This window comes from Puccinia triticina, chromosome 1A (genome assembly GCF_026914185.1).
Source record: "Puccinia triticina chromosome 1A, complete sequence".
NCBI lineage: Eukaryota > Fungi > Basidiomycota > Pucciniomycetes > Pucciniales > Pucciniaceae > Puccinia > Puccinia triticina.
Window position 1 is genome coordinate 1879159 of NC_070558.1, and position 122320 is coordinate 2001478.

The following is a 122320-nucleotide window of genomic DNA, read 5'->3' on the forward strand; positions in this document are numbered from 1 at the left end:
TTCATCACACGTCTGCGTTTAGTTCTGTTTACTGATGTGGCCACCCTACGTCAGTTTTCTCTACCCTTCTTCTACCTTGTTCCACATAGCGCTAACTCACCGTCATTCATGGGCTATAAATTTATACTATAGACGCTAGTGTAAGTCTTTACATGCCATCTCCCTAAAACTTTGCATGCATCAACACCAGCATTCCTTAACATGGAGTTTTCTGAAAGGTGAGACACTCACTGATTAGAGAATCCTGCCTACTTTTTTTTATCTGATGACTTCCCAAACCTCATAGCGGTGTGCCTGTGTTAACTGTGTGTGAGCAGTGAAATCCTTGACCATCTCACGATTCCAAATCACTGACTAAACAGAACTACACCTGCTCCATTCCTTTGGGTGATTCTTGGGGTCCACTGCAGCACTCTTATGAATACAGCGATGGGGTAGAGAGTAATCAAAGCTTTAGCCACCACCATCTGGTGAACGTTGAAAACAACGCCCCTTCCCAACACAACCAGCACTCTCCTCAAACTTGCTCACCTAGTCTGTCAATACCTAGAAATGTCAACAACCCTCAATCATTGATTCAATCCCCAAATCCCACAGAAAGTGGTGACCACCCCCCTCATTACCCATTTCACCCAAGCGTACCTGTGCCGCACTCCCCGTACTTACCAAACTTAACTAAGTCCCAGTCTCCTGTGCGGGCCGTGCAGCGTTTGGCTGGGCGTGCAGCATTTGGCTGGTTGCGAAGCGACCCCAACCGGAGGGAGGGACTTACACACAAAAACGCTTTTCTGGCGTGAGCCAGATCCAAGGTTTGGCTGGGAGCGGCCTCATTTGCGTCACCACACCTTCAATATTTTGCAGATCCTTTCTACGAAATAGTACATGATACATCTGCATAATGTTGATTTTTCAGTATATTTTTTTGTGCAAAATCTTGTTTCTTTCTACTGGAAAAAAATTATTGAAGTTTATGATTTCAAATTTTGATTCTTGCGCCTCATATGACACGGACCGAGCGCGGTCACTCTACAAGGATACACATGCTTCAAGTGAAGAAAATACCGAGAAGCCCACATCACTCGGTAACTCTGCAAATCCGCATACACTCACCCTCCCCTTCGCCTCCATCCGATCATCCGATCAAAATACTCGATCACTCAGCCGGCCGACAAATCACAATGCTCCCGCCCCCTGACCGACCTGCCGACCTGAGGAGCGAGGCATCAAAGGTATCCTACATCTGCGAAGTGATGAACTCCCTTGGGCTGACCCCGAAGCAATTTTTCCTTGCTTTTGTGAAGCAAGACGAGATTAGCATAGTCAGTAGGCGGCGATTTTGGTCAAATGAACGCTGGGACTCAACGCGAGAGCTGCTCAAGGCAATTGGAACGATGATCTCCTCCCACGAACCCGGCGAAACTAACTGGAGTGGTTTCATCCTCGGCCAGGTACGTGTTTTGATAAAAAAACCCAGATATGCTGAGTTATCAATTAATCACTGATTTCATGTCACCGATTGGAGCGCATCCAACCGATCATCGGCTCCAGAAGGAGGGTTCATCTGTATGTCCGCCATCGTAATCGTGAATGATGTGAGGCTGTTGGGCTGTTGTGCTGCTTAGTGTTTTTCCCCGACTTGGACTTCCTCTCCATCTGTATATATACCGTGCCGAGTTGGACTCACTGATCTGTGTAGCTCTTGTTAATGTTCTCTTAATTTTCTTCAACTCGTTGCCGTTTCATTAATGATATCAATTATCAATATAATGATGTGATGTTCCGATATAATTCTGTCGCTTAATTAATTCAAAGAATTCTTTCCAATTTCTTGTTATCGAATTTCAAAAATGAAGGAATGGGAATACAATGGCAAAAAAAATACTGAAAAATCCCGAGGATGCCACACAGGCAGAAAAACAACTTAGAAAAAAGAACCATTGAGTTGTGTTGAAGCCAAGAGAGAACATCTGAAAAGTAGCCTCTATATCACGCCAGGCTCACGCGAGCTTGACGTGCTTGTGCATAAGCCTCTCTGGTGAGACTGGGCTGCCGCCCAGACCCGCTCACCACGAGTGGCTCAGTCAAGCTCGCATGGACCCAGGTACTCTCGTCCGTGCCTTGGCTCGGGTATCGATAGCTCTCCTCCCCATCTCGAAAGCCGATTTTCTGGCAACAACATTGTTTGCACTATCATCACATTCATACCTCGTCTGATGATACGCTTTCTTCAATATCTGCTTTCTCCTTGGTCCAGTTGGCTCTCTCTCCCTGAATGTCTTTTTCGGAGCAACACGTTTGGAGACACGACAGGAGCTGGGAAAATTAGAAGGAAAGGGATGATAAGTTCGATAGCGACCATTTATCTTATCTTCTGCATGTTTACTTTCAGCCACAACATTTCGCTCAAGCTGGGACTCCTCAGCCCTACCAACTTGGCCTATCGAGACGCCAAAGGAGAGACGATACCCGCAGGAGCTCGTGGAGTCACATGGGGGAGCCTATTTTCAATCTTCAGTCCATTCGAAATTAATCCGCAAACAGGGTCGACGGACTTGGGAGATGAGTGGAATCCTCAAGTTGCGTTGAAACGGAGGTTAAACCACCTGGGTTCCCCTAAAAGCTGTTGAGTTTTAGCTTACATATTACCCCTTGAGGAGATTCGTGTCGTTTATTAATGATGTGTTTTCCCTCTGGAAAAAAACGTATGCCCCCCAGTCCCCAATTCATCCGCTTCTCTCGCTGCCGGAATCGAGATATCCCTGAGCTCCATGACACACACTGCAAGATTCAGCAAATTGCACTCGAAATCGGGCGACCGGTTCTCTGAAGAAATCACTCCTCTTTTGTTCCAACGAACGTACAGTTTCCCTGCAGACTCGATCACGGCTTGTTTTTATTCAAATCGATTTTGGCTACATACGCTATCTAGTTTCGTGCAAAATTGGGACGGGCCCGTTAGTCTGGTTGTCGAATGTTTTTCAACGGACCGACCGGAACTTATCGCAAGGATACAGGAATTAAGGAAAACGGATTCATTGATTAGGCAAAGGGTCGACTTCCACATCGTCCCGACACCAGATGGTTCTCCGACGCAGAAGCTTAAGAATGCAGAGCGTATGATAGGGGAGCCCATAGCTACTAATGCTCAGCTCAATGTGGCTCGTTTTTTCAGTCGCTCAGAACTGGTGTGGCTAGTAGGGGACGCCCGCGTGCTGCCGCCCGTCGGACTTTACGATGTCTTGTCTCAGAAAACCAACCTGCGGACGCGCGTGCTAGATTACGGAGATGCAATCGTCATTCCAAATTTTGGATTCATCAGAGAAAGACAAGTATATCCAAGCAATTTTTTGTGGGCGAATGAAGAGGCTGACTTAAACCAGATGGCGCAACAATACATCAACGAATCCTTATCATCCATCGCGCTCCCTTCAGATGAGTGGCCAAAGACTCGCGAAGACTTGCTCAGACTCACTACTCGACCCAATAGTCTAAAACCAGATAAATCTGTCCTGGTTATGTACGATCAGGCCTGGAGGCCATCCGAAGGCCCGACTAACTGGACTATGTGGCAAAACTATGACCCAAAGCTCGATTCCGCAGTCAGCCTCAAAATGGATTCCACCCAGTCTTCAAAAGACGAACTCTCTGGACCTCAAGATCAGATGTATCCCATTGTCAGCTATGACTTGAATTACGCACCCAATGTCATCGTATCCAGGGAGGGGCAACCATGGTGTACAGAACGGTTCGAATTCAACAAGGCAGCATGTGTCTATCAAATGTATCTATCGGGCACTGAGCTATGGGTCATGCCGGAAGCCTGGACATTAACCATTCAACAGATTCCTACCAATGGAAAAGAGTTTGATGAGGACCGGGAGCTAAAAGTAAGCTTTACCTCGTTATCATCAGATTCAAACGCTTGTATTTAATGACTTTCCTCTCCCTTCCTTGTTCTCACGCGAATTACCATGTAGGAGCTCATTTCAGCCAGGCTGTATTCGAAATTCCATCAGGAAGCTTGTATGCATTACGGTCGAGAGTTTTCATCATTAGACGCTTGGGGAGATGATCGTTCAAAACATGCTAGAGCAGTTTGTCTACACGTGTTGAGCTCTTGGGGCGTTGGAATATCCTCAGGAGATTTGATGGTTTAATTTAATTACAATCGTTTCTCAGTTTGAAGTGTTACAATCCAGTTTGTGTATAATTTCGTATCAAAACAGCTGTACATTGGTGCTAGTCTTAGTAACTGCTTGATTCCATTTGTGATATCCTTCTTTTTTAATAGTCAAGCCATCCGATTTTTACGCTTTTCGAGCTCCGGAGTGAATATATGTAGCTTCAAACTATTTGAAGCCAACTTTCAGCTTGAGATAAATATGTAGCTGTTTTCCTTTTTGTCTTCAACCGGCTTCTTCACGTCCCGCCTGGGCAAGTTTCATCAACCCCTCCTTCAGAGCTGGGCGCTTTGCGCCCAGGACATGGGACTTAAGCTTATGTACTCTCAGTCGTACCTACTCCTGCTCCATGGGCTCTTAGCCCCTCACCAAGCGGAATGCCGCCCGCAACTAACGCATATAGATGTACCCGCATCATGGAGAGAGAGAGAGAGATAAAGCAGTTACCTGAGCAGATCAAAAAAGCAAAACTAGAGAGCAAACAGGAAGGAGTGATATTGATTGAAGGAAGAAGTGATATTATGAAAAAAAAGCAAAACTAGAGAGCAAACAGGAAGGAGTGATATTGATTGAAGGAAGAAGTGATATTATGAAAGTAAGAGGTGATCAATATTAATAGAGTAAGAGGAGAAATTGATCATATTTATGTATATCACATTTTAGACCCCTTTTTTGGTAGGGAAGACATTTCTTTGGGGCTCCAGATTTTCTGAAGTACGGGTCCCCAATAGGCCACAATTGGGACCTCCATTCGGGCCCACACGGGCTGAACTCAGGCTTCCATTTCACCCTTTGCCAATAACCGCCGCTCTGTCAGATTTGTTGTACTTGCTGTGATGTGAGCAGTGGATAGATTAATGGTGCATACCACTACACAGCGCGTTGATCACCTTCCGGGCTTCAATTCAGGGTCCTGGGGCAGACAGGTTGAAATGAACGTTACATGTAGTGTTCTGAATAAGCTTTACATTGGGGTATGCGAATGGCCAATGGACTGAATTCTATCTGGGAACTGTGTGATGGAACTCAGACGATGATATCGGGGAAAACTATGATGGTAATGGTGATGAACTTGCTCGACTGAGCCTCTGGCGGAGGAGACGTAGTCTTCTCCGCAGCAGAGAGCCGCAGCCGAGTAACCCTGTGACCCAAGTCACAACACTGTGTGCACGGCAATTGATGGTTCCAGGAAGCAAAGAAGCACTGGTGAGCAAAACCCACCATCTACATAGTAGAATTGTGACTCCATCACTTTGAGGCGTGTATTCAATACCCATGATCACCTAGAGATATGTTCACTCGACCTCACTCGACTGGCAGTTTTTTGCGGGCAGCTCGATTCAGTAAAAATATGGCTTCCAGATCAACTGTATCATATTTACGCCGAGTTGAGGTGTTCGGTGTTAGCCAGCCGATGCCATTGTTCTCACACTGATGCACGTTAGCGGGCCTTGGCTGGTCCGGGGAAGCTTGGGATTACTTTATTGTTTTGATGTTTTGTATGTAGACTTCAACTTTTTTAAGCTGCTCTTCGTAGAGTCTCTACCAGCCGCTGCAGTTGTCACTTGTCTCCTCCTGTTCCTCATCTTGTATTTCTCCAGCGTTGCTGTTGGCTCACCCAACCCGAGACTCTAGTGACCATATGTACTTCAAATTGTGCATAGTTAGCAACGTCCACTCGATTTGTTCCTCTGGCGCCCCTGGTCTGTAACAGCAACCCGAGCATTCATACAATCGTTCATACATAACAGGAAGGCTAGCAGTGTGGCTTTTTTCTCCGTGAGTATCGCTTATGTTACTCAGGCCGGTTCAAGGCACTGCAATTCTTCAGTTTCTTGCTTGTCTGCAGTTTCAACTGAGTTCCTGTTTTCGACATGTTTAAATAGATCCGTCTTGAAGACCTTTCTTCTTTGCCATTGCTAGTATCCAGGCGACAACTTTCGTTTAATTTTCAGTTCGCCTTCAGCACTTTCAGCTTCCTCCATGCACCATCCATCGCAGAACGGGCACCAAGAGGTGGCAAACACGTATTTGCGTCGCAACAAACCGCCAGCCTTGTCCCGACCTTTTCCCCCCGGTTTCACACCAGTTGATGTCGAGCTATCACCTTGCGCTCACCGATCGATGAAGAAGTCAGACTGCAGTCCTGTATTTCTACCACCTGCATTGCGCTCACCTTTGCCCCCACCTGAGGAAAGCTTGACGATTGAAAAGCAACGGGCACGTCCCAATCGCCTTGTGAAAACGCCCCCAGCACCGCAGCCATCGCAAAGGAACCAAGCCAAATTCATCCCGACAATCAGGCGAATTTGTAACGCCACCCGTCCCAGCCAACGTTCGCCAAGCCATTCCGTGTCAGACACAAGTTCTCCATCTACCGCGCATGGTCGCTCGGACCACAGCGCCTCTCATAACGAGCGGGCCCAGATGCCTATGACGAATCGACTGAGGTCTTTATCTCAGCACAGCTCTATAAAGAGCAGACCAAAACTGCGGGATTTGAAGCCCTGCTCTTCTTCGGATTCCTCCCATGAAAACACGAGTGACAGCTGCCGCGATAAGCCCATCTTGTCGCAAGTGAAGTTGATCGCGAAGACTAGCTTCCCGAGGATCAGGTCCACTTCTACAAGTCTCTCTGGGTCCCCTATCGAGCGAGCCACGCATCCACTTTTACCTCGCCGTCCCCAAGAGCAAACGGAGAATCGTTCGAAATCCAAGCCCGAGTCGTCCTGTGCTCGACCTTCAACCCGAAAGCCTTCGCCTTCTTGTACTGGGAGGGGAAAAGTGGATTACATACCTCCTTCTTATGTTTGCTTCAACTCCGATGACGTACATCAAACGGAAACGGCGCGGGAAGATGAGCTGTTGAAGAAATTGCCTGATGAAATGTTGGACAATTGGGCAGGATGGAGACGGGAGATTCTCCTCAGCACGTGTGACTCGCCTCGTTCCCCTGAAACTTCAGTCTCACATGGTGTATCGTAGCTCCAGAAACCCATCTCAGCTAGCGCTCGACGTAATTATCACTTGATCCAGCCGGCGATTGAAATAGCTGTTCATAAGAAACCGTTCATAAGAAACCACTCTCTACTTTCTTTCACCATAATTGTACCTTTTTTCCTTGATTGATTTGTGAAAATTGTTTATAGATTCAACAATTATTTGTATACATATCCCCGGTTGGAACACAAATACTCTGCATACCGCGTAGTTCTTTCAACTAGGCACTATTTTTCCTCCCTTGACTCATCTGACAACTAAATTGAAGGCTTTCTCCGTGTGCCTGTGATTTATTTCAGTATCTGACTGTTTTTAAGTAGTACATCCAAGACCAGCGCAGTATTCTTGTCCATAAGAATAATAATTTGGTATGGTAGTATGTTGATTGGCAAATTATTCCTTTCATTTGGTGTGTTGGTTGCAGTACAGACACCCCGGGCAAACCGGGGTCATGACACATACAGGCTGCACAGTCCTGCATGTCACATAAAAAATTCCCGCACCCTGTGTCATGCATCATTTGCAGGACTGGCTTTCATGTATGTGAACTGTAGCTGACAGGTCTGTGAAAGCCTCTGCACAGTCACTGTGCATGTGACATGTTGGAGATCTGAGCTGCATGTCATGATCCGGACAGCTTGTCATGCATATGTGACAGGACCTGCATGACCTGACATGCATACAGGACCATGCAACCTGTACAGCTCTCATGACCCCAATTTGCCCGGGGTGAGACAAGTGATCACCTCAAGTGAGGTCTGATGAAAATTGTTTGAAGTGAGAATCAACTATGAGGCAAACATGGTACTGGTGTAAAGTAATATGGTGGGATTGCCAGCCGGCACTCTTTTGAGGAGAGCTAGCTGGACAAGAGGTAAAGTAATATTTTATATTACTATGGACTAGGTACAAGGTAGTAGAGAGGGATAAAGGAAATAAAGAAACATACATGTTTTTGAGTCCTTGACTCTGATCAACGGTGAAAGTGCTATGCTACTGGTAGCGTAGCATAGCGGGATTGGACAGTGCTGCACTACGCTTTTTGGAAGTGCAGATGCGCTGCCGCTATCACTACTTGGCTTCTAGGGATAAATTTGCAAAAGTTTAGCACACTAAAATAGCAGACTGGTAGCGCAAGCGCACTAATTTTTAGCTCAAAAAGCATGTAGCGCGCCGCGGCTGTAGCGCAGAATAGCGCACTATTTCTTACAAGTAGGGGGGGAGAAAGGAAACATCAAAATAATTGAAAAACTATCAGCAGAGAAAAATTAAAAAAGGCATGAGAGCACCCAGATAATGAGAAATAAAAACACCATCATTATTTTCTAGAAGCATTGCACTTTTTGACAGGTACATTTTTATAAGTATTACATTTAGGCCCCATTTGGAGCCGATATAATCCAGGTGATATATGAGTTTTTTGCATGACATCCTATGTGACATCTGATTAGGTCCGCCAAAACTTGATCAGATGTCACAAAATTCCAGATTATATTGCGCAATTATATTGGCTCCAAACGGGGCCTTAATGTTCTGTTCAGCAGTAGAGATGGCAATCGGTACCCCCCGCGTGTCCGGGTACCACCTGCTTTTTTGGCCCAAAACAGATACCCGTACCCGTACTTGGCACCGTACCTGGGTCTAAGTTGTTTTTTGTAGATATGTGCCTGCTCGCCGAGGATCCCTCTCAGGGATCCCTCTTAGGCCTCGGCAAGCTGGTATCAGTATACCTGCCACCGAGAGAGGATTTCTCTTGGTGAGCAAGTATAGATATACCAGCTCGCCGAGAGAGATTCCTCTTGGCGAGCACTGGTATACACACACCAGCTCGCCGAGACGGATTCCTCTTGGAGAGCTGGTGGGTGTATACCTGCTCGCCGAGAGGAATCCCTCTCGGCGTCCACACACCAGCTCTCCGACCTCTTGGCGAGCTGGTGTGTGTACACCAGCTCTCCGACCTCTCGGCGAGCTTGTGTGTGTATACGTGCTCGCCGAGAGGAATCCCTCTTGGCGGGCTGGTGGGTGTATACCTGCTCGCCAAGAGGAATCCCTCTCGGCGAGCGGGTATGTGTACATACGCCAGCTCTCCGAGAGGAATCTCTCTTGGCCAGCTGGTGGCGCCGCAGCCGGGGATATCACACAGGACTTGCAGGAGGCAAGTCCAGAACAAACTTAGGCCCCGTTTGGCTGCCGCGTTATATGTCATACAGCCATGTTAGAAAAGCTTGCTTTTGGGCTGCTGATTTCAGCCTCAAAGCCTGTATGGCTCCTGTATGTCAGGAATGCCATTGGAAGAAAAAAAAAAAAACAGTTTCTTTGTTTTTAACTCTGGGGCCTGGAGAGTTGCACCATTGGAATCCTTGAGTGATTTTATGTCAATCTGGCCCTTTGCCGCACATCCCCCCCCTGCCCCCATGGCCAGCCCGGTCTTACGCTCTGGTCTGGGATGTCGGTGAGAAACAATCAAGAAGAGTGAATTTCAATCTAAGAAGAAATGAACAGAAAAGAGAGAAGAGATGAGATGAAAGAAAAACAACAGAGCTTACCTGGGATGTTGGTGAGAAACAATCAAGAAGAGTGAGGAAAGAGAGATTCACCGGCATCCCAGGGAGGAGTCTTTTAGAGTGAGAGAAAATACAATATAAGCATCACTATAATAATATGCTACTACCGAGTATACCCCCCATACATAACACCTGGCACCCTCCTTGAGCTGACCCAGCTGCCCAAAGGGGTTTTGACTGCCTGTACAGTGAAGCTGTACAGGCCTGTGGCTGAGATGCAGAAATCATTATCAGCCACACAAGCCGGCAAGCTTTTCTAACATGGCTGTATATGGTCGAATTTATGACGCGCGACCCCCAGGGGTTTCAAATATTTAATGGCACTGGGGGGTCAACTTTGGGTTGCGGCGTCATAAATTCAACCATTTATGACATATAACCCGGCAGCCAAACGGGGCCTTAGCTAAGTCCCTCAATTGGAGGTGCGGGAGCGCTGTTGCAAAGCAACCCTCCAAAGGAGGGACTTACACCCTACCTTGCAAAACAGTAGGCAGCAATAATCCCATTTGGCTGGGGAAAATTTTCAAAATTTTCAACTCTTTATATCTCAACTCAAGTAAAAGCCATTGAAAATCTGAGCAGACAGAATTGTCCGCCTATATCTGCCCTTTGACTTGCCACCTTCCTGAGGTAGGATCCACCCAAAAACTCTCTTGAATCCCAAATGAAACAAAAAGTAGTTCATGGGTTTTGGGAGGGCATTGTTCAAACAGGCCTTGGTCAAAGCCAGAATTTTGACACCTGGCAAAACTTAGCAGCTCTTACATTTTTTAAAAAAAATCAAGTTCAAGTGTTACAGATAAAAGAAAAATACCAGCAGAGAGCCATGCTTCTTGGCTACCTCTTGGAGCAGTTGAATTGGCCACAGCTGTCCTTGCGTAGCTTCTACGGAGGGACAGGCAAAAAAGGCTGAAAACAGACATCTGCTGCCTACTGTTTTGCGGGGTAGGGTGTAAGTCCCTCCTTTGGAGGTTTGCTTCGCGACAGCGCTCCCGCACCTCCGATTGAGGGACTTGTAAGTTTGAGTCCAGAAGGGGGTTGGGGACATATACAGCGGAAAAGAGGTAGCAGTATTGACGGGTATCAAGTGGCGGTACCCAGGTACCCGCCTAAAAATCACACAAAAACAGACAATCATACCCGTACTTGTCACCCGCGGCGGTGGTGCCCGCCACCCTGATGAGTACCCGCCGGCGGGTGCCGGGTACCGCCGCGCGGGTACCTGTTTGCCATCTCTAGGTGTATGCCTTGATGACCGGTTGGCTCCGTCATCAAGGTGTATGCCTTGATGACCGGTTGACCCCACAAGCACCCCAAATGATATGCAGCTAGGCCCGGGGGCTGCACAAGTTTTTGGGGGGCCGTGCAAGTTCCGCTGGAAAACCACTTGGTGTGGCTACAGAGAAAACCACACCCATTTGCAGGTGGTGTTAGCTCAGTGGTATAAGAGCAGCTCTCATGAATGTAGAAGGCCGTGAGTTCAAATCCTACAACACATAATTCTTTTCACCTGAGTAATTTCAACACTGCACCCGCGCGTAACTCATCAGTATTAATTATTATCTTTAATTATTTTAATTTTGTAACCGTTTTGGACTTCTCCAAAGTCTCAAGGGTTGACAGATATAAATAATAGTTAGAAGGGTCTAGTATTAGAGTACTTATGTAGTCTAGTACAGAAGGCTTTCTAAGTGATGAAATGAATCATCTGGAACAGCAGAACAGCGGTGCGGGTGAGTTCGTGGAAGGATGATTCATTTCAATAACAAAGAGAAACAAAGTGAAACATGAGAGAAGAAGGAAATGAAAGGAAAGCTCACCTGGAACAGCAGAACAGCGGTGCGGGTGAGTTCGTGGAAGGATGAGGAAAAGACCTTCCACGTCTGCTGCCCAGGTGACTAGACTACACTACAAGAGATGTCACAGAGTGTGAAAGTGATGTGAAGGTTGGAAGCAGAGAGAACACAGAAGACAAAGGAAACACAGAACAGAAACCTCAACACTAAGTAGTAATCTTACCAAATTTGGATGCCTATTGCAAGGATGGGAATAAAAATGATTGTCTATCTTAATTGTGGGTGTCTCTCCGTGTTCTGTCATTGCTGACCTCAGCAATGCGTTTGTCATCTTACAGCTTTGGATATTTTCTGTCTGATGTTTTTTATTATCTTATGTAAGGTTCTTGACCTTACTATACTAATTTCACTAAGCATATTCAATGTTAGTTTTATGTAATTCATGATCTATTTGAGTGCCTGCGCTGCACTATTCTAGCTCTGCTGCGTTAGTCTAGCGCCTGCACTGCGCTGTTCAAGTAGGGCGCCTCTGCTCTTTATTATAGCACTCTTTAATTATGTTCATTTATTATTATATGAACTTTGAGGTTTGAAACCCTTTTGGACATATTAATGTCTCAAGGGTTCATTACTCAGGTGAAAAGAATTGTGTGTTGTGGGATTTGAACCCACATCCTTCTACATTCCTGAGAGCTGCTCTTATACCACTGAGCTAAACACACAGTTGGTCTTACTGGTGATTTTTGGATATTAGATCATATAGCTTAGCCCCTCAAATGGAGCTTGAAGCATATATTCCAACACACCCCCTTGCTTCATGCACCATGAACAAACCATTCCACTCAGGCCTGGGAGGACGGGAGGACCCTTGGGAACGCTCTAGGCATAGCCTGTCGCGTGTGTACCAGGGCGCGAATCATCTTGTATGATGCTGCTACACATTCAACAGCTTAAGCTGTCTAGGGAGTCCTGGAAGCCAGGGAGTGACTCCCCGAGACTCCCGTGTACGGGTTGTGGAGAGGAGCGCAACAAGTTTGTTGTTGAACCTTGTCACAGCTCCTTCTCTGACTTCCTAGCCTATCCAAGAGGGCACACACTTCTTGGGTCAAGAAGTCCGGTCCTCCGGATCGGGGGGTAAGGAGAAGAAGTGGGTACGGAGAGTATCTCCTCTCTGGAGCAGCACACACAGGTGTGTGTCGGCAAGGGTGTAAGACCCTTGCATTCTATATTTCTTTTGGCCCTCTAGTAGGGCCTTTAGCTCTTGGATATGGGTGGGTGGGTGGTGCCAAAAATTCTATAGGCAATACGGCGCGAAGCTCAGCGCAATCCAGGGAAGAAGGAATGGGGAGACCTGGAAGCAGATACGGCTAAGGGAAGAAGCTGTGGAGGGAAGGAAGTTCCCTGCGACTGGCTTGACGTTGTCTCCCTGGCCGGAGAGCCTCCGGCCAAGGCTCCTCCCTGTGCTCGCTACAGTGCCGCCTCATGTCAGATGAGGCTGGTCCCCAGTATGGGGGACTAATTGTCTATACTTTAACGTGTAGGCTCGTACCAACGGTGCAACAAGTACAATACATGTAATTGCATTTCACTGTATCATATTGGAAAAATATCAAAATAAATGTATCTGTATTGTAATTTTTTCCAAAAACTGTACATATGTATCATTGGAATTGTTTGGTGAAAAAATTACAAAACGTATTTATTTTAATTGAATGTATCTGCCTGAAAATACGATACAATGTATAGCCTATACAATACATGTATTGTAATTGTTGCAGCGTTGCTCGTACTGAAGAGACGGCCCCGTGGACCCATCCCACCTCCCGTTTCACTCCCGGTAAAAGAACAGAATATTGCATATGCAAATCATGTATGTTTGTCATGCATCATAGATAATGATTAATGCATAACAATTATGAAAATTGAATATTGCATATGCATATGGAAGCATGAATATCAAGTATTCACAGGGTTTAGCCAACTTTAATTCAATTCACTGAGAGCATCCGTACTGATAATGTGATAAAATCAGGCTTAAAAGGAATAGATTACTGGAATTGACAAAGGACAGCAAGGGTGGGCCGTTACGTTACCCGTAATTGGGAACGTAACTGTAACATAACTTTTAAAGTTACGTTAACCAGTAGTTACAGATACCTTGATTTTAGTTACGATATCTGCCGCAGAAAAAGGGCTGTTTATCTTCTAGTTACGTTACCCAGAAGTTTTCAACAAAATGGGTTACATTACAGGTTTGCCCAAATTTGGGTAACTTTGCCGTAACTTTCCAAGAGAAATGACTATCTGTGGGTTTTTTTGGTCAATATGAGTACGTATTGGGCTCAAGTTGATGTAAAACAGCCACTGATGCCAGTTTCTGCCCGGGTCAGCCTAAATGCACTCCAAAAGTGAGTGTATGGAGTGTGCACTCCAATGATTGTTGGAGTACAGACTAGAGTACTCCAAGTCAATTGGAGTGCAGAACCGGGGACTCAAGAATCTTTGGAGTGCACCACAAAGAACTCCAGTGGCCAGGAAATGTAATGAGTGCCCATGAGTCTCACTCCATCAGATTGGAGCGCATTCCCCTAGCACTCCATTCCTGATATTTCTCCTCCTCAAAAGGGGAGTGCAGTACTGTGCACTCCAGCCAGAGCTGGAGTGCCTACAACTTCAACCGGGCTATGTACAAACACACCCCACTTGATCCTCCTGATATCCATGACCGGTACAGCCCGGCATTGAGCGGATTAACATCTCCTCTCAATGACCGGTCTGTACCGGACCGCCGGTTATTGAGGTAAATCACACCTCTCGATGACCGGTCTGTGCCGGTCATCGAGGGGAGTAACATCTCCTCTCGATGACCGGTCTGTGCCGGTCACCGAGGGGACTCACACCTCTCGATGACCGGCGCGGACCGGTCACACCTCCCGATGACCGGCACAGACCGGTCATCGAGGGGACTCACACCTCGATGATTGGTCACCACCGGTCATCGAGGCTAATAACACCTCCTCTCGATGACCGGTCATCACCGGTCATGGAGAGGGCTCACACCTCTCGATGATTGGTCAGTCCGGTCATCGAGGGTAACAACACCTCTCGATGACCAGTCATCACCGGCCATCGAGGTGAGTCCCATCTCTCGATGACCGGTCAGACCGGTCATCAAGGGTAATAACACCTCTCGATGACCGGTGATGACCGGTCATCGAGGTGAGTCACATTCCTCGATGACCGGTCAGACCGGTCATCGAGGGGACTCACACCTCTCAATGACCGGTCAGACCAACCGGTCATCGAGAGTAGCACCTCCTCTTGATGACCGGTCATCACCAGTCATGAAGAGGGCTCACACCTCTCGATGACCGGCACAGACCGGTCATCGAGAGGACTCACACCATCTCACACCTCTCGATAACCGGTGATGACCGGTCATCAAGGTGAGTCACATCTCTCGATGACCGGTCTGTGCCGTTCATCGAGAGGAGTAACATCTCCTCTCGATGACCGGTCAGACCGACCGGTCATCAAGAGTAGCACCTCCCCTCGATGACTGGTACACACCGGTCATCAAGAGGTGTTATTACCCTTGATGACCGGTCTGACCGGTCATCAAGAAATGTGACTCACCTTGATGACCGGTGATGACCAGTCATCAAGAGGTGTGAGTCCCCTCGATGACCGGTCTGACCGGTCATCAAGAGGTGTGAGTCCCCTCGATGACCGGTCTGACCGGTCATCGAGAGGTGTGAGTCCCCTCAATGACCGGTCTGACCGGTCATCGAGAGGTGTGAGTCCTCTCAATGACCGGTGGTGACCGGTCATCGAGAGGTGTGACTGATGACCGGTCCGCGCTGGTCATCGAGAGGTATGAGTCCTCTGGATGACCGGTCGTGTGCCCCTTGATGACCGGTCCAGACCGGTCATCGAGAGGTGTGATTGTGGGCACTCCAAAAAAAAGGAGACATTGAAGTGCACCCCAATGCACTCCATTTGGTATTTGCCAGCTGGAGTGCAAAGCCAAAATCCTCCACTGAAAAGGTGGAGTGCTTGGGCTTGCACTCCATTTTTTTTGGAGTGCATCTAGCTGCACTCCCCTATTTTGGTCAATTTTGGAGTACCCAGTTGTGTACTCCAATAAACATGGAGTGCCCATCTGGGGACTCCATGTTTTGGGAGTACAAAATCAAGGCACTCCAACTTTTTTGGAGTGCTGGCCCCCCAAAGCCAAAAATTTGGAGTGCATGAAGTAAAAGTTTGGAGTGCATTTAGGCTGACCCTTTCTGCCCAGGGTGTGAGGTCAAAATAGGTGCACAGTGAGGATTAAACCCGCAACCTAAATGTTACAGAACACTCAAGACGTAAGCACTAACCATTATCCTAACACTGCGGGCATCTCGATGTTGCTGCGGACCGCAGCGACATCTGACGATTCAGTGGGGATTTGAACCCTGTGCAACAAGTATTGCAGCGACACTTGGCCGGCCGGCAATCAGCCGGCCACCGGGGTATGTACACACAACGCACCTCTCGATGGCCGGCACAACGACCGGTCACCGAGAGAAGTATGCACTCCTCTCAATGGCTGGCCCAAGGACCGGCCATCAGGAGCAGTCCTTGTGCCGGCCGTTGAGAGTTGTCCACACTCCTCTCGATGACCAGCATAACGACTGGTCATTGGGAGGAGGAGTCCACACTCCTCTCGATGACCAGCACAAGGACTGGTCATCGGGAGGAGGAATCCATACTCCTCTCAATGCCAACACAGGCCGGCGTCGAGAGGAGTACATGCACCTCGATGCCTGGTCTGTGCTGTCCATCGAGGGAAGTGTGTATGTCCTCCCGATGACCGGGCCTTGGGCCAGCCATCGAGAGGAGTGCGTACTCCTCTCGGTGACCGGTCGTTGTGCCGGCCATCAAGAGGTGTCTGTACTCCTCTTGACGCCGGTGTGTGCTGGCATCAAGAGGAGTGTGGACTCCTCCCGATGACCGGTCCATGAGCTAGTCACCGAGAGGAGTGAGAGGAGTGTGTAATCCTCTCAATGGCCAGCACAAGGACCGGTCATTGAGAGGTTGTTATGTATGTACTGTGGTGGCCGGCTGTCCAAAGGCAAATCAGCCGGCCATGTCGCTGCAGCTGACGCTGCATTCTGATATGCAGTGTCATGATGTCGCTGCGGCCCGCAGCGACACCGAGATGCCCGCAGTGTAAATTCATTATTCAAATGAACAATTTTTTGGAAAATATTGAACAAAAAAGTTCCACCCCAAAAAAGTTACGTTATCCAAAACCTCCAAAACTCAAAAACAAAAAAATTTACTTTACGTTTATATGTTACTCAAAAAAAATGTTACGTTACCCAAATGGCTAATTTGGATAACTAAAAAAAAGCTACAGTATCCAATTAGCCCTCCGTAACGTACCGTAACGTAACTGCCCACCCTTGAGGACGGTCAGCAGCGCTCTAGAATTGAAGCGTTCGCAGTGCATCCACAACGTTGACGTCATAGTCCGAGTCCGTAAAGCGCACTGCGCACAAGTCCGTAACGTACACCGCGCACACTGTAAAAGTGTAGTATTTGAAGGATGAGGGGAATTTTCCATTTTCTTGCTCATTGGAATGCATGTTGAAAGTTATATAAGGTGCTTGAAGTGGTTTTGCATAAATATGTGCATTTAAACTGGCAGCTGAGTGTGAAAATGGTAGGTCAATTGCTTTGTAGAAACAGTTATTTACAAAAGAACTCAATGAGAAGTAAATACAATTGTTAAGAATAGAAAAACAATAGATCTTTTTATAGTAAAGAAATAAGTAATTAAATAAATACCTTGAAGAGAAACCTGAACAACAAATAAATCTCAAACAATGACAACAGACAACGATGATAAGCACAAGGAAATATCACAGCAAAAAATAGCCTGAAAAAACAAATGATTAAATGAATATGCCAATACAATAATAATATGTTAGGATGGATGGATGTATGAAGTAACTATCTGCCCAGAGGCTAGATCTAGCTCTTCCTGAATGCTTAGGGTGATTGATGATTGAGATTGAACTTTGATTTGATTGAACGGGCCCAAAGGAGATTATCTTCAAGTATTGTTTGGGTGTTGATGATTGTTGAGTGAAGAGGTACAATCAGAATGGATGAAGATTGATCAGAGAGTAGATTGGAGAGTAGTGATGAAAAAAGGGAGTGGAACGGAATGGGGAAGAATAAAGTTATTGGCAAGTTTTTAGGTTTTGGATGTGGAGTTCTGAACCAATTAAGATGACGTCATATGCATAAGAGTATGTATAACCACAATGTGTGAGTATAAACTTGACACTGAGCTGCATATGTATAAAACCATACTTGATATAGTGAGGGCCAGGCTCAAACAAAATTTGTTGATATTTTGTCATTCTCAGAGCTTCTTCACCCGGGGAGGTAAAACCGGGTTGCTAAAACCCCTGGATGGCAACTCAACTTTTGCATATAGCAACCTGCAAGACTCTGGCACCCACCCGTGGCTGCTATATACACAGACGCACCAGAAGCACCCCCCAATGACCAAGTCATCAAAGGGAGATACAGTGCTCCATGACCATACAGCCGGTCATCAATGACTCACATATCACACTAGTGTATGAATGACTGGTGTAGCCGGCCGTTGATAGCTTGAAAACCTCCCTTAGACCGACATAGCCGGTCATCAAGAGCTCTCAATGACTTGCTGTAGTCATTGAGAGCTCTCTCAATGACTGGCTACCCCGTTCCAGTAGCCAGTCATCAAGAGAGCTCTTAATGACCACAGCCAGTCATTGAGAGAGCTCACAATGACCGGGGTAGCCAGTCATTAAGAGAGCTCACGATGAACGGGGTAGCCAGTCATCCAGAGAGCTCTCAATGACTGGTATAGCCAGTCATCAAGAGAGCTCTCAATGACCGGTATAGCCAGTCATTGATAGAGCTCTCAATGACTGGTATAGCCAGTCATCAAGAGAGCTCTCAATGACCGGTATAGCCAGTCATTGATAGAGCTCTCAATGACCGGTGAGCAGTGAGCCAGTCATTGAGATAGCTCTTGATGACCAGTATAGATGGTCATTGATTTTCTCAATAACCGGTATAGCTGGTCATCAATTTTCTTGATGTTTGGTATATGCAACCGGTCATCAATAGCTTTTGATGCTCTCAATAACCGGACAGCCAGTCATCAATAGCTTGAATTGCTCTCAATGACTGTTTTGATGGCGGGTTGTAGCTGTTCTAGGCTTGTTGTATTATTTGGGTTGGTGAGTTTGGAGGGGGGATGAGCTGGGATGAGTTGCTATTGAGTTGCTAGCGGGTTGCCAGATGTAGCAACCTGATGTCAATTTTTACCTCCAGAGGCAAAATAGAAACTGACTTGCCACCCCGGGTGGGTGGTGTTTTTTGGGTTTGGGTTGGTAAACGCGGGATAGCAACCTGGTTTACCTCCCCGGGTGGAGATGCTCTCAGGCTTTCATGACGCCTTTTGTCACATTTGATTATAGTGTGATGAAGGAAGCTGGTTTTTCTTCTTTGAATCCAGTTTTTTTTGATTGTGCGTTCACAGAGCTGATTTTTCTTCTTCAAATCCAGTTTTTGATTTTGTGTTTACGGAGCTGAGCTCTCTTTGAATCCAGTTTTTCAATTATGTGTTTACAGCCCATTATAATAACCAAAGAACAAAACTAATCACAAGCCAAAAAAACAAAGAGGCTACTCGTAGAAAAACAGAGTACAAATCAAGCCCATAAAACTGATGTGAGTGGTTTCAAGACTGGATTAAGTAGAATTTCTGACCATCTAGCACCAAAACACAAGAACACTTTTGATTCTTTGACTATATTACAGATACACGTGAGAACATGTTTCTACATTAAGGGTGTTCAAAGTTTAAATCATAAAATTTTCAATGCATAAAATCATAAAATCATAAAACTTTCAAGTGATGATTTCATATGTACCATTCTAGAAATGTTGCTCTAATTTGAGTACTTGGGTGCAACATATTTTTTCAGCTTAGAATTTTATGATTTTATGGTGTTATGATTTTATGCAAGTCAACTTTGAACACCCTAATTTGGGTGAGTACCAGATACCAGGGGGAACGGGGGATGTTTTAAAAAATGAACACAAGCACAAATATTGAGAGGTAAAAATGGGGCTAGACACCGTGGGCACAATTGGATTAAAGTTTACCCGGTATTGTGTTCTTTCGCCCACATTTTCCTCCCTTATCTTTGGTACTCATGTCGCATTTGATTGCCTTTCTTGCCACTTTATTCTTGCTTGGTTTTGGTTTGATCAATGACAATGAGTTTTTGTCTCCTCAGCGGAAATGGGGGTGCGAAAATCCCGAGAAGAATGAGGTCAAAGAGTTCGTCTGGACATTATCAACTTGATCGAGTAGTTTGATCGTCGGTAAACGCGTAAAATTGTAGAGCTGAAAAAGATTATTCGCGCTCCAGTCAGCCATTCTTCAAGTGGAACAAGGTGAATTCAGGAATTTAGAAATACATTCAGCTGCCGAATGAAAGAAGAGACATTACTGTGCCAAAAGAATTTAGGCAAGATCATCGTGGCAAATTTGGTGTTCGCTGCAAGAAGAAAGATTTAGGTTAGATTGCTAATTTGAATTTTAAAGGCGACCACACGCACCATGTGCCAGAACAAAGGCGTCCCCTGGACCATTCCAACGCTGATTGGGGCAAGAATTCAGTCGGTCAGTAAACAGTGATACACCTCAGCACCTGCGTTACTAGTTGCACTCACAATTTATGGTCTGTATTCTTCATGACTGCAAAGATGGTAGAGTTTGCTTATGAAAGCCTACATGAGCACACAGTCAGGAATACGCAGTGATGGATCTAATACACAATTCAAACTTACAGTGCACTGGGGTGCTGCACTTGGCTCCGGCTTCAGCGGGCGCGAAATCTCAAGGGCATCAGGAGAGTTGCTCTTTACACTCAGGAAAAACTTTTGATAAATCTAGGTTCATAAGCTCTTGGCAACTATTTGGACAATTCATACTACTGTTGGATGGAATCTGGCGGAATTTTGAAGAACCGGGGATGTGGATTTCATCTGCTGAAGAATATTTGTTATTGTATTTATGGAGAACTTTGAAGGCTGGACAACTGAAGAAAGATTCCACAGTGGGGATATCAGTGTCTATATAGGTCTGATAGGTTTAGTTCAAACAAGTTACAGTTATTTATTATATATGGTTCAAAAATTGGATTACTTTTAGCCCTGATATTATAGATTGGAGATTATTTGGAAAACTTCTAGCCCTGGCAAGTGTCAGAGGGTAGTAAATATCTATGCAGAAGAAATAACCACAAACTCTAATCAGCAAGACTCAGCCATATTAAACAAGACAGTACTCAGATTGGAAAAAGAATTATCAAGAATTTTTGCCATTGGACTAATCAATTTTTTTACACTGAAAGAAAAGATGCCAGCAAGTATTTAAAACCTTGGACTCAAGACCTCAAGATTGAAAACACCTAAAATTAGTGTAGGATCTAAATTAATTTCTTTCCACACCTTGTCTATATTTGATTAGTTGGGGGAGGAACTCACACTCTTTCACAAGTCACTCTTTTATCTGCCATCCTTCCTTCAGCTATTTTCACAATCATAATCAACCCCACCAAACTCAAACTCATAGAACTAATCAAAAAACAAAAAATCCTACCTCCTGGGCATGAGACTAAACTGTTCAACCTTTCTGTTCAACCCCAACTGCTAATACTTAAACTAGGTTTGAATTTTACGGTTCAACAAATCAAGTGCAACTCTAAAAACACTCAAAATAAAAAATAAAAATCAAATTCAGCATAAACACATCAACACATTAATCAAAAGACAAAAACTCACCGGTTTCAATTTTATAAGTTGGGGGAGGTGTTCTCACTTCTCTAAAAACCCTCAGATTGGTATCCTTTCTCTCTTATTCTCAACCTCTCTCAGATTCTCACTCTCACTTAAAGGTTGGAGAAAACCATTTTTAAGTTGGGGGAGGGGTGTCTCTCAAAGACTGGTCTAGATCAATTTTTTTAATTTGTTTCAGCTCAGATCATTTGATCATCCTCCAGGAAAAATATGTGATTCAGCTCATTGACAGATTGATCAAGAAACCAGGCTGCAAGCTGGGAGAGGAGGCCAACGTTAAATCTTACCGGTTAGGATCAAGGGAAACATTGCAACTCAACGATCGTTATTGGACGGCTGGTGCAATCGTTATACTCAACAAATGTTATTGGACGGCGGGTGGTTGGATGCATGGGAGAAGTGTGATGGTTGTTTTTGGGTGATTGAAAGAATCGGTGGCGGCTACACAAGGAAGAATGGACCAACAAGAGGGCCTTCTTTAATAGACGATATCGTTGGTGGTTTTCCTGGTTCTTCTGGGCAACAAATCCGATGCAGCGGCGATAACAATGACGTCAGGTGACGCGGTCAGCTGTTTTTTAAAACACGACACACAGGAGGTTGGCGATCTTGACTGGTGATCCGATTCAAAGATAGCCAAAGTAGGGCAAAGACGATAAACACGAGTTGAAGAATACAAGTTGGGGGAGGATTAGCTCTTGATATCCTCCCAGGAAATGTGGAAAAAGCCCACTAGAATGGATAGTGACTTGAACATACTTGGACGGACATCACCGGCGAAGATATTGGACACAAACGGCAACCATTGGAGTGCAGGACTCGGCGAGGGCGGATTGGCGTGCAGTTGGAAGACGGCGGATGATCGGCGGCATTAGACCGGTGTCCACGACCGGAGATTCAAACCTCAAGACTAGCATTAACAACTCATACACGGACAACAATCAACCTCAACAAACTTCAACACATCAAGACACAAATCTACAATTGGAATAACAACAATAATCAAAACAGAATCGTCTGGGGACAGACAATAAGTTGGGGGAGGATGTGGTATGCTTTATGGTTACCCATCTAGCCCATTTCAAAATTTCCTGTTTTCTCATATGTACACTCACAAATCACCCAATACGGCAACACCACTGGATTCTACGGCCAAAACTACACAGGACACCATGGACAACACACCTTAAACCCCTCTGGATCACAAGTTACAACCCCTTCAAGACACCATCATTCAGTTACATACACACAAAACACCATACTCAGGTCATGTAATCCGTTACATGAACCACACTTACCCAGGACATGTAATCAGTTACATGTACCACCCTGACAGTTTGTCTACCCTTCAAATATCCTTTACCTCTGTAGAGACTGTAAAATGAAGATGTGTCTGGTGAGAGTCGAACTCACGACCTCAGCTATGCTGAGACACATACTAGAGTGCTGCCTTTACCAACTAGGCTACAGACGCTTGTGGCTGCCAGCTGGGTGGTTGGTTGGTAGTGCTCATGGGTCAATCCAACAGCCCTCCATACTCTGGTGATACATCATGGTAGCAGACTAACAGACAACTCAACAACCTCATCAGCTGCACTCATTTCATTGTGTTATGCACATGTCATGTAGTGTCATGCAGTGTTATGCACGCTTGATGCAGGCTTATACAGTCTTATGCAGGTGCATGCAGACTAGTGTAATAGGGGCTGCAGTCTGACAGTTGACAAATGACATCATGCAGGTGGCAAGATAGCAAAAACCCCTCATGCAGCTTGCAGATGACATCATTTGACAGGCCAGGCCAGCTAAAACATCTCACCTCCTATTTCTCACTAGCCAAATTCCCTCATATGACATCATGACCTCATGTGCCCTGTCAACCACCAGCCAAAATACCTCTTTGTAGTCTTCAGGGCAGCTAAAACCCCTCATTCTCTTGTTCCCCTGGAGCTAAAATCCCTCACTCTTTTCTATTTAAGGAGGCTCTCCTCCCCCCAGTTGTAATTTCTCTCAGCAAACTACTTGTGCTCAGCTTACCCCATAACAGTACAACACTCGCTCACTCTACAGTATTAGCCCCACTCTATATTGTGGTTTTAAAACCCTTACATACAAATTACAACCTCATGACAACACTTACTCATCAGCTACATCACCATAACCCTTAAGCCACCTGCTCAAAGTAGGCTATCTTTTGATACACCTCCACTATCACTACATAAACCGTCCAATCGTAGATTGGGGGGCTTGTTTTAGTGTCTAGTGACCCAGGAAAGGCAGAGGTAACCTCATTCATCCCTTTCCGCACTCAGCAAAAGGTTCTCAGGAACACTTTTGAGCTTTACAACAGCTGGGGCAGTGCCATTGGGGGGATTGTCTGAGGGGTCACATTCAACACCCACCCGGCAAGTGAGGGTGAAAAAGTCGTCCGTGGCTTGGTGGTTTGACATTGACTGACGGATAAAATTTGTCTCAGTTCTAGCCCGGGGATAATGAATTGGGCAAGATACTCACCACAATTTTTGATGCTAGGATTGGGAATGCAAGGGGTGCACTTGATTTGATGGTTGTTTCGTGGGCCTATGGGAGGTGCGGCGGTCAAACAGTGGCTGAGTTAGCAAGCAGGACGGACGAGGTGAAAGGGGTAAAGAGGGGGGGACAGACCGGATTAGGGGTATTGCTGGGAGGGTTGGCAGTTACGGCTGGGTGGATGGCGGATGGGTGAAAATCTTTTCGCCGGGTGGGCGGCGGGACAGGCGGCGGTACCGGCTGGCCGGAGGTTAGGTTTTGTCGAGGTGGGAGGAGGTCCGGGGGGCATGGTGGTCGGGGAGAGAGAGATGGTGGAGAGAGGGAAGAAAGAGGAAGAATCGGAAGATTTGGAAGGGGATACAGGGCAGGGGGCTGAAATGAAAAAGTGTGTGTGTCGGATTTTCAGCCTCGCGAGCTCGCAAGCTTTTCTAACATGGCTGTAAGTTAGAGTCTGGTCGATCCCGCGCCCCGGCTCCACTCTTTTTCTGGGTAGGAACCGGAGCGGAGCGCAGCGTAGCGAGGTCCTGTGGTCCATGGAAGCAATCCATAGCAACAGGCCTTGGAACACGTCTGGAGCGCCTCTTCCCCCTCCGGAAGAAGCAAACCTCAGGTTGGCTAGGGGACTGGCTCCCAAGCCTCCCCCTTGCGCCTTTGTCACGCTGGTGACGGTAAGAGATACCGCCTAGGTGACACGTGCCAGCTCAGAGTGGCCCCAAGGCCTAGCCCCGATGGGGGGGGACGCTGGCGGACATAAAAGAGAGCCCTTCCGGCTGCCCTTCATTCGCCAGCTCCTGCCATCGCCCTTTTCGCTACGAGCATCACATTCCTTCTGTCACTCGACTTTCCTCTCACTTTTCGGCATCAACAGAAAACCCAATCTCTCCTTTCGATAAAACTCTTTCGCTATAAAAACACGCAACAATGACCGACAGAATCGCTCAGTTAACTAACCGATTCCGGAATGCTACCTCGGGCTCTGACCCAAACCCCAGCGGAGAACCTGCACCTACAGGACCACAGACAGGGCCTAGCACCGGGGAGGTAGACCCCAACTCCACGGACTCCACCGATGGACAGAGGCAAGCCGACAACCCTTTGGGGCCCCAGACACAAGCACCGGCGAAGGGCCAACCCGGGAAAAAGGGCGTCCAAACCAGAAGCGCAGCCAAGATAGGTGTCGTTCCCAACCCTACAGACGCCGAGTCGTCAACCGCCAGCACGGCATCCAAAGGGAAGGGCGAAGCCCAAAAGACCACAGACAACCCTATCGAAACCGTCACCCTTTTGGGAGATCGGAGCGGTAAGCCTCGCGAACTCCACTTGCAAACCTTGAAAGATAATCAGGCTTACGCCCTACATCTTCATCCCATGCAGTAGGATCCAAAGGCAAGTCGTCCGGAAAGTCCGACCGTTCAAGCGAGCGATCAGTCATCCTGACCGAGGCAATGGCAGCCACGAAAGCCGGCGAGAAAGACAAAGCCACGATGCTGTGGGATGTGTATGTCGCCCTCTCGGGCGTGGCATCAGCGGAACCAGCAAAGACCATACCGGCCAAACACGCTCGCGAGGAATCAGTCGAAGTCTTAGACCAACTGACTGGTCAAGCCAACGCACAAGCAGAGAACCACGAAGTGGTTGTCGTGCAAGAAGGGGAGCTGGATTTTGGTGAGCGCTGTCCCAAGGTCACACATCAGATTGATAAAGACACTTACCAAATCCAACCGTCTAAGCTGTCAACAAGATAAACTTGCATAAAGACGTGGGGTTCACGCCCTACTTCGACAAGAACCTAAAGGAGCTAAGGGCGCCAATCCCGCTAACCATTTTTAATAAGAAATGGCAAGATTGAGCGATACTGCATTACGCAGAGAAGCGACCGAAGGGCGAAGATTCCGGGTCCGAGAGCCGCAATTGCTACACCGGCCTCCCTTATCCCTTGGAATGGACTCAGACGTTCAGTGAATGGACCACGAACCACCAGGGCTTCTACATTTCCCTACGCGATGTCTACCAGTTCAGGACTTTTGCTGGGTGGGTCTTGACCCACAAAGGGCATTGCGACAAAATCTTAGCCAGACACGGGTTTATGGCGGCCCTCCGGTATGATGTGAACGTCCGCTCCACGGTTTTTGCGCACCAGGTCATGGTGAATGGCAGACCATCGGTGGCAGACATCTCGGTCTTCCGAACTGACATCGCGGAGGAGACGTATTCCGACGCTCGCAATTTCGGCGAAATCGGCATGACCGACAACCCCTACGCCGAGAACGGGCTCCGATCCGGCTGGGATCCCTTGACAGGGGCGCCCAAACCCAACAAAAACGGACAGAAGCCAATCTTCAACCGACAATCGGAAGAAAGCGACCAGACCGGCCAAAGCGGACCGAAAGGCCAGAGGACCAGCGGCTATAAGGGGAAGAACTTTAACCCTCGCCACAAGGAGCAGAAAGCGACACTCGGAGGTGGAAGCAACCCCTCAAAAAGCCCAGACACCACACCGTAAGTGGTTCCTCATCCTTCCCCCTGTCGGTCCTGTCTTAATTCAGACAAACCCACAGTTCCTGAGATTTGTTTGGTCTCCCCTTCCTGTAACAGGAAACAGACCTAACACTCTTCAGACGAGCTAGGAAACGAACGAAGAATCTCTTCTCTAATCGTTGTTTCTCTCTATGCTTGCTGGGTTTCCCTTTGTCTTTGTAAATAGGCCACTAGGCATCTTGGCCGCCAAAGTTAGCAATACACCCCATGCCGTTCAGGCAGATGGAAATTCCCCTTTTAACGCCACCTGGCCGCTTAAAGTAACGTGTGAAATGAACCTCCCAGAATGGAGGGCAGCTCTGTTGAAAGCGGGTTTGCTCCCCGAGTTTCAGGACATGCTGGACGGTTTCGAGCATGGGTTTCCCCAAGGAATACCGCAACATGGCTGCGATGGACTTGCACATTTCACTCCACCGAACCACGCCTCTGCCCTACTGGCTAGAGACAAGATTGAAACGTCAATTCAACGGGAAGTGGCCGCAAAGCGCATGTTCCGGCCGTTTACTCACAAGGAGGTCCACGAACACTTCCCGTTCTTTCGGTCCAACCCACTTGGAGCCGTCATTAACGGAGATGGGTCCCTACGCCCAATTAATGACCTCTCCTTTCCACGGGATAACCCGGCCATCCCGTCCGTGAATTCCTTCGTGGACGCCGACAATTTCCCAACAACATGGGATGACTTCAACCAAGTCTCTAGATTTTTCAGAGGACGATCAAAGCCATGCCTACTGGCCCTTTTCAACTGGGAAAAGGCCTATCGCCAGATTCCAACTGCCAAAGACCAGTGGCCGTACTTGTTAGTACAAGATTTCGAAGAGAAGCTCTACGTCGACACACGGATTACCTTTGGCGGCGTAGCAGGCTGCGGGTCTTTCGGCCGCCCAGCGGACGCATGGAAACTCTTGATGATGAAAGAGTTCGACCTTGTAACTGTGTTCCGCTGGGTCGATGATAACCTCTTCATCAAAGAACTAGACTCAGACGTGGATATGACAGCCGTGGTAGAGAGGTCCGCCCAGCTCGGCGTCAAAACCAATGAGGAGAAGTTCTGCAACTTTGCGGAAGAGCAGAAATTCATTGGCTTCATCTGGAACGGCATGACAAAGACAGTTCATCTACCACTGGGGAAGCTACAAGACCGGATTACCCAAATTCAAGAGTTTCAGGTCCCCAAAAGGAAATTCACATATAACCAAGTCAAAGTCCTAGCGGGCCAACTCAATCATGTCTCTTATCTCCTACCGCAACTGTGGTGCTACCTCTGTGGGCTCTATGCCTGGCTGAAGAGCTGGAAGACTTTGAAGGCGAAGCGACCCGTTACGGCCACGGTCAAGCTAGACCTAGAACACTGGATGTTAACTCTTTGCTCCTTCAAAGAGACAAGAATAATCCCTAACCCCGAGTCAACGGAAATCGGGTGGATGGGCGACGCATCGACCAGTTATGGCATTGGCGTACTGATCGGTCGACACTGGGCCCGATTCCAGCTAGCAGAGGGCTGGGAAGGTACGACAAAGCCACACCGGAACATAGCCTGGGTGGAGACAGTCGCAATTCAAATCGGGATCTGCATGCTCCAGAAGCTCGGAGTCCGAGCGGGCAAAACACTCATTGTCTGGACAGACAATACCACAACGGAAGCCACGATCCGAAACAGGCGCTCACACGACTTCCACGTCAACGAGCAGTGGAAGGCCATCCAGAGGATGTTAGTCGAGCTGCAAATAGATTTGGTTGCAAAGAGGGTCACCTCAGCTGAGAACAAAGCTGACGCCCTATCCAGGGGAGACAGTTCGGGGCTAGAACCCAACTTCCAGGTACCGGTAATGTTACCGTTAGACTTAGATTTGCTGTTCTGGCAACATTAATTCTTCAAAGCCTGTAATATACCCTATGGAAGAAGCTACAAGTAAAACCGTGTAAATATCCTGCCAAGACACGTCACATGCAAGACACTGCCACGTTTCCATCTATGTACAACCTGGTTTTGCATGTCCAAAAAAAAAAAAAAAAAAAAAAAAACCAATACATAGATAAAGGGGAAGAAAGAACGCGAGAAAGGGGCAGGGGACACAAAGCTCACACCCCTTCCCCAAAGCGTCAAACAATCCCAGAACCAAGACAGTCGCATATGGAACTAGCAAAAATAGCTGATTTCACTGCGAACGGCACAACACCGTGTGAACCGACTGCGACAGAAGTCCGCTACCTAAAAGGCTACGCATGGAATACACTGAAAGGCTACAACGCAGCGGTGAAGAAGCTCAAGAAAAGCTTGGCCGAGAAGTACCCACAGGGTTTCGAGCTTCCACTCACGGATGACAATATAGAAACCTTTTGCTGTTGGGCGGGTCGAGACGGGGACAACCCAGCTAGCCATGAAGTGGCCTCGACCACCTTAGTGAAATATCTGTCGGGCCTCAAGGTGTGGCACCTCTATCACAAAAAGCCGTATCCAACGGAGTGGGAAGGCCGCATAGAAGTTTTTCTCAAATCCTCAGCGAAAGCAGACGCCTCAATCCCAAGCAAACCGAAGAAAGAGGCAGTCCTCCTCTCCCACATGATTCACCTAGCCGAACACCTCATCGATGGTACGGCGGAAGAGAAGGCAGTCCTAGACCTGGCGCTAGTCGCTTTCTGGGGGATGGCCCGTCTAGCGGAATTGACTTACAACAGAGGAGAAGGCTCCTTAAGCAGATCAATGAAACTGCTCACTTCCGACGTCTCTACCGAAGACCCAAATCAGACCATCCTCACACTACGCAGTGCAAAGACCTGCAAACCGGGCGAGACACAACAAATCAAGCTAGCCCGTCTGCCCATTGCTCTCTGCCCTACTTTAGCTGTCAGGCGACGTATGGACGAAGTAGGAAAAGAAAGAACATCCCTTCTTGGCTACAATATGGATGGTCAGCGTCACCACCTGACGAGGTCTGCCGTAATCTCCATTTTAACAAGAATTTGGACAAAAGGAGGCTTCCATAGACTCTCCGGCCATTCCTTTCGAGTAGGGGGTGCATCCCTGCGGATGGCCCTGGGCATCAGTGTCGGAGAGATCTGCTCCCTCGGACGTTGGCAATCCACCTGCTACAAACTATACATTAGACAGTACTCCCCTGCCCAATTGAAAGAAGCTCTCTCTTTGCTATCCACTCTAGAGGATAGGTGGGTCAAACGAAGTTAATATCACACAATTTGTCAACTCTGTCAACTTGACCGGAGTGGGTGGGTTATCGTGCAAGGCTCAGGCTTCCGTCTTCTCGCCAGAGTTGATGGGTCTAGCACTGATCCCCCACTCGCGTGCTCTTTTTTCTTCTGCTCCGGGGGGTTTTCCCTCCTCTCGAGCCACCAAGACCCAGAACAAATTCTGAACCGTCTTCGGAGGCTCGGGGGACACACGGCGAAAGCCCCCCCCAACCCACACACAACCGGCTTGGAGCCCCCCTTAGTGGGGGTTTGGGCCGGTCTAGGGCAGCCGCAGAAGCGCAAGCTGACGCGCCTGCCTGAACCTGTAAGAGCATCCTTACCGGTCGAGCTGTGTTGGCGCGAGTTTTGACTCGCAGCTGTTGCAAACTAACTTAGCGACAGCGATTCAGCCGTATCGGTTTGGCTTGCGCGGGGTGGAGCTGAGTGGTGGGCGCGGGAAATGGCAGTTAGCTTCGAGCTAACCGTCACTAAATGCAGTGACGGTTAGCTGAAATTCAAGCTTCCCACTAATTTAGCTTGGGCTTAGCTACACCCGGTGTGGTTGAGATTGGTGGCTAAACTAGCTAATTTTGAGCTAAACTAGTCACCGGTAAGGATGCTCTAAGAGGAGAAAGTGAGAAACAAGGAGAGACTTCCCTGACCCCCGTAAGGGGGCAAAGTCCCGTCCGCACACGCCCACTAAGATCCTAAGGGGCTTAGTTGCGGCAGTTGCAAGGAATGGACTCACCGAGATTGGAGACCGGGATCCGTCACTCGTCAGTGCCGATAGCTGATCTGCGACGGGACTGTATCGACCAGATCCCATTTGCCTTTCTCTATTGAGGCATCTTATAATACTTTGTATGCCATTCGGAAGACTCCCGAAGGACACGACTTCGGTTCTCCAAGTAAGAACCTCTGCGGAGACCTCAGTTCTCCGGAGACTTCGGATCTCCAAGTAAAAACCTCGCCGGAAGTCATGGGGAGGAAAACGTTCTTAGTCCGTCTGCCGTGTGTATCGTCATTATGTACCATCACAAGTTGACCATCTCACCGTGGTCCCGGCCGAGCCCCAGCTGTCTCCACAAGTCTCCAGTGCAGCAGCCTCTTGACTGACGTCCAGGTCACAGGACACGCCTAAGCTCTCCGACATTTGCCTGCAAGAGCTTCCAGTACTCCCAACACTCCATGCCCTGGAACATGCGAGCGTTTCAACACCAAAGAAATTTCAAATTGGGATACATATGTTAATGTACACCGTGTAAAGTCACCGGTACCAGCCGGTACCTGAATGCCAAGGTCTTGAGGCTTTTCCTGGACTTGCCTAACACACGTTCACATAAGTCGACTAGCGTGTGGTGTGTGGTGTGTTGACGGAGTTCTGCGCTCCGGACGAGAGGACATCGTGCAAGGCGTATCGGTGGGGCATAAAAGCCGGATGGTTTCGTAGCGTCTCAGCTTCAGATAACTCAAGCTGGCAATCATTTTCCGGATCTTGCAACAGCCATTCATTATCGTAGCTCGCCCTCACTCTTTTGAGAAAGTATATCGAACACAGGCGCTTTCGGACATCTATCAATCAATCGACGAGAGACTTATTCGTGAGCCATCTCGTATTCTTGACTCATGGTTGAAAGCTATGACTCATTTCCCTTCCTGCGCACCTGTCCCTGTAATCCGCCAAGCCAGCTGAGCCCTCATCCGAGAAGATTTGAAGATTAGCAAGATGCAGGCATTCCATGGAATCGGTTCCCCATTGGGTCTCCTCTTCATCATCATTGCGGCCGTCCAATCAACTTTGGGGGATTTGGTGGGAAACCGGGTGAGCACAGGCGCACATTGCCACAGCTTGCCCTGCCCTGGTCACAACTCTTGAGGACGAGGATGGAAAGCAAACAGCCATTCTTACGGTCGACAATATTAGGGGGGTTCACGTAAGGCTGATTTCGAAAATCAGCAACCAAAACCAGCAGATGCAGCTTTTGAAAATTGTGAGAAAGCGAAAAGGTTTGGCTGGGCAGCTCCCCTTTGGAAGCAATCTGCAAGGCATAAACCTTACTCACGGGTGCATGAGCAGACGAAATCAGCATTGCTTTTTTTGCAACGTGAACCCCCCTATTCGAAGGGCGGACGGGTCCGATGACGAAGATCGCGAACATCTTATTCGGCAACACATCTGCACACTTCCTCATCCCCGCCCCAACCCACTGCCCATAACGTTTTCCTCGATATAGTCTTGTCATACATACATCTCCTTTCAATTAATAATAATTCCCGGAAACACCAAGTGAGAATCTGTGCAAATGGATGTGTTCTGCGACGTCTGTTACCAGAGTCGAGGGGTGGCTTCGCGGCCGCCGTCTGCTTGGCTACGGCTACCGCTCTGACCACTCGTCGCTTCCGCAAGCGGAAGAGCGGGGGTCTCTAGACAAGGTGACTGGAGTGAGTGCGGGGGAGAGACAAATTCTCAGATGAGACTCGCTAGATATGATTGTTGAGACCGGGAGGAAGGCAGATGTCTGTGGCCTGTGTTATGGCGGTGTTGTATCGTCCTGTGAGACCCCTTTTGGCTACCAGTTTTTGGTCAGGCCCATCCCGAAGCCAAGTGAAGCTCAGTCCGGCACAGTCATCCTGCCAATGGATTATATTGGATAAATCCGACTTTGCAACTGGGCGAAGGAACGGCCATGTTTGTACATCTGAGCAAGCTCATTTGGGCGCCAACAGGAGTGAAGAAGAAGACCGAGTTGGTTTACCCGATGGGTCATCAAACCTGTTCTAATATTTTTCCTCTCCGGTTGTAGGAAGGTGCTGCAAACCTTGAGAGACTGGCATGAGGCTGTTTCCGGAACCATTGGTTGATTGATAGATACACACTAGACTGTTCTGATCATTGGAGTATGGGAGGATGTGTTTGGAGGGGTGTTGGTTCAAGTGGATGATGGGAGGTTCTCCGACTGATTGGTTCTATGTAGTTGGATGAGGGTGATCTTATGCTCGGTCCAGCTACTGACAAAACAGTTCCCCCTGAATCCTGAATCCTGAATGCTAATTTGAATGCTTTGAATGGAGTGTTTTGAAGCCCAGTTCAGGCTATGTAGGTGGGATGGATTACATAAGCCAGCTAAGCTTCTGTTTATATGCCGCCCTGCCTCCGTGTTCCTCTTCCCCCAGCTAAGTGTGCCTTGTGAAAATAAAATAATACACAATATACATATTTTGTCTTTTGTTCATAAAAAATTCGTCTCCCGCAAGCCGAGCAAACACTCCCCACCCACCATGGCCCCGCCCTACTCCACCCTGCCCAACACCCGCCCCAGAATATCATCGCCCCTCACCTGCGAGCTGACGTTCGCCCGCCAGCCAGACCACCTCCTCATCGGCCACCCTAATAATGCCCAGCAGCAGCCCCAGCCTGGCCAGCCAACCCGCACCCTGCTCCTCTGCTCGGCTATCGACGCCCTCCTCTTCATCCACCTCGCCAGAGCACTCACGCCCTCCCTCCTCCCCCACGCCCACGCCCTCTGCGCATCCTCGCCCCTCAGCCCGCTCTGCACCGACCTGCTCGCAGCCCCGCTCCCCGCCGAGCTCATCATCCCCACCCTCGCCTTCCTCAAAGCCCTCAGCGGCTTCTGTCTCCTCCACACCGGCTCGACGATCTGCTCCTACGCCTCCAGCTCGCTGCTCCTCTATACCGCCCTCGCCGCCGCCGTCCATCTCTCCAGCCACAGCCCCTCCCTCCCCGCCTCGCTCGCCATCCTCATCGCCGCCCTCCTCCTCGCCGCCGTCGTCGTCTGTCTTCCGCTCCTCAGACTCACCCAAGTCCTGCTCGACCTCGAAGACCAACAGGCTCTCCAGGCCTCCCGCGCGAGCAACATCACCAAGCCCTCGTCGACCCACCAACCCAGGAAACCCACCTCCTCGTTCAGGCAATCCAACAAGGCTCGCTACCAACACCTCATGAACCCCTTCTAGGAGCCGCGCTATCGTTACAACATACTATCACCGTCTAATAATCATCTTGCCCCGGAACCCTCTCCTATCATGCTCATCAACTTAATCATCGTCTGCATCCGGCCATCTCTCTCTCTCTCTCTCTCTCTCTCTCTCTCTCTCTCTCTCTCTCTCTTGATCTCTTCGTCTTTCGCATCCTCAAGCAAAGCAGCTAGTCTGTCTTCACTTCTCTCCCTTCCCGAATCGTCATCGCCGTCCCTAGAAGAAAGTCTCGCTCGCACAGTCCCCCGCTGCATCTGCCTCTCTCTGCCTCGTCCTCGTTTTTGCTCCCCCAGCCACCCCATCTCGCTCTGTAAACCTCCCCTGCTCCCCGCCCTTGTCTCTCGTAAGCCTCATTTATCTCTCTCTCTCTCTCCTGATTCTCTCAGTCGAACAAATCACTAATACATCATCCACACGCTTTCTCTAGCTGCCCATCAGACCCGATTCGCTGGACCCCGATACGGACATCATCGGTCTCACCAGCCTTCTTCCGAACAGCACCGCATTCTTACAACCCCGTTGGCCCGCAACTCCCTTCACCGCCGCATCATGCAGCCATCTCCCACACACCACAATCCCCACATTATTTTTTTTCCTTATGGCCCTAGCGGTCCTCCTTCTTTTCTTTCATCTGCCCGTCTTCGTATATGTGTACGTGTGTGTATGCATTGTCCTGAGTACATACATATATACCCCGATGTCTACATTTCGGCTCACCTTTTCTCAACTCTTTTATTACGACATTGGTGCATGATGGTCTCTTGGTTGTGTGTGGGATGGACTGATGGGCCTTTTCTTCCTTCCCTTTTTATATACTTAATTTATCATTATTATCATTATCAAGAAACGTTGTTCCGAAATTTCCAACCAGCTTTTGTCTTGCCATGGAAAAAGAAAGTTTCTGCTCGATGGAATTGTGGCTATAGAGCTTGTTCCAGGATGCTGGTGCAGGGACACGGGAATGCCTGAAAGACTAGCCAGGCCAGCGTCACGGCCTTATACTCAGTAAAGCTAGCGGCGCGGCAATGAAAGGGATTCTTGTTTGTGTTAGATGTGTATTTCAATGCGAGAAAAAACAATTTATCAGAGGAAAGAACGACCAGATAAAAAATGCGGAGATAGAGATCACAAAAAAGAGAGACAGTAGAAGCAAGAGAGAGAAAGAGAGAGAGAGAGAGAGAGATAGATCAAAAGGGAGAAAATATCACAGAAAAAGGAAACAGGTCCAGCACAGCAGGAGAAGAACTATCAAGATAGGTTAAGAGATCTATGGCAAATTACGAGAGGAACACCGACATTGAATCCAGGACTTTGCAACTTGTACGATGACAAACAGTAGGGGTGATATGATCCCAGATGGCCGACAAGCGGAGACAAAAACCAACGATGATGGAGTTTGTTTGTTGTGTGGAGCCTAGATATTTAGTGAGCAGGAGAGGGAAAACTAGAGTCTGAGGGAGTGACGGCAAAAAAGCAGATTGGCAGAGCGCTGGACGGGAGATAGAAACAATATCGAGTACCAGCCCGGAAGGAACCAGACCAAATAAATAAAGGAATGTGAAGAAAGTTGACTGATTCATAGGAAACGATATTGGAAACCACTTGGCGAGTTCAGAAGGAAGCCGGTGGGACAGGAATAGACGATTAAAGGGTTAGGAATGAATAAGAAACGCGAGTGATAGGGTTGAATTATCAATCTATCCACTGGGCTATCTATTTATTAAGAAGCCAGCCAAGGATGAGATGAAGAGAGATAGATAAAGAGGGCTGGGGTGTCTCCTGGACGACTCTGAAGTTGGGGGTTTGGGGCTGATTGAAATAGGGAGAAAGCAAGTGTGGATCAGAACCAGTCCAAGACGAACACGACCAAAGAGTAGAACGTCAAACTCACCGATTGTTGACGGAGGAGGTATTGTTGCCCATCTTGGTGTTCCCGCCGATGGTAGAAGTACTGTTTTTGGGAGGCGTGGATCCCGGACGAGGGGCGGTGGTCGCGGTGGAATTGACACTTGCAGGAGTATCCGTCGAGTTGTTGTTTCCGGGTTTGTCTGCCACGGCAGTAGCATTGCCTGCATTGTCCGGGGAAGCTGTGGTGTTAGAAGACGGTGGTGGTGGTTTTCCCGGCTGTGGCCCGGCTGCAGTCGAGTTGTTCAGGCCGTTTGGTGGCTGGTCAGGCGCCGATGGAGCTCCGCCGGCGGATTTGTCCGGACTGCTACCGGGGGCACCAGGAACGGTCCCGGCGGTCGAGTTCTTGGAGTCTCCGCCAGGAGGACCGGGCGCGGGTGGAGCGGATGCGTCGGCTGGGTTGTCCGAGTCTGCGGCCCGATCATCAGGCTTGCTGGCGAGGTCTTTAGGGGTTTGCGGGCAGTCGGGCGAAGACTATTGTCGAAAACATGAACACCAAAAATCAATTCCGCATTCACAGTTTGTTTTTTGATCGCCGGGTCCCCCGGCCAGAAAAACTCGCAACTGAAAGACTTACTGAAACTGTGCTCAGGCCAGAATGTGTTGTTTGCCCTCTGGAGTCTTTCACCTCGAAGGTGATAGTCATCCCAGTGGCCATCCCATTTGGCAAGCTAAAAAAACCCAGTCACTCAGTCTAAGATTTGACGTCGAAAAATACACATGTGGATGATCGACTCACCTCAGGCTGGAGGGGTTGTTCACATCTGAAAAACTTTGCAATGCGGCGCCAGCAGGATTATCCTGAAGTGAAAAGCGGGGCTCTTTCGGTCAGACATCAACCAACTCTTTGGCGAGAATCCGGGGTCAAGGGCTTACGGCTTTTTTAATGGTGATGGTGTACGGAGGGGTTCCTCCTTTGATATCCAATGGGACTGCGCCACATTGGTTCACGCTACATGAATGTCCAGAGGAAATTGATTGAGCCCAGCGAATCTGGCATGCAAAGAAAAAAGGAATAAGGCTCTCACCTGCCAGGTACTGCGACTGATGGTGCGTCATTGTTGGCAACCGAGTGTTGAAAAGCGAGAAGGAAGCCGACGACGAGTTTGGACAAGTGGAAGACGCGCATGTTGGATAGAAAGCTGAGAGAGAATGAGGGGAGGCTGCTACACAACACGCTTGGCTCCGCAGGATCCGAAGGAGTGTATGATGGCAGGAAAGGAAAAAGTCGAGGGCGACGAAGTAGCTCGAATGCTAGACTCGAATGTTAGGAAATTGCTCTGGCCTCTGGCGCGAGTTTAAAGCAGCCCAGCTGAACTGAAGCACACCAGGTGTCGGTAATCGAGTATTTTCGCGATGTGTTTTCTTCTACCAGGTGTATCAAGGGTTGGCGCTAGTGAAAAACTGTGACTGGCTACTCGTTGGCTGGGGTGATTTGTGCTTCAGGCAAATTTTTACTGTGAGAGGGAGACGAGTTTTTACAGTGGAGAAGAGGAGGTTGGGGAAGGGCGGCTGCTGATGGACCACAACCAGGCGACAGACGCTGCTCTTTTATCCTGGTCCAAATCACTGCAGGCTTCGCCTACCACAGCCGTCCTGTTTGCGGGAAGCCTCCCACCGTGCTCATGAGGGTAGGTGTTCTCTCCTGTGAGACCGGTGAGCCTGGGCACCGGGCGGCACGGTCGCCGAAATGCAGGAGCCGTCGTGTGATTTTCTAAGGGCTCGCGTTGGAAGTTACTCTGGCAAGCCTTCGGCTGCCCCCTCAGCCATGGGAAGCTGGTTGGAGACGCAGAGAAGCAGTTGTGTGACTTCTCGTACTAGCAGGGCCGAATACTTTCTGCACTCGACTTTTCTACATCGCTTCCCATCGGCTGCCGGTCTGCATGGATACCACCTTCACAACCATAATTTGCTGGATCAAGGTGATCAAGCCTTGTGGGTCATGTGCCATCCGTACTTAAGTGGAGGACTTCCCGTCAACCTGGGAACCCCTTCCAGACCCAGATCTGAGCCAAATTTCGCAGGGAAATTTAGGCTTTGAGACTCTGGGAGGCTCTCAGGTTGCTCCCAGATTGCGACGGGAAGTCCTCCAGTGCCTCGAGACTTCTATGTAGGGGAAAGCCAGGCTGCACAGGGCCCTCCGAATGGGGACATACTCGCGAAGGCCGCGAGGGCCTTCGTTGCGGAGGAAGCTTGAGCTTGAGCCGGAGCCGGAGCCGGAGCCTGCTGCGACTTGTGTGCACAGTCCATCCGCGGCACAGTATCCATCCACTGTATGCATGCTGGCTGTCGGGGACCCGAGCCCTCGTCCTAGGTTCACTGTGTAACACTTTTCTTTCCTGATACCACCTGGACCACGAGTTGTTTGGATCGTCGTATAGATTGAATCGAGAACATGGCATCAACCCGACAAGTGCTTACCATCGGTGGCCTCTCTTTCCTTACCGCCGGATTGACTTATTGTTTGTACTTCGATTACAAGAGGCGGAACGACCCGGCGTTTCGCAAGGAGCTTCGTGTGTAGCCTGACTCTATCTTAATCGTTTGATGCGCCGACATCATGACAAAGAGGCTTACTCACATGGGCTTCCGATCTGTTCATGAAATCAGTCAAAGAACAGCGTCGACTGGTCAAGAAAAATCAAACTCAAGATAGGAATGCCTCCCGCGAGTTAGAAAAAATGCTCCAAGCTGCCGTCTCGAGCGTCCTTTCCGAGCAGTTTCCGACGACTGTGGAAGGCAAGGAGCAGTTCTTCATGGAGCAAGTTGGGATCGGAGAAATGCTAGCCTCCAGTGAGTCTATTCCAATCGATCACAGCAACACCAAGCCGTAACACTTCTGATCCCGTCCGACCTGTGATCAAGAGATGCCCCGAGGTGCTATGCCAGCGGCCATCGCTTTCTTCAAAGCGTACAAAGTGTATCCGTCGCCTGAGGAACTGCTGGTCATCTACCAACGGACGATGCCCCCTGAGATATTTGCAATCATCATGTCAGTCGGTTCCTCGTATCGTCGCTGGTTGCCTAATGTTGTCATCCTAAAGCATTGCTTCATATTTGCAGTGAAATGATCAAATTGGAAGTCAACCAAGTCATTCATGCTAAGAACAACTATCGGCCCCAGACCCGCATGGACGCACCAGTCATCGAAGAAATCACCGGCGACGAACGTGCACTGATCGATGCTCTGAAATCTGTTGCCGCTTCAGCGCCCACTTCAGCCTCGACCAAGCCGACTTCCGAGGGGTCCAAAGCACCTTCTGCCGAATCCAAACCGCCATCTGGACATGAAGCCGCCCCGAAATCAGCCCCACTCTCCCTGAACCCCTCCGGAGATCCAAGCACGCAAACCAGTTCAGCTGCCCCCTCCGAAAATGGAAGCGCCATGGGCGCAAGCCAAACAGCCAACAGCTTCGTCCTAGTTGATGACGATTCCTCTGCTCCAACCAATACCTCCCAGAGCATCACCCAGCCATCCGAGCCAGAAAATCAGTTATCAGACGACCTCAACACCGACAACCAACCTCGGGAAGAAGATGCCCAAGAATTAGAAAACGGACACTCTGCAGACGATCAACCCCAACGCGCTTCCTCAGCACCGGTAGAAGGTTAAAAGAAAGACGATTCAAGCCCCAGTTGACTCGTTGAGACTTCAATCCTCTGTTCTCCTGTTTGCATCCCTTATATCCTAGTAAACCACTATCAACCCAATAAAACCTCATGTGTAGCTCCCTGCAAAAGCAAAACTATAACACACGTGAAATGAATCCCCACTCCTGCGTCGCCCTCTATTTGGGAGTCCCTCCCTCTTATCACTTGTGAGAATCTGCCCATGTAACGTTTTCAATCTCTGAACCAAAAGCTACGCAACCCTACATCCTTTGACACGGTCACTTGCCCTCACCCTGCACTCATGATTGTGTTGCAGTTCTTTGCAACTCTCTGTCCGTTGTCCTTGAGGGATTGCATCTGAAAACACAATTTGTAACTCTCCACAAGTTACAACCTATATCCGCTTAAACTTGGCGGCTGTTTCCAGCCAACTTAAGCAAGCGAGGGATAATTTTGTCCCCTGTGGCAGCGCTGGGTGCCAGGCCGTTGCAGCACCGCCGTCGCCCGTTTACCCAAAATCTGCCTCGGTGTAGAATTCTCCCCGATCACCGGTCCGGATACCGTGGATACCCGCACGTGTATCCGCAGTGTCCAGTGTAAAGCACTCCACATTTTTCCTCTTTCCATCGAGCTAAGACTGCTTTCGCTGTTCTGGATTCCTCAAAAGATGGATAGCGGAGACGGCAAGAATCACACGAACCCGAACACGCAACCAAGTCAACCTGCACCATCCTCAAAACGCGCCAGTCTCCGTCTGGCCAATCTCAACCCACCAAGTGCCCCCACATCCAACTCCCTCGACTCGTCTTTGAAAAAGAATACCGCGTTCATCAAACGACTCAAGACCGGCTTACATACTAACGAAAACGTACAAATCCTGATCAAAGAAACTGGAACATTAAGCTTGGATAAGTATCTCTCTGAGATCTCGATCGCTCTAAACGAGGGCCTGGCGAAATGTAAAAGTGCCGCGGAAATTTGGGGCGCCATCGAGGTGAGTACTTCACCAAATTATTGGCAGCCCTTCCCTCTTGAAGCTGTACTGATAATTTTTTTTGGCTTGGTTTTTACCATCACACAGGTTATCTCCACTTTGCACCAACGTTTCTCGTCCAGTTTCACAGAGCTATTCATCCAACAATTTCTTGGCGGTCTTGCACTACCCAGTAAACAATACTTGGCAGGATTGGCTACCGACCAGAGAGAACGCGAGGAAAATAGCAGAATCATCCGTCAACGAAGTTTGTTGCGTTGTCTAGCTGAATTCGACCTCGTGGGATTAGTGCGCGGTGTGTCTAAACAAGGGAGCTCAAATGTCGACGATGGGGAAACTACTTTTGGAGTGCTCAAAGACCTGGTATGTGTAGCTCTGTAATCCGGTCTATCGTTATCCGTTTCATTTGAATCAGGTTTTTTGATCCCAAAGATCTTGTTTCTCATCTTGCCCAGCTAACCGCTAACAAGGAGGCTCTGCTCATCCCACTACCGCTGGCCGTCTCATTCTCAAAACAATTTGGATCGTTGTATCTCCCTACTGCTATATCATCTGGCACATCGGCCGGACCCACGCCATCTGAAGCTAACATTCTCAACGACTCAAATGTCACCGATGACATGATAATTAAACCGGCCACCAAAGAAAAATTCAAAAAACTTTTGGGTCAATATTTTGATGCGCTCAGTCGCAAAGCAGTCTCGGATCATGTGGTACGCTTCCTCAATCTATCCATACGAACATTTCAATGAGGTAATCCGATATTTTACCACTGATCAGTGTTCTGTCTCGAATGATCGCTCACCTAGAAACTCCAAGAGCTGGAAAAAAAGAACTGTGAAGCAGCAATCCGATCTGGGCAAATTTTTGATGATCGAGTTCAAACCTTCGAAAAGTTGACAAAAGAACAGGAAAAGCTATGGAATGGAATTTTAAGGTTTTTTTTTTTTTTTGATTAAGCTGCATAGAGATCAATAAGAAACTCACTGGTCGGCTTTCATAATTAGTTTGGCCGAAACATTATCGCTATCCCCACCCACGCTGCCTGGACCTGATGCCACATCTACCACAAACGCTATCACAGGAACAGGGTTGTCTTCTAACTTTGGGGCCGGTGCCTCTGAGTTAGGTATTTGGTCAGACGAGGAAGAAAAGAAATTTTATGAAGACCTGCTCGATTTGAAGGACGAAGTGCCGACAATGTTGTTAGGTATAAGCGCCGATGCTAAGAAGGAAACCGAAATCAAAGCAGACCAAGACGGTGGGGATAATGAACAGAGTAACGCACAAACTAAACTCGAAGAGGAAATGGAAAAACTCGAGATGAAAGACTTGACCACGGCGTCTGATTTGCCTGAACAACAAGGGGAGCTCAAGGAAGCAGAGCCTGACGAGTTAAATCCAATTTCTACCACATCAAGATTTCCAGTGCTCTTGATCCATTAGCCAATTAAATGCGGCATCACGTTCTCTGACCATATCAATTTGCGCTGATACAGAACGAAACAGGGCTCATCCTCATTGGCACCTACGACTGAGCCATCTTCCGCTCCCGACACTTTGGCATCTGGTCCTGCAGCCAGGCTAACCGCTTTGTTCACGCGATTAGACCAAGTATACAACTCGGACGCACTCGATAAGATTGCCGTTGAGTTTGCATATCTCAATTCGAAGGCTGCCCGCAATAGGTTAATTAAAGTTGCGTTGAGATTGCTTTACCTGATAATTTGTGTGTCCATAGAAATTGTCTCAGACTCGCTCTCATTACTTCTCTCTAGCACCTAAGTGGGGTGAACAAAAATCGAACCGATCTGATTCCACATTATGCACGAATGCTTGCGATTTTATCCAACTATATGCCTGATGTATTGACTGGAATATTGGCAAATGTACGTGATAGCATCATCCCATTCTTCTATCTAACGGATGTTCATTAGCGGCTGTACGTTTTCATCTCACAGGTTCATGATGAGTTTAGATATCTCCAAAGGAAGCGAAAGTTTGTCGCTCAAGAGTTGCATGCCATCAGAACCAAGGTAAAATCATCACGGCATATTCCTAAGTTATACATCTTTAGATCCTGATCAAGAAAAGAATTTTCGTCTGCAGAATATACGCTGGATTTCAGAGCTTACAAAGTTTAATCTTGTACCCTCGCACCTTATCCTGCACATCATCAAAGTTTGCATTGACGATCTACACGGCACCAATGTAGAAAACCTTTGCGACGTTTTGGAGGGATGTGGTAGATGGGTGTTGAACAATACAGAGAGCAGAGAGAAAATGACTCAACTGGTTGGTGAAGTTCTCGCTTGCCTTCTACAGGTCAACAAGATGTCTCGGTCGATGAATTTGTGTTGACTTAATCTGTTGCAAATTCAACAACTTTAGTTAGATCAAATGAAAAGGAAAAAGGCCTCACAAAATCTCGATTCCCGACAGATAATGTTGTTGGAAAATGCGTATTTCCAGGTTTGTCTAATTTCTTGGAAGCTGCGGGAAATCGTGTTGCTGATTGTCTATTTTTCCCTTCAGTGTAATCCCCCCGATCGACCTGTTATTGAACCGAAACATCGTACACCGATGGAGCTTTTCATTCGACACCAACTTTATGATTGCCTTTGTAAAAAATCGGTCGATCGAACCATCAAAATCTTGCGAAAGCTACACTGGAATGATCCTGAGGTTCGTTTGAGATTTGCGGGGTTGAGTCTTACCTTTTTCTATTAATGATATCTGATCAAGTTTTCTCTATCTCTTACTGATCTGATAACCCTGCACTGCTTCAAAATTTCATCAGGTCGTCAAGCTGTTGAGAAACATCCTGACAAAAGTTTGGAAGGTCAAATTTGGAAACATTTACTTGCTTGCCATTATTGTGTACGATCTATCTCGGTTTCACGCCGATTTTACTGTCTCAATCGTAGATCAAGTTCTCGAGAACATCCGCTACAGTATGGAGGTAAGCCATGCCCTCCAAACTTTGCTTTTCCGACCGTTTCGATCGTAGATTCCCTCCTGCCTCTTCGGCTGATCGCCGCCCAAAACTTTTCAAATCTCATTCCTACAGGTCAATATTTTCAAACACAATCAGCAACGAATCGCGACCATTAAATATTTAGGTGAACTATACAACTACCGGGTCATTGATTCGAGGGTGATCTTCGACACTCTGTGGTCTTTTGTGACCTTCGGTCACCGTACGTATCTCGACTTCCCAGGTTACTTTTTCGGAAATGTAGCCATAGATAGAAGCTGATCCCCCACTTGCAGTCGACGGGAGACCTTGGCCGGATGTGGTTTCTCCCATCGATGCCCCTGACGATTTCTTTCGAGTCCGAATGGTTTGCACTCTGTTGAACACTTGTGGTCATTGTTTTGATCGCGGCAGCTTAAAGCGTCGTCTCAACAACTTCTTGAAATTCTTTATTGTTGAGTTCTCGACATTCTAGAAAATCCGTAAAACAAAAGTAATTTATCGTTCGCGAATACTAGCTCAAACTGCCCCTTTATTGTTTTTTAAGATGTATTTACGTTGTAAAGAACCCACTCCGATGGACATCGATTTCTTGCTACAGGATACTTTCGAAGTAAGTCGCTGCATTTCTATTCAGCTAGCATCATCCTATCAAAATTGAACAATTTCTTATGCTGCATATCCAGGAGCTAAGACCGAAGCTAAATATCTACTTGACGTATGACGAAGCATCCAAGGCGGTCCAGGAGATGTTTTCTTCCATATCTGATCGAGGTGCTTACAGGCATTCATCCTAAGTTACCTTTATCAGAGATAAGCACTGGTTGCTAATATTGGCCCACCACATCCGTTTTTAGGAGAAAAAGTTGACGATGATGAGATGCAAGAGGATGAGGAACGCGGAGCAGCGGATGATAAGAAATCTGAACCGGAAGATAATGAGGGTGTAGTGAGTCAGATAAAGTATTCCCTGCGGTATCGTCAATAAAAGCAAAGACTGATCAAAGCACTGATACCCGATTTTTATTCTAGTCTGATTCTGATAATGATACCGTTATGGGCGACGCAGCAGGTCAAACTAATGCGAACTTCGAGGAGGAGGATCTACCTCGATTCCCTAGTTCTGTAGCAACAGCAGAAGAAGAGGAAGAGTTTGAAAAAGAGCTGGCGCAGATGATCGCCGAAACTAGCAATGCCAGCACTCAGGCAGAATCCAATGGCCCCGGAGCTCGAAAAGTAGATCGAAATCCAATGGCTGGAAGTTTGTTCTCTGACAAAGGCCTACCGATTCTCAAGACTTCAATCCAGCCTTCTTCCAAGCAAGACCCACTCGCCAATCAATGCGAGGCGATGACATTTACGATGTTGACCAAGAAGGGCAACAAACAACAGGTATCAATTCAACTCAACCACCTCTGTTCAATCTGCCGGCAATTCTGACCTCTTCAATCGTTTGAATCATTCATCTGCTCTTTAGTTAAAGACAATGCAAATTCCATCCAACTCATCGATTGCTGTCCATACTCGCGCTCAACAAATGCACAGTCAAGTCGAGCACCAGCAGCTGAAGAAGTTGGTCTTGGATTACGAGATGAGAGAAGAGGCCAACGAGCGGAAGAGTGCGTCTTTGTTCTTTAATTTTCTGTATTGGGCTGATTCAACTGAACTCACGGGTGTGGTCTCTGGTGTTAAAAATTTTATACGAATAAAAAAAGACTTGGCTGCGGAAATGGCCAGGAAAGGGGTCAACGTAAAGTTCCTCAACGAGTAAAGATCGACATCATTCGGCTATATTGACAATACGATCAATTTGCACCAGTACCATAGAGTAGGCAGAGTGAAGCGTGTTGCCACCAAGGATGAGTTACACCAGATCTGACTGCTGGGTAGGTGTGGTTGGGCAGTCATCTTGCACCTCTATCCTCCTTTCCAGAACAGAGAACAATCTAGGCAACCAGGCGGGCCAAGAATATCAACTTCAGATGCCCAGAGAGAATATCAGTCGGAGGGGAACACTCACCTGCCATTGTTGTTGGAGGATAACATCCCACTACTCAAGGACAATAATACACGTTTCCATTTTTTTCTCTTTTTCCACGTCATAGTTGAAAGAACAACACAGAATTGGTTTGGATCAAACAAAAATACCTTTATCCTTCTTTCTTTTTTCAACTCATAATAAGCAGATCACAATCCAAAACCCTAAAAAAGTGCTTGGCAGAGTCTGTGAAATCGATGTCCGGTCTTTTGGTTTAGTTCCCCATGTATAGATGATTCACTGTTCTCAAGCAACATGCAACCTTAACCAATCCATCTTATTGCCTAGAATTTAGAAACAATGGTGCAACAAATGCAATACGTGTATTTTTTTGCGAAATGTTAGGCACAAAATCAAATGGGGTTTGAAACCCAAAAGGGTACGCACCAAACATGGCATTTATGTATGGATTTCTGCTGATACTCATTTAAATCCCCTAAAACCCGCGGAACCCCGCTTGTCATCAGGGATTTTGGGCTCCCTGGAGTGATTTTTCCCCATGCATAGGCACAAAAGTGTATGAATCAGCCAAAAAAAGACATTCCTGGGTGCCCCCTGATGTATGAATTTGGCCAAAATCTTGGATTTTTGGTTACCCACCTCTACAGGGGGCTTCCAGGGTCCTCACCCAATACAATACAATACATTTCAAAAAAAATGTACTGACCAAGCCAATCCACAAAATATTAAATTTGGGGTGGGCAATACATTATGAAAAAAATTGTATTGTATTGGATAAAAAATACAATACAAATACAATTGTATATGCTATACAAAACAATACAATACATGCCATATACAAATACATGTATAGTATTTGTTGCACCGTTGCTAGAAATCACCTTGCACTTTTTCCCAATTCTTCCTTTCAAGGTCCATTACACCACAGGTGAGGTTTTAAAGTTTCCATCCAGTAAATTTACTGGATGGTACAAAAAACCAAAAACCAATTGGAATCATTCCAGTATGGTCAAAGGACCAAAAACCCATTGGAATGCTTCTGGTGTGGTCAAAGGACTGGAATCATTCCAATTGCAATTTGGGTTAAAACCAAACCCCCAAAAAAAAGGTTTGCATTGGAACAAAGTCAAAAAAGTTTTGACTTCATTCCAGGAAATACAGACTGGAATCTCTTTCCAGTATTTTTCCTGGATTTTCCCCAGAAAACTTCTGTATACAACTGATCAAGCCTTGCAGATGCAGGCCCATAGACACAAACCATGCCATGCCCTGTATGGCTTGTCTAGTATAGTGGTCAAGGAGCTCTGGTGGGGGTAGACCAGCAACATGGTGCTGGTTTGAGCCTCCCTTTTGGCTGGTTGATTTGTTTGATACTCATTTTGAGCCAATCACCACCCGCCACACACAGCCCGGAACCATTGCAAATAGCATTCAAAAGCAATTTGGAAAGGCGTTGGCAATCCGTGATATTTTCGGATTGCCCTCCAGTAGAATTCCAGTGGAAACGCCGACTGTCTGACAACGGTCCCTCCTTGCAGGCAGACACCTTGAAATGATATTGGTTGCCAACCAAAATCATTTTGAAGAACTTCACCTGTGGTGTAGGTGCTACTACCTGATCATGATCCTGGTATCTGCTGTTCTCCAATTTGAATCATTTCATTCAGTGGTTGTTTGGCTGGCTGGTGATTGTCAGCTCGTACGTGAGTGGCAATGGGGTGGGTGTTGCATCATCCACTTGAACAAACTCCCTTCAAACACATCCTCCCATGCTCCAATGATCAGAACAGTCTAAAATTTATCAACCAATGTTTCAGGAATTCTCCCAAGTCTCTAAAGTCTGGTATGTATGCAACCAAAGGGGAAAAGTAGAATGGGCTTGATAACCCATCTGGTAAAACAAGTTTTCCACTTGAGTCCTCCCACGGATTTATCCATGTCTTTTTTGCAGGATGACCTTGGCAAACTTACCTTCACTTGGCTTCAGGATTGGCCTGACTAAAAAATTTGCAGGCTCAGCCAACAGGAGTCTGAAAGGTTAATACAAGCCTTTGTACTGTTTTGCTGAACAGTCAAACAACAAAATCCTGTTAGCCCTGGTGTGCCTGCCATCAAACTTAACTAAGTCCCTCCTGGGCGCAAAGCGCCGGCCTCCGCAGGAGGGACTTAGGAAAGAAGGGAGTTTTTTGGTGTGACAAGTTTTTCAGATTTGGCAGAGAAAATCTAAATTCTGCAGTAACTTTTCATCTATACCAGCTATGCTGGCATGGAAAAGATTATGAGAAAGGCCTTGGTCTTGCCTTTCTCCTCATCCATTTTGGGGATCAGCCTTCACCACCTTCCCCAAAAGACTGGCATTCAAAGACCAACATTTTGCCAGTTTCATGGCCGCGCAGGGCTGCAAAAAGCATGCCTCTGGATGGGAAAAGGCTGAAACCCCCATTTCCTTGTTTTTTTCTTCAACATTTAGTTGCTCAAAAAATACAAAAAAAAAGAGATTGGAACTGGGCTTCTTAGCTACACAATACATATTTTATGAAGATTTTTGGATGATTTTTGGCACAGATACAGCCAAAAAAGAAGGTGTGTTTGTGCGTACCTGTCACGCCAAAAAACTCTGTTCTTTTCTGAGTCCCTCCTTTGGGGGCGGGCGCTTCACGCCCAGGAGGGACTCACATAGGGGGTAGAATAATTTTACAATCTATGTTTTACACCCTTGGGGCAATATAAAAAACATGGATGTAAAAGTACACCAGCCTGTGTGCAAAATTAAATTTACATTGGATGTGTGCAAAGGTACCCAATGTAAACACTGGCATGTAATTCACACCTTGCAAAAACATGTCCAGTGGTACCACAGATACACTTTCACACCTTGATAGTTTACATTTCCCTTTACAAAGAATGCAAATCTTCTAATCCCTGTGGGGTAAATTAAATTTACATGCTATTTCTTACATTTGCCATAGCTTGCCATATGTAGGATCTAGATTCTCAGAGCCCGGGGCCCGTTCAACCTATGGCTACATCCACAACCACACATCCCCTTCTTCTTGCCCCGCCTCAACCGTGGAATAGACCTTCCTTTACTTGACGGTTCCCACCAATCCTTGGCTCCTCGAATTAATGGTATGTACAGCCATCAAGATCCATCCCCCCCTCCCACCAGGGCAAATATTTTCCCACTCCCCAGGGAGTGCCCTACCATAACTTTCCATAACTGTGCTGGAGGCCTTTGGTAAATAAAAATTGGATAGGTATGAAAAAGACTGGAAGTCAGCTGTGGAAATCAGTTGGAAATCATCCTGAAATAAACCATAAATTGCCAAGAAATCATCCAGAAATATTCTACAATTCATCCAGAACTCATCCAGAATATAGGCCTTTCTTGGCTCCATGACCAGTGTGTCCTTTTTGTGGAGATGTGAGAGGCCCAGCCTCTGATATTGTCCCCCACATGTACTCACGTACATCAGGGGGACAATTGGTGTCTCAACGCGAAGCTTTTACTTTTCATGTGGCCATGAAAGGCCCATCCAGTGATATTTCCACATCAATTTACGCGCGTACATCAGGGTGAATATTGGCATAGTGCAAAAAAGTTCACTTGCATGTGCACATGTGAATTTTGAAAAGCAAAAAAAATCAAAATTCACCAGATCATTTTTGTGAGGAGGCAAGGATATCTGGTCAAACTGGAGTGGCACTGCAGTCCAACCTTGACTTACCTCAGAGTTTCACCCTATTGAAAAAGTTACTCACCATTTGTTTTAGCCAAATTCAAATTAATTCCCGCATTTCCAAGAAAATGGGTTTCACTACTTTTACTGCAACATTATAACCACATTCCAAAATTCTAAACCCAATAATACCAAGTTGAATTTTACTTTAATTTTGTACATCAGGGCATATGATGTGAATTACAAGAAACCCATTTTTTCAGAGGAATTACATTTTAGAATGTCAATTTTGCTTTTCTATCCTTCAACATCAGAAAACAGGAGAAATTGATGATTTGTATTTGGGTGAAATATCATTTCATCATATTTTTTCCTCCAGTTGTACCTAGGAAACAAGAGAATTCCACACAACATTGTGTTGAGTCCCAAATCAATTCTGACTGACTTCTGAATCAGTTCTCCATCCACTTTACAATTCATTTAGTGATGAGTTACTAATCCACATCAGGCCCACATCCAACCAAAACTCACATAAAATTCATCTCTGGAACTCCCTGGGCAGTGGGAACATATCTCCCCTGGTGAACCAATGTAAAATTGAACAATTGTAAAATTACAATTTTTGACTCTGAAGTGCAATTTTGCACTGTACTTGATGCAAGGTGAATTTTGCTTTTTTTTGCTTTTCAAAATTCACATGTGCACATGCAAGTGAACCTTTTTGCCCTATGCCAATAGTCACCCTGATGTACGCGCCTAAATTGATGTGGAAATATCACTGGATGGGCCTTTCATGGCCACATGAAAAGTTAAAGCTTCGCGTTGAGACACCAATTGTCCCCCTGATGTACGCGAGTACATGTGGGGGACAATATCAGAGGCTGGGCCTCTCACATCTCCACAAAAAGGACACACTGGTCACAGAGCCAAGAAAGGCCTATATTCTGGATGAGTTCTGGATGAATTCTAGATGAGTTCTGGATGATTTCTTGGCAATTTATGGTTTATTTCAGGATTATTTCCAGCTGACTTCCACAGCTGACTTCCAGTCTTTTTCATACCTATCCAATTTTTATTTACCAAAGGCCTCCAGCACAGTTATGGAAAAAAGTTATGGTAAGGCACTCCCTGGGGAGTGGGAACATATCTCCCCTGGTGGTTGTGCAGTGTGAAGGCACAGCATGTAAAGCTAATTTATGTTTCTTGAAAATCTAGGCCCCGTTTGGACGCCCCAAATTCAGTTATAAATTGCGCAACTTATCACCGGGGGTGCTCGGGGTATAACACCAAATTTATATGTGTTTGGGACAGCCAGTGATAACTTAAAATTCATTACGCTGTATCACAGAACATTTATATCCCCTGCCATTCCAGAAATATAGGTCCTGACCTGTATTTCTGGGTGATATGTGCCCATGGCCCGTACTACACAAACTCTCAATGACCGGTCAACCGAGCATGGAAGAGAACACAACAACCTCTGGATGGCCGCTTGGAGAGGCCATCCAGAGGACTTCAACTCTCGATGATCGGACAACCGGTCATTGAAGAGGACTTTGCACCTCTTGATGACCGGACCAGTCATCAAGAGGGACTATACACCCTCTCAATGACTGGTAAACCGGTCATCGAAGAGGACTTTGCACCTCTCAATGACCGGACCAGTCATCAAGAGGGACTCTACACCCTCTCGATGACTGGTTGATCGGTCATCAAGAGGGACTCTACACCCTCTTGATGACTGGTTGACCGGTCATCAAGAGGGACTCAACACCCCCTCAATGACAGAACCAGCCATTGAGAGGGACTCTACACCCTCTCGATGACAGGACCAGCCATTGAGAGGGACTCTACAACCTCTCGATGACCGTTCAATCATCGAGAGGGTGCAGAGTCCCTCTTGATGACCGGTCAACCAGAAATCGGAATCTAAGCCCTCTTGATGGCTGGTTAAACCGGTCATCAAAGAGGAATTCACCTCCCAATGACAGGACCAGCCATCGAGAGGGACTCTACACCTCTCAATGTCCGGTCAGCTAGTCATCAAGAGGTGGGGTAACCTCTTGATGAATGGTTGACCGGACATCAAAGAGGTATTCACCTCTTGATGACCGGACCAGTTATTGAGAGGTGTGGAGTTCCTCTCAATGACTGGTCAACCAGAAATCTAGAAGGAATCTAAGTGTAACAACCTGGAGTGGTTAGCTTAACTTAATATGAGAGAAACATGCTGATTAAGCCTCAAAGTTTGTGACTTTGTTATGCAGCTCGATTGGCATTGGGATTTCTCCGATGAACGTTGATTTCATTTAGCATGATCATCTCTATGACGTGTTGGTTTTTCCAATGATTTCATTGGCGCTTTGTTACTCCGTTGGTTTTGTTGCTCTCTTTGTTTGTTCTTTCTCCCTCTTTCTTTCTCTCTTCTCCCATCAGGATATTCTTTGTTATAGTCTTTTCTTCACATTACATTTTGTTATTTGAGAATTCAAACTCTTATAAACTCTAAAACTCAAAATATTATCTACATCATATCATCATTGTGACCAAAGACCTCAAATCTTAAAAATCCTAAGTTTACTAAACAAGCAATCGGCGAACTATCCTCTCGGATAGTTTGATAGCCACTTATAGCAAACTGTTTAGTAGGCCAGGCTTTACACTAAGGCCTCTTGATGGCTGGTTGACCGGACATTAAGAGAGTGTAGAGTCCCTCTCAATGACCGGACCAGTCATCAAGAGGGTGTTGAGTCCCTCTCAATGACCGTTCAACCAGTCATTGAGAGGGTGTAGAGTCCCTCTCGATGCCTGGTCCTGTCATTGAGAGGGTGTTGAGTCCCTCTCAATGAACGGTCAACCAGTCATTGAGAGGGTGTAGAGTCCCTCTTGATTACCGGTTGAGCAGTCATTGAGAGGGTGTAGAGTCCCTCTTGATGACTGGTCCGGTCATCGAGAGGTGCAAAGTCCTCTTTGATCACCGGATTTCTGATCATCAAGAGGTGAAGACATCTCAATGGCCTGTCCAAACGGCCATCCAGAGGTTGTTGTGTTCTCTTTGATGACCGGTTGACCGGTCATCAAGAGGGTACACATTCATGTACTTCTTTGAATGACCTGTTGAACAGGCCATCCAGAGGGTTGGTTGTGGGCATTATGAAACTGGTCTGATTGGGTTTGCCAAACAGACCTGTGATAAGTGGACTCCAGAGGTGTTCTGGAGTGGATACGCCAAACAGGCAAATGATAAATTTGTTGGCGGCATAATTAGTTTTATGACACCCAAAATTCATTTTGGGTGTTATGTATTTTATTATGCAATTTATAATATCACACCAGGCGTCCAAACGGGGCCCTATAGTTTTACATTGTTATATTTTATAATGACATGACATTGTAAAACATAGGATGCAATTTACTTCATTGCTTGCCCACAGGTGCATTTTTAAAGTGGGCTTTGCATGGCCTTTTTAACATGGTACAACTGTTGGCCAGATGCATGTAAAATTAATTACTGGAGGACTTCCCGTCGACTTCAGATAAATCTGGAATTCCAGATTTTGCAGGGGAATCTGGAATCTGGAACTCTGGACCCCTTTGGGGAGCTTCGGGGACCAAGATTTCACTGCAAAATCTGAAATCTGTCGGCTCAGATCTGGATTTCCAGATTGACAGGAAGTCCTCCACTTGGTCCAAAATTTTTAATTTTACATGCTTGGTTTTATACAATAGGGGGGTTCACAATAGGATAAAAATAAAACTTTGGAGCCAATTTTAAGCCCTTTATGGACAACATTTTTAAAAATGAAGAAGTTTCTCTGATTGTCAAGGGACACTCAATCCTGTACATCTTGCCAAATTTTTAAAAAGTTGTTGATAAAGGCCTTAAAATTGGCTCTAAAGTTTTATTGCCTGGTTGAAGTGGGTCCCCGGCCTACATAATTTCTGACTGGGAGGAATCACTCCTGGTCAACAAGATGTGAGTACAGTTTCTAGTGACTCTACGACCGCGAGAGATTCCGGCCGGTCCACATTCCTGTGGGATCTCATTGACCAGGGGGAATTTAGAGCATTCACATTTGTTTGCTGGATGTTTGGGTTAAGTAAGGCCAGGTCTGGCCAGGTTTATGGGCAGGTCAGCTAACCTAGGCTATCTCAAGTGGGCAAACACATCCGTTGGGTCAGTTTCAGGTCAACTGTGAAAAGTGCCCTAGCCTGAGGCAGGTTTAGGCTTCCATCACCTGTGACATGGCAGGTCAAACTTGACTATGTAAGGGGCATCTTGATTTTTACAATCTGTCTTTTACATGATATATGCATTAGGGGGGTTCACAATAGGATAAAAATGTTTTTTTTTCTGATGTTTCAGGAATCTTGATTAGGCTGAATTCCATGCACCTCGGGCGCCAAAATCTGTTTTTGGGTTTCAGACATGGTGGGTCAAAGATGTTGGGCCAGGTCTATGCAACATGGCTGAACTCATCATGGTGAGCACCCGCCCGACTGTCCTCGATCTTACATCCTAATTATCCGAGGAAATAGGAACGACTCCATCATGGTTCCAGGACCAAGGCGCAACTCTTACGAACGCACTACCTACTCCAGCATTCACTTCTGGGTGCTCATTTGGCTAACCTACTTATTCGTGCAAAATGTGCCATGTATGTTTCATCCGAACCCTGCAGAGACATGGCTCAGGCTGCCGTCGGCTCAAACGATGCAAGAATTGGATTCCCTTCATGATCTCCTCGATTTCTCCCATAGCCCGTTGCCAGAACCTCATCCCGCTAGTCGAATCGATACGCGTCCGCCGCCTGGATCACATGACCTTAGCGATATTCTCAATGTTGCCAATATTCCATGGCCGGAATCTCATCCCGATCCCCGTAGCACTATTAGTATCGACAATGTGCATCCGCTGCCTGAACCGGGTTACCTTCACAACAACAATATCTTTGATTTGCCCCGTAGTCCACAGCTGGAGTCCCATCCCATTGTCACGGCCACCGACACGCATGCAACCCGTGTTCAAAAAAAGAGGCCAAGCGACAAAAACCAGCTCGAAACTCCAGCGAGAAAAAAGAAGAAACCCTCAAGCGTTGAGACTGCTCTTGCTTTCGAAATCATCAATTCTGAGCGGCCCATTGAAGAAGAAAGACAAGGTGGCACTGTTGACAATATGCATCCGCTTCCTGTATCGGGTCACCTTCTCAACAATAATGTTCTTGATTTCGCCAACCCTCCACAGCTGGAATCTAGTCCCATTCTCACTGCTACCAATATGCACCCAATGAGTGTTCAAAAACAGAGGCCAAAGGGGCAAAAAAACTCAAAACTTTAGCGAGAGAAAAGAAGAAACCCTCAAGCGATGATACTACTCTTGCTTTCGAAATCACCAATTCTGAGCGGACCATTGAAAAAGAAAGACAAGGTGGCACTGTTGAAAACATGCGTCCGCTGTCTGCATCCGGTTACCTTCACAGCAATAATATTCTTGATTTTTCCAGCCCTCCACAGCTTGAATACAGTCCCATTCTCACTTCCACCAAGATGCACCCAATGAGTATTCAAAAACAAAGGCCAAACGGCTAAGAAAAGCTCAACAGCTTGGTGAGAAAAAATATGAAACCCTCTGATACTGCTCCTGCTTTTGAAATCATCAATTCTATGCGGCCAAGGGAAAGCGAAATACGAGTCATCTTTGAAGCAATCCGAAGCTTGAAAAAACTCAACGGGGACAGATTCATAGGAAGCAAAAAGGAAGGCGAATAGAAGATGCTTAAGATAGAGGAGGATCAAGTTTGCAAATGCCTTTTTTGAAAGGAAGGCAGGGGTGAAAACACAGACATCTACAATTGTAAACGTTAGGACACCAGAAACCACACTTAATATTTCCGCACAACATAAAGCAAGAAGGTGGAGTGCCATGTCACGATTCATGAAAGAAGCCAACAATAACAGTCTTGAATTGTGGTTGCTCTACACTTATCGTGTTGTCCTGCAGTTTGTAGATCTTAAAATTCAGCTTCAAGAAAAAATCCAGACTAATTACTCTGGACCACAGGTACAAAGTTTACTGGACGACTTGGAATACTCCCAGAAAGTTCTACCAGTCTATTTGTTCTATGTAGATGTAATCAACACACTCATTCCAGCCCAAGTTGCGGGGATCAAAGATGTGGCTACATTGCAATCACAAAGGCAAGCAGCTGGGCGTCATTTTTTTGAGTACCTGCGTGAACTTATTGAGCACCCATACCGGGTAGAATATACACCTCTCATAAAGGACAGATTGCAATTATCAAAATTGGATTTGCATATAAAAAACAGCGTTATTTCAACTTTTTGTTGGCCCATCTTAATCCAATGGATCTATCCCTCAAGAGCTTTGTTATCATCTTCAATGCTTCTTCATTGCAAGAAAGGAGAATTACCCCAAAGATTCAAGTACTTGATCAACAAAATCTTTGCCTGTTATGTGGAGCAGTTCTTTGACAAGCCCATGATTACACTTCATTGAAGTCCCTTTGTTAAAACTTCAGACAGATGTAATTGAATATTTGTTTTCTTTCAATTTGCTTTATGCTTTGAGAACAACTAGAGGACAAGGCGGCTCTGCCGCTGAAAATTGAGGGTTAGTCCTCTGCAAATTAATTATGGGGTAAGTTAATTTTGCAAACCATTTTTTACAATCCATATGGGTTGTAAAATTCTACTTACCTAGTGTTGTACTATAATCTTACAACTCATGCTCCTAGTTTCAACGGTTGTAAATAGATAGTATGCAAAACATGGTTTGTAATTTTGTGTCTGGCATGTGCATAGAGTAGATTCACAAACTATGTTTTGCAACTCTCACATGTCAAGGTTGTGAAACTGAATAACGAGCTGTCAAAATCAAATTTCACAAACCATTTATTTGCAATCCATTAGGGGGGTTCACGATTGGATTTCACCAGAAATTTTTAACCACCCCACCAGGAGAGTTGCGCACGCTGCGCACTTAAAATTTTAACTCACCAGAAAAGATCCACCAGCAAAATTTACTGGCGGCTCAGCAACGGAAACGGACTGGCATCCAATCACCTGCCAGAGGAGAAACCCCCAAACACCCACCCTCACCTTGGACCGGCACACATCCGGCCATCACCCGCCCATTGGAAACTGCTCGCCTCCCTCGACCTTGGAACCCATCCCTTCATCACCCGCTCGCCTGGCCACCTCCGAACACACGAGCCAAGTGGTATCGTCATCACCTGCTTGCCCCGGCAGTCACCTCTGATGCACAAGTATAGCAAGCGGCAACAGGTCATTTGTGACCTGTTCATGATGATCATCTTCCTTCATCATCAAGAGACTGACGGCATGCTGGATTCTATCTTGGGGATACCAACGGTCCCTTCCCTTGGCGCAACGGTGGCTCCTGACGATCCCGGGCATGCTTTGGTGTTGGACCTCCTGTTTGAGGATGAAGAAACCATATCTGATATTCTCGGCTTTCTGCTCAGTAACCGGTACTTGCACACTCCATCGCCGGGAAAGACACTGACACACGACAAATACAACTTGGTGCGCCTGTTTGAGATGAGGGACAAAGATTTCAAACAAGCGGTCCAAACGACGTAATTGGGCTTCATGTGGCTTCTTGAAAAGATATGCGCTAACCCAATCTTCCAGAGCAACAGCCCTTGACAACAGCTCCCAATACCACACCAGTTAGCCCTCACCCTCAAAAGGCTTGGTTCCAACGGCAATGGGGCCTTGGTGGGAAGATTTGCCAGGAACCTCTGCGTGGGCCGTGGAACTGTTGTCAAAATTACTCGCCGGGTGGTTCGCGCGATCAATGACTTGTCTGGTTCTCACCTGATATGGCCGGATGCAAACAGACGAAGGGAGATCTCCGACGTTATGAAGGCAGTGTTGGCTTTGTTGATGGCACAACCATCCCCCTCTACCAGCGCCCAAGCATTGATGGCAAGGTGTTTTTTGATCAAAAAAAACGTTACTCGATCAACTGCCAGATAGTCTGCGACTGCAATCAGTACATCACAGCGTACATGACCGGTTGGCCCGGCTCCTGCGGGGATAGCCTGGTATTCAAGAAAATGAAGCTCTGGTCAGAGCCCAAGGCTCATTTTGACCCAGGTGAGGGATCATGTGATATGTGGTTGTGGTTAAACTAATACTGACCGCATTCTGGCACGCAGGCCAGTACCTCATTGCCGACTCGGCCTATGAATTGAGTTGCCATTGAATCCCGGCGTACAAGGCACCCGCCGCATACATCAAGGAGAACACGGAGTTTAATTACTGCCTTGCAAGGTCCCGCGTTTGAAACAAGCACACGATTGGGATCCTCAAGGGCCGATGGGCCTCCCTCCAGCACTTACGTCTGGCTATCCAAAAGCCATCGGACATGAAAGAAATTATCCGATGGGTCCACTGTTGTGTCACTCTGCACAACATGCTTGCTAGTCTAGGCGATTCTTGGGACATCTTGGATACCCCGGCTGAAGATTCTCATCCAGCGGAAAACTCAATCAATGACTCCGCAAGATCTCATTGCAATAGTGTACAGTCACGTTGTCTTCAGACCAATTACTCCCTTGGAGTATTGCCGTTGTGATTCTGCTCACTATTGGTGTCAACCCTCATTCTTGTTTTAATTCTCTTTCACATTTATTTTTCTTTCCCCGTTTTTCATAACTAGTAGTGCTGGATTAAATACCATAAATGTATATCTTGTTCAGGAGCTTATATTAGTAGCATCTGAGTTGTTTCCGTCCTTGCAGTCTGCCCTTTCAGGCACAACTTGTTGAGATTCATTGTTGGATGAGCCTCTCCCTTGCCGGTACACGCGTACAAAATCCCTAAGGGTTTCTTGGCGCATAACTGAATGCAGGACATCCCAATGCGGAAATCTTTGGAGGGTATAGTCTGAGGTAGCAAGGCTATAATTCATCAGTCCTTGAGCCTGGCTGTGTAGGGAATTCCTGGAGAAACTCACTCCAAAGGATCCACATACCCTCATTGCCTAGGCTGGCATGAAGCTCATCTCGGCTTTGGGCCATGAAATCACAAGCTATCTGGTAACTCCTTTGAAGGTAACGGATTCAATCAATTATAGCTACGTATGCCCAAATCACGGTCACTTCAGCTTGTACGGGTAGGTAAGGACAGGGAATTCTGTTCTTACCTCTATTATCTCGTCGGATATTATGATCAAGCATGATCCCTTAAATCTCATTTGTCACCAGCTCTTGGTTTGCCCGGTCAAACCACAAACGGCCCTTGCTCCTCCATTGGTCGTAGTTGCCAGGTACTGTGAGCCAGTTGAGGAGGATCATCAATCTGGATGGCCCGCCGTTGATGCCATTGTTAGACCATGAGGCTCTTCTGGGTTCTCTGTGAGTGCAATCGGGGGGGGGGGTACGTTGTGGTGCTCAATTGGCGTGACAATGCCAAAATCACATTGCAGAGGTATTGGGACAGCATAGATACAGCTACGATTCATTATAAGAGGAGGAAGTTATATATAATATAAGGAGTGTATGTGTGCATGGGAGGGATGGAGTCATTACAGACGGATGGATGATGGAAGGTGTTATCACGGATGGAACGGCAGACTAGGATTATGTAGGATGGACGGCGTGATCAGGGATGGAATGGAGGAACATGACTAGGTAGGACAGCAGGGAGGTGGAGGAGGGATGTATCAATAGAAGAGGTGGAAGGTATTGGGAGAACATGTCTCAACCAGGAATAGAAGGGAGGATGGTGTGGTGTATCAAGTAAGGCAGTGTTATAAGGGTATATTACTTGTATAAGGGTATATTATCTTTATAAGGGTGGTATATTACTTTATAAGGGTCTAGGATTCAGTATGATGGGATATGGATGGAAGTATTAATTAGGTGAGGAGGAAGAAGGAAGAAAGGAGCAATGTGGGAGGAGAGGCTTTGACCCCCAATATTCTGGATGGAAGAAGGCAACAGCTGGACATGCAGGTATATGGTAGGTTACAGAAGGTTGTTTGGGTCACCTAGCAACACATGATATCATGCAGTGCAGCATATGCAGGCAGATAAGGTGTTCAAGGAGTTTTTCTGCAGAATCAATTACATCATTGTTTGGCAGGCAGTGCAACACATGCATATATTGCTGTGCAACTGATATCCCCTGCAGAAAATAGCCCTCACAATGAGTTCCCCTGGAGCTAAATTCCCTCACCCTTCAATATATAAGGAGGCCTCTTTCCCCCCCCCTCATCAGATCTTTTCATCATCAGCCTACAGAGGTTTGGTCACAGTGGTTAGCTTAGTTACATTGGTAGTTTAGTGGTAGTGGTAGTGGTAGTGGTAGTGTTAAGTTAGAGTCAGTAGTAGTAGTAGTCAGGAGCTCTAGTAGTAATTAAAGTGCCTTTTCAAGAGATTGTTAAGGAAGAGATCATTACCAACCTTCTCATGAACAACCCAAAGTCAACAACAATTGTATCTTACATAATTAATTGATGAATTTTGGACTCAGAGGTGGAGAAATGAGTGAAGAACAAGCCTGAGGAAGAAAGCTTGAGGCGGAGAACAAAACAAGGGAGCCCAAGAAAGGGCCAAGCTGCTTAGATGTGAAGGGGAAAAAGGCCCCTCACTACAAGAGACTCTCAGGTCTCAGGGAACAGGCGCAGGAACTGATGGTATTTTGATTATCCAGATGAGCAGACTTTGTAGCTATTACAACTGAGGGACAAGTTGTGGGCAGAAGTTGAACAAGCATATTCATCTGGAGGGAGGAAAAAAGAGTGAAAGATGTGTGAAAGGGAGAGAAATGGACCCTGGGCAGTTGCAGTTTCAACATTAATCCCACTGGATTATATTATTCCCCATCATCAGAAGTTGTAACAGATCTGCAAGATTAGTGATTTGAGGTATCTAGGTCTGATAGAGATTACTATACAAAAGTAAGATCTATCTTGGAATCAGCCACATCTTTATAAATATTGATTACAAGACTTTTAGTTATTTGCATAGTACCATTAGAGGGACAGGTCTTTCAAACCACCTGTAATTTGTAATAGCCTTTCAACCTATTAGCAATTTATTTCCCCCTCAGAGGATATTTTCACCGAATAAACATCTAGTGTCCCACAAGAGTCCCTACAACATCAACACCTAATTGCCATTTTTACCGCGGGTTTCTGGGAGCTGGTGGGAGGAAGAGCTCTTGAGTTTGTTATATAGCCTGGGCGTCCACCTCCAGGCAATACATCTTGGCCCAATACAGCTTTTCCAAACCACAACTGAGCCGTGTGTTTGGATGTGGCTTGATGTGGCTTGGGTTAATTTTTTGGCCCCTGAGTCGCTCATATCATCATGTTTGATGGAACAATTTGATTCCATCCAAGCAAGCAATACAAGTTATATTCCAAGGGAGCCAACAAACATAATGTGGTATTCAGAAGGATAGGAAATCATAACCAATAACAGAAAACATCAGACCACAGCAGGTGAAGAGAGAGGGGATCAGATGACCACAGTGATTGTTGGGGGGGGCATATCTAAAACGTGGCAAATATCAATTGTGGGAGGGAAACCGTCATCCCTCGCGTCAAGAGAGACCGCTACAACCACAGCAGGTGAAGGGAGAGGGGATTGAATGACCACAGTGATTGTTGGGGGGGGGGCATATCTAAAATGTGGCAAATATCAATTGTGGGAGTAAATCTGTCCTCCCTCACGTCAAGAGAGACCGCTACACAAACTCATGAGGGCCGCCAATAAAATATCAGTATTAGTCTGTGTTGAAGTACTATGTCAAGAGGGAACAAGAGTGACAAACCACTCGGCTTCATCCATAAATAACCTTCAAAAGCACCTCAACCTCGGCGGCGGTTTTGCACTGACCTATGAACTTGCGTGCACTTTCCATCCTTGCCTGAGCCAATGTTAGTTGGGCCGTCACCAATTGGTTTGCACAATCAACCTCTTGCGCGTGGCGTAGCTTTTTGCAATCTTGTTCATGTTGAAGGCAATTGCGCTCCCTCTCCTTATCCCAGGACATATGCTCTTTGAGGTAAGCAAATTTCTCGGTGTTGGCGCTTTTGAAGGCGGAGGCGAGACTCTTGGATTTTGTTTGATTGCTGCAATTGGGTCCCACAGGAGTTGAATCAGCTGATTGTTGATTAGCAAACACCCGGCGGCCAGCTGGCGCGGCCTTGTTGGCCGCAGATTGATAGCCACTTGGGGCCACATTGCCATGTGTTGCTTGATGGATCGAATGCTTAGATATCAAGCTTGGGGAGGGATCTGCTGCAGTCTCACTCAAATCAAGGGGCGGAGGGAGCTCTTCATCCTCACCAACCAAGTTTGGGCCGTCGATAGGTCATGCGAGCGTATCTGGAAGGAGCCGGATGTTTGGAGTGATGATGCCCGGGGGGGAAGCTCGTCTTGAGTCTCATCCCAGCCCAAATAGAAGATCTCCTGAGTGGACTGAGGAGCATCGGAGTCATTGGAGCCATCATACAGATTGCCTCCCGTCATGGAGCCGAACTCGGCCCAAAGGGGTGATGTTTGCCTTTGCTCCAAAGATTGAGTACATCCATTTGTAGCACGGGCACTTACTCTTGAGGATCTCGGCCAGAGTAGGTAGGTCTTCACCCTCTTCAATCCCGGCTCCGGTATTATTGGCCTTTGCAAACCGCTTCTTGTAGCCATCAATTCGTTGGCGGAGCTGGGACCCGGTGAGATGCAGGGGGGAGTTAGACTTATTGTTAATGTAGATCGCAAACATGTTGTACGCCGCCGCCTTTGTGAACTTGGTTGTGCCAACCACCGTCTTGGCCCCATCACCATACAAGCGGGTATAGTTGGCCTCCTCCTCGAGGTAAGAGCATACATGCTTGTAGTCTTCAGTCACGAATGGCGGGTTAGCATCCAAGCCAGTTGTCTGGGATGCAGGTGGGGCAGATCCCTGGAAATTCGGAGTTGAGATCGGGGTGGTCACACATTTTGACGGTTGAGAAGTACGGCAAGGGTTACAAGAGCGGGGGGCATTCTTTTTTCCACCTTTGCCTTTGTACCTATTGGCGACACCGTGAGTCTTGATTCTTGCCTCTTCTGCCTTGGCTTGAGCAAGCTGCGCCTGATGTGCAATCATCTGCGCTTTAGTCCTGCGGGCCTGTTTTGGCTTCCCACTTGCTGGGGCAGGGTCCAGGCGAGGCAATTGAGATCTGGTGCCTGACGTTGAAATGGTGTTCAGCAAGAGCAACGGGCTACAATCGGATTGGAGGCGGAGGTCGGATATGTTGGGAGACAGGCCGGATGGGCTATCAAACAAGCTGGGATCCAAATAAGGTTTGGGAAAGGGATCAGTCGGGGGTGATTGATGATCAAAAGGGATGGGAATGGAGATGTACATACCTGACTGGATATGGTCATTTGGGAACACTCAGCTGAAAAAAAAGATCAAACGAGGTGGGTGAAACGGCGACGGAGTGTCAGAGGTGTGACGTTGGCTGTTGGAAATGGTGGTATTGCGGGAATCGGGTGAGGGGGGGGGGGGGTCTGATGTGGGAACCGCACTTGTAGCTTTATCTAAATTTTACTGATGGCGGGGGGATGACCAGTAGCGGTTTATTGCTTCTGGTGGTTGTTTGTGTTGGGATTTTATGCATAATTTTAAGTGTGAATATCCACCAGCAAGAAAATTTTTAGGGGTTCACCAGAAACGTTTTATCCAATCCTGAACTCCCCTATTAGGTGTTGTGAAATAAGCTATGCAAATAAGCTTTTTTGGACCGTGAGATACAATTTTACAACCCATCTCAAACTGAATTGCAACCCATCACACTAACCTACTCAGTGTCATCCTGCATCAACCATGCACCAACAAGCTCAAAAAACAAACAAAAGGACAAAAATGAAATCAGCAAGACCTCCCGGCTGGATTGATCAGTCTTCCTTCCCTCAATGGTGCAACAAGTACAATACATGTAATTGTATTCCACTGTATCATATTGGAAAAATACCAAAATAAATGTATCTGTATTGTAATTTTTTTCAAAAACTGTACATATGTATCATTGGAATTCTTTGGTGAAACCAATACAAAATGTATTTATTGTAATTGAATGTATCTGCATGAAAATACAATACAATGTATAGCCTATACAATACATGTATTGTAATTGTTGCAGCGTTGCTCCCACACTCTGTCCAACCGCCAATGACAAAGACAACAACAACAACTCTGACACCAAAAACTCTCCCAACAATGGATCCGCCGCTGTTCAATCCAGAGTCTAGTCCTATTTCCTCTGACCCTTCAACACCTGACAGGTTCAACCCAATTCTCCCACCTTTTGGAATCAACTCCAACTTCATCATCCCACAACCTGAAATTGACTCGATAATCCCAGATCTTAGTCCCATCTCTGTTTGCCTAGTCAATTCCTCTTCCTCTGTTTCAGCTGAAGCCCCCGTCTCAAACTCTGAAGAAATGCTGCCAAAGCCAAAGCAGCCCGTTTCAAAGCCCTCCAAGCCCTCCAAATCAATTTCGCCAAGCAACACAAGATGCACAGTCCCTCCCCAAAAGCCAAGAATTCTGAATTGAGCTCTCCTGAAGATGCGGATGAAATGTTGAAAGCAAATACAAGGCGGATTGTGATGACGGCCAGGCTGATTTTGATGACAATCAGGCTGATTTCAATGATGAACCAGCCAGTGCTGATGATGAGGAAATGGATGATGACAATGCCAATCATCAGCAAGGAAGACAATCATAAGAAAAAGAATGGTTTCTCCCCAAAATGGGTGACCATTACAAGACATACATTGATCACGGATGTACGCTTGACAAGCAAGGCTATCCAATCTACCCCAACGGACGGACGGAATTTGTGCACTTACCTGAAGATGACATCACAAATTTTGGATCAGTTGGATTTGAAAAGACAAGCTCAGTCAGCTATTGTAGCAACAGGATGTGGAAAATCACTCTGTATTTCTGTCTTGTTGCTCTGGTCTGCAATAATCTGTCCTGCAAGTGGGCCGGTTCTCCCCCTACTGGAAAAGGAGGTCAAGAAAAGCTTGAAAAAGGGTAAGTAAGGTTGGATGAGTTGCAAAATACTTTTGATACTCATATTTTTGCAATTCACATTTTACAACCGTTATTTTCAAATTTACAACCCTTTTACTTACTTTTTTACAACTCTTATTTTTGCATTTCATCAGCCTCATCAAATGCTGCGGCTTAGCAAACAAGTGCAACACTGTTCGCCATCAGACGTGTCCCAAATCCATGGCCATCCGTTTTGACCACCATCTCCCATCAGGATGGGGGCTCCTCAGGCACAAGGGTAAACACCCTCATCCTTGGCCCAAAGCTAAGAAGCCCGACCTGCTTGCAAAGAAAGAACTGAAAGAGGAGATCAAGAAGAATCCCAAAGCTTGCGCACTCAAGCTTAAGGTAAGCCACTCTTATCATTCTATCCTCCCCGCTCATTCCTGCCAAATTAATTTCTTTGATTTTCCTTACCTTTTTCATGCTTTATGTAGATGGGAAAGCCTACCAATCCTCAATCTGGCTTCAAAAGTGTGGCTTCAATCCACCCATCTTACCAGAATACAGATTGACTCACCTATTATTGCCGAACCATCTTAGCTGAGTTGGGATTAGCACCAGAAAAACTTGGCGCTGGCGTCGGCAACAAATTCATCTTGGACATGTTTTGATGGGCCACGTAAGTTAATTTTTTTACAATCTTTCTTTGAACTTTACAACTCATTTGAATTTTAAAACTCACAAGTCTTGTTGCCCAACAAACAGTTGGGAGATGTGGATTATTTTGTGCTTGTTCATGCCAAACGTCAAGCATTTCACCTTCCAGACGAGATGGATGGCCGATTGCTTACTCACTTGCAATAGGAACAATCAGGTGTACAGCGGCGGTCTCATATCCGACGTCACTTACCAATACTTTGAGACGGGATACCTGCTGACCACTTCAATGTTTTGTGAAGATACTCAACATTGGATCCATGTTCAATTGACCTGGATGCAAGGGCTCAGTGAAGAATACTATCAGATCCACTTCACTAATCTCTTCCGGCAATTTTTGAAGCCTTTGATCACCCCAGCCAAGAGGGACATGCTGGTCCGCAAGGTCGTTGACTTCTCATTGGCTCAAGTCAAAGGATTTGTGTCGGCTTACATTGAAGTCTTTTGTCAAGGAACTTTCAAGGAAGTAAGGGCAATGTTGAAGGGTTGCCGGGAGCATTACAGACGATTGGCCACTTGCATCAAACATTATTGAGCCCTTATAACCGTGGATCAGGAGGTAAGCCATCAGCTTAAATGACTTGTAAAATTATTTTAAAAAGTCTTACAAACCTTTATGACTTGTAAAATCATATATCTCAAATTTTCAACTCATAATACTAAAAAACAATGGTCATTTTTTCCACAGGAACCCTTCTGAAAGGCATGCATGGGCCTCCTGGAGCGTGCCAAAACGGATGGCCAAACCCACAAACAAAAGGTTGACTACATACAACATTGTTACCCCAAGGTCTGCAAATGGCTTGATTGGTGGACAGTATTGGATATCGAGGCGCTCTTGTTCCCTTTAGAGATGGCCATTAGCACCCGCTGGCGGGTACCTGCCACTCTTCAGCAGGTAGCTATCTGCCCCTAAAGGCAATCATGGCAGGTGCAAAGCTACATGCTTGACTTTTTACCAAAATTGAACACCCCAAGCCTGCTGGCTGGCACTTCCCAGGGCATAAAGGACCTGCTGAATAGTGGCAGGTACCCGCCAGCGGGTGCCAATGGCCATCTCTAGTTCCCTTCTTGAGCTCCGCGACTTGAGGACACACCCAATGGCCTTCCTGATACCACCAATGCCCAGGAAAGCATGCATTGGATGTTCTATTGGCTCAGGTAAGCATGGGTTGCAAATTTTCTACAATTCACATTTCACTTACCCCGTTTGTTTTAAATCCCAAGCAATGGAAGGCAATGCCTTATGGTAGATATTATTGACTTGTACACCTTTGTTGACATGCTGGAACGTGGTGATGAAAGGAATACCAATCCGCTATGGAGCAGACACGGGGAAGAACATAGGTCAAACCTTGGGCTTGGGCAAGAAGCGCAAGCGGTCCAAGTTGAAGTATGTAAACAATGGAAGACCGCCGGATACCACTGAAAACCTGGTCAATGGAAATCAGAACAAGAAATCACAAGCAGGACGAACTCCAAATTTCAGAAATCACAACAGAAACCTCTGGGCGGCCTATCCCTTGTATTGAGCAAACCACGAGTCAAAGAAGAATAACCAATGCTGGCTCGCTGCCGGCTTGGAATCTATGTACATGCTGTTCAACCTGTTGTGACTTTGTGGAATCAGCGGAAAGGGGAAGGACATCTTCACCCATTTGGCCCATCACTTCTCATGTCGATCCAGTGGCAAATTAAACGGCGGCACCTCTATCAGATCAACTATCACGCGTGGCCAAAACCACATGTTTGAGGTTTTGAACGTGAAATATCCAGCAAGCTTCATCCCTGGCGCTTTCTTCTCGGCCGACTACTTTCTTTAGGTTGCCTTGGATCCCAAACTCCACCAGAGTCCAGATTACAAGAAACTCTTCCAGCTCCACAAACATTGAATGTTTACCTGAGAACTGAAGCCTGATACACTGCATCTCCATCCAACTCGTGCCGATCAAAGCTTCCACGTCGTCGCCATCAAGCCTCAGATGTTTGACTCCAACAGGATTCCCTACTCTGATGTCACCCAGATTGTCGAAAGATGGCAATCAACGGGTTTGATTGGTCATCCTGGTCTTGTGTGCAAGGCCTGCAATGAAGTTGAACCTTCATCTAAACCCAAACCTAAGCCAAAGAAGCCAAAGAAAAAAGCAAAAATCATGAAGGACAATCCCATTGAGATTTGCCACAACCCTGGAGTATCACAGCAATTGGCTCACTACATCATTGATTGTTCAAAGCTTACCTTTCATAAGAGCAATCCCCCTCTTCACATCAACTTCCACATTGAGGTCAGCAATGTCGATGATGTTCCTTGACGAGACAGTTTCATGGCAACCACTAACTGGCCCTTCAAGCTGAATGTTGGTGGGGCAACATACACACTCATCTCTCGAGGATATTGGAATGGCTGCCACTACTGGTGTAAGGACCTTCAGAGCACAAATATCTCAGCCAAAAAGGGAAGTTTAACAGCGGTTTGGTTGCATAACAATGTGGAGAATGAAGGCTATGCTCAACAAATCAATTGAGTGCCAAGTTCAATCGCCGGCGCAGAACAGTACACCGGCTGGCTCTTGTATTCGCGTACGTGGACGCCTTCCAAGGAAGAATACGTTAACAAATCCATCCAGAGGATGGTGAATGACAATCCTGACGCAGTCGGAGATGTCCCCTTCAGAGAAATGAAGGCAATTTTGAACATATCTCATTCTTCAACGTTGATTGCACACAAGGGACCAGCGCCAAACAACTCTCAATCTCAAACAGTCCACTCTGAAACACCGGCCAAACATTCTGCTTCACCTGAAGAATCAAAGCAAAAAAAGAGGACCAGAAGGAAAAACAAGAAGATGGCAACAATAAAGGAATCCAAGGAGGGTGATGTTGAATCAGACATTTCCAAAATTCTAGACCCAGACAAATTGTTCATCGCCAATCAGACCTTTGAAGACGAATCTTTTGCCGCGAATCAGACAGTCAAAGAGGAATATTCTGTAGGAAATCAGACAATCAAAGAGGAAATCAAAGATGAATCTTTCATTGCCAATGGCAATGGAGAATCTCTCATTGCCAATATTGGAATGGTTGCAGAAAATTCTTTCATGGCCAATCAGACCACTGAGACTGTTGAAGAAAAGTCTTTTGTTGGCAATTAGACAGTTCAGAACAAAATTGAGCAGCAGTCCTCCTCTCAAAATTGAATTCGGATAAAGCTCAAACCCCCCTGCCCACCAGCACCGGCAATCCCAGCTACCACCAAAAGCAAAAGACCTTCAAGGCAATCAAACAAGAGAATATAGTTGTGCATTTTTTTTTTGGATGGTTTGCAAAAAACGTGTGCAAAATAGTATTTCTGTTAGCCTTGATGTTATTTTATGGCCTTCATATTACAATCTACTAGAGTCCAAGGCGGCTGCGCCGCTGCAACCCCCCAGAGCATGCTTTCACAGTTTGATTTTTATTTTAGCTGGATGAATTATTGTATTTTGTTGTTTGAAACAACTCAATTTCTACTCCTGATCTGTCAAACAAAAAATTCATGGAAAATGAATTAATCTGAATGTGTTGGTGTTGTCACTTTGGATTCTCAAATTTGAAAACATATAAACTTCTCACATTGTGGCATAATCCTAATGTAATCACTTTCTCTTCAGGAAAGTAAATAGATTAAATAAGCAGATAGTTTACAGTTGCTGAAAAGAAGATCTTTTTTTTTGAAATGTGCTGGTATGTCAAAACTTTGAAGAACCCTAACTTTAAGGTAGACTTAACCTGTCAAATAGTTTCTTCAACTAACTGCATGGATTTATCACATTCAACAGATTTCTTCCAACACCATTTTATTAATCATATTCATTCACAGTCTTGTGCAGATACAAGGCTTTTTGTGGGTACTCAGTCTTGTGCTGCAGTGCAGCATTCAAAATTTGATCAGTAGCCGCGTCAATATGGTTAGATCCATAATGAATGTTTGGGAATGGAGGGCTTGTGGCAGCCTAAAATGTGTTTGTTACTTCTGCTCAGAGATAAAACAAGAGGAATCTACCTTTGTGCAGGCGCCATGATCCACCAAAGGGAGATACAACCAGCAAAGTAACAGAGAAAAAAACCACATAAAAATACATATGAGGGTAGGGATGCAGAGATCACACAAAACACCGGCTGTGTATAGCATTTGGCCCAAGATGGTGCTGTTTTTTGGAGGGAGGAAGGGGGGGCTATGTGATGAGTCTGATGGAGGACCTATTGAGGAACGGCAGCGGGGAAGAGTTATATCCAGACAATTTTATTCTGACAATCCTTCATCCATCCATTTCGTGACCTGGATAGACACAAGGAGAAAGGGATTCCTCTGAGTATTAGATGGTGAGGAGGCGGATGGAAGAGTAAGGCATTGCTTACCCGGTCAATCAGCAGCGGGTAGTGTGCAATTCTCCTCTACATAGGCTGGAGCAATTAATGCTTGAATTTGAGGCCCTTAACTTTGAGACCATTGAGCGGGTCAAAGACGGAGTTTCGGAGTCTCAAGTTGGCGAGGGAGTGCCTGGGCGCCGGGCGTCTGGGCCTGGCGGCCCTCCAGCATGCTCGCAAACGGCTTCCGGAACAGCACAATCTCCTCAACGTTTACAAAGATGATTGGCACCCCCCGCACACCAATCAGCAGCTCAAGCTCCCCGTAAAACACCTACGAGAAGATCTAGTAGATCTTGACAAGGACCACCTCCGTCCAGATCAGATCGTATATTGCTTCCTGGCGGTTCTGCTCCTTCTTGGAATATGTAGAGCAACCAGGTGGATCCATCAAGCTAGACGAAGTCTGATAATTAGGTCCACAGAAGGTACAGGTAAGTTTATTTGTCTTGGGGAGGGGTGGATGGTTGGGCCAAGGAGTGAGGAGGACACTTACATTGCCAGGATTGACATTGAGTTGAGTTGAGGGTGAGGTTGCTAATGGTCAACGGCTGGCGTTGTGGTTGAGAGTGTTTGTCAAAGGTGTGGATGGGGCCTCTGAAGGCCAGAAGACATCTATCATGAGGGGAGTTGACGGTGCTTCTGGTAGGGCGGAGGTTGAACGGGTGGTCGCAGATGAGATGGATTTTGCCATGCCCAAGAGCCACAAGCAGAAGGTGTTGTGAGTTGATGGGACAGCCGCTGCAGTGGCGTAGATTTGAGTGCAAATATTGGGGGCTGGTGATGGGGCTTGAGTTGCTCGCAGATTGCGCAGTTTTCAGATATCATTAGGATCCATTTTGGCTCCGGATGGTCTGCTGAGCAACTGAGAGTGAATTAGTGACAACTTCGTCATAATGAAGGAAGTACCAGGTACCATGGTTGTCGTCATTGTCACACTTTCAACACCTAGCCGGTCAAAACACCAACAGGAGGGGCGTGGCGGTGGCGTAGTTGTTAGGGCTTGATTAATGTGGCACTCGAGTGGGTGGATCTTGAGAGCCGTAGTGCTTGATCTTCTATAAAACAGGCTTTGACTTGCTTGTTTGTTTCCCCCAGGGCGTCCTCTGCCGCTGTACTTCCAGCGTGCGGTTTGTGCTCAACCCCCTCCGCTGTTGCACTTGCACAGTTTGAGGGGCTAAAGAGTTGGCCCCCGGGTTCTGCAGCCTTTGCTGCGGGATGGGGGCCTTCAACACCCTTCCTTTTTGACCTTTGCGCTTGACGCGGGCTGGAGGTTGGCCCAGACGCAACAGCCATTGCTGTTCACAACACCTTTGGTGTTGTTTGGGGGCATTTGAGATTTCTTTTTTTTTCAGTTCTGTTGTATGTGTATGAAACCTTGTTTTTTTTTTGTGTTTTATAATAAGGGGAAACCCTTGATGTTTTTTTCCCTATTTTGACAAAATGTAAGGGGAACCCCTTGATTTTTTTTCAACTTTTTACAAAACTGTGTCTTTAATAAACTTGGATTCTGAGAAATTTGCGCAAAATTGGAAAATTTTCACTTTCATTTTTTTTCTGTCATAATCATTCTTGGGAACTTATTTTACACCCCTGCAGCCAATCCCATGACTTTGGGTCTGTTGCTTGAGCTTCTGCAATGAAAAATGCAGTTCCAAAAACATTAGATGACCCACTGTACATACATACTTGAAGATTAGCAAATCCACCAAATTAGACCCACAGTGCACGCAGCATGTGCTCTTGAGAGGGCTTCTGCCCGCTGTAAAATTTTGATGGGCTTTGGGTACCCCAGTGAGAAGGTATTTTTTCTGTAATTTCTTATAAAATTACATTTCCGACTCCCAAATTCAATCTATGCGGGGAAATTACATTTCAACTCCCAAAAATTATGTTTTGGGAGTCAGAATGTAAGTTTTGGGAGTCAAATAGTCAAGCCCCCCAAAGAAAGCCAAAAATTACATGCAAGTACAACATTGGTGCGCAATATAAATAAACACGTGTGGAACTGGTTGTTGCTACACATAATGGATGCCGCAGTCAAAATGTTTTAAACAGCCAAACAGTTGACAGTATGAAATCAGCCGGCAAACAGCCGGATGCCGAGGTAGATTGTTGATCCGCCGAGACGGATCAGCGCCACTGTGGAACAAAAAGGGAGGGGAGAAGTTGGAGGATTGGTCAGAAGGACGGTCTGATGATTGATACCAGGGCGGAGACTTACTGAAGGCTACAAAGCCAAGAATGATGATCATGTATAGCCGGACCTTCAAGCTGGCTTTTCCCAAAGCAAAGGAGCTTCTCACATCGCCATCCAATATGCAAGCGACCACGATACCCTAGATAACCCAGCGCTCAGCGAGTGTACCTATAAGAATCGATCAAGGCGGATCGGGAGGAGACTTACGTTGGCGAGCGTCCAGAGCAGGACAACGTTTGTTCGGACGCTTTTGTAATAGTCTTGCTTTAGAGCTTCTTTCTCCTTGTCCGACCGGTTCTTTTCGACCAATTTCGGCCGAGTTTTCAGGTTCATCAGCGCTTCGCCATAAGTCTGGTCAAGATCTTTCTGCTCCAGCGGGCATGTGATCTCTACTTTCGAATCGCCAGCAAAGACTGCCACTCCCAGGTCGGTTAATATGATGTTCTGGTACTTCGTTCCCCAAGAAAACTCATGCTACGCCGTGTCAAAAGGGTACGCACACGAAATTCAGTCTGAGAATCGTCAAAGAATCACACAGTTGTGTGGGACCAAATTGCTGGCTTACAAGGTTTGCGAATGCATAGACGTTGAGTACGTTGATATATGCTGGGGCCAATAACCTGAGAGGAATAAATACTCAATGATGAGTGATGTTTGGTTCAAATTCTGATAGATTGGCTGAGTGGTTACTCACAAATACTGCAACATGCAGGTTAGCAAATGCCACGGATCTAGCGCCAGGACACTTGACGTGATCCAAGAACCTGAGTCAAGCAAAATGCCAGATCAGTCAGCGAGCGGGTCAAGGATAATCGGATAAGAGCAAGATTGCTCGATCTTACCGAAAGTAGCAATCAATGAAATGACGACTTGCGCATACAGGGTGGCATTCGCTCCACCCTTGACTGTCAAGGGTGGAGCGAATAAGTTGACAGCTTTGACTAAAATCAACACACACGCGACCAACATGTAGAGTGCAAGGCATCCAAAAATTATCATAGCAGAAATATATTTCCACTTGGCCCTGGGAAGGATAAAATGAAAGTCAACTATTTGTTTTCAGGCTAGTAACTGAAAGTCACCTCACTGACCCTTGTGGCCGGTTTCCCATGGATAGCAAAAAGCACCCTTTCAAAGTTCCAGTATAGAGATACTAAGCAATAGCATTCTACACATGTTAATCATCTTAGGCCCCGTTTGGAGCCAATATAATTCAGGCGATATATAAGTTTTTTTGTATGACATCCTATATGACATCTGATCAAGTCCGCCAAAACTTGACCAGATGTCACAAGTTTCCAGATTATATCACGCAATTATATCGGCTCCAAACGGGGCCTTACTCTTGTATGCGACTAAAGCGAGCAAGTAATCTTACGTGTAATAAAGTATTGATTGTTGCGATACAGGACAGAGAGGAGTACAGGTGGATGACTGCGGCGAAGCAGTCAGGTGGAGCGGGCCCGGTACAACCTTGTCTATCATAGCTTTAGGTTTAGAAGCTTGTACTTAGACTTTAGTATCTTGTACCAAGCCTCCTTTTCTTTTCTTCACTCATCTTTCTCGGAGTCATTCCCCTTGCACCAACAGGTGCTTAGTTCATTTCCCTTCTCTCTCCCGTTCGTCGTCGGCCTCCCATCACGGCCTCCTTAGCTCACGGCACGCTGTTCTGGTTTCTCAGGTTTGCTTGTCTTTTCCCTCTCTCTGTTCCTTTCTCTCTTGTCTTGCTCCCTATGCAATGTGATCACTCATCTTTCTCCGAGTCATTCCCCTTGCACCAACAGGTGCTTAGTTCATTTCCCTTCTCTCTCCCGTTCGTCGTCGGCCTCCCATCACGGCCTCCTTAGCTCTAGGCACGCTGTTCTGGTTTCTCAGGTGCTTAGTTCATTTCCCTTCTCTCTCCCGTTCGTCGTCGGCCTCCTTAGCTCACGGCACGCTGTTCTGGTTTCTCAGGTTATGAGCCCAGCGTTAACGAGCTAACAAGTCCCAGGAGTCCCGACTTGACCTACTCCCTTACCGATCCAACTTCCTCAGCACCGTGGCGGACCAAAACTGTGACCAATCCAATCCAGTTCCTCCTGCGCCATTAGAGAACCAGGCGGAGCCTTCCCTCGAGCCGGAAGATACAACTCCGCTGGCGTCTGTTAAGGTCGAAGCTATAGAGAAGAAAGACCTAGTCCTGTCTTGTCTTGGCAAACTATGTAGATTGCTAGATGAGGAGAGTTTGGGGATCTCTCCTCCGCTCTCCCTTAGGATGGAGAGCTGTGACATGTACTAACTACAACATGTCCCAGGCGTGACATAGCGTACGGCGCGCGTGCAGCTCATAACACTATCCCGCCTTTAACGCCCAAGCCCCCGGCTCTGCGTTCTCTTCCCCGGGCAGCATTAAAAAAACCCTGTGGGTAAAAAAGCTTAACCCTCATAATCTCCTTGTCCGTTTGTGTCGCATCGCCGCCTGTGGAAATGCCGTGTTGAATTCGTCCAGTAGTTGTTTAGAGTTTTTCAAGTGATCTTCCGGTTCCCATGAGTTGTGTTGCGGCTCGTAACCTTTCCAGCCAATCAGATATTCCAGTCTTTTTCCCCGTTTCCTGCAATCCAATATCTCCTCGACCTCCCATTCGTCCTCGCCCTCCACCACCACCGGATCTGGCTGCGCCGCTTGTCGTCCTACAATGCTATCCGGCTCGTGTTTCCTGAGAACTGAAACATGAAAAACTGGGTATACCCCTCTCATTGAGGGAGGCAGTGTCAGTTTATATACCGAATGTGAGATTTTTTCAACAATTGGAAATGGGCCTAGCCATCTATGAGCCAGTTTCGCGCTAGGCCGCGTCGTTGAAATGTTTCGACCGTTGAGCCACACTGCATCGCCTACTGTCCATTTTGGCGTGCTGCGGACGCCGCGATCAAATTGGGCCTTCATGACCTCTTGCGCACCTTCCAGGCCGGCCGCTAATTCCTCTTGCACCTTGGCTAGCTCTTGTAGTCGTGCCTCCACTTGCGGTAGGCATTGCTCCGACGACGGTATCCCCGCGAATGTCGGCTCGAATCCGTAGTTGGCCTTGAAGGGCGACATCCCAATGCTCACGTGTTCACTGTTGTTGTACGCGAATTCAGCCGTTGCTAGTAGGTTATCCCAGTTGTCCTGCCTGTAGGTGACGAAATGACGCAAGTATTGCTCCACGGCCTTATTCACAATCTCGGATTGGCCATCTGTTCTTGGGTGGTAGGCGGTGGAAGCACAGAGTCTGATGCCGAGGCGCTTGTTCAGCTCTTTAGTGACCTGAGAAATAAAGATGCTCCCCCTATCAGATACAATGGTCTTGGGCGTCCCGTGTAACTTCCACACCTGTCGAGTCATTAGATCTGCTAGTTGGTCCGCTGTGACTGATTTATGGCAGGCGAGAAAATGTGCCATTTTCGTCAACCGGTCTACCACTGTCAGGATACAGTCGTGGCCATTTGACTTCGGGAGGTCGGTGATCAGGTCGTAGGAGATGTCGGTCCATGGTCCTGCGGGTATGGGTAGTGGTTCTAAAGCTCCGTATGGTTTTAACAGTGACGGCTTTACCCGCTGACACGAGCTACACCCGTCGACATAGCGGTTCACAAACCTCTTCATCGATGGCCAGTTGAAGCAGCGTCTAATCAACGCCAGAGTCTTAGCCCTCCCCGGGTGGCCCGCTAATAGACTGTTGTGCCGGCTCTGTAATATGGCAGTCTTGATGTTGTCGTTTGCCGGAACCTCGATCCTCCCCCGCCTATACACTAGCCCGTCTACGCTAATGAACGCAGATTCATCTTGTCGACCCGTCTGTCCCTTCAGGTTGTCTATTAGCTCAGCTAGTCGTGGGTCCTTGGGAGTAGCAACTCGAATTAGACTTAGCAATTCGGTGTCCGGTAGTATGGCGTCTGCCCTCTCCTCCGGTTCCCCCGGGTCTTTGATTCCCATGACATCCACTTCGAACCACCTCGTCGCTTCCTCCGCCTCAAAAGATTCGTCCACAAACCAGCAGTCGAGCTCTGCGACCTCCGCAAAAGTTTCCGGCGTGATATTTTCCGGCCGGAGGAGTTGTCCGAATGATAGCTTGTCTTCTTTTGTCGGGGCTAGGTCAGGGCGTCTGGATAACGCATCCGGTTTGGTGGCCTGTCTACCGGGTCTAAAAACAATTTCAAAGTCGAAACACCCTAGTGTTTCGGCCCACCGCGCTTGCCGCCTTGTTAGTTTCTTTGTTGTCATGAAACTCTCGAGATTACGGTGGTCCGTGTACACTATTGCTTGCAGTCTGTGTGGGTTGCCTTCTAGATAGTGTCGCCATTCTTTGAAGGACGCCACAATTGCCAGTAATTCTTTGTCGAAAATTTCATAGTTCCGCTCGGCCTGAATCAAAGATCTGGATAGAAACGCCACCGGGTGTAGTTCGCCGTCCTTGGTGCAAACCTGTGAAAGTACTGCACCGAGGGCGAAGTCTGAGCAATCACACTCCAGGATGAACGGTAGGTAGGGATCCGCAATCTTCAATACCGGCGCCGTAGTAAACGCCGTCTTCAGTTGTTCAAACGCCGAGTGACACCGTGAGTCCCATTGGAAAGCTCGATCCCCCTTTGTCAAATCGTGTAGTGGTCTCGTGGTGCCAGAGAAATGATCAATAAATCGTCGGTAAAAGTTGGCGAAACCAATGAACCGTTGAAGTTCTGTGACGTTGGTGGGTGCCGGCCATTCAGTCACGGCCGTGACTTTCATCGGGTCCATACGCAACCGGTTGCATGAAATCAAGAGGCCTAAATATTCAACCTCGTCCCGTCCAAACTCGCACTTCTTGGGTTTAAGCCATAGGTGGTGCTTGCCCAACGTTTCCAGTACACTACTAACCGCATCCTCATGATTAGACCCCTTTTGTGTGTAGTATTGAGGGTAAAAACCTTGATTTCATTGCTTCCCCCCCCGGACCTCCTCTTGACTCCCGCACACTCCAAATGTGGAGTTTGTCCACCCCACACTCCAACACGCCCCCTCAAACTCCACACCTCCAGATACAACCATAGAAAGATTTGAGAGAAAATGAAAAAAGAATTGGAAAACTGAGTGGGGATAATGAAGAGAACAAAGGAAGAAAAATTTGAAGGAAACTGAGTGGAGATAAAGACGGAGAGACAACAAGATTAAAGAAGAATCACAACTGAAGATACAACAAACACAATTTAAGGAAAGATTTTGGCCATTGATGTCGAGTGAAGATTTGCGCGCAGAGGTTTAGTAAAGAAATCAGCGATGTTGTCGGATGTGGAAACCCAGTGTAGTTTTATCCCATTTTCACGGACCGCGTCGTTCACAAAAAAGAAGTTGCGTTCGAGGCTTTTCATCCTGCCCTTGGATGCGTTGTCGTCAGAAACCAAAACTGCCGCGTGGTTATCGCATTTGAGGATTATTTCTGGAGTTGAGTCGAGAGATCGAACAATGGGAATGAGAAACAACAAGAAGTCGACAGCCGAACCAATTGAGATGAATTCCGCAGCACATGTTGATGTTGCTACGACCTTCTTTCGTCGAGATCCCCAGGCGATAGGGCTGCCCAAAAATTTGATAATGAAACCTGAGGTGGAACGTTGATATTCCCCCCCCCAGTTAGCATCTGACCAAGTAACTAGCTGGTTGTCGGTGTGTTCCAGTTTTAGTCGTTTCGATCTTGTGGTCGAGATATACTGAACAAGGTTTTTGAGGCCGCTCCAATGGGTTTCATCTGGGTTGGAACTGAAACGTGCTAGGTAATTTACCGCAAAACTGAGATCGGGTCGAGACCCCAATGCGATGTAGTTCAGCGATCCAATCAAAGATTGATATAGGGTCGCATTAACCGGTTCTCCCAAAGATGTTACCAGATTGTCGCCAGCAAGAGGAGTGTACGTCGGTATGACCTTCTGTTGAACTTCTGCTTGAAACTTCTTGATCGTCTGGTCGATTAACAGCGGTTGGCTCAAGAAAATCAATCCATCTTCATATTCCATTTTGATACCAACAAGTTTGTCCGGTCTGTTGTCCCATTTAACCCGTAAATTGGACTCGAGTTTCTGACGGAGGATCTTGAGTGCCATATCATCGTTGCTGAAAACAATCCCGTCGTCAACGTGGATCCATATGATTACAATTGAATTGCCCTTCTTATACCTGTATAAGCATTCCTCAACCTCGTCGCAGGTAAACTCCCACGCTTCTAGAAGACCTTTGAAGTGTTTCCAACAGCATCTACTTGCTTGGCGGGTCCCATACAACGCTTTCTTCAATTGGAGGACTTTGCCTTTCAGCTCCGGAAAAAGTTTGGTTGGAGGATCAACATAGATTGTCTCGTCTATCGGACTGTGCACGAAGGCGCCGGTCACGTCGAATGAGTTGATCTTCCATTTTTTGACGATTGATAAGGTCAGAAGGAGCCGTAATGTCGTCAGGGATGCCGTGGGTGCGAAAGTAGACTTCACGTCCCGTCCGATCCTTTGCTTGAAGCCTTGGACAACAAACCTAGCCTTCAATTTCTCAACCGATCCGTCCGATTTACGTTTGATATCGAAAACAAAGCGGGTGCCGATGGAATGTTTATTTTCTTTTTCTTCTATCTCGAAGGTGTTGATCTGGACCAGTTGGTCCCACTCGGTCATGCATGCCGCACACCAAGAATCCCGTTTGGGGCATGCCAGTGCGGACTTCAGATTCGTGGGAATGTCAGCGTCCGAAATCGCTTGGATTGAATCGAGTTGATCATCTTGAGCGTCACATATCTCCTTTGTCGGCTCCTGGCCGAGGGTAAGAGTTCTACGAGCAGAAGGAAAATCAGGTGAATTTTTGGGGCCAGGGATCAGCAATTTCCCTTGAAAGTCAATGAACTCAGCACACTCTGAGTTTATGACCCTTTTGGTCTCCGGGTTCCAGAAGAACCATCCACGCTCATCGTCCTGGTAGCCGACTAGGTATCCGAGCCAACCTCGTTGATCTAACTTGCGGCGGCGTTCCTTGGGTATGTGCACGACCGCCTTGGTGCCGAATGGGTAAAAGGAAGGCCCCAGGGGTTTTCGATCAGACCAAAGTTCGAGGGGTGTTGTTTTGCAGCGCGCGTTAGGTATGCGGTTAATCAGGTAGCACGCGCATTTGTATGCGTATGACCAGAGAGAGTCGGGAAGTTGAGAATGCTTCAGGGTCGTACGGGCTATGTCACCAAGGGTACGATTCAATCGTTTGGCTTCGCCATTTTGTTCAGGTGTGTACAGAGAGGTGAAAATTATTGATGTGCCGACCGAAGAGAGGTATGTCGAGAAGGATTGGGTTGTGTACTCCTTAGCATTGTCGCACCGGATGTATCGTGGAGCCAATTTGAAATGGGATATAATCCGCTTGATGAGAGATATAATGATAGAGGGTACTTCAGAACGATTTTTCATGGGAAAAGCAAACGAGTAGGTGGTCGCGTGGTCTTGCACAGTGAGTAGGAATCGATTGCCGTTGATGTCCGGGTCGAGCGGTCCCAGCACATCAGTCACAAGAAGGTCTAGTTTGTCGCTCAAAGGAATAGATTCTGGGAGGTGATGACGGTGTTGTTTGCTCTTGGATAATTTGCACGATTCACATATAAATGGAGTCCAGGATTTGATGTCGAAGTGTGGCACGAATCTCTTCAGAAATTGTTTGACGATGTCGTCCGAAACGTGCCCAAGTCGGCAATGCCAGTTGAATGATGGATTAAAAACAGGAATAGGGGGAGAAATCGATTTAATAGAGGAACAAATGGGTTGAAAAGCGCCGGACGAGATAAACCAAGAACGGTTACGATACGTGGCCGTGATAGATATAAAGGAAGAGGTTAGGCGGATGTTGTTGTTCGGAAGGAACGCCGGGCGGAAACCGGAATCGATAAATTGTCCCAAGCTAAGAAGCGTTCCCGTCATGTCCGGGCTGTACAGGAACTTCGGCACCGCCAGTGTACCAGCCCCATTGGTTATCCTGAGGTGACCACTGTGTGTCGCAGTCATATAACCATTTGACGAAGCGAGATTCAGTCTCAAAGGCGGTTCCAAAGCTGTCATAAAAGAAAAATCACGGAAAGAGCCGCTCACGTGATGGGTCGCCCCAGAATCCAAAACCGTGCCTGCGCCAGCGGCACTTGTCGCATCCGCACCCACTGCCGATCGAACCGCCGGAAATTCATCAGGCCGAGTGGGTGGGTCGTTCGGAAGTGCGGCTTGGCGGGCGAAACCGGAAACGGGGCGACCATTGACGGGGGTATTGGGTTGTTGCAGACCGGCGTCTCTGCGGAGGATCGGACAGGTCGATCTCCAGTGACCCAAGCCCCCGCAGTAAACACAAGGTCTCCCTGCGAGGAGATTGGGGTCGCTGGGTCCCGTATTTCCTTTGTGAATGTTGTTGATGGCGGAAGCAATGTCATCGATCGTCGGATTGCCTGGTCGACCAACGTTTTGATTGTGGGTGTTGTTGTTGGGCTGTTGTGGTCGTTGGAATGATGTGTTCTGTTGTCGGGAGTTCGGGTTGTTGCGTTGTCGTCGGCCTTGTTGGTTTTGCCCAAAGTTTTGCTGTGGGGCACCCCATGGATTGGCTGTGGTCTGACTTGGTCCCGCTTGGAAAACCGACGGAACTGTTGGTCCAGCTGAATCAAATCGAAGTGATTCACCGTATGCCGAAGTGATGATGGCTTGAATGTCTCGCGCAGATACGTCGGCTTTATTACCGAGCTGCAAGGAGATGTTCTGGAAAAGCTGCGATCAAGACATCGATGTCGGGGGCGGGACAATACTTTGGAGCACGAGACTCTCCACGAGTGGCGAGAGTGGAGCGCCGACCTTTTGTAGATCGGAAAATATGTCAAAGGTTTTATTGAATAAACCGGGTATTTGCGAAGGCTCGGTATTAGGGCCGGAAATGCGCAATTCCAAGAGCTTGTCGACAAGTTCCATCTGGCGAAAACGGATGGTCCCCTGGAAGTTGGACTGGACCGCTTCGTAGGCTTCGGTACCAGTAGTGAACCAATCAACCAGGGATGACAGTTCGTCATGTACCGTGATTTGAATGAGGAAAAGGAGGCAGGTGTTCTCCTGTGCCGATAGCTTGGTGTAGTTCTCCACCTTGTCAAAGAAATTAGCGTGGCCAAGCGCGAGAAGAATGACCCGAGTAAGGCCCCGTTTCCATTTGTTGAAGTTGGAGCCGTCGGCCAACAGCAGTTCCACATCTTGCTTGTAGATACTCGGTTGTTGTAGGAATTTGGTTCTGGGTGAGATCTCGGTTGTTGTAGGCTGAGACATAGGAAGGGAGGTCGGTCGGTGCCTTAGTTCGAGTTCAGATATGGTGGATGAAGTTTCCGACGAAGAATGTGCAGGTGATGTTCCTCTTGGGTGGTTTGATCTCGGTCGGTATTCCGGCTTTGGGATGATGGCTGTGATAGGTAGTCCTAAGGGATTTGGGACCGTCCGGTGACCAGGCAGAAATGGGATCGAATCTAGTTTTTCGTTGTCGATGTGTCGGGTTAGTGTCTTAGAGAAAATGTAAGAAACGGCCGAAATGAAAGGAGACGGAGGACGATCGTGTTCCTCCTCGACAGGCGACGGCGGGAGTGGGGGTAGTTGGAGAAGGGCCTTGTAGGCTTTTGTCTGTTTTGGATGTTTCGCACGAGTCGGTGGAGGTAAGGGTCCCAATAGTTCAGGTTGTTCCCAACGAGTATTGACCATAAACCGGGTCCGTCGGTGCCAATAGTCGAATGTCGAAGAGTAGCTCAGTTGGTGGGCTGAAGACTCTTAATCTATTGAGGGTAAAAACCTTGATTTCATTGCTTCCCCCCCCGGACCTCCTCTTGACTCCCGCACACTCCAAATGTGGAGTTTGTCCACCCCACACTCCAACATGTAGATCATGATGTTGTCCAGGTAAGCCGCTACGTCCTTTCCGATGCGCCCGAGTAGGATGTCTTGGATGAAAAACTGAAAGAATCCCGGCGCCCTGGTCGTGCCGAACGGCATCGTTAGCGGCGCAAATTGTCCTGCTTTGCACACAAACGCGAGTTTGTCTTCGTCTCCCTCCGCTACGCGTAAATTCCCGTACGCGTTCCGTAAGTCCAGTTTGGTGAATTTGTCTGCATTCAGTAGACTGTCCACCAGATCCATATTCAAGGGTAGTGGGTACTTATTTTTAACTGTAACCGCGTTGAGCTTGCGGTAGTCAAAACAGGGCCTCAGGTTGCCGTCCTTTTTTCCTGTAAATAGCACCGGAGCCGCCCAAGGGGATGTAGTCCGTCTGATGGTCCCGTGTTCGAGGCCCTCGCGAATTAATGTGTCCATTGCATCATTCTCCGCGGGCGATAGCGGGATAATCCTGCTGGCTTGAGGGGTCGCGCCAGGCAGCAGTTCCACCCGGAAGTCATATTGCCGTCTTGGTGGTAGCTTCTGGGCTCCTATTTTTCGGAATAGGTGTAGATACCGATGATAGCATCGTGGGATGATTTCCTCCGCTCTTTTAATCGGGTCTGCTTGCTTTGCCTTTGCTGCAATCCGGGCTGAAGTCGACCATGATGCCTTGGTCGTACCGATGGCCGCCGGTGTTTCAAGTTCTAATGGACATAAATGCTTGCCAGCTGCTTCATTGAGTCTAAGGGATTGGTGGGGTGGGGACTCACATCGCGGGGGCGTTATCCCACTAAAAGTGCGCACCCCCTCGTCAATTATCCTCGCTTGCCTCACGGGCTCCTCCCCGTCTAACGAGGCTTTTGTTGGATAAGACGAAGCCGATTCTGCGGCTGCGAAATCCTTAGCCTGGTCCGGGTCATCGGCCGTGGCAGTGTGGTTCGTCGGTGTCCTGTGGGTAGTGTTTTCTAGGAGAGGATCCTGCTTGCCAGTTGATTCTATAACCGCAGGTAAAGGAATGAAATCGAGCTTACATTGCGGGAGTGCTAACGTGCACGAAGCACACACTCCCTTGTCAATTATCCTTGCTTGCCTCACAGGCTCCCTCCCGTCTGACGAGGCTTTTGTCGGATAAGACGAAACCGCCGCTGCGGTCGCAATGTAGCCTTTGTCCAATCGAAGTGAATTCGTCCTCCAGTCAATGCGGTGTCCAAATAATTTGATCCAGGGCATTCCCAATATGCCATCATACGAGTCTTTCAGTTGTGTAACGATAAATTTAGCCGGCTCGGTCGAGTGGTTGAGTCTAAGGTCCAGCTCATACGAGGACCTCTTAGTCAATCCGTCGAACCCTGCTATTGTCCTGTTGCACGAGGACACCAGGGCTAGCAGGCCTGTTCTTGCTGCGAACGCAAGGCTCAGCACATTGTGTGTGGCCCCTGAATCCACCAGAAATCTGGTTGGATGGGAAATATTGGTCGTGGTATGCTCAAGGAGGGTGTGTGGCGCAAGGTTGAAAGAAATGAACAGTTGGGGATCGATTGTTGTATTACTGTTAACCAAATCACTAGCGCCAACACTAACTAATAGCTCCTTGTGTGAGCTCGGGAGGGGCATACCCATCAGTCCCGAGCTCCGTCTTTTTTTGACCCTTCCGTTACGCTCCCATTCTCGAACCTCCTCGCTCCGCTTCTCCACTGGTCCAGCTCCTTCATCTCGGCCACGCGTACAGCTCCCTTCCCCTTGCCCTTGTCGGGGCACTCTCGTGCTCGGTGACCCTGTTTGCCGCAACGAAAACACAGCCCTTCCCTCATCATCCTGCCCCTCTCCGATTCAGACATCTGCCCACGCATCGCCGATATGTCCATCACATCTGGATCCGCTGTTGAGGTTGAGGGGATGGTGCTGGAGTCAAGCCCATTCAATTCGTTGTCTATTTTAAGAGCCATGTTGGAAACCGCCGCCAGGGTGTCGAACTGGGTGCGAGATAGTACTAGGGCTATGCGGACTTCCTTCTTCAGGCCCTGAGTGTACAGGCCGACGAGGGTCCGTGGCTCCCATCCCGTGTCGTGAGCGTATAGCAGGAATTGATGTGTGTACTGGCTGACCGATTTTGTCTGTTTCAGAAGTCGTAATGACCGTTCGGCTTTCGTTTGTTTTTCCGTGTCGTAAAACATAGCCTCAAACGCATCCGTAAACTCGCTGTAGGTGGCGGCTCGATTTTCGCAGATCTTGTGCATCCAAGGCTGAGCCCAACTGCTTGCTTGTCCCGTCAAATACGAAAGGGCGAATATGATTCGTGATCTGTTGTCCGGGAACGCTGCAACGTTTGCGAGGATGTAGAGGCTCACTTGGCTTGCGTAAACTTCGGCCTTGACGCCTTGTGAGCCGTCGTACTTGTCTGGTACTCCGATCTTCGGGGCACGGATAGGTTGTTGGGCTACCGCGACCAGTTGATTGTTGGCTGGGACCTGAGCGTCCTGTGGTGGTTGGGCGTTCTCGGCTTGCTGCCGGGCATTCTCGGCCGCTTGACGGGCATTCTCGGCTTCTTGTCTAGCCGCTTCGGCTTGTTGACGGAGGCCACGTTCTTCGTTGACGACGGCCATCAGGTCGGCCAGTTGTTGTTGTAATGCGGCGACGGCGGCGGCGTCCATCTTGGTTACAGGTTTGGGTTGGGTTCTTCAGTTCGTGTCTGTTCGGTTTCTGGGTTCAGTTCGTTCTATTCGGATCCAACGGATCAGCTTGTTCTGTTCGGTGTCTGGTTTTCGGTTTGATTGGTCCTTGTTCTCTTGAGGAGATCTAGCAATATGTTAAGGTCGAAGCTATAGAGAAGAAAGACCTAGTCCTGTCTTGTCTTGGCAAACTATGTAGATTGCTAGATGAGGAGAGTTTGGGGATCTCTCCTCCGCTCTCCCTTAGGATGGAGAGCTGTGACATGTACTAACTACAACATGTCCCAGGCGTGACATAGCTTACGGCGCGCGTGCAGCTCATAACAGCGTCAAGTAGCGTCTCATTTCAATCCGTCGATTCCGAGTCAGACAACAAAATCAAGGACTCGCTTATCCCTTCATCCTCCTCGCCTTTCAAATCATCCTTTCCATCCGCTTCTCCCATCATCATGAGTCTTCTCGACACTTCTAGTATTAAACTCGTCACCGACAAGCTGGACAAGGACAACTTCACTAGCTGGCGATGGGCAATCACCACCACCCTTGGATACAAGGGTCTCGACGACTACATTCTTATCAAACAGACGGACGAAATGAAGAAGAAGCCTGAGTATCAGCAACTCAACAAAATGACGACCAATTTCATTCGAATGCACCTCTCCACCGACAATCTGGAACGATTTGTCTCCGACGTGCGGGTATACGACGCCAAGAAACTGTGGGACGCCATCGAAGCACATTTCATGGCTAAAACCATGGAGAACGCGGCCAGCGCCATGGACAAGTACTTCGACATCAGCTTCGACAAAGGCGATATGGACAAATCCATCACAGCACTCCGTCATGCTTACCGTAACTTGTGCGAAGTCGCCGCCGCCAAATTTGGCAAGAATGGCCTGACTGCCATGGCCATAGTGTTTGCACTCCGAAAACTCCCCTCATCTTTCGCCACTTTTCGCACCCTTCAGTTCAAGGAATTCAAAGAATTCAAGGAAGGAGACGTAATAGAGATGGAGCCTTTCCTTGGTGCGCTCGAAATGGAGGTTCGACGTCAGAGAGAGTCGTTGCCGCAAGTTCCCTCTTCCTCCACTGCCCTAGCTGTCTCTTCAAGTCACAACTCCTCTGATGCCCCCAAGAAGAAAAGCCGACGTAATCAGTGCCGGGATGGCAAACATCATCCAGACGCTCCTCACCCTGAGTCCGAGTGTTTTCAAGTACACTCGGACAAAGCGATCGCCTACTATCAAGCAGCAATCGACAAACTCTCCGGTAAATCGTCCTCAAAAGCCAATCTCGGGTCGACTGGAGATCTCAGGGACGCGATTGTTTTGGACAGTGGAGCCTCAGGTCACTTTCTTAAGCACAAAACCTACTTTGTTTCCTTCTCGCCGACCTCGTCCTCAGTGTTCGGAGCAAACGGTGCGGCCATACCAATCCTTGGTTTCGGCCCAGCGGTCATTCAAACTGCGACCGGGCCGCTAGAACTCAGTCTGGCGTACTATGCGCCCAATCTCTCCAATTCGCTGGTTTCCCTAACCCACTTCATTCGGTTAGGTTACTCTTTGATTCCTGCCTCAAACAGTCGCCGTTTCGAATGTCGAAAGGGGGCCGATCTTATATTCATGGGGTCGACAAAGGAGAATGTTCTCATCATCGATATGAATCCGTTGAAAGCACTCAATCTCAGTTCGCTCACTCCACTCGACCTACATCGAGCTCTAGGTCATCCAAGCTTAGCCTATCTTAAGAAAGCCTACCCCGATCTCGAACTAAAATCTCTCGAGTGTGACGTGTGCGACCTTGCAAAGATGCATCGACAACCGTTCGGTGGACGCTTCCCTACATTCAATGCTCCACTGGATTGCATTCACATGGACCTCTGTGGTCCCATGACGCCTACATCTCGGGGAGGAAACAAGTATTTCCTGAAGATAATTGACGGTTTCACCAAGTACCGGTTTATCTACCCCATGAGATGTAAGTCGGACACTTTCAATCTCTTCCGTGTCTTTCTCAACCAGGCTGAGACATTTTCCGGCCATAAATTAAAACTAGAGGCCAAAGCGGCTCCGCCGCCGCAAGCACCCCTTCCCGTGGAGAATTATGAAACCCACACGCCCCACGCCCAAATCCCTATACCCAGGCTCCTTGCCCCCGAGCCTCATCAAGGACAGCCGCCTGCCGCCACCGGCCAAGCGGTGCAAAACACAATCCCATTGAATCAATGACGCACCCCTGCCGCACGAAAGCGCTGGCACGCCAAACGCCCAGTGCCCCGTCACCAAAAATTGACAGGAGCCCAAATGGGCAGAGACGCAACCCACCACACCCAGGTTGAACCCACACCCCCCGCAAATCATGAAGTGGAGCTCCGCTCAAGCGCGGGGCAAGTCAATCGCTGAGCATTCGAAAAAGCCACGCCAAATATCAGTTAAATGCGCCAAACACACATCGGCCGCCGCCCCAACACCACCCACGCCGTGACAAACGACGCGGCCACATTACGGCCCAGACGAGCGCCACGAACCCACCCCAAACGGCCCCTCCCCCCGCCGAGCATCTCACCACCTACCCGCGGCTTGAATTCATCCTAGAAGCCGAAAACCTCATCAGCGCCCGCCCGACCTCACACGACTATTGCCGAGAAGAGCCCCGCTGCCGCTCACTCGTACTTCCCCGAAATTCCTGCCACGACCGCCGGCCTGCTGCACAAGGAAAGACGCCAGCGCTCGACGTTCGGGAACTCGCCGATTTCGATTCGACAGACCTTCAAAACGTTTACCCAGCTGCCGAGACATTCAAATTAGAACCCCGCTAACACTCGCACACCAAGGGCGACAAACGGCCAAATAAGCATATCCGCTAACGAATAGACCCCATCACCCTCGCCCACGCAAAATATCCTCGGTGTGCCGCCAGCCGCCCCGCCCAGCAGCTTATCCAAATACTCGTACCCCTCAAGAAGACGAGCCCTCCAGTAATCTCTAAGCATTGGCGCCCCGACGTCGGCAGAACCTGCGACACAGACAGCATCAACCACACCATTAGAGACTCCACATTGCGCCACACCGCAGACGCACGCTCGAAATGGATCAATTCATTGGTGGGAACCGCAATATTCGTCAAGCCGTACTCCATCAGGCTCACCACGTCGGAATCATCACGATCACCCGCGCCATAAAATAAGTTAGATTTGTCAACCTGATTCGCCAAGTGCTAGCCATCGTTCAGAAAAGCGGTCAGCACGTTTCCACCCAGACATTCTACACGAGAACTCTCACCAGCATAATTGCGCCAGCTCCCGACACAGCGAAGGGCGCCGCCGACTTGTTTAAGTAATCCGCGTTGTTATCAATCAGCACTGGAACCTCGCCTGAATTAGTGAAATGTCAGGAGTCTGGCGGAGCACGGCTAAGCATCATACGCCACGACATGAAAGCATGTGACGAACCATTCGGGCTGAGGGCAAGGAATCCATTCGATCTTGCCACTCCGGTCCTGAAATCCAAGACGAGATGGTCGATTCGTACGCGGTACCGCAGTCGCAGCTCCTCAACCATAATCTGGGCCGCTTGTCCGCTCGGTGTGTTCATCGTCAACAACCTCAAGGGCCTATCATGGTGAGTAGAGTCCGACATCGGGATTCTTTTCGCCAGTCGGTATTTAAATGAACTGCCACAAGCAAACACCCCAATCAAGTTATGCTAGTCGTCAGCCCCAACCAAGCTCGTTCCCGCATCGCCCGCCCAGGCGACCCCCGGCGAAACACCCGGTGCCCAAAACTCCCCCCCCCCCGTCGACCGCAAATGTTGCTGACTACCACCGCAATGTAGCGGCTGTCCGCAAGGGGGAAGCCAGGCAACTCACGACTGCACTCGACAAAACGTACGCTTTTCTTCCCACTGGTCAACTGTACCAGGGCCGCGATCAGTATCAAGTCCATAACAATGCCCGGGGATGTGATTTATCAATTGAGTCACAAAAGTAGCGTCAAGTCGGTTCACTTACCTGCCTAAACTACTATGTCCGGTCAGTGACTCGATTCGCGAATTGTGTCTTCAATGCATCGCCAAGTCAACCCAATTCAAATCGTCAACTACAACTCTGCGGGAGGTAAGTAATAATTTGCCTAAGCAAGCCACCCGGCTCCGGTCGCTTCCCCTTGAATAGCCCTCAGTTGCTTTTCCCACCAGGTTACCTTCACGCTACTGATCAATCAAACGACCAGGCACCAGCAAATCGTCCGATTTACGGGCCGAACTATTTTGCCAGCCGCAGGATTCAAAAAGACAGGCCCTCTCCTACGGGTGCTCGTCGATAACATCATAACACGCATTACTTGACCAAGTCAAACAAAATGCGGTAAGAATAAGCAAGCCGGGACTACCGCACTCAATCTATTCAGAGCGGTTGGTCAAATGTCGGATTCACTCATGCCTCGAGTAAGCACTAAATTATTCCGGAGGACGGCGCTCGCTCCACAGGACCCGGGAGAATACTTGTTCATTGAACTTGTCCCAGACAATTGATACTCACCGCCCACTTAAGACTCAGCAACACAAGCTGTTCACATTTGCATCAGCTAAACGAGCGCTGATGGACTGGTTCGGCTAAATTCGAGCTCCCAAGCCAGACCTCACCAAATAGGCTCACCAGGCAATAGGACCAGACCATCAGTTCAACACGTCATATGCCTCCGTTCACGCGTCAGCCCCAACCAAGTAGCCAATCCTATCAAAGGATATTTGTCTCAGGTCGGCCTGACACCAGTCCGGTTGTGCTCGACCGCCAATCCTAGCAAATAACCACCGGGCTCCCCAGCCGCGGCATTCAAATACCCCAAGAACCCAAGGCCTCAATGTAGCCCTCGCCCCCAATCCCAGAATTCCGCCGCGTCACATCGACTTGAGTCCCTTTTAAATTACCCCCTCAAGCCATTACATCTTTTCCTCGCCAGTAGCCATGCGTTATGTAACCGCCCCACCGCCAAACAGCGTACTCGTAAACCCAGAGGAAGGACCCCATTCAATTGCATTCGTCGGATCCGTGAGATTAACTAATCTTGTAAGCCACCACCAACCGCAGACCGGCCCAGCTGACAATGTGTCCTAGGTCAATTCCTTTACCGCTGACGGATCTCGTTACCACGAGTACACAATCAATATCCGAGCCCATCGATCAATTCGAGCTACGTACCTTGGGATTCCTGGCCGGCAAGCCACCGACCCATTTACAATTATTGCCCCATGTGTATGTGGGCTTGGCCATGATTTGGTCAAAGGCAATGTCTACTCACTTCAGGGTGACGTCACGGTCAACTCCGATGGCGATCTTGTATATTGGGAATTCAACCCATTACTCGCATCAGTAACCTACCCAGTCCTCTGCCCTTATTCTCACAACAGGTTGCTCGTCACCGTTCGCGGTGCCTTGATTGACATCCATGAATTTTGGGATGAACGCTTTTCAGTCGTTTCACATGTTCAACTCCATGTGAAGGTTTTCTTGACAGTAAGCCCGACCTCACAATTTCCACACAGACTCATATTTACAGTTCACCGCAGGGTGCTCCGTTTGCAGTTCCCGTTAGGGCCATGCTGAAGCCAATTGACTCACCCGAAAATCTTACCCGCGGATTCTACGTTGGTCAATCCGTTCAATTCCAAGGATATCTCGATTCAAGCAAGCCGCAAGACGGGCCGATATTTGTCAAGGTTTGATTCAACTCACTTCAACAATCCAACTTCAACGCAGCTGATTTCGAATGATTTGTCAATTCTTCCAGGTAATTTGCCACAGAGAGATTCAAAAATCCCAGTAGTTCTCGCACCACTTTTCATACAACCGAAAACTTTTCCTTTCATGAGCTTTTGTTGTCGATTTCAAGGCAATCCCTCCAATTAATATCACGTTGTATACAATATCTACTCATAGCTATGCCCTCCCTCAATCTGCCATTGAGACCTCCTATTGTCAACGAACCCTCACAGAGTTGTATTCCTCTTCGCCTCTCGCAAAGTATTTGACAACCTACTCATAAAGAAAGATCCTTGTATCCTGTGAGAGCACTATTGTAATCAGGATTAGTGACGCACACAATAGCAATCAGGTCACTACGCCCCCATCTCAAATTCAATCTCAAACCCAAGGGTTCCCGTAAAGCCGTTTGACGCGACCGCGAAACAGGAGCACAGTCTTCCAACGCATCGCCTAGTGGAGTCTTCGGTCTATGATCCTCGCAGAAAATAATTATGTCACCCCCTTATACCAACTGCCCAGCATATCATGATCAGGCGGCGCCCTGCCCATGATGATGTAACCTTGTGTTCCTTGCTTCCACCACAACATGTCATGCGCATGCGACAATTATGGCCCATCGCTTCATACCCCAGCAAGGTTAGTCACATTAGCATCAACAGTCCGTTCATATATTCCCTGACCTGATTCAACGCCCGCCGGAGAGACCGGAGAGCTCGACGCAATTACCATAAACTCGACCATAACTCCCTGACGCGATCAAAGACATAAGTTAGGTTCAGATTACACCGGTCTTCTTGCAAACCCCCAAGAAACGCTTCGCTGATAATTTGTCCGTCATCCTCATGTGTAGCTGATGACAAATGAGATAGCTCTCCCCGAGGATCTGTCCCGCAGAAGCCCAAAACTAACACTCTTCGAAGGCGCCGCCGTCAACGTCGTGTATACAAACTTTCAAGAACTGCGCAATTGTTCTCGCCGCGACGCAGCTCTCTACATGGCCGAAAGGGCGCTATTCAGCTCGACACCAAAAACCATCAGGAAGCTGAACATGGTCATTGGCAAACGCCACCCCGCGAACGAAGTAACACTATCCGCAGTCGAGCTACGTGATATTCCCGGCTTCGCCATGAGGACTACTCGTCCGGTTTCTTCGGTTACGTCAATGGATCGGCCGGACCTCCATATAACTCTGAAGATCGGCGCTCCAGTTCGATTGACCAAAGACCTCTGTTTAGCCGGGCACCAAAGTTCATTCAGCAATTTCACACGCGGGGCAAGGTTTGTTGTTCGGGGAGTCGATAATGATCACCTTGCAGTAGTCTCTATTGCGAACAGAGGCATTCATTGCGAAGTTATGATCAAGAGAATCATGACTTTTTGTGTGGATCCCCGTCAACCGGCCAATGTATTTCTGCGCTACCAATTTCCCGTCGTCTTAGCCTACGCAAGCCAAATCGACTGGATTTCCACCAAACAGCTTCCCATCTCTACTACAGTAACTGTTTAGGGTTCGTGTTTAAAACCTTCTCTCCTACGCTGCCTTAACTGACACTTTATTTCCGATTTCATCTCAAGACTCTGCAATAGGGGTTAAACTTTTCATATTCTTTATAAATTTACAAATTTCAGTAAAGCGCGGAAGGACAGCATATTATTTCGGTTTCGGTGAGCAAAAGTCCGCTGAGACACATGCAATAATTGAAACAACTCAGGTTATTTGCAATTAAATTGTCATTGTTATCTAGTATGATAGCGCCAACCTCCATACCCCCGCAAAACCGTGATTTAATGTCATCGTGTTTGAGGGCGATTGAATTCGCCCAGATGAGGCCTAGGAGATGAAGATGCTAGTCAGCTCAATCAGAAAGCACCATCTGCGTTTGTAATCATTCGCACATCAATAATTATCGTTCCCATTCCTGCGTCGTCCCAATAAGGGTGCCAACAAACCAGGCCCGACCGCCAACAACCCGATGACCAATACCTGCCAGACTACACGCTTCAACAGAAACTATGTCAATTCCATTGATAAAATTCTCCGGCTGCATAAAGAATTAATCTCAAGTCAAAATTAACCCCCCTCATTCACTCATCTTCGTCTTTTGGTTCATACATGTTGAATCAGTGAGAGCGCCACGGCCCCGGCCATAGTCAATTGCAGTATTCAATTGAAACGTCCCAACTGCATTTATCGTTATCCCCCGTTGATGTTTGCCGATAAGCTTAGGTCTCTAGGAACCAACACTGTCCGGAAGCTTGGAGCTGAAGTGGTCTCCTATCATGGTTGCCATTAATTGAGCCGTCCAAGCTGTACGTGGAACCCACGGTTGATCGACTTGCTGGGAGATAGCGAGCTGGATTATTCACTCCGAGACTCTTCCACATCGGTGTTTCCTCCAGTTCAACGTGAAACGCTGCTATAGGGTTATGTTCTGCTATTTCATGTACCGCAATTTACTCAGATGACTACAAACCCGTCAGCGAATCGGTCCAACACGTTAGTATGACATGAGTAATATAAACTGCCATTAGCAATGACTCACATCGTGATTAAAATCAAGATTCGCGCGAAATGTTATTCGGCCTTCAGCTGGCAATTGGTTCAACGTGAGAAGAAGAGCATCATTGACCCTCATTCGCCGGTAAGATGCCCTAGGCTCATTTTGTCTCGCTATACAAGTCGGTTAATGTGTTGATGAAGATTCCATGGATCGTGATTGAGTTAGTTTTACTGGGTGAGGGGATTTGAGTTATTTGATTGCCAATTGACCGCCCTTATAACAACCGCTCGCCCCGCTTCCCGCGGACGCCATCAACGATTTGTGGGTGGAAAGCTCAGTAAGCATAACCCCGGGCTCGTCAATTATTTTATCGCCTGGGACGGGTGCGCCGCAGAAGCCAAGCTCTGCCAGCCGTGTTTAGAACGACGACTAAACTAAGTCGTTCCGAACACGCTATCACGTTGAAATTACTTAGGTACACACACGTGTATATACCGCCGAGCGAGATTCCAATTCTTCGTAGCTTTCCTCCCCGGAGGAATCATGATTACCATTGGCATAGTCCACCCAATGCAGCCAGCCCAATTAGAACGCACAGGCTTAAACCTAGTCGACTACACGTTAACACTTGATCAACCGGCCCGCGGCCTTCGTAAGATGTGGAAATGTCCCACTGGCTTTTAGCCTGCTGTAAGGGTTTCACCAAGGCTCCACCCTTACATAAGCTGTGTTGTAATAGAAGCATTATTATCCATGCTTATACATAGTATTCCCGCTTTATATAGTTTTGATCCCATCTCTTCTCTTCTCCCCCAAGCTGGTCTTCCCCTTCTTCCTTCTTTCATCGGCCGATCTCAGAAATTCACATTCTTTTTATAGACTTCAGGCCTTTGGCCCTCCGTCCCTCCGTTCCTTCCAGTGAGGGTTCACAGAACCCTTACACTTTTTTTTTCTATAAAAAGTTTTTTTCAATCGCTTACTCTCCACGAAATTTCTCCTTGGACTCTTGGAATCTTCATTGGACTCAGGAGCATCACTGAACCCTTGGGCATTGGAAGTTTTTGTCATAATAGTCTCATCCTCCTTGGGCTCGGAGGCTCTTCAACATCGGAACAACCTCATCCTCGCTGGACTCGGAGGCCCTTCATTTCGGAACGGCCTCATCCTCGTTGGACTCGGAGGCTTCTCATCTTCGGAACAGCCTCACCCTTGCTGGACTCGGAGGCTTTTTTGCCATTCGAAACTTCATCCTCAAATACTCTTCAGTGTCGTCCCAGGCTTGCCCTTGCCCTCAACAATCAGTCCTTTTCCTTGTCAGCTCCAGAAACACCCTCAATCCTCGCTCTCTTGGACACTCGGTCTGCTCTCATCTCGTTTGATTGGACACTCGGTCCACGCCTTGGACACTCGATCTGCTCGAAACTCGCTCGCTTGGACTTGGTCCACTCCAGACACTCGTTGCGACCTCTTCAGCCGGCTTTCGCGGCCAGAACCTCTCTGGGCTTTCTTTGCCGTCAGTCTCCGTGATCTTGACGGGACGGTTTGGAATGATCAGCGGCCCACTGTCCGACCTCGCCTCCTCCATCCTGTTCGCCCCCCAACTTTGACGACACCCGACAGGCTCCAACCCGCCCAAGCACAGCCTCGATCTCCGGGAAACACTTCTGAGAACGCTCGGTCCCGCCGAACCCCCTCTGCTTCTCCATTCCGATCTGAAGCACCTGGCCCAGCCTTCATTGGCTTGTGGTCACTTCCCCGAGCTCCCCGGCACCCTCGACATCCGCATCGACACACACACGACGCCCATCCTCGCATTCGACGCGCGCGCCAACAGCCCGCCGATCGTCGCCAACTTGCCTCGATCCCTTTCTGTCACCCGTCCTTTCTTCTTCGGAGGGGTCAATGGGGTCCCTCTGAGAAGAAAGGCGCCACACCCCGGACAACCCAAAAGCTACAGACGGTCCTCAACCCTCGCCCCCTTTTCTGGCCGCTTCCGCCCCCCTCCCACACCCTCGCCCTCCCATCGCCCTCGCCCTCCCATCGCCCTCGCCCTCCCATCGCCCTCGCCCTCCCATCGCCCTCGCCCTCCCATCGCCCTCGCCCTCCCATCGCCCTCGCCCTCCCATCGCCCTCGCCCTCCCATCGCCCTCGCCCTCCCATCGCCCTCGCCCTCCCATCGCCCTCGCTCTCTCCACATTGCCCTCGCCATCCTTCGACCGCCACGCGCCCTGGCTACTACTCAACCTCGCCAACAATCCTTCTTGTCTCTCTTCGCTGTCCCCCTGCCCACTTTTCTTTTCTCGATGCCAAAGGACAGACGACCCAAAGGTCCCGGACTCCTCGATTTTCCTCTCAATCACCTCGCACGCCACCGCCTCCTCAACCAGGAGCATCCCCACCAGACACACCAGCTCGCGCCACCCTCGTCGTCATCTCAGTCAACCCAACCCCTGCCATTCGTCTGAACCCTCAGCTACCAGGTCCTCTCTTCCTCAGAGGGGTCAATGGGGTCCCTCTGAGGGGATGGAGACTATCAGCGGCAGCCGCCCGCTCCCCCGTCCGGACCACTCCGGTCCACACACGCTGTCGTCGCCGTCGTCGACGGAAGGCGGCCAGGAACGGCCCTCGGCGCCGCCCGCGCTTCCTCACTTGTCTTCCCCTCGCTCGCGTCACCATGCTCGCCAGACCACTCAAAGCCTGACCTCCTCTGCTACGACCCGCCCTCCAGGACCCCTGCACACTTGAGAGAAGGTCTCCGGCCTCGAAGGCTACATCTTCATCAGCGGCCTCGCCTCCCACCTGCTCACTCTGCTTGTCCGCGCCAGGTGGCCCTCGTCCATGGCTCCTCCAAAGACCTCGCCCCTCTCTCCGCAATCGCGAAGGAACAACGCCCCTCGCCATCGCTCCCCACCTCTTGAAATCACTCTTTGCCCTTCCCTATTGACTCCAGCCCCTCGTCGACATCGCCTCAAGCCCCTCATCATCCACTCCCTCGCACCCTTGTCATCGCTTCCAGCCACTCTCCATCGCCACAGGCCCCTCGTCACCATATCTAGCCTTCTGTCATTGTCATCATCGCCTCTAGCTCCTCCTCATCGCCTCAGTTCAATGTTATCAACCTTGTTGCATCTTTGTACCTGGTCAATCATGACTGTTGCTTCAGGACATTCGGTCCATTTGGGACACTCGGTCTACTCGGGACATTCGGTCCATTCGGGACACTCGGTCCACTCGGGACATTCGGTCCATTCGGGACACTTGGTCCACTCGGGACATTTGGTCCATTTGGGACACTCGGTCCACTCGGGACATTCAGTCCATTCGGTCTTCTCACTCTCTCGTCATTGCCCTCACTCTCTCCCCCTTGTCTCCTCTCTCAACCCCATTGTCTTTTTCTCTTGCCCTCGCCATCGCCTCCAACCCCTCTTTGTCGCTCCAGCCCCTCACCATCATCTGTTTTCCTTTTCTTTTATAGGAGGGGAAATTGTAAGGGTTTCACCAAGGCTCCACCCTTACATAAGCTGTGTTGTAATAGAAGCATTATTATCCATGCTTATACATAGTATTCCCGCTTTATATAGTTTTGATCCCATCTCTTCTCTTCTCCCCCAAGCTGGTCTTCCCCTTCTTCCTTCTTTCATCGGCCGATCTCAGAAATTCACATTCTTTTTATAGACTTCAGGCCTTTGGCCCTCCGTCCCTCCGTTCCTTCCAGTGAGGGTTCACAGAACCCTTACACCTGCCGTTATCAATCAATAAGCAACCTGCTGAGAATCCACCCACTCAAAGGGGTGTAAATAAGTGATAGGCGAATTCAACAGCACATGCATTTGTTACTCCTCCACAACAAGTTTGCGGTTAGGTTCGCCATATTGTTCCACAGCAGCCAATTGACGTGTAATATTTATATTCCTATTTGCGGGCGTTAGAGGTAAGAAAAACTAATTCCGTAGCCATCTTCGACTTCTTTAAGACGATCAAAACAAAACTCGACGAATAGTTTCGGGCTGCGGTCAACCTCTTATAGCCCTAACGCACAATGTAGTAGCTCATCCACCTTCGTTTATCTGGATCAGCGGACATGAAGCACGCCGTCGAGCTAGGTTCCGAAATAGTTCATCAAGGTAGAATTTAACACATCACCAATGATCAACTTGACAATAATTACGACGTCCAGTTGGATCGACGCACGACGATCTGTCAGTTGTACTCGAGTGAAAGGGTCTAATCCTCAATTTGATTTTCTGCGCCCGTCAAATTACCACCGAAGATTTTCCCCGCAATAACCTAAGTCCGTGGGGTGTCAGCTAGATTATAGAAGCCGACTCAATCCAAAACTCACCCTAACCAATAGCTCTCAGGTTACCGGGCTCATGCCGTCCAATTCTCCAACAAACGATGCAACTAATCCAGATTGAAATATGTCACGTGAGGATATCTTGATTACTGATTCATCAATAATATATCTGGCTAAGAACGGGTTCAATGGAGCGGTCTAATACCCACCTGCAGGTTTCAGTGCGTGTCTTCCATGAAGGTCGTTGATGACTCACCTCTTCTTTATGCTCCACTGTAACTTCCGTAATGACGGCAGTACCCATAAATCTTGACCTGTAAGACTTGACATCGCATATCGTCCCGGTGCCACTGATTTTCACCGGCTCGCCAATCTCAAACTCATTCTCCATTGGCGAGTCCGAGATGACAGCATCGACATAGTGAAACTCTAGACCATTACCCCCGCGAGCCACTTTTCCATGCGCCTTGTAAGTGACGCCAACTTCGAGGTGGTTACCAATGAAATTGAGAGCGCGAAGATTCACCGTATAGGATCTACATAATAAAGAAGATGTGCCAGGTACTCGCCTAACGCATCTCGCGTAATCGGGAGGTTCCGCGGATGGCGACGGCGGCTCTTGAGAGGACTGGGGTCTAGTGTCAACGAGAAACTCATCGGAAATTTCACAATGGCACTCACACTAAGCAATGGGATAAAGTCGCCATTGAACTCCATGCAAGATGAGCGCGGTGTTTTGTTGTAGACGACGACACATTTAGTGGCCATACTAGTCATGTTGAGGCGTTCCGCAGAATTTGGTCGATGAGTGTGTAAGCGTCGTCCAGAATTCAACTCGTGCGGAGCGCTCTAAGTTTTTGGGTGACATCATTTCCATCGACCTCTAACAATTCACGCAACATCGCCATGAAAGGCGGGTCAACATATGACGTGTATCCATTATCAGACATGCAGGACCTTTGATTTCATGTGAAACGCGCATGACGCAAAACATAACCCGTACTCCATCTTACCGAAGCCTTTGCTGCACATTGGCCAGACAACAATGAGGAAACCCCATTTCATTCAACCGGCCCCTATGCATTATGCGTGCCCGGGGAGGACATTAGTTCAAGTAGCATCAATTTTCCACTTCTGTTCAAGACTCGCTTCATCATGCAAAAGTCCCAAGGGTTATGCGTTTGCAGCCATCGTGAAATCAATGACATTCATCAGTAGGCGCAAATAAACATCCATTTTTCCATTGAATTTTCTCCTCTAGAAGGAATGCTAGGCAGATATTATGCATTAAAACACACTTATCAGAAGCCAAGGTGAATCAAGTTATACACAGTGATGATTAATCTATGGTGAGTTTGAGGGCAGGAAATATTCGGTGGCATCGGCGCGGTGTTTCTCGGTTTTTCACCAACAAACTCGGTTTTGACCAAGAGATCCAGACGATGAACAGCTTATGGGAGATTGTTGCAAACATTGGAGACTCGGACCTGCGTGCCAAAATCGCTTTTGGCTTGTCACGCCTGACGACTGATCCACTGTTGATGTCATGTTACAACAATAGGTTAATCCATCTAAGGTCAAATGTAAAGTGAATTATCCTTTAGCCCCTCTTGTAGGTTAATCCATGTAAGGTCAAATGAAAATTCAATTATCATTTAGCCTCTCCTGTGTTTGGCATTGAGTGGCAATCACCGTTGCAGTAAGACATACAAGTACGCAGCTTCAACGGCGTTTTAATATTGGACCCATCACTATACGGGATGCGGCAGTGCGAAAGGTCATTTAGCGTTCTATCGAGCCCATTTATTGTCTGTCACGGAGCAATTATTTCTATTTGACATGTGTTTATGTGATTTCTCAAGCGAGAGAGATTGTCTGCCATTTAAACTTTAATCATAAAGAAAAAATCAATTTAGGTTGATCATCAAATCTGCTTGATGATTAATTATGTACAAATAATCAGTCCCTTGAGTTAACATAGTTTCGCCGGATAGCATAAACAAATTGAGAAAAATCTACTTCATCGGGGCTCATGGAAATGTGACTACCTGAATTAACGATGAAAAAAGGGCGAGTTGAGTGGTGTGCTGTTGAGATGACAGATGGAGCAGGATGAAAATCCAACGTACAGAAGAAAAACCTCCTTCGGCGTCAAGTTGATGATTGTTCGAAAATCCTCTTATGTACAACATTGATGACCCCGTCTCGAATGGTTGGTTTTGTCACAAGGAGATCATTAACGTTCGACACTCGCAAGAGTGCCACATAAAGTTGACCATGAGAAAAAACATCGGTTGATAAGTAGACCCCTACTCTTGAGAAGGTTTGGCCTTGCGCTTTATTGATTGACATAGCAAAGGCGGGTGTAACGGGAAACTGATAGCGGTAGAAGCTAAGCCCTGAACGCGGTGAGCCTTTGTTGTGGAGCTTAACTCGAGGCAACATTACAACCCGACCTCGGTGAGGACCAGTCATTAACTGGCCTCTGAGGTAGACATGGCTGACATCAAGAAGGAACATTCGAGTACCGTTACAAATTCCACCGTTGATGTTCATATTGCGCGTGATGACAACTGGCATTCTGTTCTTCAGTGTTATCAAGTGTTCTGGCAAACCCGAGATTGAAATTTTGTTTAAAGATTCCTCGGGCAAGCTATCATAAGCGTCAGGGTCAGGGGTATCAATTGATTTCAAGTCTATGTGCTCCCCGGGCAGAACATCAATTATTCTGTCGTTGAGGGTTTTCACGTCGCGGTTCAATGGGGCCAGTATACACCGGGCGTTTAAATATTTGACGCAGTCTTCACTCGCTCTGTTTTCCATTGATCAAAGGTCGGAATACACAAAATCAATTAAGCAAGAGTTCATGTCTTCCGGGTTATCACGGGAAACCAACGATATTCCGTCAAGCGAAGTGATCCCGAAGTCTTCCGATTGGTCTTTCCCCTCGCCCAATTGTAGCAAGGATTTAGCAAAAGTGCGGTTCGCGTTTGTCGAGGGGCCAGATAATGCCGATGCTAATCTCATGTTTTCAGTTAGATGAAATTCATCAATTTCGTCCCAGAGTGAAGATGATTTCAATGTCGCCGCATACGATGGGGGGAATTCATTATATTTGACAACCGGGAGGGTTTGACGAAAATCACCGGAAAAAATAACGGTTTTCCCGCCGAATGGCTTCGTGCAATTTGATAAGCGTTGGAGCGTTCTATCAACAGAATCGACACAGTTCTTATGTATGGTAACTATCTCGTCCCAGATGATCAAAGAAGCATCGACAAGCTGTTTTCCTAGTAATGTATCGAGGTCAATTGGACATTTGGCGCCCTTTTCAACGTCAATCGGTATTTTGAAGGCCGAGTGAGCAGTTTGGCCAGTCCTCAAGAGCAGTGCTGCGACACCCGATGAGGCCGTGACGACGCTCGAGGTGCCTCGTGCATCAGCAAAGTCGATAATCGCATTTAAGAGGAAAGTTTTTCCGGTTCCTCCGGGCCCGTCAAGGTAATAAACTTTTGGTTTCCCGGCAACAATGCTTGACTTTACTTTGTTGAAGAACTTCAGTTGCGCGCGGTTGAACTGCCGCTTCTGCAAAATTGAACGGTTGCGAATTGTGTATATATCTTTGCCTCCTTCGCGCTTGCGTTCCAAATTGGCCAGTTTACGCTTGTCTGCTCTACTGATCATAATGCCGCAGCTCGCCAAATTATTACTCATCTCTTGGAGTATAGACTCGAGCCGGAATAGTGCGAGCACGCGGCGTTCGTCGGTCCGGAGAACGCGGCTCGTCCTGTCTTTCATATCCAAGCGAGGGGTATCATCGGTGAAATTTTCGAAATGATCTTCGAATAATTGCTTCGGGTCGGAGGGTCTGGAATGAACACACATCATCGCGTACATCTCAGCAAGTTTGTAGCCAGTCTGAGCCGCGGCCGCCTCATGTAGCGTTTGATCGTAGAGGTAATCGTCCACCAAAAGCCCGAGCCAGTTGCACGCAATCTGATAGGACTTCGCTCGGCGTCCATCAACCGTCCGGAGCTCTTTATGTGATCGGCACCCTTTGCGGTGGAGGAGAAGGACTCTCAAATAGAATTTTTCACCAACTGAAAAGGAAACGGAATAGATGCGGCCAACGGCTTCTTCTTTCTTTTTCCGCGGGAGCCAGGCCTTCTTTGACTTATCCCACCAGAAGAAGGCGGGAATATCTTCGTAAAGCAATGACCGCGCTGTTCTGCCGTTGGCTCCAACAGCATCTTTCTGGTTCAACCTCATGAAGCCTATGAGTGTCGTTTGGGTTGCCTTTCCAGATTTTATCTGACCTTCCGCACCTTCACTTGGATCGAAATATACCAATTGTTCACCGTAGTCGTGGATCGCGAGGCGGGTAACTGCAGGAGACCTTTCTGAGAGGGGAAACTTGAATAATCTCCAACAAGCTGGAAGGAGGTCATCAAAAGCTGAACAGATTAAGAGCTAAAAACAAATCCATAACGTACCTTCAGGAGCACTTATATATCGAGCGTCTATAAATGCTTTCGTCTCATCCACTATGTCAAGGGCCATATAAGATCAATCGTGGCCCTTCGTGATGTACTTATAGAGATATTTTATTGCGGTTGTGTTGACAGGGATTTCGACGTTTATGTGACACTCAAACATTAGGGTCAAGAACTTGTTGTAGGGCACAACATGTCCATTATTGAAGGTTGTTGTGTGTTTCACCACTTCGCGATGATCGTCTCGACGGAGGTACGCGGGATATGCCCCGTCGATGATGACAGTTCTTGGGGTAAATGGTTTCGGGTAACCTAGCTTGCAGTGCGTTCCGTTCCAGCATGAGTGTCCGGAACAGGGCCCGTGTAACATGAATTTTGTGACGAGTTCATGAAGGCGAGGTTCGTAATATGGGTCAGGAATTTCGGCGGATACGAGCAAATCAACCTCTTCTGGAGTAATTGGCCGGTCGCGACTATCGAGTGTTACCATCAAGTGGAGGTGCGGTAGGCCCCGTTTTTGGAACTCAATCACTGAAACATGAGCCACTGATTTTCCAAGCCGCCCCATTTTGATGATTTGAAATAGAAGTGCCTTGACCTTGAGATGAAACACGCGGGCAACAATAGTTGGGTGGTCGACGGGTGATTCGCCGGCGGGTATCAATGAAGTTATTTCGAACCAATTCGGGTTTGCGGTCATGGTTATGAATAAGGAGGGTGGCCCGTACTTGCGGCAAATCGCCATCGAATCGTGATATAGCTGAGTCATACCTCGCGGGCTCCCAATGAAGGTCGACGGGAGGATGACTCGGCGGCCACTAATAACCCCTTGATTCTCGAGTCCCTTAACCAGCGACTTGTACATATCGGCTTTGAGTTTCGACTGGTTCATGACGATGAAATTCATGCAAACTCCTTCAACGACTATGTAAATGTTGACCACTATCTCTTGGAGCAAAGCCGCCCCGTGGAGTATGGCTGAGAAGTGGCCGCGCCGCTCGAACAGCATGAAGGCAAACCATTCGAGGGAACCGACCAACCTATTATGAACTGAGGGGAAATCAGTTTAGCGCTTAATATAAGCTGAACCTGCGTCTTACCTCGTGATGTAGTCGCAGCATACATATTGTCCCATTGTTGTTCGCCGTACGGGAAGAATAAGGGGTATCGAAGAGGGAAATAGGAAGAGTGTTTATCTGAGATTTCCTGTAGTTTGCCGTCGGCCCGGTGAAGTAGAATTTGACAATCCTCTATAACTTCTCCACTTCCCCTGACGACAATTGCAACTTCGTCCGAAGTAGGTTGATTGTAACGCTTCGGATCGCAGCCAGGCCTTGGGACCCCCTGTAGTTTGAGTGTGGCGGAAGGGTTGGTCCGGAGCACGTCGTTGGCAGCGCGGTAGACTATGGCATAGGGGTTGTTGGCGTATAGGAAGTCCATGAGAAACTTTACAAGAGATTGTTTCATCCTAGCGCCTCTTCCGGTGTTACCCATTGCGCCCTGAGCCCTTGATATGCGGAGATTAGCTTTGTTGGTCCCGCGATCCCCAACGACAAATATTTGTGTGAAACCAGGGGCTTCATTTTGGGGCGGCTTGACGCTCGAAATGAGGTGAGCAAGAGAACCCGATACGCGAAATACGTAGATGCCACGTTGACCCTGAACAGACGGGTCGACCTCCGCTCCCAATGAAGTGAAAGATACTGAATTGTTATACATCCTGATGAGTTCTTTAAAATTGGCAGAATCTGAAGAAGACGTCAGCTCGAGGCCCTGAGAGATGATGTGAAGGCTTACCCTCGGAGGTTCCATTAAATAGGTGTTCGAGTTTGACGGGAAAATGGGGCGCAGAAGGAGCAAAACCGGGCAACGAGACCTTGTTCTTCTGGCAACACATTGAGAAACTGATATTTGTCTTTTTGGCATCCGCGAGAGCGGCTTCCTCAAGAAAAAGTAGTGCACCGCATGAAGCACATGATATGTTGCAGAGTCCGAGGCGATGTGGTGTCGTGAAATCAATTGAATTTTTGATTGAATCCTCGTTGTTCATGTCTGCCTTTCGTACCGCCTTGCCGCATGACTCGACGATTTTTCGGGTATGGGTAAGTTCTTCCATGTCGCGGTTTCAAAATGGTGAAAATGATAGTGCCAAGCGGATGACTTATACCAAGTGTGTTGAATTTGAGGTCGAGTGTAGTGTATACGTTGGGTGCGATCCTTATCATTTGATCAAGTTATGTGGAACCCATTCCTAGCAGCGAAACCGCATCAATCAACAATTAGTAAGAATACAAATTTGAGGTGAATTTTATAAGTCTGCAACTCACGTAAAAGCGGATCGATCTTCAAACGAGTGCTCAGTTTATTTCGACGTGAGTGTGAGAAAGGTTGAGAGCCTGCGGGTTGTCAAGGCTGAGCTGTAGGACGCGGCCTCTTTTCATAACCACGCGGAGGCCTTTGAGCTACCGTGGAGGGTAATAATCCCGGGGGATTGAACGGGGAGTTCAAGTTCGCAGGTTATATCAATGATTACGCTCTATTAACACCAATCTTGATTCACAAGAAATCTAGAGATTCATATCCAACATGAGTGTCATCTCCTGTCACTTATTTTGTTCTCCGCAGCTGCTGTGGCTAAATCAATGCAATTTGGGTGTTGATTTCCTCTGGTGTGGCGGATGAGGATAAATTGCGAGTAAAATAAATTGATGGTATTGGGAGCATTGAGGAAGTATCTTTACAACGGGATTTTGGGTGATATGTCGAGGGACGCAAAATGATATCTGGTGATATAGTAGGGTATGAACAGGGGAAAGGCGAGGTGAGGGTGGGGGAAAACAGATCGACAATCATAGTGGTTAATCACGTGAGCCGCCCATAAGTCTATTTACAACAAGGCCTGGTGTGATGAAAGCTGAGAAGTGATGGACACGGTGAACTCAAAGGTGAACTATAGACAATTGAAAAGAGTTACATCGCCCACACTGAATGGCAGGCGAGATAGACGCGATAGGAAGTGAGCTACCAACGCATCGCCCGCGTAGAAGTGAGGGAAAAGGAAAAACAGAACGTAGGACGATCAGGATCGTTTCATCCTCTTAGCCGCCTCCTTCAAGACGTCTTTCCGCGGGCGCCCGCGGGGTTTCGGCTTCACCTCGGGCTCCGAATCTTCTTTGAAGTCCTCTTCGGAGGCCGTCTCGCCGTCATCGGACTCCTCGAGTCGGGGAGCGCGTCCTTTTCCCTTTGAGCCTTTCGCGGGCGACGGCGGCGAAGGCGCTACGCGGTTGGGTGAATTGCTCGCCCCAGACCCTGACACAATGGCGTTGTTGCTTGTGTTGGGGGTGAATTTTGTACTGGAGTGTTGTCAGCTGACGATCAAGTCTACAAAGGCGAATTGAAGCTCACGGGGTGCGGGCCTTTTTCCCCGAGTTTGGAACACTCGCATTTGGAGTTGTGAGTAAATGATTGCTGCCAATCTGATGTCCGGAGGTGACCGCCACATGGCTCACCTGAGAAGAGAGTTAGCCATTGGTCATGACTGAAAACAAATGAGTCACTCACCACAACTACAGCAGAGTGGGAGTCCATCTCAAAATCTACCAATCTACCTGTGAGCTTCAATTCGCGACCCACCACATACAGGTTGAACGTGTTGACATGCAACTTGGTGCCGGGGACGAGATACTTGATAGTAAATCACTTGTGGGCGCGGTCCTATGAGTAGGTCAGTATTTAAACTATCTAATGAATGGATTGTCCCAACTAACTTGCGCGTCCCAATCATTATGGTTGACGATGACTTCGAGGTTCGATGTGCCATCGCCGGCGTCCAACACTATTTCACGTCGAGATGCGACAACACCGAGCGAATTGACTACTGCTTTGTTGACGAACACCAAGTTATTGTCAAGGACCGGCATGACTGGCGCGGAAACTTCCTGAACATAGCTAAGTTTGGGCGTTGATCCGTCGTTTAGCGGCATGAACTTCCCGGAGAGGTAATAAATAAAGGCGGGGTCCAGCACGTTATTGAGCGCGGTATTTGTGGTGAGGTTTATCTCGAAGTCTTCCGACTTGGTATTCGATGCGCCGGCGCATTGAAGAAAGCTTGGTGTGGTGATGTTGCCGTACTGGTTTGCTCGGACGGCTTCTGGGACGGACTAAGTTTCATGGGTGAGAAGAATAAACGGTAGACGTGACACGAAAATAAGAAGTGTACGTACCTTGCTGAGTGGCTCAAAAAGGCCAGTCATATTGGAAGGGTGGTTGGGGTTGCGACCGGTGTGGAACTCCGTCCGTGCCAGGCGGCGGCAGTTGTTGGAGGGGAAAGGTTGGGGAATGCCCTCCGGGGATTGGTCGCGGAAAGAAGGGGGGGATCTGTAAGCGATGAGGTAGGGGAGTGTTTGATTTACGACGGCGTTGAGCGCGCGTCGGCGGGGTTGTGGGTTGAGAAGAGAAAGAAAAGGGAAAAATCGGGAAGGATGAGGAAAGTTGAGGATCTGGGGATCGTCGAAAGGGCGCCGGAAGGCGGAGTCAGGCAGGAAGATGATCGACAAAGCTACGCCACGTGCGTGATAAGAGTCCCGCGAGCCAGCGGGATGGATAAAGCTCCGAGAAAATGCTCAGGATCGCGATCAATACTGAAGATCAATAATATTCTGATGGAAAAATACGGTTCAGAGTGTCTCCCATGCCGTCCCATCATCTGAGTTCGAACTGAACTCAGACTCCGGGCGCAGCGCGCAGCGGGACCTTCATGATACACCCACGCGCGCAACAAACTCAACAGGAAAAAAAAAGAAACAAACAAAAGAACAAAACCAAAACAAAACCAACAACACTCAGACAAAAACCAACCCGCCACATAGCCAAACCTTCCAAACACGCGCAGATAAGAAACAGAATCAACAGAAAAATGTAGAAAGAAAAGCAACAAGGAAGAGAAGAGAAGGAAAGAAAATAAAGGAAAGCTGCCACACTACATAGAAGAAAAGAAACCCTGCGCGCCAATCCGCGCTCCACCGCCCATTTTGACCTTGACACCGTCTGTACCGGATAGCGCACCACACCGGACGACATGCTGTTAGTGAATCGGCTCGGCGGGGTAACAGGAGAAGGGGTAGATGGGTGAAATGTTAGGTCGAGATGGGTGTCCTGGCAGAGTGGAGGGGAGATGGAGTAGTGAAGGTGAGTGGAGCAGTGAGGGGAATAGGAGTGGACGTGGCTCACTTTTATAGACCTCCTCGACGGAAGCTAGAGAGGCTCGCTGACTCTAGGGAAGCACTAAAGTTATGTGGTGGCCTGGTTTGGTTGCTAGATCCACGCAACTGCAGCAGATTGATTGAGTCGGTGCGCCTAGTTGGTTTCAACTTTTGGGAGGCTTCGGGCAAGACGAACGAGACTAACGATCTAAAGCTTGAATTGTGGAAGGCTGGGCAATTCCTACAATTGGGCGCTCAGATAATTAGCGGGTAATTGGAAAAGTGGCCTGGAATGGTTGCTAGATCCAGGCAAATGCCGCGAAATGGTTGGGTCAGTCCACCTAGTTGGTTTCGAGTTTTCTCAGGCTTCAGGCAAGAGGGACGAGGCTAACGGCATAAAATTTGCATTGTGGAGAATGCGGCCAGTTGAGTGGGCGAGCGTACTGACCCGGCGTACAACCAGGCGCTGAGGTGAAACAATCGGGTGGCCAGCGCCGCGGGGACGGTAGTTGGGTATCAACACGGAGGCGAGGGTCTAAAAGGAGGAAATTCCGTTGTCAACCACTTTGTAGGCCTGATGTTAACGTAGGGGAGTAAGGGGGCTGGAGCGGCTAAGTTGATAGGCAGAATTTCGAGGTAAACCGCATGCTATGGAAGAAAAATGGAAGGAAAGGTGGAAAGGGACTGTGGCGCTCGTTGAGTTGTACTACACGGTTGGATCCTGTTTGCCGGGTTTGGCTTGTGGAGGGGTGGAGCCGCACGGGGGTCTGTACATCTGACGGGTCGAGGTTACTGGTATCGCGATTCAGCGGGGACGTGGCGGGGGCGCGGTCGATTGGTTATGCTGGACTGGGCGGCGGCGCGGTGAAGGTCGCGTGAGGGGTGGTTGACTGTGCCTAGGCGAGTTGTTGTTGGCGTGGCGATGTCAAATGGAGGCGGAGTGGGCCGAAATGACCTGTGGGAGGCATAAATAGAGCGTGGGTCTGGTGAAGCGGCCTTTCCCCAGGGGTTCTGGTTTCGTCCCGGCCCCTCCCTGCAGGCCCCCTACTTCACTTGATTAGGCCCCTGCTTGAGACAAAAAATGCCGGTCCTTTTTTGCTTGTTGCTGTGTCACAAGCTGGAGGGCCTACCCATGGCACCAATGGTGTTCGGGGGTATGGGAGGGTCAAAGGTGGATGTGTTAGGCCTAAAGGAGGTTATGGAGGGCTTGGCATGGGAAATTAGCAAAATTGATGCCAAAACTTAGATCTTGCTTGGCTTGTTTCTGTGAATTTATTAAACTTGGATTAGTCGTTGTGGAACTCCTAAAAGATCAGGAAAGAGCTGTGAGGGGAAATAGTCAACTACACTACTAATAATGTAGGAGAGGCTACAGGTGCTGGTGAGGCTGCCCTCTAGACTAATGCTGATGGAGAGAGGGTTACACTAAGAAAAAGAAAAGGGTGTGGCTGATGATTCTCTTTGACTTAGATGGCTTTAACACTTTATGAGTCTGAGGTGTATCAATCCTACTGAGTGAGAGAGGAGAAGTGAGAAGGGGAAAAGCAGAAGCTCTTGGGAGTCACTCTGAGATGGGTAATGAGATATATGCTGAGGGATATATTTCTATGGTGATGAAAGTGTATCTAAGTGTGATGTGTAAAGGTGCTACAGAGGGGATGTAGTAGAAAGTGCATATAAGGGTGATGTTTAAAAGGTGCTACAGAGGGGATGTAGTAGAAAGTGCATGATGGGGATACAACATCTAGAGGGGTGTTTATATATGTGAGAAGTACTACAGGGGGGTGATACATGATGAGCACATAGTAACAATATCTGAAGATGAGCAGTAATGATGAAGGCGCAATGACCAAAGAGTGTACATGAAAGGTAACTATGTAGAAGATGAAATAATGATGAGCATTTGATAATAACTACAAGAGCTATGAAGGAATGTACTGCTGATATCATATGAAGAGAAAAATGAGTAATGAAGTTATGTAAGATCTGCAGTCCTATGTAGCTATGATACTAATGAATGATGTATGTAATAATGCTCAGGATATGTATGAAGAAAATACCTGCCAAAACTATACATGCCAATAACTGCTGATCCATTTGGAAATCCTAGGTGAAATGAGTGGGTGACTAGGGGTAAAATGGGGTGTAGAATCTGAATATGAAGTAATAATGAGGTATTTATGAAGGGATTAGGTCATATGAGGGTGATAGTATGAACAGGAACAGGGTTACCACAAGCTCCCCCAACTTATTGTCTGTCCCCAGACACTGAGAGGAAAAGAAAAGAGATGAAGAAGAGAAATTTGGGGAAAAAAAAAAAAAAAAAAAAGAAATAAGGAAAAGGAGTTAGTCCAATCCAAGGAGGGAAGTAGTTATCCAACCAAAGAGGCCAAGTCCAAGAGGTCCAAATCCAAGGAGGGAAGTAGTTATCCAACCAAAGAGGCCAATTCCTGAGAGAGGTCCAACCAAAGAGGGAAGTAGTTATCCAACCAAGGAAGTCCAAAATCCAGTGTCCAAAAAGAAGTCCTGAGAGTACAATCCAAGGGTCCAATGTCCACAAAGAAGTCCATAGAGTCCATAAAAGAAGTCCAAAAGTCCAAGTCCAGAAGAAGATAATTCTAAAACTAATCAACTATATAAAACTGAATATCTCAAACACTATGAAAAACTAGAAGATCCACTATATAAGATAATACTAGAACTAAACTACTGAAAATCTAAGCTTATGAAGAAGAGAATTGAGATAGGGGGAGTGGACGATATACTAACTATGTGTAGTACACCAATTATGAAGACTAAAATCTAATGGCATATCCATAGACTAGTAAAAAAAGAAGACTAAAATCTAATGGCATATCCATAGACTAGTAAGACTAAAATCCAGTGGGTATCACTGAACTAGTAAGGGGGGAGTGAGGGATGGAAGCTTAGACCAGAGGATAGGCAAGTATGAAGATATATGATGAAGCTAATGATAATTCAGAATGAAGAGTTGAGGTATTTATATATTTAACCTGAAAGAATATCTACTGTTGTCCAAAGAAGTCCAGAAATCCAATGTGGCCATGTGACTTGAAGAGGGTTGAATACTTGAGAAGAAAGTCCAGAATTCCTAGAAGAAGAGGATTTTATATGGGGTCCAGAGTCCAAAGGTCCAGAGTTCAAAAAGAAGAAAAGAAGGTTTTTAAAGCAAAGGAAGGGTGACCAGATTTTATATGTATGAAGTGGGTTTTATATGTAGGAATGGTTGGAGTATCTGAAGTAAGAAGGAGTCCCAAAGTGGCAAAAAAAGGAAAAAAAGTAGACCAAAGTGGCAAGTAGAAGTAGTCCAATGTGGCCAGAAAGGTGAAGTATATGTTTGAAAGATTTTTATGAATGAAGAATAATCCTAGTGGCATAAAGAGGAGTGAGGAATTTTTATCTGAGGTAGTGCTCATGAAGAGAAGGGAAAAAAATCTGAAGAAGGATTGGGGAAGGAGTGTAATTTCCAGATGATAATAACAGAAAAAATCTTGAAGGGATATGAAGGAGAGTAATTTTTAGATTAATAGAAATAAAGGGTCTGAAGGGAGTTGAAGGGGAGTAATATTCAGATTAATAGGAATAAAGGGTCTGAAGGGAGTTGAAGGAGAGTAATATTCAGAAAAGAAAAGAGGGGAGTAAGTTCCATCCATGATTATTTTATTTTCCTTGATCCATAATCCCTTATCAGGTTCCCCCCCATTATGAGGTGACTAGAGGTCCTTATTTATACTAATTTTATTCCTGAGGATGTTGTTGATGCTCCATAACAACGCTGATCCAGTTTTACTTGATTGGGCGCGGCTGCGGCGAGTCTGTTCCTAGGCGCAACGAGTAGATATCACCAATCTTCGTTTTAGTCGTCCAAAACTCATGGGGTAAGGGAATAAAGAAAAGAAAAAAAAAAAAAAGAAAGGAAAAGGAAAAGAAAGGGAAAAGAACTCAAAAGGAAAGAAAAATTAAACCGGGTCGTGCACCGGCGTCGAAAAGAGAGTGAGAAAACAACCAATCCGGGTCGCGCACCGGCGTCGAAAATGAAAGTTGAGCTTTGACCGCTCATAAAATCGAAACCGTCCGATGGAATTCGATAAAAATTTGATAGAATGAAAGGCCAGAGGGCAAGGAAAATTTGGCGCTAGAAATCAGCCCGAGTTGTCGTGTGCCGGTAACGTTCGAAAAGGAGAAGTCCGTAGGTCCGCGGGGCTAAGAAAATTCGATCCACGCCTTTTGAACGCTTGTATCTTTCGAACCGCTCGATGGAAATCCAAAGGTCCACCGCCAAATGAAAGGCAAGACCCCAGGAAAAAGTTTGAGCCATACGGCGGCTTTGGGAAATGAGCGCCGATACCTTTTCTAAAAGGATTAATGAAAATCCGGCCCGAGCGCAGCCGGAAGTAGAAAACCAAAGGAGAACCCGCCTGGATCGTGCACCAGAGTCGAAAAGAGTGTTAATAATAAAGAGTGTAGGGTCTGGGTCGTACACCAGCGTCGTCCATAGTTTCTTGAGCCCGTAGTCCTCGCAGAAATCGCCGAACTGCCCATTATTTTTCCCTAACTCGAAAACCAAAGCAATGTCTTATCTTAATCCTATTATAATTGAGGATAGCACTATTGAAGAAGAGCTGTTTTGTCCCCCCAACTCCCAATTCCGAAGAAGACGCCGCCGGTATTCCAGTAGATAATTCTGATAACAGTGTTGATAATGCCGAAGACCCAGCCGAGTATTCCGACGACGAAGTTGATTATAATGGAGTACATACTCCTCGAATCCATCCCACCATACCTGCTCAAGCCGCGTTTCCGGCCGAGAACATTCCTCTGCTTGGGGCACAGAACTTTTACCATGCCATGGAGCTTGAGTTCGTCGAATTCGCCACCGCTACTCATAGAGACGAGGACGCCGTTCGAGCCGCCAAGGAACGCTTCTTTGCTCAGTTCGAGGAGCACTACAACCGAGTAAGTTCTTTTATTTATTTTTAGAAGTAATTTTTAATACTAAAACGAGTTAATTTCTTTTTCTTTCTTTTTTTATTTATTTATTTCTTATGTGTAGATGATTGATTTATCCAACCTGCGTCCTGGTGACCGGGACGCCATTGCGAGATCCGACTTCGAGCGCCAAGTGCGCCAAGCTGATAATTTGCGCCTGCGCCGCCAAAGGAACCGCGCTAGCCGCCGCCTACGTCGTGAGAGGGAAAGAGAAGAGGCTGCTAGGAATAGGAGAGAGATGAATAGGGAAAGAGATGAAGAGGAAAGAAATAGGAGAGACAGAGAAAGAGCCAGAGAGAGGATTGATGATTGTGAATGATACTAATGAAATTTTATGTTGTGATTATATACTAATTTTTACTTATTTATCTTTTTTTTTTTTTTTTTTTTTTGCAATTAGCCTGGGATCCTGTAGAGTGGGCCAGATTTAGAAGGGAGGAAGGGAGATTTATCTAGGGATTGATATATATATATATATATATTTTATGGTATGTTTTCAGAGAAAGAAGTCCTAGAATGATACTTTTTGACATGTGTTGATGCATATCTTCTGGCCAATTCAGTTCCATCCAGTTCTTCCAAGGTGTAAGAGCCTCCAGGATTTTGAGTTTTTATTCTGTAAGGTCCATTCCATTTATTTTCAAAGAGTTTCCCAAATTGGGAGTCCAGAGATTTATTGTATACTAATACCAGTTATCCAGTTTGTAGTGGTTTTCTTGCTGTCTTTTTGTTGTTCCAGTAATCCACAGAGCTTTTCCTGGTGTCCATAAGGTGCAAATGTGCCTGCTGAAGAATAGTGTCCCTGTTTTCCAATTGTTGAGTCCTGGCCAAAAGAAGGTCCTGAGTTGATTCCACTGTGGTCCAGTCTATTCCAAAGAAAGTTTCCAGTTCCAAGTCTATGGGTAAGATGGGTGATTGTCCAAGAACCAATTCATAGGGAGAGTAGCCAGTTGATCTTTTGGTGGATATTCTGTCTGCAAACAATACTAAAGGTAAATAAGACCTCCATTTCTTGCCTTCAGTTCCACACAGTTTGACCAAAGTGTCCTTGATTGCCTGATGTCCTCTTTCTAGCATTCCATTAGCTTCAGGATAATAGGGTGTTGTGACTTTTACTTTGATATCTGCTTCTAGAAGTGAGTTTTGAAATTGTTGTCCAAATTCTGAGCCTCCATCCACCGTTACTGACCAAGGGGCTCCATATCTGTAGATCCAATTTTCCAAGAACCAGTGGGAGATTTTCTTTGCCTGTATTTTCTCCAGTCCAACAGCTTCTATCCATCCAGAAAGGTCATCTCTAGCAATTACCAAGTATTTCCATTTACCTGCCTTGATGTGTACTGTGTCCAAACTAACTCTTCCAAAGATTGTTGATGATCCAGTGGGCTTCTTTGGTTCCATGGGTAGTACTGAGTTCCTCTTTTGGCAAGCTTCACAAGATTGGACCCACTTGGTAACTCCTCTTTTAAGTCCTGGCCACCAAAATCTGAGTTTAGTTCTTCTGTAGGTTTCTGAAATTCCTCTGTGACCTAGGGTTTCATGGAGAGAGCTGAGGATGGATTTCTGTGCTGAAGGGGAAGTGACCACTATTTGGGAGAAAGGTTTGTTGATCCTGTGTAATACTCCATTTGAGAGAAATTAGTTGGCTGATTTGTGCAAAATTTGTCTGAATTCCAGGGTGCTGCATCCAGGAGGTTTGTTCATGGTGGCCAGGTAGTATTCCAAATGTTTCCAAATTCCTTGTTGAAGAGACCTTACCTCCTCCCCCAACTCAGCTGATGTCCCCAGCAGCAAACCAGGACAAGAAAGAATTCCAAAAGAAGATTGCTTGAGTCCAAATCCAGGGTGAGGTTTGATCCATTCTTCATCCTCATCAAAGCTAGGGCAGTCCTCCTCATCTGGGTCTGGAGGCCTCCTGGAAAGTCCATCTGGTAAGGTGAAAGTTTTTCCTGGGGTGTGGACCAAGTCAAAAGAGAAGAGCTGAATAAAGGCAATCCATCTGTTCATAGGGGCATTAGGTAGAGAAGGGTTGTTGATCATTCCAATAAGGCACTTGGCATCCACCCTGAGTTGAAAGTGTTGGCCCCAGAGCTTGATTTGAAGTTTCTTGAGGATTTTAGAGACCCCACAGAGTTCCAGTTTTGATTGTGAGTATTCTGATTCCCTTTTTGAAAAGACCACTGACTCATATAAAACTGGCCTGTCCAAATTAGCAGAATCCTCCTGGGTAAGAACAGCTCCAGCAGCAATATAACTAGAATCCACAGAGAGTTTGATTTGTCCAGCTTCAGGACCAAATTCCAGTTTCTTGAGGGTGATATCCTTTCCAATAATCCTTTTAAGGTCCTCAAAAGCTTCCTGGCAGTCCTCTGTCCAATCCCAAGTAGAGTCCTTCCTGGTGAGTTGTCTGAGAGGTGCAGTGATGGTGGAGTAATTTTGGATAAACATCCTGACATAGACACAGATACCTAGGAATCCTCTGACTTCAGTTGGGGTGATTGGGGTTGGCCAAGTTTCTATTTTGTTGAGTTTCTTAGCTGAGATTTTCCTTCCTTCCTTGCAGACAACATGGCCTACTAGATCCAGGGCAGGGACACAACAGGCAAACTTTTTACCAGAGATAGTGAGTCCAGCTTCTTCAATCCTAAAGAGTATCCTTTCCAGAGTGATGGCATATTCAAAGATAAATTTTCTGATTTGGGGGTTGGCATCCAGGGTTTGTCCATTGTAGTCTGAGGTTGGTCCTTTGATTCCTCCATCATCAATAAAGATTCCCATGTGGTGAGGTAATTCATCCTGGAGGATCCACATCATCTGGGCCTGATAAACTGCAACTGAATTGGTGGCTCCTTGGGGTAATCTGGTGAGTTGAAATCTTCCTAGAGGAGTTTCAAAGGTGGTGAGGGGCCTAGATTCTGGTGCTAACTCCCTTTCATCATATCCTCCCATAATGTCTCCAAGTCCATAGCAAGCCCTTCCAGTGAATGAGTCAATGAGTTCCTCTGGTGATGGTGGTAAGCCTGCATCCTTGATAGTGACTTTGTTGAGTTTCTGGAGATCATGGACTATCCTTAATTTGCCATCTTGCTTTTTGACACAGAAAATGGGGCTGGAGTAGCTGGAAAAAGATTGTTCATAGAGGCCAGTCCTGAGTCTTTCCCTTACTAATTCTATGACTTGGTCCTTGATGGGTCCAGGGATTGGGATAGGTTTCTGTTGCCAAGGTTCATGGGGAATAACTGGGATGGTGTAAGGTTGTCCATAGGTATGTTTGAGTAGTCCTCTTTCATCTTCCTTGAAGGCCAGGGCTCCTTGTCTGATGGTGATGACCCAAACTAATAATAAATATTCTTGTTCTGAAAGCCATCCGGGGGGTCCAAAGTTGATAAGGTCCAGCCTGTCTTGAGTAATTTTGGAGGTAGGAGTAAAAGGAGGTGGAAATGGAGTTAAAGGAGTTGCATAGGGATCCCTGGAGAGTGGTGGTCTGGCCAGAGGAGGATTAAGAGAAAGGGGCATAGGTTGGTTGACTGGTTTTATCTTTTTTAAGGTTGATTTATATTTTGAGGCATAGGTGGCATAGGTTGGTGATGTTGCTTTAGACAGGGTTCCAGATCCTATTGGGAGAAGCTGAAATCCTGTCCTTGGCCTAAAAAATCCCTGGTGACTAGATTGATTGGAAGGCTGGTTTCCCATTTGTGATGATTAGGCAGGAGGATTGGTACCAAGTAAGTTTGTCCTTTGTCCACCACAGACAGTGATTCCTCCCTGTTTCCATTGTATTTGATAGTGGCTGATGCATCCATTAAGAAGGGTTTTCCTACAATTAGCTGAACTCCTCCTTTAGCTACCCAGAAATGAACAGTCTTGGTGATTTTTCCTAGAAGAACCTCCACTCCTTCAGCAATTCCAGTGATTCCCGTATGGTGGCCTCCAATTCCTTTGAGCTTCATGGGTTTTTCAGTGATAACCAGTCCTATAGATTAGGCCATCTCCTCAGGGATAATGTTGACCATAGATCCAGTGTCCAAGAGTGCTTCAAAAGATTTTCCTCCCATGGTGAGTCTGACATAGGCTAGGGGGCAGGAGTAGTGAGTTTGTCCAGGAGTTTCCTCTTCTTCTTCCATAGCTGCAGAGTTGGCTGATTTGGTTGAATCCACAGAGACCCTCCTGTTGGAAATTTTCTTTTTGAAGGCTTCAGAGGCAGAAGGAGAAGAGGCTAGAAGTTCCCCAATGGTAAGTTACACAGTAGTTTTGTTGAGCACCCTGTTGACTATAGAATCTTCAATCCCTGGGTATTCCTTGGCTAGTGGCTTTTCCAAGTGGGTTTTCCTAGATGGCTTGTCTGTACTGGGCTGGCCTTGGTCCTGTTTGTCCTGGAATTTAACTTTTGGGCCTGGTTTGGAAGGTTGGGCTGGACTGGGTTTAGGAGGAGTTTTGGAAGGTGAGGTTGCAAATTTGATTAAGTCATCCTGGTCCATATCCATTAGAGATTCCTTTTCATTCCTGGTCCTTTTTCCACTAGTAGTAGGTTCATCCTCTGGGTCCTGGCTAGATCTGGTCCTTTTTCCAATATCCACATCATATACAGTTGGAGAGTCCTGGGCTAGTTCCTCAAGTTGGCCAAAGGAAGAGATGGTGGTTGGCCTGGCAGAATCCTTGGAGAATTGGTCCACTATAGTTTTGATAGGTCTACTGGTATCCCAAGGAATAGGTGTGTTGTCTGGAAATTTGTATCTGTTTCCATCCCTGATGACTAATCCAGAATCCACATCATAGTTTAGAAGAGAGCAAGACCTGGTTCCATGGTTGTTCTGAAAGCAGTAGAAGCATTTGAAATCTGGTTTATTCCTAGGAGAAGGGGTGTACTGTTGGCCAGGGGCAGCTCCAATAAGGTGAGGTGGGGCTGATTTTCCTGCAGTAAGAGCTGCTAATTGCTGTGTGATCTCCTCTAGTTTCTGCTCTGTGGTTTTAGGTGCCTGGGAAGTGGTAATCTGAGGTGGAGGCCTGGAAGGAGGAGCCATGGGTTGAGAGGTGGAAGGAGGGGCCTTGGTTACTGGAAGAGTTGAGTCCTTTTGATCCTGGGGAAGAGCCATTTTGAAGAGTTTTCTCCTTTCCATGACTGATGCTGAATGGACTTCTCTGATTATGAAGGAGCAGATGGTTGAAGTTGGGGGTAGAATCATTCCTCCATCCTCTGAGGCCAGCATTTCATTGCACTTGATGAGTTCCTTGGTGACAGCTGATTCCAGTTCTGGGCTAAGGGCATCCAATAGAAATTCTCTGAATTCCTCCAGGTGGGAGCACTGTTTCATTCTTAAAAGATAATTAGTAATGACTGAATATTTATTGTTGAACAACCTGAATTCTTCTGAAGTTTTAATTCCTCCAGCCTGGATTGAGTTGTTGATCAATTGAGTGAGGTCCCTCCTAGTATATCCGACCAAAGGGAGTGGGGATCCATATCTGTCCAGTAGCTGCTTCTTGAGGTCCTCCCAGTTCTGGTTCCTGTAAGCCTCCATTTGTTCCACTTCTTCCTTGATGGCCTCCCCTTTGAGAAAAGAAACAACCTGCCTGACCAAATCTATAGAAGAAGCTCCATCAGTTGATCCTACATTTTCATACCTGTTAATAAAGTTTTCAATGGTGAGGTTGGTTCCATCAAAGCAGAGTTCCTTGTCCAAGGGCTTGATTTTGACTCCTTTGATTGGTCCTTTGTAGGCTGGCATCCTGGTTTCCTTCTCCAAAAAGTAGACCACAGAGTGTTTGGAAGATACAGATGGGGCTGGAGGTGTGATTCTTTGCCTGAGTCCTAGGTGAGAGCTTTCTGAAGGATCAGGTATGTTGTCCCTGTACTGGTTGAAGACATTGGGGTGTTGAAACTGAGGATTGTTGGGGCCAGTGCTGCCTCTGTACTGATTGAAGTTGTTGGTAGGTTGAGGTAAAGGGTTGGTTTGAGCTGGATCTTCAGGAAAGGGATTGGCTGGTCCAGCAGGGTGAGTGTTATTATCTTCTGGAGCAGTTTGGAAGGGGTTGTTGAAGAGAGTTCCTGGGTTGTTACTGGCAGTCTCTCCTAGGTTGTTGTTGATAGGATGAGCAGCATCTTGAGAGTGGATGGACATCTTGAAAGGTAACTGGCTGGGGAAGAAAAGAGTTCTGAAGAGGAGGGAAAAGAAGAGGGAGAAATAAAACTGAAGAAATTTGTTTTTATGGGTTTGTGGTTTTGGGATCTGATGCACTGAAGAGGAATGGAGTGGAAAGGGTTTGTGTAGGTGATAGAACTATGAACTGGTAGTGAAAAAGGTAACTAGGACTAAAATCTAAAGGTAATCAGGCCACTGTTGGGAAACCACTTGTGGAACTCCTAAAAGATCAGGAAAGAGCTGTGAGGGGAAATAGTCAACTACACTACTAATAATGTAGGAGAGGCTACAGGTGCTGGTGAGGCTGCCCTCTAGACTAATGCTGATGGAGAGAGGGTTACACTAAGAAAAAGAAAAGGGTGTGGCTGATGATTCTCTTTGACTTAGATGGCTTTAACACTTTATGAGTCTGAGGTGTATCAATCCTACTGAGTGAGAGAGGAGAAGTGAGAAGGGGAAAAGCAGAAGCTCTTGGGAGTCACTCTGAGATGGGTAATGAGATATATGCTGAGGGATATATTTCTATGGTGATGAAAGTGTATCTAAGTGTGATGTGTAAAGGTGCTACAGAGGGGATGTAGTAGAAAGTGCATATAAGGGTGATGTTTAAAAGGTGCTACAGAGGGGATGTAGTAGAAAGTGCATGATGGGGATACAACATCTAGAGGGGTGTTTATATATGTGAGAAGTACTACAGGGGGGTGATACATGATGAGCACATAGTAACAATATCTGAAGATGAGCAGTAATGATGAAGGCGCAATGACCAAAGAGTGTACATGAAAGGTAACTATGTAGAAGATGAAATAATGATGAGCATTTGATAATAACTACAAGAGCTATGAAGGAATGTACTGCTGATATCATATGAAGAGAAAAATGAGTAATGAAGTTATGTAAGATCTGCAGTCCTATGTAGCTATGATAGTAATGAATGATGTATGTAATAATGCTAAGAATATGTATGAAGAAAATACCTGCCAAAACTATACATGCCAATAACTGCTGATCCATTTGGAAATCCTAGGTGAAATGAGTGGGTGACTAGGGGTAAAATGGGGTGTAGAATCTGAATATGAAGTAATAATGAGGTATTTATGAAGGGTTTAGGTGATATGAGGGTGATAGTATGAACAGGAACAGGGTTACCACATCGTTTCCGACAATGGTGGGGAATTCGTGAACCATCAATTCAAGGCTCTTTTCGAGGATCGGGGAATTCAACATCTCACCTCGGCCCCATACACCCCACAGCAGAACCCCCTCGCAGAACGAGGCAATCAGACGACCATTGAGAAGGCGCGTGCGATGCTCATGACGTGTGGGCTTTCACTCGACTGGTGGGGGGAAGCGGTTGTGCTGTCGGTTTATCTCGAGAATCGATCCCCCGATAGCTCCTTAAACTTCGCTTCACCATATGAAAAATGGCATGGAAAGCAGCCAGACCTTTCCAATCTCGTTCCTTCGGTTGCCGAGCAGTTCTCTATGAGGAAAAGAAGTGGAGAGACTCCAAGTTCTCCGCTTCTGGCATGGAGGCGGTGTTCTTAGGGTATGATGGTCATCATCATTCTTTCAAGGTGTGGGTACCCAAGACAAACAAGATTGTCGTCTCCCATCATGTGAGGCTCTTTCCGAGGACCTTTCCTTGCCTTTCACCCTTGGATGCTCCCGCTCCTCTTCCCTTACTATTCGACTTAGACGATGTAGGGACTCTTGTGGGACACTTAAATGTTTATTTGGTGAAAATATCCTCTGAGGGGGAAATAAATTGCTAATCGGTTGAAAGGCTATTACAACTTACGGGTGGTTTGAAAGACCTGCCCCTCTAATGGTACTATGCAAATAACTAAGAGTCTTGTAATCAATATTTATAAAGATGTGGCTGATTCCAAGATAGATCTTACTTTTGTATAGTAATCTCTATCAGACCTAGATTCCTCAAATCACTATTCTTGCAGATCTGTTACAACTTCTGATGCTAGAGGGATAATGTAATCCAGTGGGATCAATTATGTAAAATACAATTGTTGTTGATGTTGGGTTGTTGATGAGAAGGTTGGTAATGATCTCTTCCTTAAGCAATCTCTTGATAAGGCACTTTAATCAATACTAGAGCTCCTGGTTGCTACTACACTACTACTACTTGTTATAATTGTTGTTGATGAAGTTGGTAATAATCTCTTCCTTAACAATCTCTTGATAAGGCACTTTAATTACTACTAGAGCTCCTGACTACTACTACTACTACTGACTCAAACTTAACACTACCACTACCACTACCACTACCACTAAAATACCACTAAACTACCACTGTAACTAAACTAACCACTGTGACCAAACCTCTGTAGGCTGATGGGGAAAAGATCTGATGAGGGGGGGAAAGAGGCCTCCTTATATATTGAAGGGTGAGGGAATTTAGCTCCAGGGGAACTCCTTGTGAGGGCTATTTTCTGCAGGGGATATCAGTTGCACAGCAAGATATGCATGTGTTGCACTGCCTGCCAAACAATTAGGTAATGGATTCTGCAGGAGGGGATATCAGTTGCACAGCAATATATGCATGTGTTGCACTGCCTGCCAAAGAATGATGTAATTGATTCTGCAGGCAGGCTCCTTGAACACCTTATCTGCCTGCATATGCTGCACTGCATGATATCATGTGTTGTTAGGTGACCCAAACAACCTTCTGTAACCTACCATATGCCTGCATGTCCAGCTGTTGCCTTCTTCCATCCAGAATATTGGGGGTCAAAGCCTCTCCTCCCACCTTGCTCCATCCTTCCTTCTTCCTCCTCCCTAATTAATACTTACATCCATATCCCATCATACTGAATCCTAGACCCTTATAAAGTAATATACCACCCTTATAAAGATAATATACCCTTACACAAGTAATATACCCTTATAACACTGCCTTACTTGATACACCACACCATCCTCCCTTCCATTCCTGGTTGAGACATGTGCTCCCAATACCTTCCACCTCTTCTATTGATAACATCCTTCCACCTCCCTGCCATCCTACCTAGTCATGGTCCTCCATTCCATCCCTGATCACGCCTTCCATCCTACATGATCCTAGTCTGCTGTTCCGTCCGTGCTAACACTATCCCTCATCCATCTGTCTGTATCTGTAATGAATCCATTCCTCCCATCAACACATACACTGCTTGTATTATATATAACTTCCTCCTCTTATAATGAATGATAGCTGTATCTATGCTGTCTCAATACCTCTGCAATGTGCTTTTGGCATTGTCACGCCAATGGAGCACCACATCCCCCCCCAACTTAATGCTGTCCACAGCATTCGTGACAAATGCCAAAAGAACCATATTCAATTATTCACCAAAAGAATTGTCCAACAGTCGTGATTTCCGTTCTTCCCAATCTAATATTTCGAGTCCCATTTTTGCCGTGTCCAATAGTTATTTTCCTCCTATACCAAAGCGCCAGTTGAAATAAGGTATTCTAAAATTAGTGATTCATCTCCCCTTCCTACAACTAGTCCAATTCCAAGTTCCAAATGTCTAAATTCACCACTACATCTTAACTGTAATCCCTGTTGTTGTTCTGTGACATCCATCCATGATCCAGTATAAGACAAAAAAAATCCCAATCCTATCTTTCTTCCTCTCCACACCAATGACATTGTTCCAAGGAAAAAGCCAGTTTATTCCGCAAAAGGTTGTTGAAAAGCAGTATTTAATAAGATCCGGCCTATTTCATCCTTCCCTCCTGATACCTGCTCAATATGATTCTACAAATTTTTCCAGTCCTGATGCCCGCAATCGATGAACCCCGCTAATCCAAAATACTCTTATTTTTCCCTGTTGTTTTGCTATAAAATTCCAAGTCCTATTCCACCCCATCCATTTCGCCCGCTAGTATCTTCCGGTTCCAAACGTCCGTCCGTCCATTTTCCTATCCTTTGAATATCCCAATGATTGTAACCTCTAATGACTGACTACTCTTCATACTAAAAAAAATGTAACTTGTTTTCAAATTGGCCCACCCTATTCCCTCAGCTAAACAAGGGAAACTGTTTGCCTACCAAATGCTTTCCAATATTCTGAGTAATCGTATAATTGTAACCAACTATATATATATATAACACGTTCCACCAATCACTCCGTGCTACCCTCTTCCTCCTCCTCTTCCCCTTCCGTTCCTTCTTCCTGTAGTCCTTCGTACTCTTCCTCCTCCTCTTGTTCCTCTTGTGTTAATTCCTCCCCTTCCTCTGCTTGAGACTCTCCTCTAGGGTAGAATCTTTTGACGTGATTGGCTGCAAACATCCTTGTTAGGACAGTTCCATCTAACTCCGCCAATACATATGGTCCATTCTTCACCTGCTTAACTATCCTATACGGCCCATTCCATTTATGCTTAAACAAATTTCCCCACTGAGTTTCTAGAGCTTTGTTGTATACAAGCACCAAGTCACCCGACTTAAGTGGCTTCCGTAAACGATGCGCTAGCCGCCTATCCCAATATCGAACCGACGTCTCCCGAGCTTTCTTCATCTTTTTACGAGCTTCCTCCATCATTTCCTCCTTGACCGCCAGTTGCTTCGCTCTTGCTTCCAATAATTCCGCTGTTGTTTGAATTTCCGCCCAGTTCACAGTAAGAAAACTTCCCAACTCCTGATCCACGGGTAAAATCGCTAGCTGTCCAAACTGCAACTCATATGGTGAATACCCTGTTGTTCGCTTTGTTGATATTCTGTCCGCAAATGTCACCAATGGTAAGTACTCTTTCCATTTCTTCCCGTCTTCTCCACACATCTTGGTCAAGGCATCCTTTATCTCTTTATGCCCTCTTTCCACCATTCCTTGTGCCTCTGGGTAGTAAGGTGTCACCATCCTTAAATTTGTTCCTACTCGCCGCATTGCTGTTTGGAGCTCTCTCTTAAATTCCGCTCCCCCATCTACTGTAACTTCTTTTGGTACGCCATACCGGTAGATCCATTCCGCAAGAAACCAATCCGCCACGTTCTTTGAGCTCAGCTTTACCAGTGCCACCGTCTCCGCCCATCCTGAAAAATCGTCCCTTGCCACCACCAAGTACTTCCACTTACCCGCTTTGATATGGACTGC

General features: G+C 47.2%; 14 protein-coding genes across 14 annotated transcripts; 9 read left to right on the forward strand and 5 right to left on the reverse strand.

Moving 5' to 3' along the window:
* Window positions 1-2375: 2375 nt before the first annotated feature.
* On the forward strand, window positions 2376-4157 carry PtA15_1A250 (uncharacterized protein; the record flags this gene model as incomplete). The annotated part of the gene is made up of 3 exons (XM_053165258.1): window positions 2376-2622; window positions 2716-3887; window positions 3978-4157. 3 exons carry the CDS (start codon window positions 2376-2378, stop codon window positions 4155-4157), a joined length of 1599 nt encoding a protein of 532 aa, XP_053016467.1.
* Window positions 4158-6164: 2007 nt separating this feature from the next.
* On the forward strand, window positions 6165-7166 carry PtA15_1A251 (uncharacterized protein; the record flags this gene model as incomplete). The annotated part of the gene is made up of 1 exon (XM_053165259.1): window positions 6165-7166. One exon carries the CDS (start codon window positions 6165-6167, stop codon window positions 7164-7166), a length of 1002 nt encoding a protein of 333 aa, XP_053016468.1.
* Window positions 7167-17012: 9846 nt separating this feature from the next.
* Window positions 17013-17174, reverse strand: PtA15_1A252 (uncharacterized protein; the record flags this gene model as incomplete). The annotated part of the gene is made up of 1 exon (XM_053165260.1): window positions 17013-17174. One exon carries the CDS (start codon window positions 17172-17174, stop codon window positions 17013-17015), a length of 162 nt encoding a protein of 53 aa, XP_053016469.1.
* A 15823-nt stretch (window positions 17175-32997) lies between these two features.
* On the forward strand, window positions 32998-33693 carry PtA15_1A253 (uncharacterized protein; the record flags this gene model as incomplete). The annotated part of the gene is made up of 2 exons (XM_053165261.1): window positions 32998-33198; window positions 33568-33693. 2 exons carry the CDS (start codon window positions 32998-33000, stop codon window positions 33691-33693), a joined length of 327 nt encoding a protein of 108 aa, XP_053016470.1.
* Window positions 33694-35423: 1730 nt separating this feature from the next.
* On the reverse strand, window positions 35424-36748 carry PtA15_1A254 (uncharacterized protein; the record flags this gene model as incomplete). The annotated part of the gene is made up of 6 exons (XM_053165262.1): window positions 35424-35523; window positions 35606-36093; window positions 36197-36290; window positions 36359-36420; window positions 36496-36571; window positions 36648-36748. 6 exons carry the CDS (start codon window positions 36746-36748, stop codon window positions 35424-35426), a joined length of 921 nt encoding a protein of 306 aa, XP_053016471.1.
* A 1266-nt stretch (window positions 36749-38014) lies between these two features.
* PtA15_1A255 (uncharacterized protein) lies at window positions 38015-39232 on the forward strand (the record flags this gene model as incomplete). The annotated part of the gene is made up of 4 exons (XM_053165263.1): window positions 38015-38135; window positions 38230-38412; window positions 38485-38611; window positions 38683-39232. 4 exons carry the CDS (start codon window positions 38015-38017, stop codon window positions 39230-39232), a joined length of 981 nt encoding a protein of 326 aa, XP_053016472.1.
* A 666-nt stretch (window positions 39233-39898) lies between these two features.
* Window positions 39899-44973, forward strand: PtA15_1A256 (uncharacterized protein; the record flags this gene model as incomplete). The annotated part of the gene is made up of 20 exons (XM_053165264.1): window positions 39899-40225; window positions 40313-40588; window positions 40681-40938; window positions 41035-41162; window positions 41233-41619; window positions 41725-41923; window positions 42004-42114; window positions 42187-42261; window positions 42335-42520; window positions 42617-42697; window positions 42761-42910; window positions 43026-43187; window positions 43296-43425; window positions 43499-43656; window positions 43750-43815; window positions 43889-43976; window positions 44060-44182; window positions 44272-44594; window positions 44680-44821; window positions 44918-44973. 20 exons carry the CDS (start codon window positions 39899-39901, stop codon window positions 44971-44973), a joined length of 3426 nt encoding a protein of 1141 aa, XP_053016473.1.
* An 8460-nt stretch (window positions 44974-53433) lies between these two features.
* PtA15_1A257 (uncharacterized protein) lies at window positions 53434-54219 on the forward strand (the record flags this gene model as incomplete). Its single annotated transcript, XM_053165265.1, has 1 exon — window positions 53434-54219. The coding sequence occupies one exon, from the start codon at window positions 53434-53436 to the stop codon at window positions 54217-54219; it is 786 nt and encodes a 261-aa protein (XP_053016474.1).
* A 13276-nt stretch (window positions 54220-67495) lies between these two features.
* PtA15_1A258 (uncharacterized protein) lies at window positions 67496-67801 on the forward strand (the record flags this gene model as incomplete). The annotated part of the gene is made up of 1 exon (XM_053165266.1): window positions 67496-67801. The coding sequence occupies one exon, from the start codon at window positions 67496-67498 to the stop codon at window positions 67799-67801; it is 306 nt and encodes a 101-aa protein (XP_053016475.1).
* Window positions 67802-71136: 3335 nt separating this feature from the next.
* Window positions 71137-72367, reverse strand: PtA15_1A259 (uncharacterized protein; the record flags this gene model as incomplete). The annotated part of the gene is made up of 7 exons (XM_053165267.1): window positions 71137-71198; window positions 71281-71395; window positions 71464-71730; window positions 71822-71876; window positions 71951-72020; window positions 72099-72280; window positions 72348-72367. The coding sequence occupies 7 exons, from the start codon at window positions 72365-72367 to the stop codon at window positions 71137-71139; spliced, it is 771 nt and encodes a 256-aa protein (XP_053016476.1).
* Window positions 72368-86806: 14439 nt separating this feature from the next.
* On the reverse strand, window positions 86807-87460 carry PtA15_1A260 (uncharacterized protein; the record flags this gene model as incomplete). Its single annotated transcript, XM_053165269.1, has 4 exons — window positions 86807-86837; window positions 86899-87038; window positions 87104-87195; window positions 87274-87460. 4 exons carry the CDS (start codon window positions 87458-87460, stop codon window positions 86807-86809), a joined length of 450 nt encoding a protein of 149 aa, XP_053016477.1.
* A 29-nt stretch (window positions 87461-87489) lies between these two features.
* On the forward strand, window positions 87490-88143 carry PtA15_1A261 (uncharacterized protein; the record flags this gene model as incomplete). The annotated part of the gene is made up of 3 exons (XM_053165270.1): window positions 87490-87707; window positions 87857-87935; window positions 88051-88143. 3 exons carry the CDS (start codon window positions 87490-87492, stop codon window positions 88141-88143), a joined length of 390 nt encoding a protein of 129 aa, XP_053016478.1.
* A 780-nt stretch (window positions 88144-88923) lies between these two features.
* On the forward strand, window positions 88924-91176 carry PtA15_1A262 (uncharacterized protein; the record flags this gene model as incomplete). Its single annotated transcript, XM_053165271.1, has 5 exons — window positions 88924-89135; window positions 89228-89333; window positions 89387-89536; window positions 90433-90860; window positions 91170-91176. 5 exons carry the CDS (start codon window positions 88924-88926, stop codon window positions 91174-91176), a joined length of 903 nt encoding a protein of 300 aa, XP_053016479.1.
* Window positions 91177-96307: 5131 nt separating this feature from the next.
* On the reverse strand, window positions 96308-97157 carry PtA15_1A263 (uncharacterized protein; the record flags this gene model as incomplete). The annotated part of the gene is made up of 5 exons (XM_053165272.1): window positions 96308-96370; window positions 96531-96578; window positions 96637-96863; window positions 96955-97015; window positions 97062-97157. The coding sequence occupies 5 exons, from the start codon at window positions 97155-97157 to the stop codon at window positions 96308-96310; spliced, it is 495 nt and encodes a 164-aa protein (XP_053016480.1).
* Window positions 97158-122320: the final 25163 nt, after the last annotated feature.